This window comes from Carex rostrata, chromosome 35, assembly GCF_964058835.1.
Source record: "Carex rostrata chromosome 35, lpCarRost1.2, whole genome shotgun sequence".
Taxonomy (NCBI): Eukaryota; Viridiplantae; Streptophyta; class Magnoliopsida; order Poales; family Cyperaceae; genus Carex; species Carex rostrata.
This window is the reverse complement of record NC_135952.1, coordinates 2,753,477-2,878,177: the sequence shown is the minus strand read 5'-3', so window position 1 is coordinate 2,878,177 and position 124,701 is coordinate 2,753,477. Positions and strand designations below refer to the sequence as shown.

The 124,701-nt window shown below is 35.1% G+C and overlaps 10 protein-coding genes, 2 long non-coding RNA genes and 1 pseudogene across 19 annotated transcripts in view; 4 read left to right on the top strand and 9 right to left on the bottom strand.

Annotated features, from left to right (window-relative positions):
- Positions 1-10,846: 10,846 nt before the first annotated feature.
- Positions 10,847-14,226, bottom strand: LOC144549490 (F-box protein At4g22280-like). 4 transcript variants are annotated; one of them, XM_078298242.1, is made up of 4 exons: positions 14,153-14,226; positions 12,410-13,367; positions 11,815-11,964; positions 10,847-11,490 (listed from the first exon to the last, which is right to left on the bottom strand). In XM_078298242.1, the coding sequence occupies exons 2-4, from the start codon at positions 13,358-13,360 to the stop codon at positions 11,278-11,280; spliced, it is 1,314 nt and encodes a 437-aa protein (XP_078154368.1). In that variant the 5' UTR covers positions 13,361-13,367; positions 14,153-14,226; the 3' UTR covers positions 10,847-11,277. The 4 variants fall into 4 exon arrangements, with proteins under 4 accessions (XP_078154368.1, XP_078154367.1, XP_078154369.1 ...); XM_078298241.1 differs by lacking the exon at positions 14,153-14,226 and adding an exon at positions 14,044-14,136; XM_078298243.1 differs by lacking the exon at positions 14,153-14,226 and having other exon boundaries at positions 12,410-13,031; positions 13,164-14,028.
- Positions 14,227-20,733: 6,507 nt separating this feature from the next.
- LOC144549344 (protein S40-1-like) lies at positions 20,734-21,264 on the bottom strand. Its single transcript, XM_078298052.1, has one exon. The coding sequence runs from the start codon at positions 21,262-21,264 to the stop codon at positions 20,734-20,736; it is 531 nt and encodes a 176-aa protein (XP_078154178.1).
- A 15,294-nt stretch (positions 21,265-36,558) lies between these two features.
- On the bottom strand, positions 36,559-40,934 carry LOC144549487 (Tetratricopeptide repeat (TPR)-like superfamily protein). Its single transcript, XM_078298231.1, has 14 exons — positions 40,365-40,934; positions 39,762-39,884; positions 39,561-39,630; positions 39,341-39,451; positions 39,173-39,256; positions 38,864-38,914; positions 38,731-38,760; positions 38,572-38,634; positions 38,410-38,475; positions 38,183-38,311; positions 38,056-38,091; positions 37,768-37,887; positions 37,495-37,662; positions 36,559-36,986 (listed from the first exon to the last, which is right to left on the bottom strand). The coding sequence occupies exons 1-14, from the start codon at positions 40,796-40,798 to the stop codon at positions 36,876-36,878; spliced, it is 1,596 nt and encodes a 531-aa protein (XP_078154357.1). The 5' UTR covers positions 40,799-40,934; the 3' UTR covers positions 36,559-36,875.
- Positions 40,935-56,935: 16,001 nt separating this feature from the next.
- Positions 56,936-58,076, bottom strand: LOC144549644 (uncharacterized). 3 transcript variants are annotated; one of them, XR_013509750.1, is made up of 3 exons: positions 57,616-58,076; positions 57,247-57,515; positions 56,936-57,019 (listed from the first exon to the last, which is right to left on the bottom strand). It is a non-coding gene; the product is annotated as an uncharacterized LOC144549644 (long non-coding RNA). The 3 variants fall into 3 exon arrangements; XR_013509751.1 differs by having other exon boundaries at positions 56,963-57,311; positions 57,390-57,515; XR_013509749.1 differs by having other exon boundaries at positions 56,963-57,515; positions 57,616-57,707; positions 57,898-58,076.
- A 2,910-nt stretch (positions 58,077-60,986) lies between these two features.
- Positions 60,987-63,709, top strand: LOC144549519 (heat shock 70 kDa protein, mitochondrial-like). The gene is made up of 5 exons (XM_078298283.1): positions 60,987-61,109; positions 61,796-61,872; positions 61,992-62,070; positions 62,167-62,733; positions 63,043-63,709. Exons 1-5 carry the CDS (start codon positions 61,047-61,049, stop codon positions 63,658-63,660), a joined length of 1,404 nt encoding a protein of 467 aa, XP_078154409.1. The 5' UTR covers positions 60,987-61,046; the 3' UTR covers positions 63,661-63,709.
- A 1,231-nt stretch (positions 63,710-64,940) lies between these two features.
- On the top strand, positions 64,941-69,345 carry LOC144549517 (heat shock 70 kDa protein, mitochondrial). 2 transcript variants are annotated; one of them, XM_078298281.1, is made up of 7 exons: positions 64,942-65,200; positions 65,645-65,721; positions 65,841-65,919; positions 66,019-66,585; positions 67,022-67,642; positions 68,450-68,994; positions 69,025-69,345. In XM_078298281.1, the coding sequence occupies exons 1-7, from the start codon at positions 65,138-65,140 to the stop codon at positions 69,107-69,109; spliced, it is 2,037 nt and encodes a 678-aa protein (XP_078154407.1). In that variant the 5' UTR covers positions 64,942-65,137; the 3' UTR covers positions 69,110-69,345. The 2 variants fall into 2 exon arrangements, with proteins under 2 accessions (XP_078154406.1, XP_078154407.1); XM_078298280.1 differs by having other exon boundaries at positions 64,941-65,200; positions 68,450-69,345.
- A 7,678-nt stretch (positions 69,346-77,023) lies between these two features.
- On the top strand, positions 77,024-80,241 carry LOC144549518 (methionine gamma-lyase-like). The gene is made up of 3 exons (XM_078298282.1): positions 77,024-77,566; positions 77,653-77,951; positions 79,493-80,241. The coding sequence occupies exons 1-3, from the start codon at positions 77,079-77,081 to the stop codon at positions 80,077-80,079; spliced, it is 1,374 nt and encodes a 457-aa protein (XP_078154408.1). The 5' UTR covers positions 77,024-77,078; the 3' UTR covers positions 80,080-80,241.
- Positions 80,242-81,533: 1,292 nt separating this feature from the next.
- LOC144549451 (methionine gamma-lyase-like) lies at positions 81,534-83,527 on the top strand (annotated as a pseudogene). Its single transcript, XR_013509685.1, has 3 exons — positions 81,534-82,241; positions 82,322-82,620; positions 82,763-83,527. The product of XR_013509685.1 is annotated as a methionine gamma-lyase-like (transcript).
- A 67-nt stretch (positions 83,528-83,594) lies between these two features.
- Positions 83,595-85,537, bottom strand: PLR1 (NAD(P)-linked oxidoreductase superfamily protein). The gene is made up of 8 exons (XM_078298192.1): positions 85,305-85,537; positions 84,998-85,226; positions 84,805-84,898; positions 84,566-84,689; positions 84,386-84,487; positions 84,163-84,314; positions 83,984-84,077; positions 83,595-83,896 (listed from the first exon to the last, which is right to left on the bottom strand). The coding sequence occupies exons 1-8, from the start codon at positions 85,464-85,466 to the stop codon at positions 83,711-83,713; spliced, it is 1,143 nt and encodes a 380-aa protein (XP_078154318.1). The 5' UTR covers positions 85,467-85,537; the 3' UTR covers positions 83,595-83,710.
- An 11,657-nt stretch (positions 85,538-97,194) lies between these two features.
- Positions 97,195-99,759, bottom strand: LOC144549631 (beta-1,3-n-acetylglucosaminyltransferase radical fringe protein, putative (DUF604)). Its single transcript, XM_078298404.1, has 3 exons — positions 98,749-99,759; positions 97,751-98,302; positions 97,195-97,614 (listed from the first exon to the last, which is right to left on the bottom strand). The coding sequence occupies exons 1-3, from the start codon at positions 99,649-99,651 to the stop codon at positions 97,504-97,506; spliced, it is 1,566 nt and encodes a 521-aa protein (XP_078154530.1). The 5' UTR covers positions 99,652-99,759; the 3' UTR covers positions 97,195-97,503.
- Positions 99,760-112,767: 13,008 nt separating this feature from the next.
- Positions 112,768-113,475, bottom strand: LOC144549690 (uncharacterized). The gene is made up of 3 exons (XR_013509766.1): positions 113,297-113,475; positions 113,087-113,188; positions 112,768-112,873 (listed from the first exon to the last, which is right to left on the bottom strand). It is a non-coding gene; the product is annotated as an uncharacterized LOC144549690 (long non-coding RNA).
- Positions 113,476-113,513: 38 nt separating this feature from the next.
- LOC144549282 (FBD-associated F-box protein At5g56370-like) lies at positions 113,514-114,618 on the bottom strand. Its single transcript, XM_078298002.1, has one exon. The coding sequence runs from the start codon at positions 114,480-114,482 to the stop codon at positions 113,514-113,516; it is 969 nt and encodes a 322-aa protein (XP_078154128.1). The 5' UTR covers positions 114,483-114,618.
- Positions 114,619-119,860: 5,242 nt separating this feature from the next.
- ATCS (Citrate synthase family protein) overlaps positions 119,861-124,701 on the bottom strand; it is a 6,731-nt gene continuing 1,890 nt past the window's right edge. Inside the window, exons 8-20 of the mRNA XM_078297982.1 lie at positions 124,302-124,365; positions 124,115-124,197; positions 123,718-123,767; positions 123,546-123,623; positions 123,312-123,440; positions 122,985-123,027; positions 122,516-122,602; positions 122,024-122,125; positions 121,125-121,232; positions 120,977-121,027; positions 120,479-120,552; positions 120,327-120,378; positions 119,861-120,153 (exon numbers count right to left, since the gene is read on the bottom strand). Of these exons, the coding sequence (XP_078154108.1) occupies positions 120,061-120,153; positions 120,327-120,378; positions 120,479-120,552; positions 120,977-121,027; positions 121,125-121,232; positions 122,024-122,125; positions 122,516-122,602; positions 122,985-123,027; positions 123,312-123,440; positions 123,546-123,623; positions 123,718-123,767; positions 124,115-124,197; positions 124,302-124,365 (1,014 nt within the window). The 3' untranslated portion in view covers positions 119,861-120,060. The remainder of the gene's footprint in view (positions 120,154-120,326; positions 120,379-120,478; positions 120,553-120,976; positions 121,028-121,124; positions 121,233-122,023; positions 122,126-122,515; positions 122,603-122,984; positions 123,028-123,311; positions 123,441-123,545; positions 123,624-123,717; positions 123,768-124,114; positions 124,198-124,301; positions 124,366-124,701) is intronic.

The following is a 124,701-nucleotide window of genomic DNA, read 5'->3' as shown; positions in this document are numbered from 1 at the left end:
TTGATTAAATCATTGCTTCATTTCTTTCATTTTAGTTTAAATATTTTAAAACATCTACTTATTTCATATGAAATTGAACAACTTTTTATTAACATGTGTAAGTTTTGTTAATAATGGTACCAATAGGTTTACTTCGGTTTGAACCGAAGAAAATGAAATTTACTTCAGTTTGAACAGAAGAAAACGAAATTTACTTCGGTTTATTCGGTTCGGTTCGGTTCGGTTCTATTTTTGAAAACCAAAGAAAATTTTGATTTGATTATTTTAGTTTGATTTCAATACCATTTGAACACCCCTAACTATACCGTCCGACAACCAACACACAAAAAAAAAGTGAGTTGGGATATTCCATCTACACCACATAATAATTACATATTTTTTTTTTTTAACATGAAGCTTGTTTTTTTGCCATAGGAAAAAATTGATTAAAAAAAGGATTTATCAACAATTTCTATTGAGACAAATAATTACACTCAAATAATTCACTAATACAATATAATACAAGAATTACAATTAAAAACTCACACTCTTTCACTATTAAAAACTATGTCGTGCTAATTTGAACACTTTGTCATCATCTATATTATAATAAAAAATATATATATTATTGTCCAGAACCAAAAAAAAAAAAAAATGAAACTTTTTGGCTTTCTATTGACAAAATAAGTAACATAATATTGGAAAATGGAAAGACTTGAAGAAAGAAAGAAAAAAAAAATTAAAGAATCTGTGATATGTCCTGAATTGATATTATAGGGACCGTGACTTGGTCAAAACTATAGCTTTCTATCAGCTCTACCTAACTCCTAACTAATTATGTTTAAGAGTCCTAATTATATTTAGTCTCTTCCTTTGACTTGATCAAAGCTTGGATGGTCCTGAAGCCTTCATACCTTTGGTCCCCTCTGCATGGCACCATCTCATTAATTCGTCGTCATTAATTAGTGACGCGGACTACCACACATCCACAAGAGTTAAGAACCATTTCCCAGTAAGATAAGCCGTGGCATAATAATAATAAACAACAGACGACTTTTGAGGCATAAACTGTAGACCCGTTTGCAAATAAGTTTGTACCCGTTTTACTGCTTTTATCATAGTTCGTGTCGAATTTCTTTATGCAGCAAGAGAGTGACAGATCTGAGCCAGTGGATCAAAAGTATGCGCAGATCTAATGAAAGTTAAAAGATGGACAGGTCCGGATCCCTAAAGTAATCTAATCTTTGGGTTTTGAATTGAAACCGTCCGATTCAAATTCATCATTCGAGATTGTTTTGCGATTCGAATTTATCTCTCGGGATGTGTGTACTTCAATTCGGATATATTATTACGGATTCAAATCGGACGGTTCCGATTTAAAACTCAATCTTTGAGTTACTTCCCTGCATCTGAAGTCGATTTGACCGCGGCTTAATCTCTCCCAAATAGTGAGAATCGGCCCTAAACGTCAAGAATTGCTGAAAAAAAATAAACCAAGGAATTCGGTCCAAAATCGTATCGTCGGCGGCCGATTCTGGTCCAACTCAACCGATTCCACTTCCCCTTCTTCAGTGTTGAATCGCTCTCGCTTTTTTTAGTGCTAAAATTGTACCCCTTTTCTTGTGTTAAAATCTCTCCTCATATCTCCCCCCTTCAGTATTAGTTTGCAATTTTGAATGGGATAATGCAATGTCAGATTAGTAGAAACATTTTTCTTCTATACTGACAGTTGGATTGGAATGCTTGACAGTATATTGGGTTTTCTTCTCTGGTGAATTGAAATAAAAATTAGAGCTTAAGCCCCTAAAATTAAAAGATTGGAGAGTGTACCACGGTCCACGAAGAATGGGTCCAGTTTAACTTTTTTATTAATTTCTTGATTAATTGTATTATTATTAAACATATTAAGCTGAGTTTAGAATATATTTGTTATATACTAAAATTATATTGGATTAATACCTGAGTTGTTATAATTTAAGAGGTTAAATTACGATATTATAGAATTCGAATTTGGGGAAATATGTAATTTTATAATATTTGAAGGATATACTGAAATTAATTCCCCCTAAAATAAAAAAAGACACTAATAAAAGGGAGGAAAAACACAGATGTATTAAAATATAAAGGTACTACTAGAGATGGAATGCATACCTTCAGATGGGTCTGTCGTAGCTTGAGCTGTTGCTGCTCCAGCACTACATAGGATTAAAAGGCATACTATTAGTATCGCACCAAAGTATTCCATTCTCTTTTTTTTTGAAATACCTGGCTGGCTGCCTAGGTCCGAAATTTTATTGATCAAAGTATGAAAAGTCTTACAAAACTGGGAACATTCGGTTACCACCGAATTTACCCTTAAAACAACAGTAAACATCAATGATGTAAATAAATCAAAAACCATAAACATCCAAACTCATTAACCCAAAAACACATACACCCATCTAAACTAATCAGGTTCTGGTTGAAGGGTGTAATCCCCCTGCCTCACCTTTGCACAACTCTTCCTCCACAACATGGCTTCGCCTATAATTCGATGCACGACTATATGAGGCTGCAGCAATTTATCTGAGAATATCAACTCATTTCTTTGACGCCAAATCATCCAGCATGTACACCAAAACACAGAGTCCCATAGCTTGGCCTGTTCCACCCCTTCCATCTGCGCCTGTTCCCTCGATTTACTGATAATCTCCTCAATTGCCATTCTCGGAATCATAACTCTGAATCCCATTTGTAATGATACCCCAAACCAAATTTGTACTGCATTGGGACAAAGGAATAAGAGGTGCAGAACAGATTCTGAAGGGCAATTGCGACACATCTGACATGAGCCTTCATTACTCATTTTTCTCCTTACTCTAACATCTCCAGTGAGTATTTTGCCTTTTAACATGAAATATGCAAAGATACGTACAGTCGGTGGCACCGGCAATTTCCACACATATGAGTTCTCACATCTTACTTTGCCTCCTGTGACCAACATCCTATAGATAGATTTGGCCGTATAAGACGCACTAGCTGTCCACTTCCACAGTACCTGATCCCTTCCTTGGCTTAGTACAACCTCTAGATCAGCAGACGGTAGCAATATGTCCCCAATCGGTATGGCATCTCTCAATGAGATTTTAGGTTGGGTAGGTTTCTGACCCGTTTCCAACATATAGAGTAAAGGTCGGTTATGCCAAGCATCATACCAGAAAGAAATTGCAGCTCCATCTCCAATCACCCAACACGTTGACCATCTGAAAATTGGCATCAGTCTCAAGAGAGCTTTCCAAAAAAAGGAACCATCAGTCAACCAGAACTTTGGACCATTAACATACATGCCTGTTGACTTGAGTGCCGTAACCGTGACCGTCCATAAACAATTCTCATTCGTATAAGCCCTCCACCACCATCGCATGAGCAAGGCCGTGTTGTGGAAAGCCAAATCTTGGATGCCCATCCCTCCTACTACCACAGGCATACACACTGTTTCCCAATTCAACAGTGAAATAGGCCTACCTTCCTTGTCATTTCTCCCCCACAAAAAGGCACGTCTAACAGCATCAATTCTATCCACTACCCATTTTGGCAATTTGAAACACATCATATAGTAAATAGGTATGGCCGAGAGAACCGATTTTACTAATTGCAACCTTCCTCCTCTTGATATCAATTTACCTTTCCACCCCTCCAATCTCTTTTCCAGCCGATCTATTAATGGGAAAAAATCCCGCTTTGCTGGCCTATTAATCGTTAAGGGCATTCCGAGGTAGTCAACAGGGAGTGATAGTTGCTCAAACATGAGAACAACCCCTGCTTGCCAACTCTCCCTCCGAGTCAGATTAAAAGGCACGAAACTACTCTTGTGATAGTTTATTTGTAGACCTGAGATTTGAGCAAAGCATCTGAGTATGATCTTTAGCGTGACCATTGTCTCAAGATCCGCTCTCGCAATGATTGCAGTGTCATCCGCATATTGCAAAGCAATTATTGTTTGGGGGCATTTCTTAGATAGGGGTATTGTAAGTAACCCATTTGCCGAGCTGATCATTCTCTGAAACACATCTACGGCTATTATGAAAAGCATCGGAGAAATCGGGTCGCCTTGCCTTAGGCCCCGCTGGTGCGTAAAGTAAGCAGTGTGATCTCCATTCATTACAATTCTGGACTGTGACGTTGTCAAGATGTTATGTATCCATTTTATCCATCTACTCGGGAACCCCCGAACTGTCATGACACTTGTTAGGAAATTCCAATCTATTGAATCAAATGCCTTGGCAAAATCAATCTTCGCAAATACTGCCTTTTCCTTTGAGGAATTAACATGCTGCAATATCTCCCTAGTCGCAAGGAAATTTTCAGCAATGTGTCTATCACGAGTGAAAGCAGTCTGATAGTACGAGACAAGTTCCGGCAACACTACTCTTAGCCGATTTGATAGAACCTTCGTGATCAGTTTTGGCACTATGTTAATTATGCTAATTGGTCTGTAATCCCCCATCTCCACTGCCTTCTCCTTTTTGGGTATCATTACTATATTCGCTTTGTTTATTTCCGATAAATCCAGCCCATGCTCCCAGAAATTCTCAAATATTTTAAAAATATCATCCTGCAATAGATTCCAATATTCCTTAACGAATTCATGCGGAAGTCCGTCGGGACCAGACGCTTTATTGTTCGCCAATTGTTTAACCGCCCTATTTATTTCTTCCATGGAAAATCTCTGTTGCAAGTGTTTAAGGTCCATTTGCTGTTCTGGATACAACACCTTCGGATTAAAGGTCATAGATGGTACCTTTTCTCCAAGAAGGCTCTTCATATGCTGTTGAAAGCTGTCCATAATGGATTTTTGGTCTGTAACGGATTGCTGTCCCACCAATATTGTCTGTACTGTATTTCTCCGTACCCGTGCCGAGGCATAGGCATGAAAAAATCTTGTGTTGCGGTCTCCATTCTGTAGCCAGTTACATCTCGATCTTTGGTGCCATCTAATTTCAAAATTACTTGATAGCTCATACGCCTTTTCTCGGATTTTCTGCCTCAAACAAAATTCTCTCTTATCTAATTTCCTTTTTTCCTCAATCCGATCAAAAAATAATATGGCCATCTTGCAATACTCCAATTGATCCTGCATTTCATTAAATCTTTTCCTATGCCATATTCTCAATTCCGAATGCAACCGAACCGTTTTTCCATCAAAACCACTCAAGGCATTCTCTGGAGTTGTTATTTGGGTGTTCGCCCAAATCTTTTGAACCATCTGATGTGCATAAGAATATTTGAACCAAAACCTTTCAAGTCTGAATGGTGCCTTTCTCGCCGGTGGTGTTTGACATGATAAAACCAACGGGACGTGGTCTGATACTATCATCTCAAGCGCTGTGAGTGTGATAGTGGGGTATTTAAGTGCCCAATCCGGTGTCAGGAAACACCTGTCGAGCCTAGACATCACTGGGTTCGGCTGTTTATTTGTCCAAGTGAAATCACGATTTTGTAACTGCACCTCCATGAGTTGAAGGTCTCTAATGAGGTCATTGAATTCAAACATGAGTCCAAATCCCCTCATTTGACCCGAACGATCGACCATCCATCTAACAAGGTTGAAATCACCCGTCATTATCCAAGGCTGTGTTATGTAATGCGCTAGCCTTCTCACTTCTTCAATAAATTCCATATTTTCTTCATCTCTACTGGGTCCATATACCGTGGTAATCACACAAAGCCTTGACGTTGAAGCTTGCTGTAGAACAGCTGTGCATGTATGCCTTGTGGCAAAGGAGTTAATCAAAGTGTAAGCATGCTTCCATGCTATAAAAATTCCCCCTGCCGAGCTATTTGCATCTACCCAACACCCTTCTCTATTAAAAAAACTAGGCAGCATGCATGGAATATAAGCAAAATCAAATTTATTCCACTTTGTCTCTTGCAAGCATACAACATCACAACGAGACCTTCTAATGACATTCTTAACGACATCACATTTTTTAACATCACCTAACCCTCTGACATTCCAGGACATAACTCTGATTTTTTTTTGATACATTAAAAAAACTGAAAAACATCAACAAGCACCACAAAAATTCAACACTTATGCTGGTTCTCAATCCATCTCGGATTGGATCTCCTCCTCGGAATCTAGGTTCGAATTGCCTTCCTGTGCAGCCCCTTCCTCTTCATGGCTTTGCATGTCATCCTCTTCATCCGAGTTTGGTAAATCTGATACATGCAACCTCTGTAAATTATCATCTTCAATTGTCTGTTGGACATCTTGCGGATTCACACCACAGCCCTCTGCTACAGCAATGCAGTGAGCGAAATCCACATGGACTTTGAAGAACCCCTCCGAATCTTTTACTAGATCCACCTTTCTTTCTTTCCTTTTGACAAAGGATCTCTTGGACGGCCCAGCTCCAGAATCTTTACGCTTGTAGCCCATAATTAATTTTGGGCGGCCCAAAACTTGGTTAAATATGCTTTTGTTTTTCTTGGATTTTCTCACTGATTTTCTCAATACTGCCAACGGCTCTGAGTCTTCCTGTGGGCCCCCTTCCACTTGAGTGGGATCATTTAATGCTTCTTCAAAACCCATCTCCCCTGCCTCTGACTCATTAACATTTGTGTCTGACTGATCAGTCGCGCGTGGGATAGGTTCTTTCTGTTGGGGACCTGCCTCACCATTAGGTAATACCAGTTGCGTCTCTTTTTGGTTATCCCCTTTAGACACGTCTCCTTCATCACATTTATTACCTCGTACTTCCTGTTGCCCCTCAGGAGTCGTGCCCCTTAGAACCGTATCCTCGAGAAATACCTCTGTCAGGTCCTTCTCGTTGTTGATGTGAGTCTCCAGATCTGTACCGTTAAATGAAACGGGTAACTCAGATTCATTGATTTGACCCGCCACACCAGAATCTGTTAGTAATAGAATTGAATCTGAATTTTCTTTAGGCACTTCTTCTCCGATGATGACCGCTCTGACTGCCAACGGCAGCGTGTCCAACTCTCGCCCTTGACACAATTCTAAAAGTACTCGTCTTGACATCGGGAACATGTCATCTTCTTCAGCTGAGCCTATGGTGCTGCCATGTCCGATCTTGGTATCTCCTTCCTGCTGTTGCTGTATCGGTTTTGGTGGTTTTCCAAATTTTTGTGGAGGTTTTGGGAAATCAGTTTCGTCATAAACTCTGCCTTTCTTCCATTTAATTGGCTTGATCTGTATTGGGTATTTCGCTTCCCCCGCCACCATGAGCACCCCCTCAGGGATATCTTCCAACTTCTCTACGGCCACCACAGTGGTCCAGGCAGATATATCAGCCTGATTGGGTTGTGCTACCGTACCCAAGTATGTGCCAAAAGAACTTACCGCATTGATGACCTGTTTTTCTCTGTAAAAGAAAGGTGGAATGCCAACCAGGTCGATAATAGCTTTGAATTCCGGGACCAGCCTCTCTACATCCTCTGTGTGGTCCCATTTCTGAAACGAAATGCCCTCGTCCCACACCTCATACGGAATGGCTTGAATCAATGTCTCAGGTGCCAACCCTTCAGGTAAGATGATGAGGAACCTCTTCTTTGTGAGCACCGATACGACTATCTCAGATTCTGGGATGAGCTTTGACTGAGCCACCCATTCGGCTATCTTATCAACTGATAAGTCAAAGTTAATGGCCAATGACTCTGTATGCACCACGACCCCTCGATTGAGCCGATCCATTTCATGGTAGTACTCAGCATCACGATCTACGAAACATCTGACAAACTCAGGCCGTCCCTCAGGCATCGGTGGTGGATTGCGGGGTTTTGGTTCAGTTAGCATCTCGCCGAAGCCCGGTTCATTTTTCTGAACTCTGTCTACTGTAACCGGCTTACCGGCCGGCATGGGAGCTTGCTTGGTGTTTGCTGCCTTACATTTATTACCAGTGTGGCCACTTTTCCAGCACCGGCCACACTTGGGTGGGTTTCGACAGACGGCAATAGAGTGTCCTGACCTACAGCATCGGAAACACTTCCCTTTCCATTCCTCAAACTTAGAGGAGGGGGGGAAACGTAATGGGGTAGGGCTGTGAGGCGAAAGGTAGTAGGTTGGTGTCTGGGGTGAGGATGGTGGAGAGATAGGGGGCGAGGTGGTGGGTGAGGTGTTGCGGTTGGCCACCATCCCAGCATAGGTAGGCTTTGTTTGAAATGGGATGTAAACCTTGGATCTTGGTATAAGCACTGCCGGCGATGGTACTCCTCCTCCCGGCCTCCAGTGGTTTGGGTATGACCTCTTCCTGCGGACTATTTGCCACTCTGGCTCCTTAGGCGGGAAGGCCCTCCTGTTCTTCTCGATGAGAACCTGAAGCTTGGCCTTTCCTTCATCAAGGATCGCCTTTCCTTTCTCCATTCCTTTACACCGGCAGCTAAATCTGTTTGCCTCTCTCTCTCTCTCTCTCTTTTTTTTTTGAAATACCTGGCAGTGGCTGCCTAGGTCCGAAATTTTATTGATCAAAGTATGAAAAGTCTTACAAAACTGGGAACATTCGGTTACCACCGAATTTACCCTTAAAACAACAGTAAACATCAATGATGTAAATAAATCAAAAACCATAAACATCCAAACTCATTAACCCAAAAACACATACACCCATCTAAACTAATCAGGTTCTGGTTGAAGGGTGTAATCCCCCTGCCTCACCTTTGCACAACTCTTCCTCCACAACTCACCTTTGCACCTTTGCACAACTCTTCCTCCACAACTCTCTCTCTCTCTCTCTCTCTCTCTCTCTCTCTCTCTCTCTCTCTCTCTCTCTAGTTGATAAACAAAAGTAGTGTTGGTGGGCCTTTTGCTTTTGGCGAGGAGGAGAGTAGGGAGAACCAAAGAGGAAATTTTAAATATATCTGAAAAATATCCGAAATAAGAAGGGAGAAATTAACGGGTCAAACACAGAGAACTGAATGGTTCGCTGGTTGAGAACTTGAAAAGTTGAAATGGACTTGCACACTGTAGCGGGACCACAATCATATTCTCTGCGGTAACATGATATTTTGATGATCGATGTTACATTAGATGATATTAATACAACTGAGTCATCGACCCACAAAATATTACATATTAGATTAAATGATATTAATACAACTGCGTCATACATTAAGCTCCCCTTAGTTATCAAAATTATCCGAACATTAAACAAGATGAAACACATAATTTTAAAAAAAAAAATTCACCAATGATCTTAATATGGGCAAGCAATTGTTGATGAGCTGATCAACAAATTCATTATCATTTTTAAATCCTACCATTTTAACAGTCTTGAGAAACTTTTGCTGGACAAATGCATCTGCCGGTCCCTTCTGAATTATTTTCCCTACAAACACATAAAATAGACAAAACTTTCATAATATTTTAGAGACAATTATTAAATCATCCTCTCATAAGAGGAATTGATTTAACCTAGATTACCGCTACAGTATGTCCTTCGATTTCATTTCCTAGTCAAAATAGGCTATGATATTGTCACTTCTGATCTGGACCTAATTGCTTGTTGGTTCTTAATTTTAACGGAAATAGTTTACATTATTAATATACTAATATTATTTTTTTTAAATAAAATTATAACTTCAGTCTCAAAACGAGTTCTTTATTTTACACAAGAAAAAAACGTGGTACAGAATTAAAAATCCCTCCTGGTTTACTGGTAATGTACCAAAAAAACAAAGAAAAAAAAAGATCCATAAGCGAGCATCTCATTTAAGTACCCAAACTGACATTTTACATTACAGGCATAAGTTTTACCAGAATTAGCCTATTTTCCTCTAACCAGACTAGCATTCTTAATCAGAATTTTCATGTACCCATCCACTGGAAACAACACTAAAGATTGTACCATGATTTATCACTACTATATTTCTGTAGATCAATTACAAGCCAGAATCCACTTGGACATTATTTTTCTAACAACGTAGTATTAAATCTTTTAAAAATTAAATATGATATAGCCCATTGTCATCAATTGGGATCCTTAATTATTTTCAATTATTCCTAATTAAGATGGAATTCTTATTCTTTACTATTATTACCAATTCCAGTTCTCAACCCACTGAATTCCAATTGTAATTCCATATCCTACAACGGAAATTAATCATGCACTAGTCTTTTGCATTATAGGATCTAAATACTTGGCATGCGTGCCGTGTCGTGACTAGTCACTCTGTGACTTGGGTCACGTGTCGTGCTAATGCTCTGTTGTGACCAATTTGATATGTAAAGTTTGATCACATTTAACTATTTTTTTCATAATTTAAGTTAGTTTATTAAGGATTCACTATTTGATATCTAGTGGTCATAATTACACATGAGGCAAATAGTCACAACACGCGACACACAAATGACACCACGTGACCAGTACACGTGTCATGCTTTGCTGTAATGCATCAGGTCAGTAACTTTTTAAATCCCTTTTTGCATTTGATAGAAAAAAGATCGTCAGTCATATAGAGTTTGCATAGACCTACGTACCAACAAGATCCTCAGCTTGATTCTGCCATGAAATCAAAGCTTGACCACACCTGACATTAGCACACGATAACAACCTAACTATATATCATCCCTCAATCAAACTTGTTGATCTGGACCTTCAACTTGTCTTATGTCCAGATTTATTTTGGGTTCTGTAAAAGCCACAAGTCTTTATAAGACTTATTTGCTTGTTGATCCTTTTAACGGGAATAATTTCCATTAATTACTAGTATTTTCTTGTAATTATAAAATTACAACTTTGGTCTTAAAACGATTTTTTTATTTTACAAAAGGCAAAACAAAATAGAAATTTCTATAGACCAAACTTCAAACAAGATAAAATGACAACATTGCAATTATGAGTGAAATTCAGGCCATAAGGATGTTACATTTGCAAACCTCGCACATAATCATATCAACATATAAAAATAATTACTAAAAGTCAATATTATGGAAACCCAATGGCATCAATACAACACAAGTTGCATTGCAGAAGCCTCAACAGTTTACATAATAGTATAACAAAAGAGGGGTGGGAAAAGAAAATCACCTCTCCATAGTAATTGCCCTGTAAGGTACTGGTACCAAACCCTCCCAAACCACTACCAGTACCACCACATCCCCAAAAGTACCAGTTTCCAAAATCCACCATGGTACTCAAATCATCTATTAAAGCCCCCTGCATCCCAAAATTACATCCACACCAACAAAATACTAGGAAAATACAAAACTCACCCAGAGAAGCACCCAGTAATTAAGGTTCAGTGTTTGCCATAACACCCAAAAGATATCACATATTAGATAATATTAATACAAGCGAGTCATGCATGAAAGCTCCCCCAAGTTACCATGGACAAGGTTCTTGTCGGAGTATGAATTTCACCGATGATCTTAACATGGGCAAGCAACTTGTTGATCAGCTGATCAAAAACTCTATAATGTCCCGAAATTCTAACGGTCTGAAGGTACTCCCGCTGAACTAATGCATCTCTCGGTCCCTCCTTAGTTATCTCCAAACATTTGCTCTTCCATGCCTTCAATTGTAACAAAACAAGTTATATGTTTCATTGATCAAAGATCCTTCGACAAGAACTTAATTGAGGGGACTATTATCAACAACACATAGTTACACACCACCTTTACTATATTGTTAAGTCCTGATCTACGTCCATTCCTAGCAAGTCTATTAACTATAGATACTCGAAGCTTATCATTTTTTTATTCGATCAAATTGGAATTTTCTACCATCTCATTAATTGACTTTGTTTTTGTCTGCCTCCCTTAATTGAGGCATGGGAAAATAATAAGTACCAGTAGCAATACCGAGAGATAGAGAGAGAAAGAGAGAGAGAGATTACACAGATGTTGTTTATGGTGAGCTCCTGTAGCTTAGGTGAGTGATGGAGGAAAAATGATGCAAGATCAAAGTCATGCAAACCCATATTCACTAGTTCCAGGCGCTTTAAGTTGTTGAACATTAGGCAATCAGAAAAATCCTTCTTTAGTACCTATTTTCATTACAAAGTAAAATAAAAACCATGTTCCAGAGAAAAAGCAAAAAGGAAAATAAAAAAGCTAATTACAAATGAGAACTTTTGGGGGGCTTATTATAGCCATAGGATGTGTTGACTCCAAGAACCACAAACAAATATCATGTACATTTAATATTATGAATTGTATCTAAATTATAGTTGAAAACAAAGTGTATTTATGGCAGACAGCATCAAGAGCCAATCAATTTAGAAAGATGATATTATATGAGTTTGTTTAATATTGTCCTAATAAACAATAAGGGTATGTACCGGGCTTCGTTAGACTTTGGAGTGCATATGTATATAACAGGAGCAGGGTTTTATTAATTCTAAAGTAACAAAAATAAAGCCAACAAAGAGTATATGCAAAAGTAGAAGCAATGAAGATTTTTGTTTCCAATATTTTGCAAAGAGAAAATACCTTTGGCAGCTTGGACCAATAATAATCAAGACGTAAGCTTTCAACATTTGAAAGGCTGTGAATAAGCTTGGGTAACCTCGTAACATATTTACCTTGATCACACAAACCAGGAATATAGATGGAGGCATCAACAAGCGATGGCATATTAAGCAACAGAGTTTTCCCCATAGCACTGACTATAATATTCAAATACACGAGATTAGGCGTGGAAATATGCAATCTCATTATGTGATAACCACTACTAAGAATCAACTTCTTCAAAGTGTTGGAACATATCTCAATAATGCTGATATAACAATTTTGTAGCACTAATACTTCAAGCACAGGACACCCCAACAAAAGCTTCTTCAAAGAGTCATCGCTCATTGTAACACCATCAAGGTCAAGTGTTTTAAGACAAGAAAGGTTTACTGAGTTGGGTTCTATAGCTTCAAAATGATTGACTTCTACAGAGAGACACAGCTGCAGCTGCAGATGTATTAGTGATGCACAAGTGAAAATGGCATCCATGTTTAAATTCAAATTTTCACACAAACCCATTTTGACTAAGCACGCTCGAGGCCCCAACTTCATCACATCACCAATATAATCGGCAACAGCTTGAGTGCGAGGAAAGTAAAACCTAGAATCCAACCAAAGTTGAAATATGTTAACACATGATGTCTCTCGTTTCTCCAACACATTTTTCACAAATAATTTGAATTTGGTCACAAATTCTTCTACAGCCATTTCACCATCAAGAAACTTTGGCAACCTGAAATCTAAAATGTCAAATTTGAGATCCTGCACAGAAGCCCATGTGTTTATCCATCTTTTGGACAAGATGCATGTCTGCACGGCCTCTCTTGTACTAAGAAAAGATAGGATATGTGTGCGAACATCATCAGGCAAGCTACTGATCCTATCAATGCCATAACTCCCCTCACTACCTTGTGCCTTGATATTCATCATATTTTACCTTCACAAATGCATAAAACATGTCCAGCTTTGTTAAGATGACCATATCTTAATTTAGAAAAGATGAACATATCTTAATTTCAAGAATTAAGATGAACATATCTTAAATTAGAAAAGAATCTACAGATCTTAATTTAGATGAACATATCACAATAAATTGTTAGACTGGAGATGTTTCCTTTGCCGTGGCAAGTTGCAGGGTTCCGATAATGCCAATAATATCAGTTGAAAATTGGTCAGAAAAATTATCAGACCAGACTAAGCAAATAAATTTAATGCGAACTGATTTGAAATACAATTTATGCTGAGTTATAGGGTTTCAGTCAAAACACAAAATATAAAACCCATTAACACAGCAGTACTACCATTAATCTTCTAAATCAAGACCAAACTTCAGTAAGCCACCCAATTAAAAATGCTGAGTTGTAAAACAGTTCACAGTGTATTACAACATTTATTATGCAACTTACACATTTCTGTTTCTAAATTTCTACAATTTCAACCATGCCCCAGATCATAGATAGCATCAAGAAAAAAAATCTCAATTTCAGAAAATTCGAGTATGAACAGGTAAGGAACCAAACATGCAAGCACGCATTCAAGCTTTCAAGTCAGCCATTAATGGCTATTTTACCCTAATCAAACATAACTTAAAAAGAGAAAAACAAGACGTATACCAGTATGAAGAGAATCGAGCAAAGGAGGGGGTTTCGATCTAGTGCCTCTCTATTTAATTTACTTTTTCTTTTGCAAGAAAATGTTTAAAAATGAAGAGATAGAGTTTACCTAGAGGAGCCAGCGCGACAGAGTAGAGAAGCGGCGCAGGGGGAGTTCAGTAGAGAGAGGCAGCAAAGAGGGAGAGAGGGATCGGTCTAGTCTAAACAAACGGGCTGATAAACGGGCCGATAAACGGGCCGTACGAAAATCATCCAAACTCAGCCCGTTTGTATTAGTATAATTTTGCCTGTTTAATTAGCAAGCTTATAGTTTCTAATAATGGGTTTGACTTGGGATGTTTAATTGTGGAGTAACAGGTAAATAAAGAATGTATTTCTCGTTTAAACTGTTCAATAATAATCTCTTAAGATGGAGTATGAATTTTTTTACAGCGACATAAATTGCTCTATTTAAATCATTTCTCATCTTAGCAATTTGTGAAATCTGTAACTAATTATTGACATTTCACATTTTTTTTTTCGTGCAGAAATTTGACAGGAGCGAGATGTGTCTGATGAGCATGAAACTCAAATCGGTATGATGTCCGCTTCAAACTGTTCAATTCGTTTCATAATCTACACGCACTTAATCCGTATGAATATTGAAGCAACGTGTACAGATATTGAAACGACTTGCACCGATTTATCAAGAGAGATTATATATTTTTCTCAATAAATAGTGAGTTCGAATTATTGATTCGGTTCAGGTTGAGTTTCCACACCTCTACACAGGTTGGCCAGATAGATTCCATCCTCTAAATGACTGAACCATTAATTCGATCACTTCTAGATAGGGGTGCAAACGGGTTGGATATTATCAGATCGTATCCGATTCCGTATCTGAAAATTTAATACGGATATCCGATATCCAAATATCCGTGCGGATACGGATACGAATATGATTTTGAATTTTAATTATCCGTATCCGAATAGTATATATATATTATATAATTTAATATGAATTATGAAAAAAAATATGTTATTCACTATTATAAAAAGCGGATATTCGTATCCGTATCCGGTTAATATCCGATCCGTATCCGTATCTGTCAAATATCCGATCCGTATCTGTATCCGGAAAATAAAAACAGATGCGGATATGGTTTTACCACTATCTGATCCGTATCCGATCCGTTTGCACCCCTGCTTCTAGATCAAATTAATAGTCTGGTCCTCAAGTGCTATTTGAAAGAAGAAGAAGAAGAAAAAAAGAGAGGCATGGACTTGAAATTTTAGGTGGATCAAAACAATAGTTCGATTACCTTTTTTTCGAACTTTATGTATAATAAAAGGTGAATTGAACTGAGAATTAGTCTTTAATATAGTGACAATATAATATATTCGTGTGAGAAATCGTAATTTTAAAACTCATTCATAAATATTAAATTTAAATAGTTATAAACTATCTTTACTCCAAGTAAAGAAAAAAAAAATCTCATTTTGACAGAATCAATGATTTGTTTGATACTTGTTAATTTTAGAAAGAAAAAAAAAAAAAAAAAAACTCATCAATCAAATCGATTTTTTAATTACTAAAAATTTGACAATATTCATTCATCAACTATTAATCCAAAAGCGGAAAGCCAAAGGAAATTAGCATACATCCAAAAACCACATACCAAGTGGATTGTTTGATTGAATTTATCGGTACCGTTAATTTTTTTTTTTATTATTTCAAGAATTTTATCGATTATCCGATTGCAATTCGGTGGTAATCCCGAATTCGCCAGAAATAGTCTGCCTGATTTGATGTCGTCTCCGTGAATAAATTATAAATTAATTGTATGTATTCTTGACCCGCAATCATTTAAAATGTGATAGCAACACAGGCACATTTTTTATATATTGCGGTTAGAAAATTGATGAAAAATTAATACATAAAATAGTTTATGAAATAATTTACAAAATATTTATGTTTTTTATCACTTGATTTTATAATAAATGAATTTGAAATTTTTCAAAAAAAAATTTGTACTTGCATCATTTTTGAAGTAGATAATTTTTTTTTTTTTTTGAAAATATTGGTAGAGGCTACCAATTGATTACATCATTTCTAAACAGCTAACCTCAACTTAAAATACAATTATTACAAAAGCCTCTATTGTCCATCTAGCCTATCCCTTCTCTAATCACTGGTCCAGTACAGTATCTCATCCATAGCCCCACCTCTTGGAGTATTTGTTGTACCAGAAGTAGATAAATTTTAACGGTTTGAATTCGTTGTTTAAAACTAATCAAATAGACTTTTAAAATTGTATTCACCAAACTCTTTTAGTGAGCAAATCACACCCTAGCTTTACTACAACTATTATTTCAAAAGCTGATTTTTTTTTCTTACCATTTTCTGAAATACAATAAACATAATTAACATGATTTTCATAAAAAAAATTATTTTTATCAGAGGAGCAGATTTAATCTGAGTTTCTGTTTTGAATGGGTCGCAATTAAATTTGCGCTCTCTTAAAAACAATATAAAACCACAATTTATGGTTATTTCTCTCTTTTCTTTTAAAAAAACAGCACATATCTAACCTCGGTCCCCCGAAATTTTTAAATATACCATGGTTCAAAAAAAGATAAACCCAAACACCATTTTTTTGAAAAATTTCGAATTTTGACACGGCCGCATCCCGAGAAAGCGGCCACCTTATTTCGGGCCGCTTCTAGGCGATGCGGCCAGGGCCGCATCCCGAGGGAGCGGCCACCCTGTTTTCAGTTCAAAGTCACATGAGAAAAAAGCAAAAAAAAAAAAAAAAAAAAGGCCGCTGCCCCTAGATGCGGCCCGCAGAAAAGTGGCCGCATCTAGGCGATGCGGTCATGTCAAAATTCGAAAATTTTCAAAACCGGGGTGTTTGGGTTTATGTTTTTTGGGATGATGGTATATTTAAAAATTTCGGCTCGGTCCCTTTGTAATTTTTTTTTTTAAGTCTGTCAATTATGTTTATTGTGTTTAGAAGACACATAAAAAAAAATAAAAAAATAAAAAACGGTTCCAAAATAGGCTGGAAATTAGCATACGTCCAAAAAAACAAATACCAACTTGATTGCTTGATTGCTTGATTGGATTGATCGGTACCATTTTTTTTTTTTTTTTAACTTTTTTTTCAAGTGTTTTATCGTGCACTTCGGTGGTAAGCCCAAATTCGCATCCATTGTCTATTGAATTTATAATTTAATCTAATGAGTTATAAAACTGTCTGATTTGTTTTCAAATTTGTGTGCACGAAATCAAAATTAAAACAGATATGTACGAAATTTTAAAGTGAATCAAATAGTGTTTGAGCTCATCGAATTGAATCAAAGTAGTTCTGATGAACATCGGAACTACTCTCAAAGTCTCAAGTCCTGCTTGATATGATGTCGGCTCCTTGAATAAATTATAAATTAATTGTGTGTATGCTTGACCCACAATCATTTCAATGTGGGGAGAGGGGGGTTTCCGATGGGCATCGGATCAAATCCTGTTCGATGGGCTGTTGGAACCGTCGGATTTACTTTAGGATTCGTGTGTACGGATTTTAAAGCAGACATAAAATTGTGGGCGCGAATCTTAAAGCAGATCCGACAATTCCAACAGCCCATCGAACAGAATTTGATCCGATGCCCATCGAACACCCCCTTACCCTTTCAATGTGATAGCAAATTAGCAACACAAGCACACTATTTAATATCTTGCTAGTGGCCAAATTGCCCTTAATAAAATATTCTAAAATACAAAGTCTTTTGTACTAAACAAGTAAACAAAAAGTGTTCAACCAACGAATGATTCCATTATGACGGAGGAGAGCATCATAATGCATCAAAGTAGTTGTTGGATCTTTCAAAAGGGATACTTTTTTTTTAGTATGAGATATTTTTTAAAGTTCTCTAACTCAATTTTAATATGATCTTCACGTAAAGACAATACTTCAATCAAATTCACATAAAAAACATTATTTTTTTAAGTTTATTGGGAATATAATTACTATGCGAAGAGAATATATTAATATTAGCATATATATGTAATCCATATGCTAACGAGTTATTCAATAAAATATGTAAAAATAATTAGTAACTTTTAACATACAATACTTAAACAAATGACTACATAACTGTATTTTTTTTTTTAATATTTTTTCATGCCGTTTAACACGTATATGTTCATAATTTTCAAAGATAATTAGATTAAAAAAACAGTTAAGTATTTATAAGCATACTATTTTTTTTTTAAATAACTCGTTCAATATTTTTAAAAAATATATAGTCATGCAGTCATATTTTTCATAACTATTTGTTAAAAATAATTAAATTCGTGTTAAAACTAATTAAATAAATGTGTAAAAATCAACCTATCTGTTAAAAAGAAGTTTTGAATTGGAATTGCTATAATTTGGTACGGAATATATCTATTTGTTTGTGGGTGGATCAGAACCTTCCATTTCAAATCAGATGGTCACGGTTATTTTAGTTACAACCGATACGCTATCCCAACTTTAAAAGATTGCTGATTACAACACATATGGAGAATTTAATATGACAATTATATCTAATATACAATTGACTTTAAGTAATTATTGTTCATGCAAGAGAATGTACGGTAGGTACGTCAGAAAAAAAAATGTCAATTTGAAAGCTTTTGACTTTTTAATTTATCATATGTTCAAAATAAATATGGAATATTTGATTGTGAATAAAACAATCTTTTGACCAAGTAATCGGTGAGTTTATAATAGGACCGTTCGATATATGAATAGTAGTCAATTCGGAATCTAGGTGGCAATAAGCTGAACTCGTTCGAGTTATGAGCGAGGTGACTTTAGAAGTCTGAGCTGAAATCTCAGTTTGAAATCGTTACAAGTTTAACTGAGTTAACTTACGAGCTGGCTTGCTGGATCTGGTTGAATTTTGTTTTAAAAATAAAATAAATTCTACAAATGTTTTATACCTAGCTGAATCGAGTTAGACAGTATGAAATGCACACAAATTCATACAAATTTACAAATTAATATGCAACTGAGCTAGCTCGCGAGCTGGCGAGCAAGCTAGGTCCCAGTTTGTACTTGTTAATTCTGAACCGAGCTAGTAGCGAGTTGGCTTATTCAGTCCAGTAATTAATGAACTGTTAGCGAGTAAGTCAGATACGAGTCACGATTGAGCCACGAGCTACGAGCTTGTCTCTGCCACCCCTAATTGGGAGCAATTTTAAAATTGACAAATTGCTTGTGTCAATATGAGATTAACACAGATACCTTAGGTGATATGAATCAGTGTTATAAAAAACGTATGTTGATTAATCGGTCGATTAGTCATTGGCAGTGACTAAACTGTTATGAATTTTTTCAACTAATTGGTTAATTATTTTTGATTATAGTCAATTATTCATACTTATTTTTGATAAATTGCTTGGCGGTACCCTGTCCGTCCGACTACATACTATTATTTATAACACTGATATGAATTGAAATTATAAGTAGTAAATTAAGAGTAGATATTCGAAGTAGAAATAACAGCGATGACATTAATATCCGAAACATTGATATTAGGGCTGCAAACGAACCGAACCAAATCAAATCTGCCTTAGTTCGAATTCGAATTCGAAATAATTTCGAACCAAACCCAGTTCGAAATTGAAATAGATTTCAAACCTAAAAGGCCAGTTCGAATTTGGTTCGGTATAATTCGAACTAGTTCGATTTGATTCGAAATTAATTCGAAATTGAGACAAATTGTATGAAAAATTGAAATCAGGAAATCCAAAAGAAATCAATAAAATTTAACACGAGCTTGAGCATTCTCCTTCTATGGGTGTGCGCTTGAGCTTCACAAAAGAAGCTACCATCTCAAATCCATGCGCCATTTCAAACCACTGGAAGGAGAGAGGAGAAAGAGCGAAGGAGAAGGAGACAGCTTCGGAAAAAGCGAAAAGTGATATTTTAGTCGGCTAGGTAATTAGGTTACACGCGTTTCGAACTGAATAAATTAATAATTTTCATAAGAGATAGCGAGAGATGGAGAGACGTGATGTTCAGATATTAATTGGACGGTTCAGATTACACTCGGAGATTTCAATTTCGAACCAAATAAATTCGCGAACCTATTTGAATCGAATATGATCAAATTCGAATTCGAAATTGAATTAATTTCGAATCGAACTGGTTTGAATTAATTTCAAACCGAATCTATTTCGAATCGAATTTTTTTCGAACTTTTTCGAATCAAACTCGAATCGAATCACGAACTACGAATTTTTTGTGCACCCCTAATTGATATGAATTGAAATTATAAATGGTAAATTAAGAGTAGATATTCGAAGTAGAAATAACAGCGATAACATTAATATCCAAACAATGTTTCTACTAATTACAAAAGTTCTTGCACCTAAACCATATTTCGGGAAAGATTTTAACAGAGCAGCCTTGACTAAATGCAGCACAAAGACTATAGAATCGAACAGCACTGCATATGATTCCTGCGTTGCGTGAAGCCAAAATTACCCCGTTAAACTCTTTACCTCATACTTCACATGGCAACTACAAAACAGAGCATTTTCTAACATTCCACAATAACCCGAAATAAGAAAAAAAATTAATTAGGTAACGAGAAATTTTCATAAGCCCGTAACCATGCTTAAATCGATCTTGAGGAAACCTAGCTAATAATTCATAATTCACATCAAAGGTCGAGAAAACCGGTCTTTTGCAACACGGCATTACGGACCCGGCAAAGGTCTCTTCCTTTGAGAGTCCTTCCTGCCCCTTCTAAAACTGACAAGGCAGTTGGTGTGTGGGACCGCGCCACCATCACATGTGGCGGCACCATCTCTGTTTCTTCTTGATCAAACACTACATCTTCATCACCATCATGATATTCCGTTCGGACGTGCCATGTCGGTACGGCCTGTGGTGCTGACTGATGGGGCCCGGTTCTTTGCGTGTGAGCAAAATACGGCACAGGCTGAGGGGAGGTTGCTGCCATTGATTCTGTTTCGCTGTCAGCTAAAAGAGCCGAAAGCCCGAAACGCCGGTTATGATCAACGGTGGAAGGAGGCGACTCGTAGTGGTAACCGTAAGGAGAATCGACGGTAGATGAATAGAACACGTCGGCCTCGTTGAATTCTAAGTCGGGGAAGGGATGATCATTGTGGGGTTGATTGGTTTGGTTTAAGAGATTGATGAATCGAAAGGATCCGATATTGTCACCCATTGATGGAAGGAATGCTTGGTTTTAGAAATTGGAATTGTTATTTGAGAGGTGCTATGTGGTGCTTGTGTTCTATATATTGAATCAAAGAGGGTTAGCTAAAGTTGGTCCTGAGGTGCAGAGGAACACTTTCAGTATGCTATGATTGCATCATTTTTTTATTTACTTTGTTTATATAATATATGAGGTATGATTGGATCATTGGAATCTCCTGATGAGAAGCACTGATTCTGCTCATGTCATTTTTGTTTGATTCTTCTCCAGTTTCCAGTTAAAAATTAATAACGATTATCTTCTCCATTAAACAAGATTAGTGGCTTAGTGTCTCTGTGCATACTACAGCTTTGTATCAGCTGGAAAGTATATTTTCCTATTTAAGGGGCTAACTTTATCAGAAGAAGAATATACTTCCGTATATATATTTGAGCTGTGTGATATCACTGATCAATAATTTATAAACATGAAGAGTGAGACAACGTTACTATGTGAAGTGTACATTAATTTGTTCATACTATAGATATATATATTTGTTTTTAAAATCTAAACAATCATTCTAAATGGTTCAACGTGATCTTTAAGAAAAAAATGAGAGTCCATTAACCTCCACTTCTTTTTTTTCTTTTTTTTTTGTATTTAGATATGATATTCTATATACACTGCGAAATAGTTTGATATTATAAAATGGATCCTCATTCTCCATAGAAAAAGTTTATATGATTGACCCTCATATAAGTTTGACTCTTATTATTTGAAAGTTTGACTCTGTTTTGGTGATCTTTATTTGAAAATATACGGGGAAATCAAATTTTATATTTTTTAGAAATGTTTTACTGCTTTTTATATATGTAGAAAAATATTTGATCTAAAAATTATGGACCATTCAAAAGTAATGATTTTCTTTCTATCTAACAATATAGTAAAAAAAAAATCTTAAAATAAAATATAAAATGCAATAATCTAGTATATTTTTATACATAAATTATACTGAATAGTTCTGATCGACTGTTTAGACTTTAAAATCATAGTACGAATCGACATGTACTACACATATTACTGAGTTAGGCTAATATGACATTGGTGTTATTTCAAACTAAATAACACCACATCTTAAACCGTTAGATCTACTTTAATATTCGTAATATCTGCTTTTACTGTTCAAGCACTTTATTTTGTACGAATATTAAAACAGATCTAACGGTTTAAGATGTGGTGTTATTTAGTTTGAAATTAATAACACCAATGTCATATTAGCCTAACTCCATATTACTAAACCCCCACTAAAATATAAACTCTTATTTTGAATTTTTGAAATATTTCCGCGCCAAAAGATGAAATGATTCGGTGACAAACATCTGTTGTTAGCATCTGAATTTATTGTGCATTTGTGGTGGTGAGCTGTGAGCATGAATAAATTATGAAGAAAACAATGTGGCATGCATGGAAGTACTTTCTGACTGCCTGTTTGTCTGAAATGGAGGTAATTAGGATTCAATTATGACGAGGTGGACCCCAGGGCCCCAGCTGGAGTGTCAGTTGTGTCGCCCTTGACAATGCTTCATGCACACCAAAATGTACCCCTATAATCCGGTACAACTTTTTTCTTTTCTTAAATCATAAGAATTCTCCAAAGAAAAAAACAGGAATTTAAATAATATTATGTGCATCTCATGTACATAATAATACTTTTACAGATTTATTATACAAAAATATATACAATTTTTCCCTCCTAAATAACATCACAATATTTAGGTAAAAAACCGATACATAAAACAATAAAAAAATATCACTTAATTGAGAATTAGATTTTTAAATTAATCATTTTTAATTTGTTGGCATCACACCTCATTTTTTTTTCAAATAAAAGCAAGAACTTTCTATATTCCTAATTCCTTAATATTCATGAACTAGTATTTTTTTTAAGGATAAGAATGACCCCCCCCCCCCCCCCCCCCCCCCCCCCCCCCCCAAAGAAGTTATAGCATTGGGTTCCAAGATAATATCAAGCTAACGTCAATTATTTTTTGTGTGAATTTAATTCTTGAGGAAGGGTGTCTATCAATTAAAGTTTATGGATGGAGACATTTTTGTCTATGACACTATGTGATCATCTTATTTCTTAATAGTCATCCAACAACTTAGATACTCAATTTGATAATATTATTGAAATTATTTTCTGTTACCTTACAAAATCATGGCAATTTCAAGATATAATGCTAAGTCTGGGTGTGCCTTAAATATTAAAGGTATACTACATTATTAAAACAAAATTATCAAAAGCAAAGGTTAAAAGGATAAATTTGGTAATTTGATTGAATTAATGGATGTTTAATTTGCCTATTGTGAAAATTACTCATACATCCTTCAAACATCAACAACTATACATTTATTAGATGTAACATAATTTTTGGATGCATGTACACATGTGCTCAATATTTTTAAAAGGCATTGGATGTATATGATAAAGAGAAATTCTCTGTTTTCTCAAACTCCTTAATTTCTTATGCTTGTTTTATTATCGGTTGTCTTATTAACCAATCAAAATCTTGTATTTATTTTTCTGCATGTTTCATCAGTTTGCTTACTTATTAATCAAAATATTTATTTATTTTTGGCTCATTTGGTTCATTTTTTATTTTAAAAATATTGGAGATTCATGACACTAACTTTCTATTTCCTATATAATAATTTTCCCCATATAATGATCATTTCAATTTATATTGATAATGAGTGGTTTTTTTTATGTAATTTAATTTAATTTATTTATGTAATTTAATTTAGAAAACTTAATAACAATATATAACCATCCATCAAATAAATATAAACTAACTCACAGCAATTCAGTATATTAGAGAATTTTATAAACATATATTATGAAATTTTGCTTCATATTCTAAACATATATGTTTGATTTAAATATATATTTGTTAATAATTAGATTGCTTGATCATCTTATTTCTTAATAGTCATCCAACCACTGGAATGATATAATATTGCTCTTATTAAATAGTCCAAATTTTAGCAAATAGGAAGTAAATATATATATTTAATGCTTAGTTTTAAATATGAAATGACTAAAATATCATCATTTTATGATTTCTTCAATTAATTTTTTTTAGGGGGAAGCGCTGAGAATAATTATAGTTCTAAACATTTTCTCTTAGTTTAGAATTTTGATTATGTATCCATAACATTTTAATATAGAAAACTATATATATATATATATACAAAAAAAAATGAAGCCAATTAACTCCATTACTTTTCATGCCTCCACTCTGAAGATCAATGAAAGTTTTTTTTCCCTTGCATTTTCATCAATTTAGGATTTTAAAAGGAGTCACCTTGCATTGATTGTACATTTAATTAAAAAATGAAATAATTAATGCAATTGTGATATAAGAGTTTCTTATATAAAAGATACTCAATTTGAGCTATCATTGAATAAATTTTTTGTATGTTTGAAAAATCATGTCTATTATTCAAGATGTAATGCTAAGTCAAGAGGTACCTTAAAAATTGAAGTAAACTAAATTATTAAAAAAAAAAATTAACCAAAAGTATATCCTTCAAATTACTATTAACCATGTTAAAAGGATAAATTTGGTAATTTCCTTAAATTAATGGATGTTGAATTTGCTTGTTGTGAAAATTACTCATACATCCTTGAAATATGATAGTGTTTTGGATGTACTATAGATTGAGATGTAACATAATATTTGGATGCATTTTGTATTTTCTCAAACTCCTTTCTTATGCTTGTTTTATCAGTTGTCTTTTTTGTCAATCAAAATCCTTTCCTCCTTTCTTCTCCTTGTTTCATCAGTTTTCTTACTCACCAATCAAAAAAAAAAATTTCTTTAGGTTAATGGGGTCCCTTTTTTTATATTAAAATATGATATTCATGACACTGACTTTCTATTTCATATATGATAACTGTCCATATAGAATATCATTTCAATTTAGATTGATAATACGAATTGGGGAGAAGTGCAATATCATTCATATGATGAGTGAATTTTTTAATTATTAAAATAACATATGTGATATTGGAGAAAATTCAAAAAATGGACATAGCTTTGATATTAATTTATATTTACGAAAATTACAATATTTTTAAACACTTGTTCTTCTTTGAAATTAAATTTTGAACCATATCACCAAAATAATACACTAATTAATTCCCATGGGAATTATGTATTCCTCAAAGAAATATGCCTCTCCTATATATAAATCATAATGACCGTGCATGATTCACATATAACAAGCTCAATGAAAATAACTTCTTATTAATAGTTTGGAATGTACAAGTCGGTAATCATAAAGTAATATTTAATATTTTCTATTCTTAAGGCAAGTTATATATATATATATATATATAGATGGGCTATGGTGCATTGCAATGCATGGAGGAGTTTGTGCATTGGACCATAAATCTAAAATTCAAAATCCAAACGGCCGATCCAAACCGTTCATCTTGTTCTCCATATTAATATGTGCTTGGAGACCAAATTTTACATTTTTCTGAATTTTTTTTACTATTTATTAAGTATTTTACAAAATTGTTGATCCAACGGTGGCTGCTGATTTTACTGTTTTGTTAAGCCACAGTTGGATCAACAATTTTGTAAAATACTTAATAAATAGCAAAAAAATTCAGAAAAATGTAAAATTTGGTCTCCAAGCATATATTAATATGGAGAACAAGATGAACGGTTTGGATCAGCCGTTTGGATTTTGAATTTTAGATTTATGGTCCAATGCACAAACCCCTCCATGCATTGCAATGCATCATAGCCCATCTCTCTCTCTATATATATGCAAATTGACTTATTGTATTGTTAGCTAATTCTATTTAGGTTAAATGCATTTTTTGTCAAAAATAAAAATAAATAACATATGTGATATTGGAGAAAATTAATAGTCATAATTATTAAAAAAAAGTTTATGACATTAGTGGAAGGACCGAAAAAGAGAATGTTAGGTGAATATATAATATTTATTAAAATATAGTTTTTATTTATGCATTTATTTATTTATTTTATTAATGTTCTTATTTATATATATTTTTTCTGATTTTTTTCCTAGTTATTTTTTTATTAAAGAATCGAGCTACACGATGAATGATTAATGTTTAATTTTTTATGCTATCTTAAAGTTTAAAAATATTTAATGTTAACTATAATATTTTTCTTTTACCGATCAATTTTGTGTTGGTACCAAAAATACTCCAACTTAAATAATATAATCACATAACTAGTAAACAAAAACAATTTCAAATTTCAAATTCAAACCAGTGAAAAATTAAATTACACAAATTTAACCTCAACTAGATTCGAATTGATCCAACTAAATTGCAAAAAAAAAAAAAAAAAAAAAATCCTAACAAACGGGTGTATTGATCCCTCGCACCTAATTCAATCACAACCAATGATTGATCAAGTTGCAAGGAGATGTCTTTTCTTGTAAAAGGCAAGCACAATCGACTGGATCCATTCCCTGGACCATAAATTGTCAGGTTCAAAATAACCATTAGTTTTTTTTTATTTATGGCCTTAGAAAATCCTACGATGAATGATAGCCATTTGATTTGACGTCAATAGCAACGACATACTATTGGTGTCCCCACGGACCCCACTGGCTCAAACGCATGACCAATGAGATAAAGCGCACCATTAACAGTCAATACATGAGCTTGTTGTACTCCAATTCAAATTCAGATCCAGTGGTAACTCAAAAAGTTGAATTTTAGATCGAGATCGTTTGATTTGAATCTGTGATAATTCATCTAAAGTAGAGCACATACATCTCGAACAATGAATTTGAATTCCAAAGTAATCTTGAGTGACGGATTTGAATTAAACGGTCTCGATTCAAAACACAAAAATTGGGTTACTTTAGGGGATCCGGATCCATTGTACTCTACCGTGACTAATACATTGCAATTTTGATCATTTTGTACTGTATTTTATCAAACTATCAAGAGATGATTACAGTATGCGAATGACCATGTTAGTGAGTCATGTCGTGCTCAAACATGCTGTGATCAAATGCGACTCTCATGACCATTTGATCATAATTTATGTTAATTTATTCAAGATTCATCATTTGATTAAGATCTAACGGTTCTAGTTACATGTAACTCACGTGATCACGTGCTGTGCCGTGTCATTACTAGATCTTTTGCGCGACGTACTGTGCTAAATTTTTTAAAAGTAATCACAGCAGGAAACACGTGAATCACGACACGTAATCAACACGCATACTGTGCCATTCTGTAACAAAATTGATTCCGCCATGTTATTTTTCTCACTCTACTTATATCTCTGCAATAGTGTGACCTAATTCCTACGAAAAGTTAATATGGGATTAAAAACCTAAAATAGAATTTCTTTACTATATTAGTCGGATCAAAATATTTGAATTAATACGGCGTTTCTATTTCGATTTCGTACCGTTGTTTATTCAGATCAGGCTTCTAAATAGCTAGCTATAGCGGCGCTATAGCTACGCTATAGCTTTTCCGGACCATAAACGCTAAGCTATGAGATAAAATTGCGCTAACTCAGCTACGACCGCTATAGCTATAATAGCTGACCGCTATTACCGCTATATGAGACCCGCTATAGCTACCGCTATGCTACATGGTTTTTGTTTTTAAATTTATATGGACTTCTGTACTTTTATTCTTATTTCTAATGTTACATGGTCTTCTACGATAAGTATACTAAACCAAACTATATGCTTCTATTTTTATTTGTGATTTATTTTATCATTCTATATCGAGAAATATTCAAATACTAATTCTTCATTTTGATTACTCTTTTTATAGTATTCATTTGTAAAATTATTATCGTTCGTTTCAATTGAAAGCTGATTTTGATTATTATTATAATTATAAAATGTTTAAATATGTATATTGACTTCATTTACCTTATAAAATTAATTGCTCTTTGTCTATTATAATATGTAATACCATAAAGTATAAACTATTAAATAATGTTACTTTTTAGATTTTTTTTCTTCTTATTTGCATAATTGATAAAAAGTATAGACTTAGATTAGTTGTCATACAACAATTCTCTAATATTGATTATGTTGATAATTAGTATAAATATAGAATATAAAGTTTGAAAAGGGAAATCGCTATGTGTGATAGCTTCCGCTATAGCTACGCTATTCGCAATAGCTTTTTTTTTTGGTCTCCCCGCTATGCCGCTATAATCGCTATTTAGAACCTTGATTCAGATGCATATTTTCTGGATATTGCACTTAGTAGAATGAGCTCTCAGCTAAGATAAATTTGATGTCTATTTGAACTTAGGGGACCGCTTTAAGATTTGTGCCATGTATATCACATTGGATCTGAACTCCGAGTTATATATTGTGAGATTGATATCCACACAATAAAAATTGTAATCAACATTGTGTTTATTAAAATTAAATTAATCAATGAATAAACCGAGGTGGATAAAACTTTGGTTTGAGTAATAAACTGATCGAGGTGGATATATAGATACGGAATGAAATCACTTGTTCCCCAGGGTGCAGAAATTTATTGCCCCCTCAGTCTCTGCTATGTAGAGCCGATCACTGTTAAATAGAGCTGGTCACTTTTAATTTTTTAACTGGGAACTCACCGACAATGACTCTGTTTTGAATTCGGTTCCTATATATACCACTAAGTAGGCTAGCTTACTATAAGCAGGAAATATGCACAGAAATTAATATATTGCGTTCAACTTGTTTGCAACTTGCAATTAAGTGTCTCTCCGTTAAAAGATTGGGACATGTAGCCCTTTAGAGCTAATTTTAATCTCTCCTATTCAAACAAACCCTAAACCCTATAGCTACAGAAACTTAAATAAACAAAAAGAAAAGAAACAAGTTTTGGTGCCTGACTCCTATCGATCCGTTTGATTATGTCTGTTGGTGGATAATTGAGCCATGCATGGTGCTCTTGTCACTAGCGTCATGTTTTTTGTCCGTGCCGTCGAGATAGAAAATTATATATATACACACACACAGAGGTTAGTTAAGTTTAAAACTTTTTTTTTTTTTAATTTTCCGGACAAACGATTCAATTTTCTTATTTTTATAGTTCAAACAGTTGATCAAAATTGTTAGATGTTCAATTTATATTAAAATCAAGGTTCTAAATAGCGATTATAGCGGCATAGCGGGGAGACCAAAAAAAAAAGCTATTGCGAATAGCGTAGCTATAGCGGAAGCTATCACACATAGCGATTTCCCTTTTCAAACTTTATATTCTATATTTATACTAATTATCAACATAATCAATATTAGAGAATTGTTGTATGACAACTAATCTAAGTCTATACTTTTTATCAATTATGCAAATAAGAAGAAAAAAAATCTAAAAAGTAACATTATTTAATAGTTTATACTTTATGGTATTACATATTATAATAGACAAAGAGCAATTAATTTTATAAGGTAAATGAAGTCAATATACATATTTAAACATTTTATAATTATAATAATAATCAAAATCAGCTTTCAATTGAAACGAACGATAATAATTTTACAAATGAATACTATAAAAAGAGTAATCAAAATGAAGAATTAGTATTTGAATATTTCTCGATATAGAATGATAAAATAAATCACAAATAAAAATAGAAGCATATAGTTTGGTTTAGTATACTTATCGTAGAAGACCATGTAACATTAGAAATAAGAATAAAAGTACAGAAGTCCATATAAATTTAAAAACAAAAACCATGTAGCATAGCGGTAGCTATAGCGGGTCTCATATAGCGGTAATAGCGGTCAGCTATTATAGCTATAGCGGTCGTAGCTGAGTTAGCGCAATTTTATCTCATAGCTTAGCGTTTATGGTCCGGAAAAGCTATAGCGTAGCTATAGCGCCGCTATAGCTAGCTATTTAGAAGCCTGATTAAAATCATCACTCGTAAAGTAGACGAATTTCAACAGTTCAGATTCTTCGAGTGAAGCCAATTCTGATAAATTTTTGACCAAAGTTCAAACTTGGTAAACTTAACAACACCTAGTTCTACTGCACATAAGAGAGAGTGAGGGAGGTGGGGTTTGCTGGTAAGAGAGAGAGAAATGGATTTGAGGGGTTTGAGGTCCACATGTAAGAGAGGGAATAAGATTGGGAAAAAAATCTACTTTGTCGTCTCAGAGGGAAGAAGGAGATTGGGCAGAAAGAAGAAAGAAGGAAAAATAGTGATGTGGCTATTCCTGTAGTATGCGACTATTTAAACCCGATTCCGCCGATTTTCCACAGGAAACTCGGCTCGGCACCGGCAGATTCCGTTCCGACTCGACCGGTCTAGTCAACGCTCCCCTTGAGAGTGTTGACCATGAGCTGGCTGGGCCTGGCAGAGAAGGTAGTGGATAAAGGCCTCTCTTTGTTTCAAAGTGAGGTGACGCGCTACTGTAAGGTAGAAGAAGAGCTCGGGCGGCTTAGACGCACATCAGATCGCATCAACTCCCTCCTAACCGATGCCGAAGAGCGATGCTACATCGAGGATAAGTCGGTCATGGATTGGCTCAGTGATCTCAAGTCGGTCTCCTTTGACACGGACAGCCTCCTCGACGAGTACCAGACAGCCATCAACGTGCACAATGTAGAACCTCGCGTAAGAGGAAAAGGAATTGGTTCGAGCTCCCATCCATTAGCCCTGAATGGGGCCCGTTTCAACGCAGGAGGTTTACATCTCAGATTAATAAAAATGACAATAGGTTGGAAGAGATTTGGAAGAGTCGAAAGAATCTGAGGTTGAAAGGGGAGGATGGGAGAAGGAGGGTGTCTTCTCATCAGCTGCATGCCCGACCTTTCCAAATTGGTCCATGTCATGATCAGGCAAGCATAATCGGCCGACAAAATGACAAAAATGAAATTGTTGACTTGTTGATAACAGCTCATACATTGACTGTTGTTGCTATTAATGGCGCAGCTGGGATTGGGAAAACCACGCTTGCTCAAATGGTTAATATCAAGGCATGGGTGTGTTTGACAGAAAGGTGTGATGTGAGCACTGCCATGACGAAGATCTATGAAAACATGACCGAGTGAAGGTGTGATTCTGGCGACTTCGGCAGGCTGCAGGACAGACTTAGGTATATATATTTTATATTTTATATTTTGTATGTGAAATATTATACGACGAGTTGCGTGTTTAGGAATTCAGCAAATTAAAAGTAAAAATAAGTATTAATAGAAAGAAGCAATGTCCAAAATTGGTTTATAAATAGAATGATCCGTAAATGTCACTCAGGCATGTCATCAATAAGCAGGAACTAGGAAGATACAAATGTTACTGTTATCAAAACAAAGTTGATGTATGGAGGTAATCAGGTTGTTTTGCCTGTTATTACAATAATACCCCTTAAGCCTTTCTAACAGGGCCTTCAAATATATTTGGCGTTCTTAAACTGGTATCAATGTCCATTGGCTGGGAGTTCAGATCCAGTAAAGTAACCCAATTGTTGGGTTTTAGATTGGGACCATCTGATTCGAATATGTGACAATCCATCCGAAGTGGAGTGCACATATGCCGAGCAAGGAATCCGAATCCCAAAGCAATCTCGAGCGATAGATTCGAATCGGACGGTCTCAATCCAAAACCCAAAATTTGGGTTACTTTAGGGGATCCGGACCCATTGGCTGGTCGGTGCCAACACTGATCAACACTCACCTAAGGCTTAATTTATTACTTGTAGCCACATATGAGCCAGAACATAAAAAATAAAAAATAAATTATAACACTACAACCAATACTAATCATTTCATTATTGGTCAAATTTTCATTCTCGTTTAGGGAGTATCTCGAGACACGTGAAAACAACAAGAAGTTCTTGTTAGTAATTGATAATTTTTGGGCCACTGATTTGCATTTTTGGGAGATGCTGCAAGTCCTTTTGCTTGCCGGGGGAGATGGAAACAAGTTTCTAATCACAACACGCAATGAAAAAACCTTCCAGAATAAGCCAGGAGTAATACAACGACACAGCTTAAAAGGTCTAGGTGACGAAGAATGCTGGGAGTTAATCCAGTCCCTTGCTCTCCCACAAGGTAACATAAATCATGATCATGAGAAATTGGTGATTGGAAAAGAAATTGCGAAAAGGTGCTATGGATCTCCCATGGCAGCCAAGGCTCTAGGGGCAGTATTAAAAGGGGGAAGTGATGAAGAGTGGTCCGATGTGCTGAGCGATATGCAACCCCTCAAAAAAGATATTAATGGGGCTGTTCGTTCTAACTTAAAGATAAGCTACCATGACTTAAAGTATCACCTGAAAAAATGCTTTGCTTACTGCTTGATATTTCCTAATGGTTATGTGTTTGAGAGGGATCAGGTGATTAGATATTGGATAGCAGAAGGGCTGATTGAACCAGATGGGAATCGCAGGCTAGAGGCAGTTGGTACCAAGTACTTTGATGAGCTGATATGGAGGTCATTCCCAAATAATTATTGGTACTGAAGTTCAGAATGCCAAGCTCTTCTCCTGTCTGGTAGAGAGGTACAGAATGCCAAGCCTGATGCTCGATCTAGCAATGGAGGTTTCAAAATATGAATTTCGCAGCTTCGAGTCTGGTAAACCTCTACCTAAGGGTAATCATGGTAACTCAGATCAGGCTCGCTATGCTTCTTTTTTGCAACCAAAGAATACAAATACCGTGAAACTAGAGTGCTTAGAGCCTTACTCAAACTTGAGAACCTTGAAATTCTGTCATGAACTGAATGAAGTGGTGGGGCTGCTGAATTCCATACCAGGATCCTTTTTCCGTAAGCTTATGCATTTACGGGTTCTAGATATGAGCAACAGTGATCTCAAACTGGTACCAGATTCTGTCGGTGAGTTAATTCACCTGAGGTTCCTTGGTCTTTCAAATACTCAAATTACAACCCTACCTGATAATATTTGTGACCTCTTCAATCTTCAAACCCTCGAGCTTAAGGGATGTTTGAAGCTTTCAGTCTTACCAGAAGGGTTGTGCCAGTTGATGAACTTGCGGCATCTCGACTTGCATCTTGATTGGGAGGTGATAACCGATTCAACTGAAGTGACACTGCCGCGAGGAATTGATGATTTGGAACAACTTCAATGTGACCTCTGCCAATGGTCCGTGCAACATTATTGAGTTAGATAAATTGAATCTTAGAGGAGATGTTTGCATACTGAACATAGAAAAGGTGCCAACCAGGCAAGCCATATATGCAAACTTGAAAGGAAAGCTTATTGAAAAGCTAATGCTGAGATGGCAGAGTTCGGTGCTCAATGATCAACTGCTTCAGAAACAAAGTGAAGATGTAATCAAATCTCTGGAGCCGCACCACGGGCTTAGGTGTCTATTGTAAACTATTCAGGTAACAACTTTCCGCATTGGATGGGTGATCCAGTTTTTTCGAAGCTAGAGACAATTCAAATCTCTACTTGCAACAATGTCAACTTTCTCCCTCTTTTGGGGAAGTTGAGTTGTCTCAAGAATCTCCTAATTAGCAATTTACCCGTGGATACAATGTCTATTCCTGGAGGGTTTCCATATCTGGAGCATCTAAAACTGTTAAATTTGAGTTCTCTTAAGAGTTTATACCTTCAAAATGAGATTCCCAAACTCGAACAAATCTACATTTCCGACTGTCCTAACTTGAATCGGTTAGTTAAAATATTATGTTAGGGGCTAATTTGGGAGTAGAAGAAACTGTGGGTTGGATTAGCCAAGTGCAATTCAACTGTTTTGAATTTGTATTCTTTTTAGCTTTTTGTTTCAATCTTTGTAATGACTCGATTATGTTTTTATTTCTTAATGCGTGATTGCATTGCATGCATATGACTTTTAATTGAAATAGTGCATGCATATATAATTAAAGGAATCAATTGTACAGGACGTAGGTGGTCATGGTACAATTGATCTAAGTTTGGTGCAAATTAAAAACATTGAACAGCAGATAAAAATGAATAAAACTAAATTGTTAAATTTTTTAAGTACATGCTATATGAGAAATCGATTTCTAAATGTATACAATTTGGTACTTGAGAATATAGATGAACTCATGAGTGAAGCTATGGTACGTACTTTGCAATGCATAGATCGTTCTGTACATTGGATTCATCTCTCTATTTTCAAAGTCAAAATAGTTAATCTGTTCAACATTATAATCATATAAACCAAATTTTATATTTTTTGGAATATTTTTACTATTTTATTTTGGTTAGTAGAAAATCGAACTCAATTGAATCATGAGCTACGAGCTTCTTGTGCAGCCCTACTCCATCTTATCATCTAATCCTGTAAATCTATCTCCCCGGTTAATTATCTTGTTTCAACAAGAACTGTGAAATTCAATTCTAATTATCTTTGTTTTGATGATTAGAATTGAATTTTGATGCATTCTTCGGATAGATTCAATTCTTTCTTAGCATACCTATTGCATCAAAAGTACAGCTCTTTATCCCTGTATACTATGTTCAAAATAAACATCAGCTTCATAGAATCACAACATGATCCATCAGAATTTTTCTTCTTCTTTAAACTCGATAACCTACAGACCTTAATAATCGCATCGTAATGCTGATTAAAAATCACAAAAAAAAAGATTAATAAGGGCGGAATTTCCTGGCAGCTCTCAACTCTTGTATGCGCTTTTTGTCTTGCTCGAATTTCTCCTGAAGCATCATTAACTCTGCAGCGCAAATCAGAATAATAAGCTCACACATTTGTTAGCCTTGTTAAACAAGGGTATAATGTTGCTCGATTACTTAATGGCCTGAAAAATGTAATTTTAAAAAAAAAAAGATTCATCCATTTACGACGGTGTTGGTACCATCCCTTAACCAACCAAATCTCAATCAGTACCTATATTTCAAATTGCATTCTTTCTGTTCATTTATTTTGTTATTGTTTTCATTGCATATTATTCAGAATCGAGGCGGGAATGGGCAGCGCTCTGGAGAGGTTACCAAAGAACAGATCGCATAAACCCTAGCTCATTTTTTTTTTTTCAAAATAAAGGCCCAACTTGAACCCGATTTTTTTACTAATACCCTCAAAATAAAAAAATAAAATATATATTAGAATTGTCCTCGGTTTTCAAATATTTTAAAAAAATATCCTAACTACTCTACTGAGGGACAGTTTACTTTCATACCTAACTGGAATTCAGATCCAATGAAGTAACTCAATCTTTGGTTTTAAATTGAGACCGTCCGATTTGAATCCGAGATGATCTATCCGAAGTGAAGCGCACATATCCCGAGACATGAATTCGAATCCCGAAGCAATCTCGATCGACGAATTCGAATCGAATGGTTTCCATCCAAAACTCAAAGATTGGGTTACTTTAGGGGATCCGGACCCACCTAACTGCCCCCACAGTAGAGTGATTTGCTATGAATAAGTAAACAAAATTTGGTACACAGAATTTACAAATTAAGTCAAATAAGTAAACAAAAAAACTGGTGTTTTCTCTTTCGAGGGATTAATTATGACTTGTATTTATACACAGCGGTTTCAACTCCAAACTAACAAAAGGCCCCTAAAATAGGAAACTCCCCACAGTTTCAAGTCCAGTAGTTTTAAGCTGGCGCAAATCTCAAAGCACAAAAATTATTTTGAATATGTAAACGGTCGGATACGGATCGGATAGTGGTCTTACCGTATCTGCATCCGTTATAATTTTTCGGATACGGATACGGATCGGATATTAAATGTTACAGATACGGATCGGATATTGAACGAATACAGATATTTTTCATAATTAGCTTGTTAGTTACAAAATATCTATTATATTATTAAAATATTAGTCACTAATTATGTCATAGTGTTATATTGTTTATCAAAATATATATCTACATGTAATTTAATAAATCATTTATACAATATGTCATTTAATAAATTAATTTAAGAACATATATCACATTTATTGTGGTTTAAAAGTATAAATGGTCGTATACGGATAGTTAAAAATCTTACCATATTCATATTCGGATACAGATCGAATAATTTAAGTATTTTTTTGGATTCAGATTCAGATGAAATCGGATATTATCTGATCCGTTTACACCTCTAATTTTGATTCAGGTGAGAGTTATTTATCATGTTGTACGTACCACAGGTGATATCACCCCTTCAGTAATAAATTCATATCACCTAAGGTAACATAATATTTCTATTTAGATCCAGACCATCCAATCAGAATTTTCACGAATATTAAAGAGGTCCGTGCATTCCACCTCAGGCCAGATTAGCTATCGGATGGTTCAGATCGAAACAAAAAAATTAGGATTTTTTCCTAACTGCAACAAAAGTTGACAGAATGCAAAACGAACTCAATATTTTGTAAACATCGTATCTATCGTAAAGACCCAACAAATAAAATGTGAAAAAAAAATAACTTGTACAAAACAGCACTGGAAATAGCTCCTTTTCTCTTCAAGCCTATCAAACAAAATTACAGCAGACAAATCACCAATCTACAAGAAGCCGATCTAATTTCTTGAAGAAAGACATGGCAAACATAAGAGCAATTGGTAGTATATATCATATGAAACAATGGAGACCAGTAGAGAAATCACCAATCTCAAAGCCTAATCTGGTGGAACTAGTGCAATTATAAAAGATAAAATTATCCCGTAATGAGACCAGCAAGGACATCACTCTTCCCTCTTGCGTAAACAGTATATACCAAACGTATAGCATCTACCCAACCATCCAGGATCTCCCATGATTCGGCAACCTGTACCACATTTTGATAAATGATCAAAAGAACAAGAAGCAAATGTTTTGGCATGAAAAGAAAATATGAATAAATAAATTAAATAAAGAGTAGGGTTAATATGCCCCACTGCTTTTGTGCCCCAACCATACCCCACATCTTTATCTCTGTTTGCAAGGTCCAAAGAGCCAATCTAAGCGGTTCAACATGATATCTATACTAAAATGTACTTGAAGACCAAAATCACTGTTTTTGGATGGTCCAGAATTCTGATTTTGTACCTATCTAGAAAATTGTAAAAAATTTCCAAAGGCTGTGGGGTATGAAAACATTGGAGCAATTTAAACCTACTCTTAAATAAAATATAAAACAGTATGTGTCGTCAAGTAACCAAATTTGATATTGCATACCCTTCTGACTCAATAATTTTTTTTTTTACTACGTGCTCAAACTTGAGAAATATAACAAGGAATTTTCATGTCATTTTCACACAACTCAAAACAGAGAAAAAAACAGAGGAAGGCCTTACGAGGAAAATAGGACCATGGATTGTATCGATACAAAGGCCGGCCCCAGGTGGCAGTGTCAAGTCGGAACATGGTGCCACTGAGATAATATCTGCAACATTAACCTTTATGATCTTTTTATCATTGTCTAGAGATTTTCTCGAAGGGCTTTCTCTCTCCAACCAGTTAACCTGACAGAAACAAAAGCAATAAACTTCAAAAAAGTTTTCACACATGTGGGCACACACACACAGAGGTGTGTGGATATAAAGTATAGATATGTAACACTGTAGCACCTGTTGGAGTCCCTCGTGATTCAAATAGAACTGAGATTTGACCCAGTCTTTATGAGGTGAAATTGGTCTATTTGCTGGAGGAGCCATTAAGTATCCCACCTTCAGATAAGGCAATGGCAGCTACAAGGGAAAACAAAATTATGAATTTAACTTTTCACGTGTTACTTCAATTAGTACTATGCCCAGACATTTTTAATAATTAAAACTGATCGTCAAAATTCAACTTAAGCAAACAATTATATAGTATTTTTTTTAAGAAAAAACAGAGAAAGAGACAGAGAGACAAACCATAGATCTGACTAGTCGTAGAGCACTGCGGTACACCTGCATAGGTTAAAAACATGTCACAACTTCCAAATTTTAGATGGATAATAGAACCATAATAACAAGATCAGAATGTGCAAATGTATAATACCGAGTAATTTGGTTTCAAGGCATGAGCAGCCGCAACATAAATGGCCGATTGACTGTACAACTGAGTAGGAGAAATCTCTTTCCCACTGTCTGGACGGCCAGACCTCATATTGTCCTCTGCTAATCCATACTGTTAACACAATTAATTTCAAGTTGGGCATTTAATTATTAATACTGAAATTTAGTAATTGTACTTAAATTAATCATGAGTTCAATGGCAAAACATACCAGGACAGTACCAAGATTATAAATTGCTCGGTGAAAATCAAATTGCAACTGGATTGCAGCTCGGAACTGCCGAAAAGACCCCAAAAAATAAGCACTCAAAATACTTCTAGAAGATAGAAGGGAATAATGAGAGAAGGGATATCATTAAGTGGTATACTTTACCTTACTGATAGCTGTTTTTATGATAGTCTGTTTTTCCTTGGCGGGAACAATTGCACTGAGCTCCTGCATGGTAGTTTCACATATAACAAATGAGAAACATGTTCGTAATAACCAATTATGGTGCAAATGATTGACATATAAAATGATGATGTATCATACCTGTAGTCCAAGTCCCCAATTGTTAAGGGCCTATAGGTAAAAAAAAAAAGACTTGTGAGAAATTGTTATTACTAAGCCAACCATGCAAAAAGAACTTGCATGGTGGTATGTACAGCTAAATAACTGTACTGACCTGAGGGCTATTCCAGTTAAGCTCAACTGCCTTTGCATAATTCTTGATTGCCTGAAGAGAAGCATAGCAGATAAGACAAGTGCTGAACAAATCCAGAAGGAACCCCGAACCCCACGACACACACAGAAAGGAAACCATAAAGAAAAAAAACAAGGAACAAAAATGTAGGAAAGCTAAAATGAAATGCACACATAATATCTTTATAGTAACCTCATGTGTGAGTAAATAAATGTCCATATGGTGCCTCAAGCAAGAACATACCAATCAGAATCTTTTAAAAGAGCATATTTAAGGATTCAGTAATCTGACCTGTTTCCACAAATCTTCAGCCTCCTTTGTACGGCCCCGCATTTTAGCCCGATCAGCGATAGCAATTGCCCAGTTATAATATGCCTAATACAAGGAAATCCACAGTCAGTTGTTGGAAGCTGGTATAATATCTTTATAGTAACATCAAACATTCAAATATGAACTTACATCAAAAAGTGTTGGGGAAAGACGTGTGGCTTCGGCATACTTCTTGCATGCTTCCTCAAGCAAGGCATCTTTAGAAGCAGTGGAGTTTGGATCGACATTATCTGCACTCTCCTGCAGTATTGCACTTGTAAGGTTACTATATATCAATCTATATGCAAAATCTACCATAAAATTTGAAATTTAATATCCTGACCAACATCAGAAGATGTTTAAATCATACCTGTAAAACAAGGGCCCAGTTGTAGTAGGCATCAGGGTCATCAGGATTTCTCTCTATTGCACTTATATATCTAGATGAAAAAAATAAGATGCTCTAAGTACAGGAACTGGAAAAACAACCAATTTAATGGTAAATTAAATTTCATGATTCAAGTGCTGAATTAAAAAGGAAATTTGATTAATAATTTAATATAACACATACCTTTTAGCAGCAAATGTGAGAATCCTCTGACGAGAACGGCCTTCCTCATCAACTCCACTAACACTGTTAATCAAATCTATGGCTATATCGTGGTGGGCCGCAATCTTTTGCAAGCTTTCTTGGCTGAAACAAATTAAGCAGATATTATTACGGTAATCTTAATTGTGGGGTTTTTCAGCTAAAAAATGGAAAATATTACATGTGAATTTTGGTGCACTGGACAATTAGAATAATATAAGCCTGTAAAACTGCCTTTCCGGACCTATCTAACTATATATAGCCAAGAAAATGCAAAAATAACAATTAAATATTCAAACCATATAAGCTGTAAGGACACACTGCCAATAGAAGTACCTTTACAGCCTGTAAGACCAGCACTGACTGACGTTTCCATTTTTGTTTGATTTGCATTTCTTTGGGGATTCATTTATTCATATAGTGAATTTACACCAGAAGCCTATACTGGTAAGGGTTGCTAGAAGTGCAATTCCTGTGCTGATATAGTCCATTTTGAGCTAGCATTCACTACGAAGTAATAAGGATTCTACCACTTGAAACTTCCAATTCAAACTTACTAAGTATCTAAGATTTGAAAGAACAAACCTCAGTGAAGATCTATCTTCAGTGATTTCTGCACCAGTCTCTCTTCCATTGCCCTTCGCAGATCCAGATCGTGCCCCGGCATTAGCCCCCTTCTCTTCCTCTTTCAGTTCATTGAGCAACTCCCTCATGGTAAAAGTCCTGCTTCCCTCGCTAGTCAAACTCCCGCTTCCAACTTGATCCGATCTCTCCTCTTCCTCTTCCTCTTGCTTCACTTCATCTCCATTTGAAACAACCACTTCGTTGATCTCGATCTCTGTGGCTTCCTTCTTCGGTTCGATTTCAATTGGAGACTGAGCTGGGGTGGGTTCCGGTTCAATTGGTGACTCAGCTGCGGCTAGTTCCGGTTCGATCGGAAGGTCGATTGGGGTTGACTCCGGTTCGGTTCCATTGGGGATTTCGGGTGAATGCTCGTTCTTTGGCTCCATCTCTTCCATTGATTGTTGGATCGAATGAATCAAAGAGGAGAGGGAGAAGGAATGAAGGAAGGAGATCTAACTCTTTGTTGGGGCTTCAATTCTTTCTTAACTTTGCCTTCTCTCCAACTCCCGAGTCCTGTCGACTTACGATGCACTAAATTAAAGAGAATCTAGTACATATTAGTTTGTTACTTTCTGTGTAGCGGGTCAACGAAAAGATAACTAAGCTATATTGGTATGAAACATGCTGGGACCCCTTGAACAGACACTCTCTATAGTCTACACTGTATGAAACATCCACAATAGAGCAGCACTCTGCTCTGAAGAAGAAAGACTGTAAAAATCGACGAATATGTACTTGCAGACCGACCGAATTTATTGATATGAGTGTAGGGCTGCACAAAAAGTTTATAATTCGTCGATTCGAGTTTGATTTAAAAAATTTTGTGAAAAATTCGATTCAAAATAGTTTGAAATTAATTCAAACAAAATTTAAATTGAACCTGGTTTGTTTGAAATAGGTTCGCAAACTATTCTAGTTCGAATCTCAAAGTAACGTGAACTGTTGATTTTCGCTGATGACTTATGTTTGTTGATGACTTAAAAGTTAAAATATAAAGCCGCTCAGCCATAAGTCATAACTCGTAAGTCGTAACTCTCGTTCTCAGTTCTAAAACCCTAGACGACTTTTACCTCTCGCTTTCGGTGACTACGATCACTCTTCCTTGTCGTAAAAATGTTCGTAAAAGATTTGAAATTGAGTTCGTAAAAAGTTTGATTTGAAATTAATTCAAATTAAACTTAGTTCGAAATTAATTCAAACCAAATTCAAACTGGAATAAGTTTAATTCGTTTGTAGCCCTATGAGTGAGTCTATAATAATATGAATAACATGATTTATTTCCTTTGGTAATACGGATCGATATTTTTGTTTTTAAAATTTTAAAGATCGATCCGAACCGTTCAATATGATTTTTATATGAATATGTACTTGCAGACCGAATTTTATATTTTAAAAAAAATTTCTACTATTTTTAAGAATAGGTAAAAAAAAATCACTGTTTTTAAATGGTATAGAATTTTTCAGATCAATTAATTTTCTATCTATCTTAAAATATATTAAACAATTTTAAAAAAATATAAAATTTGTTATGCAAGTACATATTCTTATAAGGAATTGGGGATCATATTGAACGGTTTGAATTGACCGTTAAAATGTTCAAAATGAAAACATTAATAAGTATTATAGACCAATCCATAATATACATAGTACCATTACCATAGACTCACTCGATATATATTATAAAGAGTTAATTGAAGATGTATTTCATCAAAAAAAAAAAATTGAAGATGTATTTATAATGTTTTTTAAAATTTCTAACTTCTCTGTCAAAGCATATTAATTTTCTTATCAAAATTAAATATCATTTCATTCCTCTTTTCTTCATTTAATATATTATTTCTTTTATTTAAAATTAAATTAACTGATTTATTTTTCTAGACGCAAATTCAATTTTCGAAAATAACATTTAGTCTAACAAAAAAGATATATATTATCTGATATGGGAGGTAATAGATTCCAAACTCTGACAAAAAAAAAATTATGTTGTAATCTGAGTTAGCATTATTCTTTGCCTCATTCATAAACTAATGTCAGATGTCCTCACGAACGAATGGAAATGGAAGAAACGAAACTCAATTGATCTCCAATTTATTTTAACAAAATACATCATTTAAATGGGCTTTAAGCCTTGTTATAGAAAAAAAAATCATTTATGTAAAGTTTCATTTTTTTTTTATCTTTTAGAAATGTAAGCAAATCACAGTTAATTCTCAAGCTATTCACAAAAGCTTTACTATTGATTTTTAAAATAATAAAATTAATCAATAATTATGGTGATTAATATCGAGAGTAGACAAATTATATCTCTTTATAAATTTTTTTATAAAAAGTTGAAGATCAAACTATGAGGAATTCCACATCTATCAGAGCTTCTAAACCTAAATATATTTAATATTACAGTGCATTTTTAGGTTTTTGTTGGCCGTCAAGCCAATCTGCGGCCTCAAATAATAGAGCCGCAAATTGGCTTGGTAGTCCGGATAGATGTGAAATTCTCCAAAAATCATGATGTTTTAGTTTTTTTTTTTATTATGGTATAAGTAAAAATTTCAGCACTTCATAGAAAGACTTGCTCATATATATATATATATATAGAGAGAGAGAGATGGGCTATGGTGCATTGCAATGCATGGAGGGGTTTGTGCATTGGACCATAAATCTAAAATTCAAATGACCGATCCAAGCCGTTCATCTTGTTCTCCATATTAATATGTGCTTGGAGACCAAATTTTGTTATTTTTCTGAATTTTTTTACTATTTATTAAGTATTTTACAAAATTGTTGATCCAACGGTGGCTGCTGATTTTACTGTTTTGTTAAGCCACCGTTGGATCAACAATTTTGTAAAATACTTAATAAATAGTAAAAAAATTCAGAGAAATGTAAAATTTGGTCTCCAAACACATTAATATGGAGAACAAGATGAACGGTTTGGATCGGTCATTTGAATTTTGAATTTTAGATTTATGGTCCAATGCACAAACCCCTCCATGCATTGCAATGCACCATAGCCCATCTCTCTCTCTCTGTCTATATATATATATATATATATATATATATATATATATATATATATATATATATATATATATATATATATATATATATATATATATATATAGAGTTAGGCTGGGGTGCTATGGATAGCATAGTGGCCTCCATGCTACGGCTCAATATTCGAGTTTTCAAAATCCAAACGGTCAATCCGAACCGTTCATCTTATTCTCCATATCAATATTTGCTTGGAGACAAAATTTTACATTTTTCTGAATTTTTTTACTATTTATTAAGTATTTTACAAAATTGTTGATCCAACGGTGGCTGCACAAAACAGTAAAACCGTTGGATTAGCGATTTTCAAAGTGGCTTAATAAATAGTAAAAAAATTCAGAAAATTATAAAATTTGGTCTCCAAGCAGATATTAATATGGAGAATAAGATGAATGGTTCGGATCGACCGTTTGGATTTTGAAAACTCGAATATTGAGCCGTAGCATAGAGGCCACTATGCTATCCATAGCACCCCAGCCTAACTCTCTCTCTCTCTCTCTATATATATATATATATATGTGTATATATATATATATATATATATATATATAGAGAGAGAGAGAGAGAGAGAGAGAGATTGGCTATGGTGCATTGCAATGCATAGGCCATGGTGTGCATTGGACCATAAATCACCGATTCAAAGTCCAAATGACCGATCCAAACCGTTCATCTTGTTCTCCATATTAATATGTGCTTGGAGACCAAATTTTACATTTTTTGGAATTTTTTTACTATTTATTAAGCCACTTTGAAAATCGCTGATCCAACGGTGACTGTTTGGAACAGTAAAATCAGAAGCCACCGTTGGATCAGCGATTTTCAAAGTGGCTTAATAAATAGTAAAAAAATTCCAAAAAATGTAAAATTTGGTCTCCAAGCACATATTAATATGGAGAACAAGATGAACGGTTTGGATCGGTCATTTGGACTTTGAATCGGTGATTTATGGTCCAATGCACACCATGGCCTATGCATTGCAATGCACTATAGCCCATCTCTATATATATATAGATATATTTAAGAGTGATGCTTCTATGGACATAAGGACCTATTTGTAAAATGAACATATTTTTATTTTCAAAGTTAAAACAGTCGATCCGAACCGTTCATCTTGTTCTCCATATTAATATGTGCTTGGAGACAAAATTTTACATTTTTCTGAATTTGTTTACTATTTATTAAGACGGGTACAAAAAATATCAAATTCAGACCATTGAATTTTGTACCCATCTTAATAAATAGTAAAAAAAATTCAGAAAAATGTAAACTTTGGTCTCCAAGCACATATTAATACGGAGAACAAGATGAACGGTTCGGATCGACTGTTTGAACTTTGAAAATAAAAATATGTTCATTTTACAAACAGGTCCTTATGTCCATAGAAGCCTTTGCCTATATTTAATATACATTTTACTTCTTGGATAGGGTTGCATAATATGTTCGTGGCTCACAACTTGTTTAGGATTGGTTCGAGTTGCTTTTCACTTGCTCATTATCAACTCGAATTAATTAGTTCAGTTGTAAATTGTGGATTGCTATGTTAATTTGATAATTTGTTCATTACCAATTCGAATTGACTACCTCAGTTGTAAACTGTGGATTGTTTTGTTAATTTGGTAATTCAATAATTAGTAGACTTTTCTTGTTATGTGCTTTGAATTCTTTTGGTAATTTGTAGTGTTACGTTATGAAATTTTTATAATTAAATTCGAATGATTTAAAAGAAAGAATCGATAAATCATGTTAATAAAATGGAAGTTTAAACCTTAATTAAGGTTCCCCTAAATAAGTAAGTTAATTGTGAATTGAAACCGCGTCGAAATTTCGAGATTTCGGAATTTTATAGCCCCAGTGCGGATTAGGTTGACCGCAGTGCGGGTGGAAGCCATCCGCAGTGGCTCAGGCTTTTTCTGGAATTTTGCCAAAAAAATTGACTAAGTAGTGAGTGCGGGTGAGGGATCCGCAGTGCGGATGAGTTTAGCCGCACTCATGAATTTCTGTATTGCACTGAATTTTCCTGAAATCGGCTAAGTAGTGAGTGCGGATGAGGGTGAACCGCAGTGCGGATCAGGTTCATCCGCAGTAGGCTCGGACTTTTCCTGGATTCGGCTGACAACCGACTAAGTCTCGAGTGCGGATTAGGTAACCCGCAGTGCGGATTGGCTAATCCGCATTCAGGGTAATTTTAACCCTAAAACCCAAATTAAACCTTCTCTCTCTCTCTCTCTTCCACCATTCCCCATTTCTAAGTGAAATTCGTCCAAGAGAGAAGGAAAAGATCCCGTGAGTTTCCGTTTCATTCAGACTCCCGATTGTTGCGAGAAATCGAGTTTGGAACCGAGAAAGCAGCCGAGGATCTCTCAGAACCCTTCTATTTGGTATTTCTTTCTCTCATTTTTACTTTCGAAACCTCGAATTTTCTCGATTTCTCGGATTCTCGTTTTAAACCCGAGATTTGTGCTCGAATTGCTCGAGGACTAGTTCCTCTACACTTCTTACTAGTTTGTTTGTCATTCTTTTTCCCGATTTCTTCCGATTTATGAAATCTGATTTCTAGGGTTTCGTGCCAAAATTGAAAGTTGGCCTAATCGTGATTTGATTTGCTTAACCCGACCAATTAGACTTGTAATCGGTAGGGTTGCCTCCTGATCGTGAATTTTTAGAACATTTAACAGCCGATTTGAGGTTTTGACCAAATTAGGGTTAACCAAACGGTAAATTGAAATGAACCGAGAACCAAGGTAGTGAACCGGTGATTGATGGTCACCAAATGGAGAGTTGTATGGTCCCGAGGACCTAGAGGATTTTGGTAAGAAATAATGAACCGAACGAATTGATACCAAAAACATAGAAATTGAATAGGGAAGGTATAAGCCCTAGCACCACTCGATTAAACTCCTCGATCCTGAACCAATGTTAAACCTAGTATACGTATAATATAGGTGTAGGCTCGGTCGAGCAAGAACTTGCGAGACCATACGAGACGTCCGATCCTTAGCTTAAGCGGTACGCTCGTCATAATAAGGTGCGGGATTCTTGGACTTGTTTGATACTTTATTTTCAGGAATTAAACTGGTTATTCGTTTGTCATGTTGAATGATTAATTGTTGCATATTTTGGAATTCGTACTGCAAATGGATTCTTGCATAAATGAGAATGATTTGAATTGTTCGGTTAAGATTGATTGGCATGTTGGTATGGTTATTAATTGTTTAGTTCTATGAATTGTGCTTGTTGTGAATGAATCTGCCAGGCCGACCTGTTTAGGTGGCTGGATAAGGTAACGGTGACCTATCCGTTGACCTGTGTTTATGAATTTGCCAGGCCGACCTGTTAAGGTGGCTGGATTCAGGTGACGCTGCTGACTTATGCGTCGATCTGTAGAATTTGCCAGACCGACCTGTTTAGGTGGCTGGATTCAGGTGACGCTGCTGACTTATGCGTCGATCTGTAGAATTTGCGAGACTGACCTATATGTGTGGCTTGAGATATATTTGCTTGAGATTTAGCAAAGTTGACCTGTATAGGTAACTTTGAGTCCGTGTGTTTGCATATGTGTCAAGTTGACCTGTATTGGTGACTTGTAACCGGACCTTAGGAAATGGTTAAGCCAAACAGCAATTGCAGATGGGTGTCCGATAAAGGGTCCAGCTTGGTTGGCCATCTGTAGGCGCTTGTAACCCTACAGATGTGGGTTTGATAACGGTTCAGCTCGAGAGAACATCTGTAATTGCTACAAGCCCTAATGAACTGCGTTAGGAATCGAGTTAAGCCAAAGTACATGTTGTGTGTTGAAATCCATATTGAAATTCCGTAAACTGTGTTTCAGGTTGATTAACTGTTGTCGAGTAGTGGCATTCTGTTATTTATGTTTTCTTATTTATATAACTGTTGCATTGTTTATTGTTTGGGTTTCATCTTTGAATATAGAGTTTGATTGCAAGTCCAATAATCTAAACTGTGGCAAATTCGCACTGAGAATTTTATTCTCACCCCCACCCTCCCGGTTATTTTATAGGTACAGGTACGATTGATTCCGGAGAGGCACGCGAGTAGTGGGCCATAGTAGCTGACCATCTCAGGACCCTAGATATTTTGGTTGTATAGATATAGGGTAGGCCTCATGGTTGGTATCCGGATGCGATACTTTCGTTGTATTATTACTATCCAGACTGTGTACTCTGATTTTATATTAGAAACTTGTTTTGAATTGCGTGTTGTTTGGTTTAAATTGTGATTAGCCTTGTAAGCATACACGGCGTTGTATGCTTACGGCGGGGGACTGTTACTACCCGTGGCCGCGACTGGTTTAAATTGTGATTAGCCTTGTATGCATACACAGCTCTCTTTGGTGGTATCAGAGCTCAAGGTTTAAACCCTAACCAGACTGATAGGATACGTGAGTGGGGTACGTTATACTTGGGGTCGTCACGGCTAACGACTGGTTCATTTCTATGAGATAGGTATATGCAAATCTAATGACTATTTTCTTCTTATTTAAGAGCTATGGAAGGACGCCGAGGTAGGGGACGACCTAGAACTAGGAACCCACTGAACGAACCAATCGTTCATGCGAGCGAGGCCGGATCTGCAGGGCCGGAGGTCCAGAGAGTTGATCTTGGACCTGTAGGTGCGCAGAACCGGGACCGAGATCTAGACGATAGATTGATTGCGGCCTACGAGAGAGGCCGCCAAGCAGAGAGACATGAGGTGGCACCGGAGGCTCCCCGAGGAGGTCCGGAAGATTTTAGGAGGTTGTACGACTCCTTCATGCGCCTTAATCCACCTCGGTTTAATGGCACTGGCGAGTATGCCGCTGCGGAAGAATGGCTCGCGAGCATGAGTGCCAAGCTAGTTCTGTGTAGAGCGCCAGAACAGGATATGGTGGAGCTGGCCGAGCAGCAGTTAGAGGAGGGTGCGAGGTTCTGGTGGGATGGAGCCCGACGTAGTTATGTCGGGGAGGAGGCCAAGATTCCATGGGAATGGTTTGAACAACAATTCACTCGACGATTTCTGAGTAACATACAGCGAGAGGCGCTGCGGAGGAAATTCCTGGATTTGAAGCAGGATGGGCGAACGGTGGCAGATTATAACAACGAGTTCCTCGCCCTATCCAGGTATGCAATTGATGTGCAAACTGATGTGGTGAGATACCATAGGCAGTACCTGGATGGACTTGACGGGGGGATCTCTATGATTGTGGATACCCCGATGGCTACTGAGCTGCAGGCCATGATGGATCATGCTGAGCAAGTGGAGTTGCACGGCAAGAGGAGAAGGCTGCAAATGACGGAGAGGAGTGTGAAGCAGAGGGAGGACCAGAACGGGCAATTGAGGTCGAGGGGAAGACCATCGACAGCTAGACCACCCTTGAGACAGTTTGTGGCACCTAGACCCCCTCCGAGGCAGATGGCAGCACCGGTACTCCGGCCGGGTTTTGTTTCAGTGTGGTGCCGTTCATGCGACCAGGAACACTCGGAGATCGAGTGCAGACGCCGCAACCAAGCCTGTTACACCTGCGGCAGTATGGAGCATTGGGCAAGAGAGTGCCCGAATGCAGCACTAGGGTTCCAGAGGAACAGCGGTGGCAGAGGGCCCATGGGACGTGGAACTGGTAGACCACCATTCCGTGGTCGAGGTGCTTCCCAAACCAGCGGAGGCAGGATTGGAGGTCGAGTGGCTGCCCATACACTCGGTATAGCAGAGGTTGCATATGACGCAACGAGGACTCTGGAGGAAGGAGAAGGCTCGCAACCGTCTGATTCTCGAGCTGATGTGATGACAGGTATACTTTCTATCTCGGATGAGAGTGCCTATTGTTTGATAGATACTGGGTGTAGCCATTCCATTGTATCGAAGGCTTGGGTAGAAAGGTATAACTGGCCAACCGAAACCAATAACCAAGTCCTGAGTGTCCAAACCCCTTTCGGTTCGACTGACCGAAAAATAACCATATGCCGAAACCGAAAAGTCAGAGTTGATGGAAGGGATCTCGAGATAGACCTGTTGGTTATGGAGATCACGGGTTACGACGTTCTATTGGGGATGGATTGGTTAACAAGACATGCCGCAACGATCGACTGTCCGCACCGCAGGATTTGTTTTGTGACCGCAAAAGGTGGTATGTCGTGCATGCTGAACTGTAGGAAGGTTGGAGGGTTGATACCGTGCATCTCGGCTGTGGAAGTTAGGCACCTGATCGATTCAGGGTGCACTGCATATCTGGCAGCAATAGTGTACACTGATACGGAAGTTCCTGAGATGAATACGATTCCAGTGGTGTCGGAGTTCGTGGATGTGTTTCCGGAAGAAATAGTCGGATTACCACCGGAACGAGAAGTGGAGTTTGGCATAGAAGTGGTACCAGGTACGACACCAATTTCAAAGAGTCCGTATCGTATGGCTCCTGCAGAATTGAAGGAACTCAAGGCCCAATTAGAAGAGATGCTGGAAAGCGGGTTTATTAGACCGAGCACATCTCCATGGGGTGCTCCGGTGCTGTTTGTGAAGAAAAAGGATGGTACCTTGCGGTTATGTATCGACTACCGTGAATTGAACAAGGTGACCGTCAAGAATAGATACCCGTTACCCCGAATCGATGACTTGTTTGATCAGCTGCAAGGATCTTCGATCTACTCCAAGATAGACTTGAGAACGGGGTACCACCAGCTGAGAATACGTCCGACTGATGTGGAAAAGACAGCCTTCCGAACGCGCTATGGGCATTACGAATATATGGTGATGCCGTTCGGGCTAACGAACGCCCCGGCTGCATTTATGGACATGATGCAGCGAGTGTTTCACGACCTATTGGATTCAACTGTGGTGGTGTTCATCGATGACATCCTGATATATTCAAGGTCACGTGAGGAGCATGAGGTACATCTGCGGATAGTGTTGCAGAGATTGAGAGATCATCAACTATTCGCAAAGTTTTCGAAGTGTGAGTTTTGGCTTGAGAAAGTGGCCTTCCTTGGGCACGTGATATCAGGTGAAGGGTTGGCCGTGGATTCAGAAAAGATTCGGGCGGTGACCGATTGGAAGAGGCCAGAAACAGTTACGGAGATTCGCAGTTTTCTGGGGCTAGCCGGATATTATAGAAGGTTCGTGCTCGGATTCTCACAGTTAGCTGCTCCCCTCACGAAGCTTTTGCATAAAGGTGTGAAGTTCGAATGGGGTGCCACTCAAGATCAAAGCTTTGAGGAGTTGAAGAATCGGTTAGTAACTGCCCCGGTTCTTGCCATGCCCATCACCGACGAGGAGTATACCGTCTACACCGACGCATCCGGATCTGGTTTGGGATGTGTATTGATGCAGAAGGACCATGTTATAGCATATGCTTCTCGGCAGTTACGATCACACGAACAGAATTATCCGACCCATGATCTGGAGCTAGCTGCAGTGATCTTCGCTTTAAAAATTTGGCGGCATTACCTGTATGGAGTGAAGTGCCGTATCTTCACGGATCACCAAAGTTTGAAGTATATCTTCACTCAAAGGGAGTTAAATTTGAGGCAGAGGAGATGGTTGGAACTGATGAAGGACTACGATCTGGATATCCAGTATCATGCCGGAAAGGCAAACGTGGTAGCAGATGCGCTAAGCAGGAAGAGTCAGATCAATCTGGCATCGATTATCACCAGCGAGACACACCTTCTCGAAGAAATGAGAAGAATGAATCTGCACGTGGGCGCATCCCGTGAGCTTGCATTGGAAACCTCATCTCAATTGATTGGAGCGAGCAATAGGGCAGGTACAGCTACAGTTGCCTCGATTATCTTGGCTGCGGTCGAGGTTCGACCAGAGTTACATGAGCAGATTCGAGCAGCACAACAAGAGGACCCAAAATGCCAGAAATTCCGACAACATTTCGAGTCAAATGCAGACTCACCATTTCAACTCCACGAGGATGGTATTCTGCGGTTCCATGACCGCATATGCGTTCCGAATGACTCAGAACTGAAGAATCTGATTCTGTCAGAAGCACATGACTCGGGGTATACCATCCACCCTGGTGAAGTCAAGATGTATCAAGATTTAAAGCGATATTTCTGGTGGCCAAAGATGAAAAGGAACGTGCAAGGCTATGTTGAGAAATGTCAGATCTGTCAGCAAGTCAAAGCGGATAGACGAAAGAGGGCGGGACTGCTCAGACCTTTGGAGATACCCATGCGGAAATTCGAGTCAATCACTATGGACTTCGTGATTGGATTTCCGAGAACCGTTGGACAATATGATGCCATATGGGTGATAGTGGATCGGCTGACGAAGATTGCACACTTCATTCCACTCCGGATCGAGACATCCGGAAGAGAGCTAGCCGATTTGTTCTTGCAATACCAGTTTAAGTACCACGGATGTTCGAGGCACATTGTCTCTGACCGAGACACTCGATTTACATCTCACTTTTGGGGAAGCTTTCAAGAAGCCATGGGCACGAAACTGAGATTCAGTACAGCCCATCATCCGCAAACCGACGGTCAATCCGAACGAACAATCCAAACATTGGAGGACATGCTTCGATCCTGTGCTTTAAGTTTTCGAGAATCTTGGATCAACCACTTGTACTTGGTAGAGTTTGCGTACAACAATAGCTACCATTCAAGTATCGGAATGTCACCACAAGAGGCACTTACAGGACAGCAGTGTCGCACACCGCTGTGGTGGGGACCCGCAGGTACGTATTCACCTACCGGGCCTCAGATGTTAGAAGAGATTGCTGAAACGACGAAAGTCATTTTGAGTCGGCTTAAGTCGGCCCAAGAGCGACAAAAGAAATATGCGGATGTGCATAGAAGACCGTTGGAGTTTCAAGAAGGGGATCACGTGTGGCTTCGAGTTTCACCCGTCAGGGGTGTACACCGATTTGGCGTATCAGGCAAGTTAAGTCCTAGATATATTGGACCGTTTCAGATTTTGAGGCGAATGGGACCGGTGGCATATGAGCTTGCATTGCCACCAGCATTGGACCGGGTTCATCCGGTGTTTCATGTGTCACAATTGCGCCGATACGTACGAGATCCATCTCATTGCATTGATCACTCGGACCTGCATGTCCAAGGTGACTTGTCCTATCAAGAAGAGCCAATGCAGATATTGGACCGAAAAGAACAGCAACTTCGGAGCAAAACGATTAAGCTTGTTCTGGTCAAATGGGGACGCCATTCGACTAAGGAAGCAACGTGGGAACATGAGGAAACCATTCGTGAGAAGTACCCGGAACTATTCAACGACCAAGGTACGCAATTTAGTTCAGAGGACTGAACTCTATTTTAAGGGGGGGAGAAATGTTACGTTATGAAATTTTTACAATTAAATTCGAATGATTTAAAAGAAAGAATCGATAAATCATGTTAATAAAATGGAAGTTTAAACCTTAATTAAGGTTCCCCTAAATAAGTAAGTTAATTGTGAATTGAAACCGCGTCGAAATTTCGAGATTTCGGAATTTTATAGCCCCAGTGCGGATTAGGTTGACCGCAGTGCGGGTGGAAGCCATCCGCAGTGGCTCAGGCTTTTTCTGGAATTTTGCCAAAAAAATTGACTAAGTAGTGAGTGCGGGTGAGGGATCCGCAGTGCGGATGAGTTTAGCCGCACTCATGAATTTCTGTATTGCACTGAATTTTCCTGAAATCGGCTAAGTAGTGAGTGCGGATGAGGGTGAACCGCAGTGCGGATCAGGTTCATCCGCAGTAGGCTCGGACTTTTCCTGGATTCGGCTGACAACCGACTAAGTCTCGAGTGCGGATTAGGTAACCCGCAGTGCGGATTGGCTAATCCGCATTCAGGGTAATTTTAACCCTAAAACCCAAATTAAACCTTCTCTCTCTCTCTCTCTTCCACCATTCCCCATTTCTAAGTGAAATTCGTCCAAGAGAGAAGGAAAAGATCCCGTGAGTTTCCGTTTCATTCAGACTCCCGATTGTTGCGAGAAATCGAGTTTGGAACCGAGAAAGCAGCCGAGGATCTCTCAGAACCCTTCTATTTGATATTTCTTTCTCTCATTTTTACTTTCGAAACCTCGAATTTTCTCGATTTCTCGGATTCTCGTTTTAAACCCGAGATTTGTGCTCGAATTGCTCGAGGACTAGTTCCTCTACACTTCTTACTAGTTTGTTTGTCATTCTTTTTCCCGATTTCTTCCGATTTATGAAATCTGATTTCTAGGGTTTCGTGCCAAAATTGAAAGTTGGCCTAATCGTGATTTGATTTGCTTAACCCGACCAATTAGACTTGTAATCGGTAGGGTTGCCTCCTGATCGTGAATTTTTAGAACATTTAACAGCCGATTTGAGGTTTTGACCAAATTAGGGTTAACCAAACGGTAAATTGAAATGAACCGAGAACCAAGGTAGTGAACCGGTGATTGATGGTCACCAAATGAAGAGTTGTATGGTCCCGAGGACCTAGAGGATTTTGGTAAGAAATAATGAACCGAACGAATTGATACCAAAAACATAGAAATTGAATAGGGAAGGTATAAGCCCTAGCACCACTCGATTAAACTCCTCGATCCTGAACCAATGTTAAACCTAGTATACGTATAATATAGGTGTAGGCTCGGTCGAGCAAGAACTTGCGAGACCATACGAGACGTCCGATCCTTAGCTTAAGCGGTACGCTCGTCATAATAAGGTGCGGGATTCTTGGACTTGTTTGATACTTTATTTTCAGGAATTAAACTGGTTATTCGTTTGTCATGTTGAATGATTAATTGTTGCATATTTTGGAATTCGTACTGCAAATGGATTCTTGCATAAATGAGAATGATTTGAATTGTTCGGTTAAGATTGATTGGCATGTTGGTATGGTTATTAATTGTTTAGTTCTATGAATTGTGCTTGTTGTGAATGAATCTGCCAGGCCGACCTGTTTAGGTGGCTGGATAAGGTAACGGTGACCTATCCGTTGACCTGTGTTTATGAATTTGCCAGGCCGACCTGTTAAGGTGGCTGGATTCAGGTGACGCTGCTGACTTATGCGTCGATCTGTAGAATTTGCCAGACCGACCTGTTTAGGTGGCTGGATTCAGGTGACGCTGCTGACTTATGCGTCGATCTGTAGAATTTGCGAGACTGACCTATATGTGTGGCTTGAGATATATTTGCTTGAGATTTAGCAAAGTTGACCTGTATAGGTAACTTTGAGTCCGTGTGTTTGCATATGTGTCAAGTTGACCTGTATTGGTGACTTGTAACCGGACCTTAGGAAATGGTTAAGCCAAACAGCAATTGCAGATGGGTGTCCGATAAAGGGTCCAGCTTGGTTGGCCATCTGTAGGCGCTTGTAACCCTACAGATGTGGGTTTGATAACGGTTCAGCTCGAGAGAACATCTGTAATTGCTACAAGCCCTAATGAACTGCGTTAGGAATCGAGTTAAGCCAAAGTACATGTTGTGTGTTGAAATCCATATTGAAATTCCGTAAACTGTGTTTCAGGTTGATTAACTGTTGTCGAGTAGTGGCATTCTGTTATTTATGTTTTCTTATTTATATAACTGTTGCATTGTTTATTGTTTGGGTTTCATCTTTGAATATAGAGTTTGATTGCAAGTCCAATAATCTAAACTGTGGCAAATTCGCACTGAGAATTTTATTCTCACCCCCACCCTCCCGGTTATTTTACAGGTACAGGTACGATTGATTCCGGAGAGGCACGCGAGTAGTGGGCCATAGTAGCTGACCATCTCAGGACCCTAGATATTTTGGTTGTATAGATATAGGGTAGGCCTCATGGTTGGTATCCGGATGCGATACTTTCGTTGTATTATTACTATCCAGACTGTGTACTCTGATTTTATATTAGAAACTTGTTTTGAATTGCGTGTTGTTTGGTTTAAATTGTGATTAGCCTTGTAAGCATACACGGCGTTGTATGCTTACGGCGGGGGACTGTTACTACCCGTGGCCGCGGGGTGTGACATGTAGATTGTTTTTTTTTTATGGAATGTTAATTTTGTTATTTCTTTAGAATTGTCTACTAATTAAAATCACTAATTTCTTTTACGAGTTAACTTACGAGCTATAAGCTGACTCGAGTTCCTCATGAGTTTAGTTCGATTTAGTTTTTTTAACTTGATTCTGAATTGACAACTCGAGTATTTTCGGGGTCTCTCTGTTTGTGAAATTATCTGAGTTTTGAATGCCATGATATTATAGTTGTTCTAACCATAATAACGAATCCGGATTATAACCTATGATGGAAGATATTAACATATTTCTTAAAAAAATGTCATTAATCCCACTAAATATTATATATATATTTTTTAAAAAGTACGAGAGAGACTAATAAAAGTTTCAGAACTATGGCCCAACTACTTAGAATAAGTTTCAAAGGTCAGGTAAACGTTACTATGGGCCTGGCCTACAAAACAACTATAACGGGCTTTTAATTTTAAGGCCCAGTATCTATATTATTCTACGCAATTCCACTTAACAAGCCCAAAAGCTTTCGCGCCGACTCGCAAGAAGGCCACGTGTAAAAATGCAAAAATGAAAAGAGTTGGCGCCAATCGGGAAGGAAAGTGATTTCCCGCAGTAGGAATGGAAACAAATCCGAATTCACATCCTCTCCATTACCTCATAAGGGAATACTAGTAATCGTACCCGTGCACAGCAACGGGAGCAAATTATGTAGTAGAAAACCTAATTTATATAAGTTTTTTTTTTCATAAATCCTAAACCCTAAACCCTAAACATTGAATTATTTGAAAGTATAATAAATAAAAAAACAACTAATAAAACATGAATACTGCATTGTAAAATTAACAGAAAAGAATAGTTGCACCTCTGTTCAATGTATTAACAAACATACATAAAAAATATTACAAATAAAAAACTACCATTCTTTTCACAAAAAAGAAAGTTTATTTAATAAATTATTCAACTCATTTAATTAAATATGCTAATCCAAGCTGAAGTAGACAATGAGAAATAATCTAAGCTGGTGTATGCATTGCACTTCCCACTTTCTTTTTTAAGTGATCCCGAGCAAACAATGTCATGCGGAGTGATATCCTTGAAATATTTTTTAGCACAAGGTACTCGTTGCAAAACTGAGAGATACAATTGAAAATCCATGAGGCATGAAGTATCACATTACAAACCCTTTCTAACACTGTTAGGCCATTTTTTTTTTACTAAAGACACTAAGTACAATGTAATGTGAAAATAACCAGAACTAAGAATAATGAAGGATCCTACTTTAAAAAAAAAAGAATAATGAAGGATCCATTTTATAGAAGTTACATACTTGTGCTGAAAACTTTGATAAAAGAAAATAAAAATACAAATTTGAAAACCTTAGCACGTTTGTTGGCAGTAATAACAGGGGTTACTGAGACTTCTAAAGAGAATCCATCAATTTGGTACTCCTCCCTCTTTATCATGTCAGATATGAACAAAAAAAAATCATTAACAGAACTTATCTCCTTGGAAGCTGCTCCAGTTTTTCTTGTAAGCAGCAGACATAACACAACACACCCAAACAGAGTAAGCGATCGTGGTGAAATGTAGCAAACAAGGTCGTGAATCCCAAAGAGACGAAATATGCATCTGATGCAGACCTGAATGAATTAGCAAACAAACAGAACGTTGATGGCTGATTTATTTATGGAAAAATATGCATGTGCCAATATTTGTGAAGACATGACAATCTGATCAGTTTGTTTCATAGCTGACAATCTCATAAAGTAGCAACTTTATGAGATGCTGTTCGTTTTCCAGAGCTATGTTCATATAAAAAGTAACTAAAAGATAATGTACACATAAAAGGAAATATAGAATCATATACCTTCAATCCAGCATTTACAATATGTTCCCTGTGACAACTGTCACAACATCTGGATGTCTGGCAACCTAAAAAAAATACAACTATAATAGATTAAAGTAAAAACAATAGAAAAATAAATATTAAATTTTAGAAAGAAAACTAACCTCCAAGACATCTTGCTCACCAGGTATAATCTCAGGTTTCTCTTCACAATCAGCTATGGCTTCTTTCAATTCATTTACTAACAACTCATTTCTCACAGCTACTAATTTAGGCTTTAACCTTTTCACCTGATCACACAAAAAAAGGAATAAATCAAACCTGTTTTTTCAAAATATTTTCATAGGAACAACTCTACTGTTATAAATTTTGACCAAAAAAAAAATGAACCTGATCAGCTAGAAGTGTGACATTTGATCCAGCTGCAAGTGCAAGTGTGCAACTATGAATTTATCTGGATTTTCAGCTACTATGTCAAGTGTCTGAAATTTTGAAATTTGGGATTGAAAAAAATTTACAATCAAGGCTTTCAGTCTAAAAAAATCAATTTTTTAAATGAATATAGTATCTCGATTTTTGCAAGTAGAATTTCTCAAAAGGGCAAGGGGTCCTTTATATAATATTAGTATACAAAAAGTTTTGAGTTAAATTAAATTGTAATGGTAGGAGTACCTGAGTGCCGATTGAGCCAGTGGACCCCACAATTGAAATGGATTTGGGACCATCCCATGAGCTGCGACTCGGCTCTGGTACGGCCTGACCTGGCCAGGCTAGTGGTGGGGCCTGAACCGAACACACAATTTTCTTTGACACGTATGCCCTTCTATCTCTTCTCCTCAAAGGAAAATCAACTGAAAATGATAAAAAAAGAAAAGATGATAGTTATGTATTTGGCTTTAGCTTAGGGTTCAATGCATTGACTACTAATGAAGTTGAGAATCGTGACAACCATCACAACTTCATATTTACAGGGAATGTGACTGGTACAGTATTGGAAGGTTGGTACATGGGTTGTATATAATGTCTTTGGCTTATTTACACACAAATTCATATTTACAGGGTTTAAGTTAAGGGTATATTTACAAAATCCAAGAAAGAACAATAATAGATCATAGATCAAAATCCAGAAAGAACACAAAAGAAAAAAAATAAAAAAGAGTAACAAACAGCATGAGAGCAGTTCTTGGTATAGTACATGACCCTAAAACAGATAGCACGAAAGCAAACAATAATAAAATGAAGAAAAGGAAGGGCTCGGTTCCTCAAGCACAGTAGGAAGATATGGGTAAAACCAATCTATTATCACTATTCCCACCCGCTACAAACCTGAAAAATTATGACTTCACCACTTAAAATGATAGCCATAACTTCAAATCTTAAATCTACAGTTGACTCGATAAAACGATAGCCAGAAATGAGATCATTACCTCCGCCAAGTAATGCTTTCCAGATGGGCTCGTCTCATCAAAGTTGCGTGTTTCACTGTTCCAAATAGGGTTTAATTAATAACTAATTGCAACAAAATGTATGTATAAAAAAAGTTATCAACATGTATGATGTGCATATGAGGGCTTGAGCATACAATTTCATCATCTTATCTACTTTATTTTTAATTCATTTCATTGATTTAGTATATGGCAAAGGGCAATTTGGTCATATTGAGCATGCATGCTTGGCATTTTTGTATAGATCAATCTGCAACTCCTTTTTGAATGATTTCAGTTTCTAAAATTCCCAGATATCAAGTTCTACATCCTGGAACAATTTTACAATTGCTTTAATACTCTTGATTTTCTACCTGGAACAATTTTACAATTACTTTAAAAATTGTAGAACATTCAAAAGTAGTGATTTTCTATCTGTCTAAAAATCTAGTATAAAAATTCTAAAAAATATAAAATATAGTCTGCATGTACTATGGTACATTTTCATATGGAGATCAAGTGCAATTTGAAATTTATTTGGTCTTCAATCAAGTACCAATTAATATATCATTTAGTGAGTGTCATAGTTGTTGATGGATACAACACTTCAATTGGGGAAAAAAAAAAGGTGCAAGGACGGTACTTCAAAATTGCAACTGCTGGTGCCATTGATGGAGTAACCACTTGCTTGAAGTTCTCTTCCTGGAAATGCTTCTCCTGTAATTCTAAGCCCCTATATGGCCGGTAAGGGGTCATCATCTGCAGCATCAAAACAAATGTCAAAATTAAGAACAAATTTTATATAATATAATAGTTTACCTCTTTCTCCCATGCTGACAACTTCAGCAAAACCCGGCATGTGCAGCTTCTGGGTCTATTTCAACCGTACCTATAAAGGAAAGCCAAACAAACAATGTCTTATTTTATTCCATAATCTAAAAAAAGCACTGACGATACAAATTATTAAAAAAACTGGAAGAATATATCAATTCAAAAAATGAACAGATTCAGAAAATCCAGCAAATCTGAGTCATTGATCTGAATATCTGATTTTATCAGAACTCCTAATGTTTCCTTACATACCAATCTGGCCAGAGTTCAAATACCAGCAAAGCTGGTGGTGTAATGAATTGTTGTAAAAATAAATAAAAATTAGAGACAGATTGGTGAATTGTTGAAAAATATAATAGTAAACCCTAAACCCAAAACCCTAATCGATCAACATACTGTGATTGTGTTGCAAATAGGTGCACCTGATAGCAGCTCAAAACTAATGGAACTACTAAGTTAGATTGCACGATGGTTGCAACTTAATCAATTTGCTCTAGCTACTTCTAATTACAAATGAAATGCGACAGATTGCTCAGTCTCAAAAAAAAAAAATTGAACAAATTGCAACCTAAGAGACGAACTAAGATCGATCAAAACAGCCCAAGTTGTCAATTCAGAAGTGGTTTCAAAGACATGTACAATTCTATGCTGATAAAATCGCATCACAGATTATACGAAGTACGCATGCTAGGAGAAGAATAATAGAGAAGTTGAATCAAGAGAGAGACCTGGATGCTAGAAGCAGATGTCGATGAAACGACGCGTCAGGTCCCCACCTCTGTCGCCGAAACCGGAGCGTGAGAGAAACCGTCAGTGGCGCCAAACGGATGGAGAGCGCGAGAGAGACGAAAAGAGAGATGGTGCGAGAGACGGTGTCGGAGAGGGGTGGTGCAGCTCAAGAGGAAGCGATTAGGGCTTTTTTTTCTTTTTTTCTTTGGAAGAAGGGATCGGGGAGGGACTGAGGGAGACGGGGAAAAAAGTAATTTGGTGAAGAGACGGAATGGTTTGGTGAAGAGACGGAGCGGAAGTAAATTTTTTTAGCGATCATATGCGGCCAGAATTTTGTTTAGCGGGGTGAAGAGATGGAGCGCCAGAATTTTTTTTTAGGTTTTTAGGGATCATATGTGGCGCGAACAGTGGGGTCTTAAGTGTTGAAGAGCAAAATTTAGAAAATTCTGCTGTGTGTGATCTGAAAATTGAATGGCTGATATTAACTCCGAAAATTCAACTTTTAATCACAACTCTTGCAGGATCTAGACATTAAGCTCCTTAATAAGGTGGAAGAGATTTTACAAATAATAGATCCGAACAGTTGTTTTTAACCTGGCACGAATCTCAAACAATCCTTTACGGTACCTGAGAGATACGAATCCAATAAGTCTATTTTTCCCTATCGCGTGGTTATGGAAATAGCCATCAACTATATATGGCATTCTCATCGCGAGGGAATCGCAAATCAAACGCGGAAATAAGAAAGAGAATCACGCTCCGATAGAAGGAACTTCTCCAAAACCCTAGGAACTACTCGACTTCTCCTCCTCCACCTCCACCTCCGATTCTTAATCAATGGCAGCTTCACTTGTCATAAGAGCGCTCCAACGACGAGAGGTCTCTTCCAAAATCGGATCGGTATCCTCTCTGTCTCTGTCTCTGTACTTACCCACTTGAAAAATGTTCTCTTTTGAAAATCAGATTTCTTTGTTTCTATAAAGTTCATCTATTCGATCAGAGTAGTATGATTCATTTACGCTAGGTTTTAACGTACGGTGACCTTGGCATCCAAGTCATGTTTTGAAACGGGGAAAATGCAATCAAAAAATATATTAAGATTTAGCTTTCACTTCTGATTGATTATTAGATTTCAGATACCTTTACCTGGATCGTTTTTCTAACCACTGAATAGGAAGTTAAATGAAAGAAAAAAAAAACTCTAAAGTGGATTATTGTTCGGTGTTTTGTCAGTGACACTAGTAAAAGTAAAACCATCTACTCTTTGGGGTGGTGGGGTTTTTGTCCAAACGGCTCTAGACAAAGTTTCATCCATAGCCAGACCTAAACCGTCCGATCTGCATCAAAATCAAAATTAGTACATGTATTTAGATTCAAAGAGTAATTTAAATTTATTAAGTTTAAAATATGTTTGCACGAATCTCAATGCAAATCGAACGTTTAAACTTTGACTTTGGATGAGATTTTGTCCAAAGTCTTTCAGACAAAACCCAATCCCCTACTCTTGCAGTTAGTGCTGTAGTTCTTGGTCAGGTTGAAAGTCTCTTGTTTAATCAAAACTAATCTTACACAATATTTCTGTGTAGTTTACTGGGAACATCAAATCCATTTGGTGCAGCTCTAATCTGAGTTCTAACTGGGTTAACTTGGCCCGACCTTTCAGGTACAATTTCCTTCCGGTAACCTCTAGTTTCTATAATCACTCCAATAGTCCAATCTATGATTGCTAATTATTATACTTGTATTGTGCTTTTACTTTTGTTTATGCCTTTTGATATTCAGTACAAAACATGCTGATAATGAAATCATTGGAATTGACTTGGGCACAACAAACTCCTCTGTGGCTGTAATGAAGGGAAAGGTTCGCAACTATCCATTTTTTTTATTTTCTTCAATTGTAGAAATAAGATTTGCTACATGTTACTTGGATGCTAATATCCCAATGTTGTCTCTGTAGACCCCGAAAGTGATAAAATATTCAGAAGGTTCTAGAACAACACCATCAGTAGTAGCCATCTATCAGAAAGGCGAACTCCTCGTGGGGACCGCAGCAAAGCGCCAGGCTGTTACCAACCTAACCAACACATTCTTTGGCACAAAGCGTCTGATTGGGCGCAGATTTGATGACCCACAAACCCAGAAATTGATGAAAATGGTACCATACAAGATTGTGAGAGCCCCAAATGGGGATGCCTGGGTTGAAGCCAACGGTCAGCAATACTCACCCAGCCAAATTGGTGCATTTGTTCTTACTAAAATGAAGGAGACAGCTGAGGCTTATCTTGGCAAATCGATCACTAAGGCAGTTGTCACAGTCCCCGCATATTTTAACGATGCACAGAGACAAGCAACTAAGGATGCGGGTCGAATTGCCGGGTTGGATGTGCAGAGGATCATTAACGAGCCAACAGCAGCAGCTCTCTCATATGGGATGAAGAACAAGGATGGGTTGATTGCTGTTTTTGACCTTGGAGGTGGCACCTTTGATGTCTCTATTTTGGAGATACGTAATGGTGTATTTGAGGTGAGCATCTTGTCTCTTATCTCTTGTTTGCATGTCTCATGGTGAACCAGATTTAATTCTTCTTTTCTGCTGATTTTCAGCAGGAGTACAAATCACTGAATTTTTTTAATTTTTTTTCTTGAAATGCTATACCTGAATAGTATAGGGATGATCAAATTTATTATGTGATTCCACTCATTTTTAATCCAAAAGGGCTAATCTTCCTTGTATGAATAAAGTGTACTCTCTAGGCTCTAGATAGATACTTGTTTGTTCTTGTTTCTTATTCACCTTGAATCTTGCTAATGATAGCTTTGATTGATTTTTAAGGTAAAAGCAACGAACGGTGACAATTTCTTGGGCGGAGAAGATTTTGATAATGCCCTTCTGGATTTCCTGGTTAGCGAGTTCAAGAGAACTGAGAGTATAGACCTCTCCAAGGACATGTTGGCGCTTCAGCGGCTTAGAGAGGCTGCAGAGAAGGCCAAGATTGAGCTCTCCTCAACCTCTCAAACCGACATCAACCTTCCTTTCATTACAGCTGATGCTTCAGGTGCAAAGCACTTGAACATCACTTTGACTAGGTCAAAGTTCGAGGCATTAGTAAACCACCTGATAGAGAGAACGAAAAACCCGTGTAAGAGCTGCTTGAAGGATGCCGGCGTTTCAACTAAGGATGTAGATGAGGTGCTTTTGGTTGGTGGTATGACAAGAGTACCCAAAGTACAGGAGGTGGTGTCTGAAATATTTGGAAAGTCACCATGCAAAGGCGTGAATCCTGACGAGGCGGTTGCAATGGGGGCCGCACTTCAGGGAAGTATTCTCAGAGGAGATGTCAAAGAGCTTCTGCGTTTGGATGTCACTCCTTTCTCGCTTAGTTTTGAAACCGTTGCTGGTATCATCCGTAGTTTCAATATTAACTTGGTATTTAGTATCTCTTATAGATAAATAGTCGAGTGGTTTGACCTCCAACCAATACTCAAAAAAACACCGGATCTATTGTGTATATCTCACTATTACAGGCTGTTTATTTCATGTTCCCTTTTGAAAGCAGTATTGCAAGGTATTAACTGTTGGTTCTCTAGGTTCTAATGTTTAAAGTTAATATACATTTCATATTACATTTTGCTTTTTTCCATATATTGCTTGCATTATTGCTATACAAGTTGAGAAAAAAATAATAGTTAAACACCAGGTGGAAAATGATCAATAAAACTTGAAAGATTATATTTGACTTCCTAGTTGGAATAAGAGATATTCTGAAAAAATGGACACTTTAGAGATGTTAGAGCATCTACATTCCTAAAACTCAAAAGAATTTATAAATAACTGTTAACTATTTTTTAGAAATTATGGTATTTAAAGTTTCTAATTCTCGCATCCCTGAAACTCATTTTAAAGTTTCTATTAAGCGACGTCACTAACAAATTAAAAAGGAGAAACAATTTGAGTCAATCATTTGGCCAACATAGAGTTTATAAACAGTTTCTTAATAAGAAATTTTCTTACATAGTTTCTAAATAAGAAACTCTCCCACATCTCTGAAACTGGATTAGAAACTGTCACGTCAGATTAGAAACTCTAATAGTTTCAGGGATGTAGATGCTCTAAGGATGAACACTAAACCAGCACTTTTCAGAGACGGGAACTATACATTTTACTTCTTGTGGCTCCTCTGCCTTAAGAAATTATCTGAATTTTGAATGCCGCAATTTTATAGTTGTTCTAACCAAACTTTTTTACCTATTACCTATCCCACATTTTAAGGAGAATAATACTAAATATTTGAGAACTATTATGTTTAAATTTTCACATGCATGATGCATGTGTTCACCAATACTGACTTAGTGATAGATGTATTTAGAGCAACAACATAGTGGTTACAAACATGAACGAAGTTTTAGGTGTTCAGAAGTTCACCTTGAACACATGATATCTCGTACCTAAAATATTGCTTTAGATATAATGTCATGAAATTTTCAGAATACAAGACAATAGCATATTTCTTAAAAATAATCTTATTATACTCGATATTTATTATTATAATAATATAATTTTTCTATTAAAAATTACGGCACAGACATAAAAGTTTCAGAAATATGGCCCAGGCTACAATAAGATCATATAAATAAAGGCCTGATAAAGTCACTATTGGCCCGGCCTACAAAGTACCTTTAATGGGCTGATACAAGCTGACATTCAGGCCCAATATCTAGATTATTCTACGCAATTCCACTTAACGAGCTCAAAAGCTTTTGCGCCGTCTCGCGAGAAGGGACGTGTACCATTTCTTCCCGCAAGAGTTGCGAAGTGTCCAGTGATAAACACGAGTTCTCAAAAACCCTAGGAACCTACTGATCCATCGCCAGCCAAAACCCTAGTCGACTTCTCCTCCTCCACCACCTCCACCTTCGGTTTTAAATCAATGGCGGCTTCGCTTGTCATGAGAGCGCTCCGACGACGAGAGCTCTCTTCCAACATCGGATCGGTATCCTCTCTCTCTCTCTCTCTCTCTGTCTCAGTACTTACCTACTTGTAAATGTTGTTTTATGCGACCTTTTCGCTTTTGAAAATCAGATTTCTTCATTTATTCGATCAGAGCAGTGCGATTCATTTAGGCTGGGCTTTAACGTATGGTGACCTTGGCATCGAAGTCATGTTTTGAAAGAGGGGAATGCAATTAAAAAATATATTAGGATTTAGCTTTCACTTCTGATTGATTATTAGATTTCAGACACCTTTTCCTGAATCTGTTTTGTAAGCACTGAATAGGAAGTTAGATGAAAAAAGAACTGGTAAGCTGGATCATTGTTCGGTCTTTTGCCAGTGACACTAGTAAAGCCACCTACTTGTAGTTAGTGCTTTAGTTCCTTGGTCAGATAGAAAGTATCTTGTTTAATCGAAACTAATCTTATACAACATTTATGTGTAGTTTACTGGGAACATCAAATCCACATGGTGCAGCTCTAATTTGGGTTCCAGCTGGGTTAACTTGGCCCGACCTTTCAGGTACAACTTCCTTCCAATAACCTCATAGTTCCTATAATTACTCCAATAGTCCAATTTACGAATTACGATTGCTTATTTGTATTGTGTTTTTACTTCTGTTTAAATCTTTTGATATTCAGTACAAAACCTGCTGGTAATGAAGTCATTGGAATTGACTTGGGCACAACAAACTCCTGTGTGGCTGTAATGGAGGGAAAGGTTCGCAACTATCCATTTTATTTTTTATTTTCATCAATTGTAGAAATATGATTCACTACATGTTACTCGGATGCTAATAACCCAACGTTGTCTCTGCAGACCCCGAAAGTGATAGAAAATTCTGAAGGTTCTAGAACAACACCATCAGTAGTAGCCCTTAATCAGAAAGGCGAACTCCTTGTGGGGACCCCTGCAAAGCGCCAGGCTGTTACCAACCCAACCAACACATTCTTTGGGACAAAGCGTCTGATTGGGCGCAGATTTGATGACCCGCAAACCCAGAAAGAGATGAAAATGGTACCATACAAGATTGTAAGAGCCCCAAATGGGGACGCCTGGGTTGAGGCTAATGGACAGCAATACTCACCCAGCCAAATCGGTGCATTTGTTCTTACTAAAATGAAGGAGACAGCTGAGGCTTATCTCGGCAAATCGATCACTAAGGCAGTTGTCACAGTCCCGGCATATTTTAATGATGCACAGAGGCAAGCAACCAAGGATGCAGGTCGAATTGCCGGATTGGATGTGCAGAGGATCATTAACGAGCCAACCGCAGCAGCTCTCTCATATGGGATGAACAACAAGGAGGGGTTGATTGCTGTTTTTGACCTTGGAGGTGGCACCTTTGATGTCTCTATTTTGGAGATATCCAATGGTGTATTTGAGGTGAGCATCCTGTCTCTTATCTCTTGTTTGTACATGTCTCATGGTGTGTGTTAATTGTAATAGTATATGAAGCTAATATACATTATTTGAATTGTGGAATTATATCTTGAACCAGATTTAATTAATCTTTTCTGCTGCAGCAGGAGCACATATCACTGAACCTTTTTTTTTCTTCTTGAAATGCTATACCTGAAAAGTATAGGGGTTAACAAATTTATTATGTGATTCCACTTATTTTTAATCCAAAAAGACTAATCTTCCTTGTATGAACAAAGTGTACTCTCTAGGCTCTAGATAGATACTTGTTTGCCCTTTCTGGCAATTTAGACCCTGATGTCCTAGAGCATATTCTTAGTCCAGGTTTTGGAGGTGCCTTTTGTTCTTGTTCCTTATTCACCCTAAATCTTGCTAATTATTGTTTTGATTGATTTTTAAGGTAAAAGCAACGAATGGTGACACTTTCTTGGGCGGAGAAGATTTTGATAATGCCCTTTTGGATTTCCTGGTTAGCGAGTTCAAGAGAACTGATAGTATAGACCTCTCCAAGGACAGGTTGGCGCTTCAGCGGCTTAGAGAGGCTGCAGAGAAGGCCAAGATCGAGCTCTCCTCCACCTCTCAAACCGACATCAACCTTCCCTTCATTACAGCTGATGCTTCAGGTGCAAAGCACTTGAACATCACTTTGACTAGGTCAAAGTTCGAAACATTGGTAAACCACCTGATAGAGAGAACGAAAAACCCATGTAAGAGCTGCTTGAAGGATGCCAACGTCTCAACTAAGGATGTCGATGAGGTGCTTTTGGTTGGTGGTATGACGAGAGTACCCAAAGTACAGGAGGTGGTGTCTGAAATATTTGGAAAGTCACCATGCAAAGGCGTGAATCCTGACGAGGCGGTTGCAATGGGGGCCGCACTTCAGGGAGGTATTCTCAGAGGAGATGTTAAAGAGCTTCTGCTTTTGGATGTCACTCCTCTCTCCCTTGGTATTGAGACCCTTGGTGGTATCTTCACTAGGCTCATTAATCGCAACACCACTATTCCTACAAAGAAGAGCCAGGTTTGTTCATTATCTATTTGCTTTGAAATCCTTGTATGATGCATTTTTTTCCTTTCATTTTTATATTTTTTGTTTCTGTAGTTTACTTACCTTTGGTTCCTTGCGCAATATGAATTTGCTTTGTGAACTTGAAACTTTGCTTGCTTCAACTTGCATGATTGAGTAAATCATTTCAATTTACTAATGAAATGTGCTTTGTGAACTTCAAACTATGAATGTGCTCTGTGAATTTCAAACCTTTGTATCCACTTATTTACTAATGAAATGCATCTTTAGAGAGATTGATCATTTGGCACTAGGAAGTCGATGTACACTTTTTATGAGTAAATAAAATAGTAAATGGATATATACATTTCCTGGCTCTTTGCAATCCAAAAAAAGTAAATCATTTGCCTTTTCCCAGATAATTTTGCTGTCCCAGTACAAGTTTTCATGACCTTAAATGTTGTCAAGTCGGTTGCGTATTGCCACTAATGTTGAACAAACTCCAAGGACATAATTGAGAAGAATTTTATGCATTTTTTAAGAAGGCCTTTTGTTATCCTTTTTCTTTGTTTCAGTATATATAGATCATATCAATATGACTCTGATATTGAAATAATGAAATACCATAATAAAATCCAAATATGTTATACCATAATAAAATAATGAGTGGTGTATCCTTATGCCTGTTAAATGTTTTGTACAAATTGTCATGTTTCTGTTTGTAAGCCTAAAGGTTAATTTGTTTGTATACATATTTTCACTTGCTTTGTTTATCCTCAATAATCCAAATATAATAATATCATGGTATGCTTTCTCCTACAGACCTTCTCCACTGCAGCGGACAACCAGACCCAAGTGGGAATCAAAGTGCTCCAAGGTGAGCGTGAGATGGCCTCTGACAACAAGCTTCTCGGCGAGTTTGATCTGGTTGGCATCCCCCCTGCACCGCGCGGCCTACCCCAGATTGAGGTAACCTTTGACATTGATGCGAACGGCATTGTCACCGTCTCTGCCAAAGACAAGGCCACCAACAAGGAGCAACAGATTACCATTCGCTCCTCTGGTGGCCTCTCTGAACAAGAGATCGACAAAATGGTTAAAGAAGCTGAGATGCATGCTATCAAAGATCAGGAGAGAAAGAATCTTATTGACATCAGGAACTCAGCCGATACCACCATTTATAGCATTGAGAAGAGTTTGGCAGAGTACAGAGACAAGATCCCTGCTGAGGTAGCATCAGAGATTGAGGCTGCTGTGTCAGATTTGAGGCAGGAGATGGCTGGAGATAATGCCGATAGCATCAAAGCGAAGATAGATGTGGCCAACAAGGCAGTTTCCAAGATTGGACAGCATATGTCAGGTGGTGGGTCCAGTGGTGGGGACCAAGGGGGTAGTAGTGGCAGTGCAGGAGATCAAGGGGGTAGTAGTGGCAGTGCAGGAGATCAGGCACCTGAGGCAGAATATGAGGAGGTTAAGAAGTGAGTGCGATGATGAGCTAGTTAGTCTGGTTGATTAGCATGGTTTAAAAGAACTATGGTTACCTCTTTTTTGAATAATATACGAATGTATTTTTGTGTAGCTTTTGAGGTTATAATTTTTGTGGATGTTGCATTGACTCTTGTTTTGATTTCTGAGCAGCAGGATAACTGATAACACCTTTCTTTGTTTGTTTTCCCTTTTGAAAGGAAGTTTTGAAAATGCATGTGATGTGATATAAATAACCTTCTTTCGCATGTATTGGGAGTTTATGGTTTAATTGAAGAAAGGTGTTCTGTGAACTTATTTGATATGACATGGAGCATGAAGATGAATTTGCATTTTTGATAAAGAGGTTTGTTAATTCATCGTGGCACTTTGTTGTACGTACATTACTACAAAGATTGATTGGAGCAACGAAATAATGATCGTTGTCGGATACAGATTTGTTTGTTTGCTTTATTATTAAATCACGTGTCAGATAGACAGATACCTACCTAGCTACCTCACAAAGAGTGATAAATTCGGAATACAATGTTTTTATAGTAAAAAAAGAAATCTGCACAACGCATGCACCATGGCGTTTGCTTGGTCTGTCATCGGTGACGAATCCAGCACTCAACATGGATCCTTTGTGCCAAATATATTATAGAAGTCTCATACGGGTGCCTAAAAAACATAATAGAGATTTGCTTGCTGATAAAAGTTTTAGATGATTTAGGTGGGGTTTTTTTTTTTTTTCTTATAAAAAACAGAGAGATTTGCTGATAAAAGTTTAAAGTGGGTTTTGTTTTTTGTTTTTTCTTTTCTTTTTTCTTTTTAATTGGGGATTGGGAATCCACGTCACTCATTCATTAATATTCATAAGATAAGAAATCTTTATTCAGATTTCGAAAATGCTGACCTCACACATGAAAAAAATATTTGTCTTAAATTAATGGTGATTGGAGTAAGGTTTGTAGAAGCGATTGGTATGGTTTTTGGAGGAATTTGAAAAGGTAATAAAAACATTTTGATCTAAAAATACCACACAAAAAATACAAGACGAGTTTGAAGGCAAACAAATCAAGAATATGTAAAAAAACGGATTCAAATAGATAGGAATGGAGCACACAATACAAACAATTCTCAAATTGATCTCTCATAATTATTTTAATCATAACTTTACAATTACAATTCCAATAAACGTGATTTCAAATGCTTTACAAAATAGACGATGAAAAGCTACAACTTTCATTGATTGATAGTTTGAATAATTAATTACAATTGATACTAACTTTGGTACCTTTTTTTGTTTTAGGGATTGTCATGTGGATCAATAACATTTGGTGTTTGAATAGATGCGCACGTGACAATAATGTTGGAAGATGATGGTGACTTTGAAGAAGATAATATTTTTTTGTACTTTATTTATTTACTGATAATTAATTCTAGGAAGATAATTTGATAAAGAGTGACAAATTCATTAATTTTTTTCTTGTCAAATATTTTGTATTTTTCTTATAACGGAGCAAAGGTGAAGTGCCATTTTTTAGAGATTTGGGTAGATTCGATTAACTTAAATCTCACAAATTAATGCCTACATTTTTGTGATATATTATTCTAGATTACAATATCTTGTTTATTCTATAAAATCCTCTAATATTCCATGAAGATTTCATTCAACCTTCCTCAAGATTCAATCCATGAAGACCTTAATTAGAGCTTAAGTTGTAACATATATTTTTTATCTCTTGCTTGATATATTTAAATGCAAACTTCAATATTGTAGTGCTTAAATCTTTCAATATCTATAAATGCAGTTCAACATTTTAACCTCTCTTTTCCATCCCCAGCCTTTTTCCATTATGCAAATGAATTTGATTCTTTTCCAAGCCAATCTCTGTCTGATTGCTCAGTTCAGTAAGTTCAACATCCCCACCCCAAAGAAAAAGCCATTTAAATTGCTCTTTGATAGTTAATTATTATTTTTCTGTTCTGTGTGTAAAAGGATTAGGCAGGTTAGTCTTCAATTGCATATATTTTGTATGGAAACTAAACCAAAAGCAATCAAACTCAAACAGATAAAAGTGGAGATTACATTTCTGTCAAAATACATAACTTAACACACCTTTTGATAAGATTTTTCATTTGTTATCCACCAATATCTTAAATTAATACTTTGGATAGATGTGTATAAGAATTACAATTACTAAAAAAAATTTGCCTCTAGAAACTAGGATATCAAAAAATATCTTTGTTCTAAATATCATTAAAAATTTATAGAATTACTTTAAGAAGACTAGTTTTACTTTTACATGACTCAACTGTAAATAATGTACATGCTTTTTGGTGGACTCAATTTTAGATTTGTGTTTTCCTGTCATCCAAATGAAATGACAAGAATAAATATTTTAGATATCACAACTTAATATTAAGTATAAATGTTTTTAAGTGATACAAGAATAATTTATCATTTAATTATTAATACAATGACCCTATTCTATCAAGTGGCTAGCTATAATATTCCATCTAATCGTATGTCAAAATCTCATTTTTCATTTTTTACTCTTTTTTTTTTAGGATGTCAAAATCCCCTCCTCCTTTTTTTTTTTTCTTTTTTTTTGATGTCATAATCGAATCCGTATCACCCAGGTACCTGAGGTGCAAGTGGTGAATCAGGACCGTTCATTTAACTTGACACGAATCTCAAAACAGACCCCTACAATCTCAACAGCTACCGAATTGAGCTCGACCTAGATGGAATTAATCGGGGCTGTCCATTTTAATTAAGTGCACCTCCGGTACCGGGGGGACACAGACTCGTCGTAATCTCCAGTAAGCTAGGCTGGAGCATTCATGTCAGAATTACCTAGCAGCAGGTAAATTAAAGCTGAAAGCATCTTCCTTGCTCAATTGTTCTCACTTCTCACTTCTTAGCAATTAAAGTTTGGATAAGAATTAAGATTCTTTGTTGCCTTTTCAATGGATCCCTGGGAGTTGCTCCTTGACATCTCCTAAGTGTGCCATATATAGTGACAATGTAGTTCGGATTCGGTTCGACGGAGTCAAAATTTCGTGATTCGGTACCACAAGGAAGCAAAAAAAAAAATTGTATTTTTTCACAAATAATTCGTGATTTGAGTTTTATTTGCAAATAAAATGTAGAGGAGGGTTCAAATGCCTCCATTTTTTGTGCCTCCATCATGCCTCCATTTTTTAAAACTTTAATAACTCAAGATTTAAAACTTAAAAGTCAAAATAAAACCGTTAGATATGATCTATGTTATTTTCTCTATGTGCTCATAAAAAATTATCACATTTCAATTTTGATTTTATGTGAATCAATAAGTTCAAAAATCAACGTCTAGAAATCATCTAAATTAGTGCATTTTTTACAAGCTCTTGATGACAATCAAAATAAAATTAAAATGTCATAATTTTTTACATGTTCATAGATAAAATTATGTAGATCATATCCAACGGTTTTATTTTCACTTTTAAGTTTTAAATTTTGAATTATTAAAATTTTAAAAAATGGAGGCATGGTGGAGGCACAAAAAATGGAGGCATTTGAACCCTTCTCTAAAATGTATTATACATTTTTTTTGTATTTTATTCAATGCTCGGTTCGGAAACGTCAAAAAAAAAAATGCGAATAATGTTACTATGGTGCAATCAACAATAAGTTGTTCCTAAATAATACTTTTGTTATTATATTTATTTTACTGGCAATAAAAGTATAAAATAAAAGAAAGAAAATTATACTTCCCTTGTTGGCATGCAGTTGGGCGTGCTGTACACACATAGGTGGACTACTATGAAAGTAAATTAAGTCTGTTTTATTTCATTCTCATATTTTGCTATATGAAAGTTCAAATAATTGATCTAAACTGTTCAACATGATTTCCATATTAAAATTTGTTTGGAGACCAAAATTTACATTTTTTTTTTGATAAACTCCTTTACATTTTTTTTTAGAATTTTTACAAATAAGTATTTTTTCAATGGGCATGATGTTTTACTTTTCAAAGCAACGTAGCGCGTGCGCGTGCACACATTTGGACTTTTTCTTTTGTTTTTCCAATCTTATGATCAAGGGCGGACCCACATGGTCCCAGGGGGGCAACTGCCTCCATGGATTTTGAATTTTAGTAGAGATCGGAACGTTCCGATCAACTTTTTGTAAAGTGAAAATATTCTGTCAAGTGGCTAACTATGATATATATATTTAATTTCATATGTCCAAATCTCTTCTTCTTTTTTATTTCTTTTTGAGGATGTCATAATCTCCCCCCAAGGCCGGAGCATTCGTGTCTGAATTACCTAGCAGTAAGGAAAGTTGTTCCCTGCTATCACTTCTCTCAGTAATTAAAGTTTGGATGAGAACTAAGATTTTTTGTTGCATTTTCAATGGATACCACCTAATGTGCCATGCATCAACAATCGTAGTGACAACTTAATGATTCAAAAAAAGTTTGACTGGATCAATAATTTGTGATTCGAAAATAATTCCGAATTATACATTAAGAGCATAAAAAAATTGAAAAATTTGGGAAACCGAATAATACGCAGATTGATTCGCCAACAGCTCAAATCTGAATTATTCACGAATCTTGTTACTATGATCAACAAGTTGTTCCTAAATAATACTTTTGACAAAGGATAAAATAAAAGAAAGAAAATTGTACTTCCAATTTTGGTAGTGTGCATAATGTGTATTGGTACATATTATGAATTAATATTTTTATTTTTAAAGTCAAAACTGTTGATCTTAACCGTTCAATATGATGTTCACATAAATGTACTTGCAAACTAAATTTTATGATGTTCAACATGAATTTTTTTACTATTTTTTAGATTGGTAGAAAATGAGTACTTTTGAATGGTCTAAAAAGATTAAAAGATACTAAAAGAATTATAAAAAATTGTATAATTTAATCGACAAGCATTTTTCATATGAAGATTATGTTGAATAGTTCATATTAATTGTTTGAATTTTAAAAATAAAGATATTAATCCAAAATAAAATTAATATACGCTATGCATAGTACCGTAGCCTCACTCTTAATGCATATATATAATCTTATGACAGTACAAATTGTTGTTTACAGAAGAGCCTGTTTGGGACAAAAAAAAAATTGTAAATCTTTACCCAATTGAATATATCATTAGGGTAAATTCATAGTATTATAAAATTAAGTAGATTAATCTGAAGATGTTTTCTCAACAGAAAAGCAAATGTACGTAAGATGTAACTGGTTCTGGTTCTGGAATTAAATATGAGCATTATATTCTGAGAAATAGAGATAAGTTTGAGATACTTGTCAGGTACAGGTCAGCTCTTATCATGATTCGTTTGGGCTGTCCTACCATCATCAACTGGTAATCATCTCCACGACTCGTCTCGTCTACTTTCAAAATTCTTACCGTACCGGTCAGTTATTTTCGGTACTAATTCGATCTTAACCGACAGTACGTGAAGACCTTTCAATAATTAGGGATCGATGCAAACGGATGGGATATTAATTATCGGTCTTAATCTTAATCTACATCCTTATTATAATATCTATGTCATACATACATATATATATATAGAGTTAGGCTGGGGTGCTATGGATAGCATAGTGGCCTCTATGCTACGGCTCAATATTCGAGTTTTCAAAATCCAAACGGTCGATCGGAACCGTTCATCTTGTTCTCCATATTAATATGTGTTTGGAGACCAAATTTTACATTTTTTGAAAATTTTTTACTATTTGTTTAGCTATGTAGAAAATCACTTGATCTAAAAAATTCTGCACCATTCAGATATTTGATTTTCTACCTATCTAAAAAAATAGTAAAAAATTTCGAAAAAATGTAAAATTTGGTCTCCAAACACATATTAATATGGAGAACAAAATGAACGGTTCGGATCAACTATTTGAATTTTGAAAACTCAAATATTGAGCCGTAGCACCGTAGTCCTCTATACTATCCATAGCACCCAAGCCTTACTCTATCTCTCTCTATATATATATATATATAGTTTTAAATTTTAATTATTTGTATTCAAATAATATATATATCATATAGTTTAATATATATTATAAAAACAAATTATATTATTTACTGTTATAATTAGATAAATATTATGAACTTTGATATATTTTTTAATATTTTTGATATATTATTCTTAATTAATAATAGTATTGAAAAACAACTATCTAATTTGTATTTGTTTAATATCTTATCCATATCCATAACTATCTAATATCGGATCTGTTTGCACTCCTACTTACACGTGTACATGAGATAAATGTGCCATTAATTGGTTTATTATTTAATTTGCTCATGTAATGTAGACATGTAGTGCATTTAATTTTCAAAACATTAAATTATTACCTATAAAATGTAAAGTGCATTTCATTTTCACGGCCAGGATTTTGGGGTCTTTTTGGGCCGAAGTCACTTTCAATTTCATCTTTGAGTTCACAACACAATTAAAATATAGTATAAACTATGGAGATACCATTTTGCTATATTTAGTCGGATAAATATTTTTTCACTATCATAGTTGTTATTTTCACCATTAACAATCACTTGTGCACCTTTATGTGTTGTCAGGTTCACACTATAGGTGGTAGGAAAAAAAAATAATATCAGACTCAAGATTCTAAATAGCGCACTATAGCGTTTTAAACTATAAAAATTATGGCACTATCAACATGATAGTGTGTTATAGCAGCGCTATATAGGCATAGCGCTGTTTTTTTAGTTGTTTCGCTATGATGTGATAAACACTATTTCAGACTAAAGGTGGCAAAAAAAATTTTAGTATGAAAATCAGGATGAAATCAGAGGTGGTAGAATCCAAAAAAAAAAAAAAAAAAAAATCAGAGGTGGTCAAAATTTAAAAATACAAAAGAGTCAATTTAACAACCATGAAGTATATTTTCTGAATTAAAGTTGGGATTATGATTAGGGAAAGACAAACACAAATGACACGTAAGTAGATAAGCTACTGATGAAAAGTTTGTCAAGGTAGGCGGCTTGTGCTTCTTTTTTGTAAACCTCCCAAATTTTTGTAAACCTCCCAAATTACAGGGTAAAGATTTTAACAGACTAGTATTGGCTTCATACAGCGCACAAGCTATATATTCAAAACAGCACTGTATATGTTCGTGCGCTGCATGAAGCTAAAACAGCTCTGTTAAAATTTTTACCCAAATTGGGGTAGAAAAAGTCGTTTCTAAATTTTCTCTTGTGAACAGTTATTTGAAAAGCTTAGGCAGGCACTATTTGAGAGGAAAAAAAAGGTAATGTAAAAGTCCCAATATATATCTCGTTCTAACAGTCTACTAATTGAATTTGGATTTGGATTTGAATTTGGATTTTGAAAATTATAAATCCTGGAACACGGCTGTATCTCCAGCCACATACAGCAAACATCTCCTCACCCATCCCATAAAATAGACTGTATACATTTTACCTTTTCATTTCATGTGCTACCAGCCTACCATCTCCAAAAATACATATTAACTTTCCTAAATAGTTAAAAATGTTTAAACCCTCAATGCACCTAATCAATGACATCCACAAGCGCCACTTCTCCAGTTTTGAGATAATGGACATATCCATTCCTTATCTACTTCTGGTGGTTCTGCTTTAGATAAATTTAACCCACATTTCGTTCATAATTAACAAAACAGGTGTAAATTGTTAGGATAATTTGACGAATTTTTCGTTTAAATTAACAAAATTAAGTTAATAACTAGAAAAATATTTCTTAGCACGAGAAAGAAGCTTAAAATGATTTAACTTTAATTTAGAAATGGACATCTCCATTTCCTAAAAAATCGGAGAAAATAAAAACCCAAGCTAAAACCTCTTTCTATAAATAAGCCCTCTACGCTATCCCAGCTTCCCCACCGCTAATTGCAACCCGTCAAATTCAATTCACCCCAAATCAAATTCCTATTGAAATTTTGAAACCAAACAAATTAAGCATCAAATGGGAGAAGTGGTCAATTTTGCCAACTTTTCCATATCCAACAACAAGAAACAACTCCCAAAGGTTGCTGATGACGGAGAAGACAACCATACCCCAATGCCAGTATCTCTCACAACTAAGCGTTTCCGAGAAGTGGACCCCGCGGCAGCACTCGCAAGCGCTCGACATGAATTCGGCGAACATGGTGGCGTCAACATGTCGATTGAGGCCTCGGCAACATTCACCGTGATGGAGGCGGAAACCATGCGCCGCCTCTTTGCGGGCGAGTTGGGGCCGGATAGGGATTACTTTATATATAGCAGGCACTTCAATCCAACGGTGCTAAATTTGGGAAGACAGATGGCAGCTCTAGAAGGCACCGAGGCCGCTTACTGTACCGCATCTGGTATGTCGGCCATCACAACCGTTCTTCTTCAACTCGTCGGTGCAGGAGGCCATGTTGTGGCTTCACAGTGCCTGTACGGTGGGACCCATGCCTTGTTGTCAAGGTAATTAGTTTTACAATTTTGTAAAAAATATATATATATATATATGTATCTATAATGAGAAAATAATTAACATTATATTATATTAGGTTTCTTGTTCGTGCTTGTGGCATGAAGACAACTTTTGTAAATATTAACAACATAGAGGAGGTGAGGTCAGCGATAAAAGCGGGAGAGACGAAGATTTTGTACGTGGAGTCAATGGCGAACCCGACATTGGAAGTGGCCGACATACCGGCACTGGCGGCTGTGGCGAGGGAGAAAGGGGTGAAACTGGTAGTTGACAACACGTTCACACCCATGGTGATATCTCCGGCCAGGCTCGGGGCCGACGTGGTTGTGCATAGCGTGTCCAAATTCATAAGCGGCGGTGCTGACGTTATCGCCGGTAAGCCATAATTAAGCTCACTGTTTAATTGCTTTAATTAATTTTAGTAACGGTTGTTATCATAACACGCTACCAACGTGTCATATATATATATATATAACTCATAACGCTCTTTTATAAATTTCAATAGATAAATCTTGTAAAAAGTTTGTCTATTATATTTGCATAATATATATAGAATAGTTATAGATTCGATGTTATACTATATATATTGTTGAAAAATATATAAAAATAATTTTATTATAACCCATAATTATTAGTTCATATTTTCTACTAGTCCTAATTTGATCGAATGGCCGAAATAGTTTTATCTCATAAAATGTACAGTCAGGAGAACAACCCTTTAATTTTTTTCTTTTATAATGATTTTTGTAGAATAAAACAAAATCGTCTAGTTTTGTTTAGAGACTTCTCTATCTCTCTCTCAATTCAGTCTTCAGTGTGGCCACAAGGGTGGCAGTATCCAATATGGCCACCTGTTTCTCTATTCATAGCCGTACATTTCTTAGTCAGTACTTATTTTATTATTATTATTTTTTTGAAAAAAAAAAACCATTAGGCAAGTCAGTATTCACTATTCACACACGGGTGTCGGGTGTCGGGTGGAATCTCTTGTATCTCCTAGAATCCAGGGAATCGCACATGCTTTTAATTTGAAACCAAGATTCACACACGCACTTAATTACCGCTTACTGCAGTAAATAAAACATTAATTCTTTAGTTTAATTGAACTCTAATAATTTTGTGTCTCTATCTTTTAGCAACCTAAAATATATATATATATATATATATGGATTGTTCGATAATCTAAATATGTATTGTCCAAGTGGCAAGTGGTTAGTTGGAAATTGATTAAAGAGACGCAACGGTTACAAAGTAAAGGACACGTGTACTTAGAATAGGACAAGTGATCCACAAGTTAAAAACTGAAAAGGAGAGGTTACTGTAACTGGTTAGGGTTGTTGGAAGAAAAAATCCAAATCTCTCGTGACCTGATCAGCTGATCTGATCCTGCCAGGCTAACATGCGCCATGCATGTGCACTCTTCTGTCGTCTATACCTTTTTCTCATTAAGCCCATAAACTCCTGTTTGCTTAGTAGGCCCCTTTGGGCTCGCTCTGGTTCACTTATGTAAAAATGGTGCTTTTTAATTCACTTACCACATAAAAGCTATGCAGTAAGACTGTAAGAGACAAATCTGGTACTGGTAGGTTAAAATTTTCATGTTGTATAAACAAAGGGGAGTAGTAGCTAGCGCCTAGCTAGCATTTTTTCTGGACCCATTATTTTTATCTAGATGTTGTGTAGGGAACCAATTGCCAAGCAAGTACTGAAGCACTTGTCTTTTCAAGATTAGAAGTTGTTTTGATGATGTAATTTTTGGGGACCATTGAAACAATATAATAAAAGAGATTCTCTGAGCAACATTTTCATCCTTGCTTTACATAAAAGATTCTTTTCACCATTGGTAAAAAAAATTATGGACCACAATTTTTGCTTAACATATACATTCCTCTAAAGTAATGCTTTATTAACAACAGGAGCGATATGCGGAACGGCGAACCTAGTGAACTCAATGATGGACCTACAAGATGGTGCTCTAATGTTGACGGGTCCCACGATGAATGCAAAGGTGGCATTTGAGATCTCCGAACGGCTTCCCCATCTTGCCTTGCGCATGAAGGAGCACTCGACCCGTGCCATGGCCTATGCGACCCGCATGAAGCGCCTCGGCCTCAATGTCATCTACCCTGGCCTACCTGACCACCCCCATCACACCCTCCTTTCTTCCATCGGCAATCCTGAGTACGGTTATGGTGGCATGCTTTGCCTCAACATGGGCACTGAAGAGCGTGCGAACAAACTCATGCAACATTTACAAAATGTGACTCAGTTCGGACTAATGGCGGTTAGTCTGGGTTATTATGAGACGCTTATGTCTTGCTCGGGAAGTAGCACAAGCAGTGAGATGGCACCGGAGGAACGTGCCAAGGCCGGGATTTCGCCAGGGCTCATAAGGATGTCGGTTGGATATAGCGGTACAATTGAGCAGAGGTGGGCCCAGTTTGAGCGGGCCCTTGCGCTCACGCAGCAGCAATTGAAGAACCTGAATGCTGAGGGATTTTAGGAGCATTGTGTATAGTTGTTGCCAATGCTGTGGTTAATTTCCTTTGCTGTTAATTTCCTGTTCAGTTTCTCTTGTATTTGGAAAATGTGTTGTGATTATGTAGTGTATGTTTGATGAAGCTGCATTAAGCATGCACCAAATAATAATTTAGGTTAAATCCTATATATCAACTTGATCTTCATTTCCTGACAATTTAAAGGTATATTGGATCAAATAATAATTTAGGTCCTAAATTTTTCATTAATACTTTACATTAGAAGAACTAGGCCTGCTAATGAGCAGATTTCAGCACACACTGCACGGAAATTAAATAAATCTGCTGTGACAGTTAGTAAACTTTGGCCTACACCTGGTAATTAAATGAGATAAATTTAAAGCAAAAAAAAAAAAAGAATTTTGTCACTATAAGATGTGCTAAATATAAAGATAATATAACAAATCCTATCTTATGTGATCATATAAGTTATCCTTTTATCTATTGCTTTTTCAAACCTCTATACATGAGAATCACATTATACAATGATAGAGTGCATTAATTAGAGGAAATTTTATAAAATACCTTTCTTTTGAAAACCATTAAACAAAATATCCTTCTTTTGAAATTATTAACAAAATCCTCTTGTGGCCCCAATTTCTTTCATAACGTATTCTTAACGTGGCATGATGAAACTCATAGCAATGTAACTAATTTCCTTCACTAAAGATGCGTTTGATATAAAGATAAGAAAGGAAAATAAGATAATAAATCCTATCTTATTCTTATGTGATGATGAAACTTTTCATTTTATCTATTGCCGTTATTAAAGTTAACCTTGAAATCTGGTAAAACTGTAAAGTGAAATAAAGTTGAAGAAAAATAAGTCACTGTAAGGAAGGAAGATAGGCGGATAAAATTTATCCTAAACAAGGATGATATATAGTTATCATTTTGATTCTTCTTTCAAAATATAACATTTTTATCTATATTTTTTTTGAAAAAAAAGAAAGTTCCCTTTAGAAGAAATCAAATAAAGCAATTATGGTGACACTCTGACTTCTGAAAAGCTAACATGAATCTACCTCCAACATAGCTAGCTACATGCCTACATCCAATATAAAAATAAAGCTTTTCTAACAAAAAGCGAATTAAGTTTTTCTTATAAAAAAAGATCGAATAAAGCTATTCTAAAAAAAAATAAATGGAGATAGAATATTAGAATAAAACACTAATGGGGCATTCTGCCTCGAGAGAAAACAGGCACAAGTTGTATGGATAAATAAATGTATCCCTTGTTTAAGTTTAATTAAAATTAAGAAAATATAAAAGGACTATTAATATATGACAACATAATAAAAAAAAAAATTCAAGTTCTTGTACAATAAAAAAGGTTTAAAAAAAATCAAATTCTTACACATTATTTTAGAATTAACTTAAATTGAACGAGTTGATAATATCCTTATTTTATGATTCAAAATTATATTTAAATCTAATTTTTGAAAATGGACGTATCCATTCCTTCAGAAATCCGATCAAATTAAAACTGAAAAAGAGAACCTCTTTGCACTCTTAAAATGCAGTTCCAAGTCATATTTTTCATAAACAGAAGCTCTAAAAGCACATCCTCTGTTTTCCCCGCCGCTATTTGCAATTCCTACAATTCATCACAAAATTCCTACTTAAACAAAACCCAAATAATCTCAGATCTCTCTCAATCCATGGCGGAACTCATCAATTTTTCCAACATTTCCCTATCTAATGCCAAGAAAAATTCTTTAGAGGTAGCTGATGAAGGAGAAGACAACAAAAGAGCAGAGGTAGCTAACAAAGTGGACCCCGCGGCAGCACTTGCTAGCGCTCGGCATGAATTCGGCAAGCATGGTGGTGTCAACATGTCGATCGAGGCCTCGGTAACCTTCACTGTTATGGAGGCAGACACCATGCGCCGCCTTTGTTCCGGTGAGTTGGGGCCCGATGAAGACTACTATATCTACAGCAGGCAATTTAATCCAACAGTGAGTAATCTCGGACAACAGATTGCATCTCTTGAAGGAACCGAGGCCGCTTACTGTACCGCATCTGGCATGTCGGCCATCACAGCTGTTCTGCTTCAGCTTGTCGGTGCAGGAGGCCATGTTGTGGCCTCACAGTGCCTGTACGGCGGGACCCATGCCTTGTTGTCAAGGTTTGTGTGTTTAGAATTTTGCAAAAATAATAACTAAACTTATATGAAATAAAAAAAAATGTTATACATATTGCTGTTAGGTTCCTTGTTCATGCTTGTGGCATCAAGACGACTTTTGTGAATATAAACAACATAGACGAGGTGAGATCGGCGATAAAAGCTGGAGAGACGAAGGTTTTGTACGTGGAGTCGATGTCGAACCCGACACTGGTTGTGGCAGACATACCGGCACTGGCTGCTGTGGCAAGGGAAAACGGGGTGAAGTTGATAATTGATAACACATTCACACCTATGATTGTGTCTCCAGCGAGGCTCGGGGCTGATGTGGTTGTGCTCAGCCTGTCTAAATTCATCTGTGGGAGTGCTGACGTTATTGCCGGTAAGCTAGAAATTCGCTTTGCATAAATTGTTTGAATTAATTGCATCCATATAGACTGCTTTAAATATATAACAACCCCATAACCTCATCTCAACTCCAAATACTTGCTGGTAACATAATAAATTTACTCCTGTAACGATAGGAGCCATATGCGGGCCCGCGAGCCTTGTCAAGTCAATGGCAAACCACCAAGACGGGGCTCTGATGCTGACAGGTCCCACAATGAATGCAAAGGTGGCATTTGAGATATCCGAGCGGCTCCCCCACCTCGCCCTGCGCATAAAGGAGCACTCAGCCCGTGCCTTGGCCTATGCAACCCGCATGAAGCGCCTTGGCCTCAAGGTCATCTACCCGGGCCTGCCCGACCACCCCCATCACTCCCTCCTTTCCTCCATTGGGAATCCTGAGTACGGTTATGGCGGCATGCTCTGCCTTGACATGGGCACTGAGGAGTGCGCAACCAAACTCATGCATAATTTACAAAATGTGACCCAGTTCGGACTCATGGCTGTTATCATACGCTTATGTCTTGCTCGGGGAGTAGCACAAGCAGTGAGATGGCACCAGAGGAGCGTGCCAAGGCCGGCATTTTGCCGGGGCTGATAAGGATATCGGTGGGGTATAGTGGAACCCTTGAGCAGAGGTGGGCACAGTTTGAGCAGGCCCTTGCGCTCACGCAGCAGTAGCCCAAGAATATCAATGGTCAGGATTAATAAGAGTAAATGTCCGTGCTTTCGTTTACTGCTAATTTCTCCTTTGCTTTATGTGCTTTGTTTGGAAAATTGTTGGGATTATGTTGCAGATGTTTGATGAAGGATTTAACATGCACCCAAGTAATAAATTAGCTTATTTCCTAAAAGAACTGTTTGAATCCAAATGCTATCAACCTCCAGGGATTTGCTGTGCACAGTTTTTGGTATCTTTTGTACGGCTAATACTGGTAACCCATACCCCCATTATATACCAGCATTCAGTTTAGGTGCCAGTTTGGATCTCAGGTTCAATTATTTGACATGCTCAAGCTAGCGCTCACAAAAGTAGTAGTTCTTACAAAACTGATTTTTGAAGATGCAAAAGACATGATATAAATTCATGCAGTTTGAAAGATGTTTTGGATCATTTTCTTGGGTGAATTCTGAGCAGCAGATTCAAGCTCCAATATTTCATCAGAGTTAAGCCGCCACCCGAGTGAACCCAAATTCTCATCAGCGTGTTTAACTGACTTAATACCGGGTATAGGAATAGTTCCCTTGCAAATGCACCAGTTTATGGCAACCTGCTTAGAAAAGGCCAATTTTAAGCTTCTATCCAGATAAAAATCATAATTAAGCCTTATAATTTGTTCAGAGAAAATATATATTACTTGAGACATGGTTTTTCCTCTGGCCTGTGCAATTCGTCTCAGCGAATGGAGCAAAGACTCTAACCCAGGGAGAATCTGACGAAACAGCAGACCCCTGTTAAAGAATGGATTTTCCTTTAATCGACTTTACATAAACAAAAAAATAAATAAACATGAATGGAATCGAGGAATTGTGGTACCGGGGTCCGCCTGGCAGAGTAGAGGCGGTATATTTCCCTGTGAGCATCCCCAATCCAAGGGGACTATAAGCAATTACACGGATGCCTAATGAATCACAAACTTGCTTTAATTCCATTTGATCCGGGCCCATACTCAGAAGAGAGAATTGAACCTATAATAAAACTGTTTATTCCATCGGTTAAAGTGAGTATTACGCCTAAAATAATTGACAAAGTAGTTCACCTGAGCAGAGCACAAGGGAACGCCTCGGGCAGTCAAGTAATCGTGGATTTTTACAAGTTGCTTCGGTCCGTAATTACTGACACCGACTGCTTGAACAAGACCCTATATCTATCACTTACAATTTATAAATCAAGCACAAAAAGGAAAAAAAGAAAATAGAGAGTGCACAAAATTAGTCACCTTTTCATACATGGCAACTAAACCATCCCAGAGAGCTTTCTCTTGAAGAGGCGCATAATTTGCCGTTGACCAATGCAACTGCCCGATTCCTATTTTGTCGATTTGCAACCGATCCAACGAAGATCTGACCGTAAAAATCAAATTACACCACAAAAAACATAAACCACTGCATCACTTGTATTACAAGTAAATATATAAACAAATCACATTTCATAAAAGGGAATAAATTGAGAAGTTACTTGCATGCATTTACAAACTGCCCAGGAGTCACGCGCCATGGATAAGCCGCAAACTTTGTTGCAATGACAACATTTTCTCTGACATTACCCGGTCCTTGAAAACATTAAAAAAAATTACATATGAGGAAAGCCTAATTTAGTCGAATATAGTCTTGTACCAGTATAATACAATTGAAATTTACTGTTAGCTTACCTTGAAACTCACTGATGAATTTACCAAGAAGCTTTTCACTCTGGCCATTCAAACGACCGGTACCATACGAATCGGCAGTATCAAAGAGGTTAATACCATTCCGAAGTGCCAGATTGAATGCGTCTTGGAGTTCGGTATCCATGCTTTCTTGATAGCCCCACAATACCTGGTTTCCCCATGCCCATGTACCGAATCCCATCGGAGAAACGCTAACCGGCCCAATTTTAACCTAAAATTGAGAAATACAGGTCCAAAAAGAGCATAAAATTCACAATGATACAAAATTCACACAATATTACGATGGTACCTTTTCCCATGGCCAGAAGAGGGGCTTCAAGCGGAGAGAAGCTCGTACGGACCTGACAATGGTTGAAGAAAGCCTCCGATGTGAGGCCAGTGATGAGGTGGCGCTTCGTCGGAGGTCGCATGGGGGAGCACCGGGGATTGCTGGCGACCATGTCAGAGCCATTGTAAATGCGCGCGCTCTGGTTCGCTCGTCTATGGATAAAGGCGCGAGTTTTGAGGTGGTGATTTCTGAATTGTTACCATCTGCAGTAACACAAATTTTGAGTTAGTGAAGAACGAATACGGACCGTTCGTTCGATCCGGACATTACAGCATGGTTGAATGGTCCGGATTTTGATCGGACGGTCGAAATTCAAAAACCTTAAGCTATGAGTTACTGCAGAGATTTGATTTTGGTACTAATTTTAAGTAATAGATCAAATATGTTATGATTCTTGATTTCAATAAAATCGGTGGTAAAATATACCACTATTTTTTAATAAAAAAATGAGTTACTGCAGAGGATATGTACTTTCGTTTCTCGGATTGTAAAAAACGATGGGCCCGCCAGCTGTTTCCAAACCGATCCGAAAATGGTTTTATTTGGGCCTAAAGAATTATTTTATGGGTCTAATTGGGCCTTGTCGATACGTATTCGGAGTATCCGTTGAAATTGAACAAAATTAATTTTCTTTAGGATGCAAAATGGAGCTGGAAAATCTACAAAACCTAATTTTGTTTCAGATATTTTCGTATTTTGAAGTTGCTCAGAACATCTATAACCGATTATGGTTAATTTAAATGAGGGCGTGACCCTTATTGTTTCTTAAAAAAAAATTGTTCAGAGCATTTGTTTTCAGAAAATACTAGTGAATATTTTAAATAAGGAAGGCTAATTTTATGATAAGTCATTTAGCTTTATTCTATATCCTATTTTAATCACTTAACTTTGATCTATCTGATTTTTTTTATTTACTGAACTTTAGTCTTATTCAAATTAAATCCATTCATATAATTTTGAATTCAAATTATGCAAAATTTTAACTAATTCTTAAAAATTGAAGATTTTTATAAGGTCTTTGCTGTTTTATTTGGTACTTTGAAGCATAGTGATAAATGAATTATTCGAGTTCGGTACGGCGGAGTCAAAGTTCGTGATTTGAGAATAATTCAGATATAATTCATGAATGATTCGGTTCTCCGAGGGAGCAAAAAAAAATCCAAATAAATAAATAAAATAAAAAATTCGTGAATAATTCGTAAAAAAACGTTTTATTCACGGATAATTAAAAAATATGTTTTTTGGCATTTTATTCATTGTCCGGTTCGAAAACATCAAAAAAAAATGAGTATGGCTAATATAACATCAGTGCCATTTCAGTCTATATAACACCAACTCCAAAACCTATCAAATCAAGTTCAAATGATGAATCCAAACTATTCAAACCGATATACTTCATTAGTTGTGCGTTTACATGTAAAATTTATAAGTTTTTGAGTTTATTTGGTATCAAGTCAAGCGGTCAAAAGTGTGAGTTTTTAAGTTAATTTTAATACATTCATTTTAAAATATTTTTACCACTTGATTTGATATTAAAAACTCGAAAATATAAAAAAGAAAATTGTATGTAAACGCATCATTCGTAATGTAAATCGGTTTAAACGGTTTGGATTAGTCATTCGAAGTCGATTTGATAGGTTTTAGAGTTTGTGTTATATAGGTTAAAATGACACTGATGTTATATTAGTCAAACTAAAAAAAAATTATTCACAAATAAAATGCGAATCTGATGACTATGCTTTGAAGTTTATTTTATATGGTGGTTGTCAATATATGTAGTCTCTATACGGGAGCATCAATATTACTATAGCTTCATCATCATAGTACAATTACACATAACCCCATGACATTATTTTATTTACAAAGTTATATTTTAATGATACAATTGCAGCTTTACAAGTTGGATCTTAATAAAGAAACGATACTTGGTACATCATCGCAGAGCTCAATATGGCCTTTCTTCGTATCTTTCTTGATAAAAACAAACCTGAGTATGTGTATCATGCTTTGATTAATTAATTAACAAATCTTTCTTCTTAACTTTTTGCATAGATACCGAATACCGATATGACTATCAAACAACCACCACATAACCTATTAGAAACACATGACCAAACTACTGTTAGAACTTAGAAAATATTAATCAAATAATGTATTATATATTATATATGGTTCTTAAGCCATATTCCGTAGTTGTGTGAATAAAGATAGATTCTAGTACCATTCCTGTGGAACACTTCTGTTAAATTTTGTGATCATTTTATAGTTAATGTTTAACTACAATTAAAGTGCCTAAACTTTTTTTCAGTAGATTCTATGGGTTCATTTTGATTTCATCTCATTGAAAATCAAAATAAATCCATTTGTCTGTCATTTGGGGATGCTTTTCATGATGTCATATTTACCTTTCTAAATTTTCAAAACTCACAAATTTATCCATTTTATTGTCTTTTCATTAAACTCATTTTAAATTCATAAAATATTTATTTTATCCCTTACAAAATATAGAAAAAAATATGTATCATGCTTCAGAAAAATGTCAGACTTCTAATTGGTCGGTTTCCTAGATCGACAAATGAGTAATTTCTCTACTTCTGATGCTCATACATTGACATTCTGGTATATGCTTGTGTAAGCGTCAAAAGTAGAGTAATTACTCATTTGCTCTCAAGAATTGGATTTAAGTTGGACTCCAAAGTCCTCCAATCCACTTTAAATCGATCTTTGCGCATGAAAATTGAAATGAACACACACGAATATTAAAACGGAATGCATAGATCTTAAAACAGATCAAATGATTTTGGAGCCCATTACACCTAAAATAGGTCAGATGGGCATCTGACCTACTCCCAAGTCTTCAGCATCAACTTCAAAAATTAAAGGTTCTATTGCAATTTGCAATTCTGTTAATTTATATTTAATCAAACCCAACAAAAAAAAAATGATTCGCTTATATATCACAAAGGTTACCAACAGCTTTATTGCTTCATAAAAAATTACAAAAGCTAGAATTACATATGGAAGCAAACATACATGCGTGTGTAATATATTTATAATAATGCAAAATATGTACAATTTGCAAAGCATAATGAGGCAGCAAAATCACATCTTGTCTCAATTAGAACTAACTGTGTGTGTGTGTGTGTGTAATTATACGCAAATTTTAGACTTCAGTGTGGACACTAATGTGAAAAGTTGAAAAAGACTGAGCACATTTTTCCTTCAGTTTTGTTAAAAATGTCAGAAACATGAAATGTAGTTGCTATTCTATATCTACACTGGATGCCACACTACCCAATAGTTTAAATGCTTTTACACTCAACACCTACACAGCTACAGCAGTAGAACTGCACATGCAGACTACACGGACTGCTATGCTAAATTGCTAAATGCTAATGCTATATATATAGTGGTACAGGTACTGGTACCTAACCTAGCTTCCTTCTGTGATTCACCATTAATAGTTTTTCATATAACCTGCATACATGAAGTTTCTCTCCACTGGTATTTCCTTTCCTCATACAGAAATAAATAAATGAATCAGAGAAGTAATAATTACCAGGTTATAGAATAAACACATACAATTTTAGCTCTCAAAATCTCAAATATTTTGCAGTTATATGTCAGAGGATAACATTATATATTATTGTATTTAATTCTGTGCTAATTAGTCAGAGGTTTCCTTGTGATGACACTGTTCTTATTCTGACATTTGTAAGAGTAGCTAGTAAATGACCATAACTTGGATATTAATTAATTTACAGGTGGTAATAATCAACTGGATTTTCTTATGATTATTTGTTCTTTCTTAATAATGTGTAATATATGGTTGTGCACCAATCAATCTTAAATGGGATTCCATATAAAATCATATTGCTAGCTGTGAACAAGTTAAGCATGTTAATCATGTTAACAGATAAATTAATAAAGAAATAAAAAAGAAAGAAATTAAGTATTAAGTTAGTCTTAGATTTATCAGTACGAACGTCTATAAAAATAGACCACTATCTGCGAGGGTAAAAAGTGACTATCCACGAGAATATACTGATATAACAGTGCTAATTCTGAGCATATCAGTATTACCGACAGGTGTATCCACGACGATATTGTCGGTAAAAGGCATTTTTACCCTCGCGAATAGTATAACAAGCTATGAAGACAACATGCTAGCCAGAAGTCTCTTGTCTGTGTTCAAGTACCTAAATTAAGATGATATATATAGATATGGATCATTTAAGAATTAAGATCAAGCTTGTTGTAGTAAATTAATCTTCATGATGCTCTTTTCATTTATTTATTGAATCATTCCAAGGATTGAGCTACTGCAAATTAATGCAAATAATCTTCTGAATGAATGAATTACATGAAGGTAAATCAAGTATCACTAACAGATTTATCAGATCAAGTCCCATATATATAAGTTCTCCAAAAACAATTATCTTACCAAAATAAACATAAGCTGTTGTCGCACACCAGCTCAAATAATACTGAGCCCCCTGTGGTATCCCCGAATAGGCACCGGACACGTCGATCACGCAAAATATGAGATATCTCAGAGGATGCGAATTCCTTGACAATCTCATCATATAATTGATAACTGCTATAGAGATACCGAATATATATATATATAGCAATAGATGGATAGCAAAATTGATTTTATATATATTGTTGATTAATTAGATTTCAGTTTCACCAAAAAAACAAACAAAGTAGATTTGACTTTCTGTTATATGAACACCCAATATTTAGAAAAACTGAATACCTCTAAATTTTTCTTTTTAATAAGGAATAGTTTAATTTATCTTAATATTAATTCCAGCTTAAATGAAAGTACAAAACAAACAGTATGCACTACAGTAAAAAAAAAAAACCCACCAAAAAAAACCCACAAGTGAGTCATGATTAGCAACCTTTTTGACTTGTTGTCAGAGAAATAAACAAAGAGCAGTAAAGAAGCAACCCAAGTCAAAAACCTTCATCATGACACCAATCTGTGATTCCCCTTTTCTGATTTTCATGTTAAAAAGCATGAAAGAACAAACTTTTGAACTCAGTTCACTTACCATAAGTACAGATTGAAGCCTTCCTTAGGGGGAATGAAGCCTGGTCCGAGATCGATCTCACTGCTCACACACAGAAATAGCTATAGAGAGAGAGAGAGAGAGAGAGAGAGACCTCGAGCCGGACAACATTCCCCTCAAAGAAAAAGGCTTCTGATCGTCGATCTTTCTCTTCTTCTCATCATCACCTAGATTTATTCATGGAGGTATCTTATCTGGCTTGGAGAGAGAGAGAGAGGAAACGGTGATGATAGGTGAAATGATTATCTTTCCAGGGTCAGAGCTTTGAAGAGAGATTGCTAAATAAATAAAAGAAAAGGAATGTCACATTTGCAATCATGACCTTACGAAATAGTAATTCTTTAGGTGTACTTTCCAAAAGAAAAAAAAAATGTTATTTCTATGTTTGGAAGGTAAATTTTATAATTGATACAGTATTTATTTCTTACAAAAATATGAAAGATTGAAGAAAGAATATTATACAAAATTATAACAACACTGAAATCTTTAATGAAATTAAAATTTATTTTTAGAACGTTAATTTTCATGAAGGAAACTAAATGAAAATTTGGAACATAATTAATATTTTGATTTACATTTGAATTTCCTTTGTAATACAAAGATAATTTTTCATTATTTTTCTTGATATGAATACAATATGATTTTGATTTTATAACAAAGAAGGAGATTGCATAAAATAATAATAATAATAATAATAATGATGATGATGACTAATATGACACTATCATTAATTGATAATTTTAGCATTGACGGACGTTATTACGTTACGTTAAAATTATCTAGAGAAAAACATAATATACATCCAAACAACATAACGTATCAATTAACGTATTGTCTTTATTTTGCACGTAGGAGTAACGACAATCTTCACGTCATAGTAACCAGAGACAGAGCCAGACTTTCTAACTAGGAGATCAAACACATATTAAAGGTCAATCATATAAATTTTTTATGTGAGTATGTGGGTCAAAATTATATATAAGAACATAAATTTTGGAAATATTCATGGCTTTATTTTTTTTGGAAATTATTGATTTGAGACTTCTAGAATAAAATAACCATGAAAAATATGAGGGTTATAGATGAAAAAATAGAAAGAAAAATAAAGAAGAGTAACTAGAGACAAAAGCAATGCGGCAGGGTAAGGCCCAACAGCTGTGATTCATTTATGAGATATGCACGACCACATTTGAAGTCTCCTCTCAGGCCCTCACCGTTTGTTTAAATTTGTACGGTTAAGATTGGTTGGAGGCATGGAGCACATCAAACCCTAGCTAAATAAGAGCACCAGATACTGTTACAAGTCACTGACGCAGTGACCCCACCATACCAGTACTGTTCTAGGAACCTGAAATCAGTACCAGTAAAGTTGTTGGCTTAATAAATACGCCTTTATTGTTGCAATTAATAATACCTTCAATTATATAATTTCAGTTCAACTAAATTCTTATCTGATCAGCAACAGTATGGCTGAATATGAAATGAAACCACTGGCAATCATACATAATTGTGTATTGTTTTGAAAAAAAAAAAGCAGTGTTGTAAATAACGGAATGCGGTTATCGGACAGGGTACCGCCAAGTGATTAATTAGAATTAATCGGCTGATTAATCGGAAAAAACTGTAACAGTTTGATTACCACCAACAACTAATCATCCAATTAATCAGTCTAAACGGACGTTTTTTACAACACTGATTAAAAGTAATGCATATTTGAATTAATTCGATCTCAAGGGATTTAATTTGATTTGATTTATATTTGAATTTAAGTATTTAATTAATTCTCAGGGATCGATTAAAATTAAATAAATTGGACCAAAATGCCATATGCTATATTTAAAGTATTGATTTTGTGCCTGTTTATATTTTCAAAGTTCAAATAAACATATGATCTCTATATGAAAATGTACTTGAAAAATCAAATTTTATATTTTTCCAGAATTTTTTTTCCCATTTTTAGATATGTTGATAATCACTTGATTTAAAGATTTTGGATCATTTGAAAGTATTGATTTTTCTCTATATAATAAAATAGTAAATTTTTTTGAAAAATGTAAATTTTAGTCACAAGGTATATATTTATATGTTCAACTTTTAAAACGAAGAGACAAAATTATAGTACGGACTGGTGTGCTGATATTCAATCTGAAAATTTTATTTCTTAATTATAATCGTTGGTGGATCGGAACATTTACATACATGCTTAATAAGAGAAGAGATATATTTATGATAATGTAAATTTTAATTGAAGTAGTATTATTTATTTGAGTGATGCTTCTATGGACATAAGGACCTATTTGTAAAATAAATATATTTTTATTTTCAAAGTTTAAACAGTCGATCCGAACCGTTCATCTTGTTCTCCATATTAATATGCGCTTGGAGACAAAATTTTACATTTTTCTGAATTTTTTTACTATTTATTAAGACGGGTACAAAAAATATCAAATTCAGACCATTGAATTTTGTACCCATCTTAATAAATAGTAAAAAAATTCAGAAAAATGTAAAATTTGGTCTCCAAGCACATATTAATATGGAGAACAAGATGAACGGTTCGGATCGACTGTTTGAACTTTGAAAATAAAAATATGTTTATTTTACAAATAGATCCTTATGTCGATAGAAGCCTTTGCCTATTTATAATATTTAATAAATATATCATAGGAATGAAAGGAAAGCTAGAAATTAGCAGAGGAGAGGAATAAAACATAGAATAGAATGTATAATTTTGGGAACCGAATCGTCTGCCCCCCTGGGAGCAGGAACCCCAGAGTCACTGCAGAGTAGGTCATCATTAAAACCTAAACTCAAAACTATTTTAACCCTAAATTCTTTAACAGTAACCGGACCTATCCCGCAGTGACTCTAGGAGCAGAAATTTCCTGCACCCCAGAGGGCAGGAGATCTGATTCCATAATTTTGTTTGATGTGGGTAGCAAATACCAATAGATGGCATGATGGCAAGAGGAGGAGACAGCCTAAACAGGGAACAGCAGCGGCAGAGATCACGCACACAACAGCACGTAACTGTCATTTCATGCTACCTTTTGACCCAAAACTGCCATTCTCAAAAAGCATCTTAACTTTACTGTACCACTCAATTCTAAAATCAACCCTACTCCAATTTTTTTTATAAACCATAATTAGAAAAAAAAAAAATTATGAAACCAACAATATATATATATATATATTTTTTATAAAAATCATAAGAACTGAAATGCCATTTTGGTTCTAATTTTTTTTTGAACCGAAATGACAATTCAATCCCAGATATTTTCACAACTTTTTAACGTATTTTTTTCTCGAATTCTGTGCAAACGGCTGGGACCGAAATGACATCTTGGTTCTTATGGTTTTTTTAAAAAACAAAACAATCAAGTTGGTTTGGTAAAAATTATTTTTTTATTTATGGTGTCTAAAAAAAATTCACTGTACTCATCATGAAAATTATAATAACAATAATAATAATAATTTTTATTATTTTTATTATTATTAGAAGTATCCTACTATCAAATAAGTTTGGGACGAAATTAATAATAAAAGTTTGAAATTAAATATGGATCAAATATAATTATATTGGGCAGTATAAATTGTGGGCCAGAAATTAGCTGAAAAGGTTATATCGAATTAATGCGAACAAAGTGGTGTGACCAATTGACGTAACCAACATATGCACTGGGGCTATACATGTTAGAAATCTTTGCTGCGTATTTAGTAGTAAATTCTATCTTAAAATTAATTTTATACTTAGAATCTTAATTATTTTGAATAGTAGTTAATTGACTAAGTTTCAATTGAATTATACCCATATACTCTTTCAGAATCTTTACTGTTACGGTACTTTGTAATTAGGTTTATATAGAGATGAATTCATATCTCTATAAAATATAATCTTCATATGATATGAAGTGTACTTGGAGACTAACAAATATTTAATAATTTTTAGACATGTTAAGAATTACCTGATCTAAGGATTATGGTCCATGTGAAAGTAATGATTTTCTAACTAACTAAAGATGGGCTATGATGCATTTCAATGTATGGAGGGGTTTGTGCATTGGACCATAAATCTAAAATTCAAAATCCAAATGACCGATCCAAACCGTTCATCTTGTTCGCCATATTAATATGTGCTTGGAGACAAAATTTTACATTTTTCTGAATTTTTTTACTATTTATTAAGTATTTTATAAAATTGTTGATCCAACGGTGGCTTACCAAAACAGTAAAATCAGCAGCCACCGTTGAATCAATAATTTTGTAAAATACTTAATAAATAGTAAAAAAATTCAGAAAAATGTAAAATTTGGTCTCCAAGCACATATTAATATGGAGAACAAGATGAACGGTTCAGATCGACTTTTTGAATTTTGAAATTTCAAATTTGGACCGTGTGTATTTCAAAATTCAAAAAGTCGATATGAACCGTTCATCTTGTTCTCCATATTAATATGTGCTTGGAGACCAAATTTTACATTTTTCTGAATTTGTTTACTATTTATTAAGTATTTTACAAAATTGTTGATCCAACGGTGGCTGCTGATTTTACTGTTTTGTTAAGCCACCGTTGGATCAACAATTTTGTAAAATACTTAATAAATAGTAAAAAAAATTCAGAAAAATGTAAAATTTGGTCTCCAAGCACATATTAATATGGAGAACAAGATGAACGGTTCAGATCAACTTTTTGGATTTTGAAATTTCAAATTTTGACCGTGTGTATTTCGACCCATATGTTACTAAAAACACATTAGCCTATCTCTCTCTCTATATATATATATATAAAATTTTCTCTTCATGTACATTAATTTTTATATGAAAATCATGTTGAACAGTTTGAATGATGTACTTTGAAAACATAGTCATGATTTAGTACAGACCCGTATGCCTATTACAAAATATCATAGCCTCACTCATCATCGTCGTAATAGTAAAAATAATTGATGAGTGTTCAATTGCCTCCATTTTTTCTTCCTCCGCTTTATTATATTATAATAACAAAAGTTGTAAAATTTATATATCAAATTAAAGATCTATATTATTTTCTCTATTTACACATAAAAATTATCAATTAGACTTTATATAAATCAATAAGTTGAAAAATTAGCATCCATAATTTATCCACATCGGTGTATGTTTACAAGCTCTTGATGCTAATGAAAATCAAATGTAAATATCGTGATCTTTTATGCGTGTATAGAGAAAATAATATAGATCATAACTAACAAATTTATTTTAGCATTTAAATTTTAAATTGAAGTTATTGTAGTTCTAATAATGAAGACACACAAAATAGAGGCATTTGAACCCTCCTCATGATTTTGATGATGACAATGATGATAATAATTTATCAAATAATAATTATAGTGACCGCGACAATAACAATAATAATTACAATAAATAAAACAATAATAAAAATATACTTATCTCTATTATTATTATTGTTGTTGTTATTGTTATTATTATATTATTATTATTGTTATTGTTATTGTTATTATTATTATTATTATTATTATTTGAATTAATAAGTATGGTCGTGTTTGTGGAGCCAAACATATCTAACTTGTGGGGTGGCATGAAAAGAAAATACCCAAACAGCCATACAAGGGACAATAATCGGTGCAAGATCAACTGAAACAGCGCAATTTAATTCAGAAAAAAAAAACAAGTACATGTGTTTTTTTTACTAATCACTGTATATAATAGTAATCATGATTTTTGAAAAAAAAAACAATTCAGAAATATTTTCCCAAATAATGAAATGTTGCCATTATACCCGGATTTGGTCCTATTTGTCAGAAATGAGCTGTGGCAAGATCTAACAGTATATCACTAAATCAATGCCAAATAATTGTCAGATCCTCTTCATGTTTAATAATAACTAATAAGAGAGGATGTGGAAACATTAACCAACGGTCGGTTGCCTGGTTGGTTGTTTACCAGTACCAGTTGATGCATAGTGGTTTTCGGATGGGCTGGCCATGTTTGCATCACAGTTTGTGTCCATAATTAAACAAAGTACCTTTACCCACGTGCTACAGCTACTACTGTCTCATGCTATATGTGATGAATTTAATTTCAAACATTCAAATCTCATTTCAAACTTGTAGGTTTCCTATGGGCCAGTCTTAGACTAAACTAACTCTGCATGAAATAAATAAGTTTTCCTTGGACCCAATTTGAGCCCAGAATAGATCTCTTCTGTTATGTCTCATCCTACAGTCCTACAGTCCTACTACTGGTACTGATACTGGCACCATAAAATATACGTATATCATGACATCAGCTGTTGTTCCCTATATGAGAAAGAATGTGTCAGATTAAGAATTCATATCCTCTGAGTTAACACAGTTTAGATCCGGACTGTTCGTTACATACTAGCACAAATCTTAAAGCAAAGGATGCATACTCTCAGATTAGTGGACTCCAATCCAAGAGAAATCATATCACCTAAATTCAAATTTTGAGTTTAAATCTGTCAGATTTGTCAGTTTAAGTCTATCCCAATTCAAACAGCTCAGATTAGATCAAGATAATGACATGTATCCAAATCTCTCCTTGCTATTTTACAACAATTCAAATCCCACAGCTACTACCAGTCAAATACAGTAATTTTATTATTTTAAGTCTATGATGTTTCTAAAACATGTAGTTGGATCATTGTGTTCCATTAACTTCAATTATAATTACCAAGTGCCTTTAAAACAGTATTTTTCTTATCTTATTAATTTTTACTCTTTTCCGAAAAGTAATCAGATACCAGTATATACCAGATGCAAAAATTGTCATCACGCAGCGCTTGTATTTTCATAAATGTAAATCACCAGCTAAAAGAAATATCAGGTATGCTACAATCATCTCAATGTCGAAATTAAATAAACACATCTACACAATTAGAGTTCTTCTTCAGAAGAGATGGTGGTCACGCCAGTAAAATGTTGGCTGCCGCTGCTGCTGCACAGCAAATTGAAAATTTTGCACCTCAGTTTTAACAAAAATGTTCCTACTAACTACATAACCTTACAAGCCTCATTCCTTAATTTCTTAATATACATTCATATATAAAACTTGTTACATTATAAAGTATCAGCAGCAGACCCAAAGGTTTCCCTTTGACATTGTCTGACAAGAATCGTCAATGTACCGTCAATTGTATGGTTTAGTTCACTGCACAGCCGTCTCGGTGCCTACTTAAAAAACTAAGTCAGCAAAAATAATAACAAATAAAATAAACTAAATGAAATCTTTGAAGTTTGGTATATAACAAACAGTTAAAAAAAAAGGCATTCTAAATTAAAATTTAGGAGGAGAGAGAGAACACACCAGATGCCAATTCTTGCTTAATGGGTCTGAGGAAACCAGAATCTCATTGACGCCAGGCAAAGGAGGTGACCTGGGAAAGCAAAAAACCTTCCTCTTAAGGTCATCTTGACTTCTCTCCCTTGTATATGATCCCTTAGTCACATTCCCTTCCTTCCATACCTCCCTCAGAAAGAAACGCACCGGCTTCTTGCAAATGGATCTAAAAGCATCTCTTGTGTCAAAATCAAACTCGTTTTTCTGGCTAAGCCTGTTCCAAGCAGTGTAAGTCACCTCCGACCTTTCTAAATCCCTTGGGAAGACAACTGTCGGGTAGACCTGGACCACGTAGCCTAGAGAGACTGAGATTGACAGCTTATGGGCCTCATCGTAACAAATGGCACGTTGCAAGAAGCTCATTGGTTCAACCTTCATGGCCTTTGTGAAGAGCTGGAGGCTCTCTAGAGAGTTCATGCCTGGGTAGACCGGGTCCACAGTCTCCACATGGTGAATTGAGATGAAGGGAGCTATTGGGTGTGCAGCCAATAACCCATATGGATTTCCCCTAATGTCCCACTATAATAAATAACAGGGAATTAGGATTTCAAAAAAAAGACTTAATTTGTTCACATCATATGAGTACCTATCTAATTACATACAACTGGTTCAATTGTTTAGTGATCAAAGTGTAATGAACTCTCACTCTTCTGTCCTATTCATCAAAACCATAATCTGATTGAAGAAACAAGTAATTGAACTCTAGTTTGCAGTTCCATGTGGACCCGACACCCGTTATGAAAGGTAGTGACCTCACAATGCAGTTTTCTAAGCCTTTACTGAACTGCATTAAACCCAAATTTCAGTGTTTCGAGACACTTGATTTACTGCCAACTGCACATACTGTCATGGATCCAACCTGTTCGACAAAATGTCCAAAGAGTATAACAGCAGAGCAAGGTCCACTGGCACTGCAAACCAAACCCAAAACCCGAGCATCTACAATTTTACCACTGATTGCATACCTGATGGAATCCATACTCTCGTGTCAATGGCACGCCCAACTCTGAAATGCACGCATGCAACCGGTCGTCGCTGCCATAAAACCTCGGGTATCTCTCCAAGCACTCATCTTGAATTCCTTCAATAGCTCGAGCCAAAGGGTAGCTAATTGCAATTCCACCCCCACCAAATGCCATTGTGTGACTGAAATACGTGTTCGCGGAATGGCTTTCTGATGGCCCCCCTATGTAAACCATCTCAGTCCAATCATATTTGCTCAGAACTGCCACTAAGTTATCCACATTGACAATTGCATCATCATCTACCAACACAAACCACCTAGCAGCATGGTGGCCGAGTTGAAAAGTCTCGGCCAAGATGCGAGCAATGCGGAGACCTGACGGGTGACCTGTTGGGTTTGTGTATCGAAACTGTGATATGTCTTCGGAGATGCGAATCGGAGGAAGCTCATTGGAATCAGGAGAAGGTGGAGGTACAGAGGGTTGAGAAGTAAAAGGAGAGGAATCAAGCCAGATGTGACCACGCATGGAACCAGGACGCCACCAGAGACGAACGAACTCCTTACGACGAGGCCAGAGATGAGCGGAACCAGCGATCCCAAAAACCAGGTGGTTAAGGGAAAGAGGAGAGTAAGAAGTTGGAGGAGGCGGTGCGGATTCGTGGAAGCGAAGGCGGTGGGAGTGTGAGTGGTGGTGGTAATGGTGGAGGTGGTGATAGGGATGAGAAGGAGAGGAAGATAGTATAAGAGAAAGCCAGAAGAAGGAAGAGAGAAGAAGGAAGAGAGAAGAAGCAAAGGCGGCGAGGAGAGAGCGGCGACGGGGACGAAGAAGGGAAGAAGAGGAGGAGGTGGGGAGGAGGGGGGTATGGGGAGGAGGAGGAGAGGGAGGTTTGGGAGGAGACGACATAGACAGAGAGAAAGAGAAAGAGAAAGAGAGAGAGAAAAGGAAAGGGGTAACCGCCGGAGAGAGCGACGGTCATTGGGACGGGAAAGAGAAGCACGTGGGGTGGTGATTATGGATGGAAACAATAATAGTAATAAAAGGTATATTTAGGAAAGCGAGTAGAGGGATTAAGTGCGGAAGTGGGGGTAATGATTTTAACAGAGTAATTTTAACTTCATGCAGGGCATGAATCATATTCCATGAAGCTTTGATTCTATAGGTCATGCGCTGCATGAAGTGAAACATGATCTGTTAAAATCTCTACCCGAAAGTGGTGAGAGAATCGTATAACACAATGAAGGCCCCAGGTGGACACGAATTCGCATCCTGTGAGATATCTCTTTTTGCACGAGTCTTAAAGCACAAATACTTTCTAGACACCGTACACGTGGGAAAGCACGCGGTGAGGTATCTGAGAGGATAAGGATTGGGTGGACAGGTGGCAATTGTTGATGCGCAGTTTTCAGTTGAGATTGTTTTCATATTCGTTGGAACTTTGTTCTATGTTCTGTGTTCTGATTCCTCACGTTCTTTGTTCTTTGTTCTTTGTTGTTACAACGGTATACTCGGAATAGAACAGGTGGACAGAGAGGAGACGACATAGACACGGAGATATGAATTCGAATAATTTTGGGAATATATATAGAAAAAAGAAGGTTTTCTTTTTCCATACTCTTTTATGTTCGTTGCTGTTTTACTCGTTTGACTGTTCTTTAGTAGTTTTAACATACCTTTTCCTCAAAAAAAAAAAAAAAAAACTTTTCTGAGTTTTCTCTATTCATTTGGAAATATAAGGAATGGGATCAAGTTGATCACCTATCACCCCTTTCTTTTAAGTTAAAATATTTTATTTCTTTTTATTTCTTTTTTAGCATAAAGTGGAAAGTAAATTTAAAATTATCCTTCATATTTTTAGTAAAAATTAATTACTATGACCTATGTATTTAAGAAAATAATATATTCATCAGAATTATGATAATATAATTAGTAGTCTCTATTATTGATTTTTTTTAGAAAATTCTACATCCGCCCCTATATTTCAACAAAGTCAAAAAAAAAAAAGATATATATATATATAAGATTGAAAAATTTATGTTAGAACTATAATATTTTCTTCCCTGGATCATTCCTAAAATCAAAATAATTAAATATAATGGAACGTACAAAATGAAAAAGTTCATAGGATAAAAGTAATCAATAAAATTTGTGAAAGGTCGTAGGGTTAAAATCAAATTTGAAGAATTTCTATGAATATATATATAATTAAAAATCCTCCATTTTTATCTTTAATAAAAGGCAATTTGATTCATTCCATACCAACAAAAATTAGAAATGGATACAAAGCAACCCCTTCTTTCGCACTTTTGTAGCAATCTATGATGAAATACACAAATAATTATTAACCTCAAGTGCTATAGGATTAGGAAGCAAGAATTTAATTTTGGATCAGGATAATTTGTCTATATTTATGCATTTTTTTTCTCTTTAGTTTTGCTAAAATGGCCTTGTTATTTGGGCTTTAATCCTCCTTGGGCCTTTTAAAGCTTGCATTGTTGGGTTTTCTATTATGCCCGTATCAATATCTGAGCTCTACTATGAAATTTGCATTTAAGACTTGCATCAATTTTATTTTAATTGTTTTCTTTTTATTATTATTCAAAAGTCTTTGTGCCATTATACAATTAAATAATATATAAAGGTTAAAAAAATTAAGAAGGATACTGTGGGGTTTTAATGGATATTTATGAGCTCGTTCATTCTGGAGAGGATTAATTTAAGCTGAGATTGGCATTAATAAAGTACCACAATATGAGATAGATGTAAAAATATGCTGGAGGAAGTTATTATTTATTTTGTCGTTTGGTATAATTTAGCTATTATATCATGTCAATTCCATATCAAACACCTAACTGTCTCAATAGAAATTCCATATACCATCTATAACTTAATTATATTTACACCTAAATACATTTTTTTTTTTTGGATGGCATTGATTAACAACAAAAATATTGGTTTTTAATTTTTGAAAATAGAAAAAATAAGAACACATTTTTGTAATGTATTGTAAATAAAATATCAATGACATATCACAATATTTGTATGAACTCAAGATATTTTTTGAATAATTATATATTTACAACTTTCATTCAATTTCATATGGTGGAACAAAAAATAATTGGTACAGTAACCATTTTACAATTGAAAAAATAATAATAATATAAAGATATTGGAGGAAACCAACTTAAAAAATATTGAGAGTATTACATTTGAGAGTTAACGTGTATAACCAAAATTTAGTATAACATGAGATATTTATAAATATTTGTTTGTGAATTATAAATGGTTAGTTTTTAAACATTTATATATTTTATTTTAAGCTGTACAAAGAAAAAAGGCCAGATTTGAACCTTGGCCCAAATATTAATTACATTTACTTAGGACTAAATATTGATCCGCAACAAACTAGCTGTTTCAGATGTGAATAATAGATTTAAATAATGATAACAGGATCTAGATTTGAAAAATAAATTAAAATCAGGTGGATTCTATTAAAATCATATGAGATCAAGTTCTGATATATAAAACAGGTAGAAAAATAAATTAAAATCAAGTGGATTCTATTAAGATCAGGTGAGATCAAGTTCCGGTATATTAAACAGGTACTAAGACCTGATCAACAGTATATCTGTATACCTGTAAAACAGTTACAATAAAACATAAGAATGTTCATCTATCAACCACAAAATAAACCTACACAAAAGAAACATCACAAACAACATAGCAGATAACCAACTACACAAAACAAATTAAGTACTAAAGTCTAATCATTCAACAAATCACAGTTCACAGTCTTTTTTTTATCTAAGACAGCAGATATTGAACTTAGGAAGCCTTTCGGACCAAAATGCTCCTGGACATTATCTAAACCGTTCAACACAATCTTAATATGAAAATATACTTACAGAGCAAATTTTATATTTTTTTTAGAACATATTTTTTTTGTATGTACTTATAGAACATTTAATTTGCATGTACTTTTTTTTTTTTGTTGAGTGTGTCTGTCTGGAATGTGACACCAATCAAGCTAGATTCTATATTTCTGTATCTGAAGTGAGTGAAACTTTTGACGAACTTATTTCTATAATAAATTTAATTAAGGAGAAATTGACAGTGATATTATAAATACTTTGATAGTCAAATAGAAGAATGTTAATCACTGCAAAAAGTATATCAGAGGTCAAGTGTAAGAAGAATCGCTATTAAACGATAAAAAAAAAATTTCATGTACGAATCTCAATAAAGATTAACTGTTGAGATCGGAATATATAACAGGTTACTGTCAGAATAATTACATAACCTCGGTTCGGAACTTGTCCGAAGCGCTTTGGACAGAAATTGGATCCAAAGCATTTCTGAGTCGCATGATGCAATCCATTTGAATTGATGGTCGATAAGTGATAACGCTTAATTCACCCTTCCGTTAGACAAAATATGGAAACAATCATCTTGCTCTTTTGAAATCTAATTGTACAGATAGTTACAGAGTAATGGTGGAAATCCTTCTTTCTTGTTGATTCTATCTGGGTCGCACTCTGTATTGTACATTATGCAGCGAGTCAAAGAAAAAAAAAAAAGGAGAGTTGACGGGTTGAAACTGTTCTCTGTGCATTCATATCATCGGGTTCGCTGTAGCAGATCAAGAAGAGACAAGGCTTTAACAGAGTAGTTTTCACTTCATGCAGCGCATGCACTATAGAATTAAAGCAGTCTTGCATGTGGTTCGTGCGCTGCATAAAGCCAAAACTGATCTGCTAATTAACATGGCCTACCAAGCTGTGTACCGTGTACACGTACTACACAGTTCTAGCGTTGCTTGCTTGCTTGCTTGAGGTCAAATTTAATTTAATGAATGTGAAAAATATTAATTTACATGTTTGCAAAGAAAGGAAATTTCAAGGAAAAGGTGTGCTGATAAATATTGATCATTATTAATGCGTAGTATAGCTTGCTGTCGTGATTACAAATTAAATTCATTCAGATGTGCTCATATTACAGATCTGAGTAGAACTAGGGTGTTTTTAAGCTCACCAAAGTGTTTGGTGAGCTTAACTTCAAAATATGTGAGATGTGCTTAACTTCAAAATAAGACAGTATTCGTTAGGGTAAAAAGTGATTTTTCGCAACGGAGTACCGTCATAAATGTGTTTTTTTATATTCGCGATGATACTTTTCACGAGGGAGTGCAGTCATAAATGCGTTTTTTTTCTTGCGAATATTGTCTACTTGGTTGTTGTAGCTTCAAACAATAAATCTAAATCGTTGAAACCAATTTTCTTCACGAGTGATGAATTTAAATGTAAATTTTATAAATTTCGAATTAAGTTTGTATAAAGTCAACTGGTCAAAAAGTGTTAGAAAAATGAACGCACTAAAATTAATTTATAAACCTTCTAAATTTGACCGCTTGACTTTATATTAAAATAATTTGAAAACTTAAAATATTTGCATGTAAATTCATCACTTGTTAAATAGATGGATTTCAATGACTTAAATTTGTCGTTTAAAATCAATATAATATATTTTGGAGTTAAGCTAACCAAACACCTTGGTGAGCTTAACAACACCCTAGTTTTACTCCATATTACAATCAAATTAATTGAACCATTGGATCCAAAATATTCATGCATCAAAAAGCAAATACAAATATATATTTGCAAACACAAAATACAAAATATTCATTCATTCATTCAGATTGCATCTCCTGCAGAGGCGCAGATGGTGGAATATTGGCTTTTTGAGGACTGATTAAGACTGTTCCTTGTGCTAGTTTAGACTTTGTTAGCCCTGTTGTGGCTTAGTTGCTATCATAGCTTATTTTGTTGTTTTGCGTTTCTTTTTTCTTAGTGCCCGGGCTGCACATAACTTATGGTATTTTGCTTTTTTGTTGTTCTTATAAGACTGGTAAGTTTCATTTAATGAAATAGGCTTCTGTCTTTTTAAAAATATATATATATATCACACACCTAACCGTCAAGATAGAAATTTCATATACCATGTGTAACTTAAGAGTGAGTCTATGGTACTATGCATATCACGGGTTGTTACCGTGCTACGGTTCTATATTTGAATTTTCAAATCCTAACGGTCGATCCGAACCGTTCATCTTGTTCTCCATATTAATATATTTTTGGAGACCAAATTTTACATTTTTTGAAAATTTTTTACTATTTTTTTAGTTATTTAGAAAATCACTTGATCTGAAAATTCTGGACCATCCAAAAACAGTGATTTTCAATAAATCTAAAAAAATAGTAAAAAAATTTCAAAAAATGTAAAATTTGGTCTCCAAACACATATTAATATGGAGAACAAGATGAATGGTTTGGATCAACTGTTAGGATTTGAAAACTCGAATATAGAGCCGTAGCACGGTAACAAATCGTAATATGCATAGTACCATAGACTCACTCATAACTTAATTATATTTACGCCTAAAAACAAAATAATTGTTTCATGGCATTGATTAATGACAAACATATTGGTCTTTAATTTTTGAAAAAAGTAAAAATAAGAGCACATTTTTGTAATGTATTGTAAATAAAATAGATATGACATATCACAATATGGGTATGACCCCAAATTCTTTTGAAATATTATATATTTACGACTTTCATTCAATTTTATATGGTGGAATAAAAAAATTGCTATAGTTACCATTTTACAGTTGAATAAATATATGATAAAAGATATTGGAGAAAATGAATTTAAAAATATTAAATAATATCCTTAATAATAATAAAAAAAAATGTACATATCTAAATTTAATTTAATTTATATTGAATAATATCCTCAATAATTTATATTAAACGGTCAACATCTTGTTGCTTCTTTTGAATAATATATTAAATTATTTTACTAAAAAGTTTCTATAAATTATTATTGTATAATGTAAAGTAGTGTGGCATTTTTAATTTCAGGTAAAGGCATTAATAGCAGTGTCAGGTCAAAATTATCAACTGTAATTAAAAAAAAAATTAAAGAAAAGTTGTGGTGTATCGCTAAATTCATCCTCTGATGCGTGTAGACTAGGGCTGGCAAAAAAATTCGAGATTCGTGATTCGATTCGGGTTTGATTCAGGTTTGATTCGAGTTTAATTCGATTCGAAATGGGTTCGAATTGAAACGAACCGAACCAGGTTTGGTTCGGAATTAATTCAAACCAAACCCAAACCTCGCCTGATTCGATCGAAATGGGTTCGATCATTTTTATGGTTCGAATCTCATAATAACATCGGCCGTCCATTTACTTGATGAAATTAAAATCCAAGATAGAGAGTCATAATTTAACTTAGCCGACACTCCTTCGCTCTCAAATCTCAATAACCTAGTTCTTTCTCCACCTCTCCCTAACTCACTCTCCCTCTAGCTCTAAAATCTAGGTGACGCTCTCGGCGACTGGCTGTCTCTCTGGCTGTCACTCCTCTCTCCAGCCTAGATGACTGTCTCTCATCTCTCTTCGGTCTTCTCTCATAGTTCATACCAGAAAAGTCGTCTCTGATGTATTTTTTCATGAACAATTTTTCAACTTAAAAACACTCATTTCATAATTCATACCGGTAAAAGAAAGCCATGTGAATTGTCCCGCGAGAAAAAATTAATGTATAAACTACCGGTATAACTAGGACTGCTAAAAAATAATTTAGTTCGTGATTCGATTCGGGTTCGATTCGAAAAATGTGTAGTTCGAAATGGGTTCAGTTCGAAATGGGTTCGGTTCGAAACGAATCAAACCAGGTTCGGTTCGAAATTAATTCAAACCAAACTCAAACCTAAAGTAAGTTCGGTTCGGTTCGGTTCGTTGCCACCCCTAGTGTAGACCATATATATCGATAACAAATTTGTTATTATTTGTATTTTTTATGTTAAAAATTGTCTCTGCTGCAACTTTCTCGATTTTCGGGCCTTAGCTCACTTGAAATTAGAATGATTTTGAAGTTTGTGCCCTAGCTTGTGATCTTGCCACTCTGTAGGAAATATTGTGAACAAAAAAAATAAAACAAGACAAGAAAATAATTGACAAACATGAATTGTGTTTGTCAATTTAGTTATACTGGCGTTTTCATTTTGATTATAGTGTGGACTGAATTTTTTATTAATATTCTCAATTAAATAAAAAATTACAAAAATGACCACTGTGTTTTTTTATTTTTAAAAATGCTAAGACTGTCAGGATTTCTGGCGGTTCATTTCTTTGCAGGATCGCTAGGAATCTAGGCGGTCATGTGTTTTTTTTTTTTAATTCTTAAAATGAAAATACTAAACTAAATTCTCAAAATGATCTTCCTTTGTTAACATATCTTAGATCTTAATATCAATACGCTAAACTAAAATTCAAAATGAACCACCAGAAATCATACTATGAATATTAATTAAAAACGCTATAATAGGGTATCAATTGAGATATGATACATGTATGATTTTTACCTCACAAATTATTCACACTTTTGTAGTAGCATTGATGTTGCATTTCAGCCTCCAATCTATGATGAAATACACAAATAATGATTAACCTTAAGTGCTACAGGGAGCCAGAATTTAATTTTGGACCTTACATTAATTTTATTTTAATTGTTTCTTTTCTTTTTTATTCAAGAGTCTTTGTGCCATTATACAATAAAATTATATATAAAAGTTAAACAAATTAAGAAGGATACTGTGGGTTTTCAATGGACGTTTATGAGCTCGTTTGTACTGGAGAGGATTTAAGCAGAGATTGGCATTAATAAAGGATAACAATATGAGATAAATGTAAAAATAGGATAGAGGAGGTTATTATTTATTTTGTCGTTTGGTATAATTTAGCTATTATATCATGTCAATTCCATATCAAACACATAACTGTCTCAATATAAATTCCATATACCATGTATAACTTAATTATATTTACGCCTAAAAACAAAATAATTTTTGCATGGCTTTGATTAACGACGAAAAGTTTGGTTTTTAATTTTTTAAAATAGAAAAAATAATCAAGAACACATTTTTGTAATGTATTGTAAATAAAATAGATATGACATATCACAATATAGGTATGAACACAGATATTTTTGAAATAATTATATATTTACGACTTTCATTCAATTTCATATGGTAGAACGTACAAAAAATAATTGTTATAGTAACCATTTTAAAATTGGAAAAATATATGATAAAAAATATTGGAGAAAATCAATTTAAAAATATTGAATAATATCCTCAATAATAATGAAAAAAATATACGTGTCTAAATGTAATTTAATTTATATTGAATAATATCCTTAATAATTTATATTAAACAAACAAAATCTTGTTGCTTCTTTTGAAAAAAAATTATTAAATTATTTTATTACGAATTTTATATTACTTAGAATTGTATAATGTAAAGTAGTGTGACATTTTTAATTTCAGGTAAAGACATCCATAACATACTCGGATCAAAATTAACAACTGCAATTAAAGATTTTTGTAAATAAAATTTGTGGACACGAAAAGAAATTGTGGTGTATCACTAGATTCATCCAGTTGGACCAAGCGTCGATAAACATAGTCTATTGCCTCTGATAATTCAAACTATGTAGATCGATTATAAATTTGTTATTATTTGTGTTTTTTATGTTAAACATTTTCTCCGCTGAAAACTTCTACAATTTTCTGACCTTAGCCCACTTGAAATTAGCCTGTTTTTGAAATTTATGACATAACTTGCGATCTTAGGTAAGAAAAATTTGAACATGAAAAAAAATAAAACAAAAATAATAATTGACAAATATCCTTTTCTCTTTGAATTGTGTTTGTCAATTTAGTTACAGTGGTGTTTCCATTTTGCTTATTAGATGGACCAATTTTTTTTGTTAATATTCTCAATTAAATAAAAAATTACAAAAAATGATCATTTTTTATTTTGAAAAATGCATAGACTGTCAGGATTTATGGCGGTTCATTTCTTTGCAAGACCACCAAGAATCTTGGCAGTCTCGTAGTGTTTTTTTTTTTTTTAAATTCTTAAAAAGAAAACACTAAATTAATTTGTATATAAAACACTAAACTAAATTATCAAAATGATCTTATTTGGGCTAGTTTGGACCGGAGAGGATTTGAGAAGAGATTGGCATTAATAAAGGAGCTGGAAGAAGTTATAATTTATTTTGTCGTTTGTATAATTTAGCTATTATATCATGTCAATTCCATATAACACACCTAACTGTCTCAATAGAAATTTCATATATCTTGTATAACTTCATTATATTTACGCCTAAAAACAAAATAATTTTTGCATGGCATTGATTAACGACAAAAACATTGGTTTTCAATTTTTCAAAATGGAAAAAATAAGAACACATTTTTGTAATGTATTGTAAATAAAATAGATATGACATATCACAATATGGGTAATTGGCTATGAACATAGATATTTTTTAAACAATTATATATTTACAACTTTCATTCAATTTCATATGGCGGAACAAAAAATAATTGCTGTAGTAAAGGGTTATACAATTGAATAAAAATATTGGAGGAAATCAATTTAAGAGTATTGAATAATATTCTCAATAATTATGAAAAAAAATATACGTGCATTTCAGGATTGTTATATATTATCATAGTAATTTGAATTGTATATTTTTTTTCTTTTTTTTTAAAGATGCATTAACTAAAGCCGAAAAGGCTAAGAGCATCTACATCCCTGAAACTATTAGAGTTTCTAATCTGACGTGACAGTTTCTAATCCAGTTTCAGGGATGTGAGAGAGTTTCTTATTTAGAAATTATGCAGGAAAGTTTTTTATTAAGAAACTGTTTATAAACTCTATGTTGGCCAAATGATTGGCTCAAATTATTTCTCCTCTTTAATTTGTTGTTGACGTGACTTAATAGAAGCTCTAAAATGAGTTTTAGGGATGTGAGAGTTAGAAACTTTAAAGACCATAATTTCTAAAAAGTAGTTAACAGTTATTTAGAAATCATTTTGAGTTTTAAGGATGTAGATACTCTAATGGGTGCTTCATGTTAATTGATTTATTAATTGTTTCTTTTCTTAATTTTTTTTACCTTTTGTTTTCTTTCTCAGGATTGGAAGAATCAGACCCAAATTTTCTTAATCCTCACCTTTTTCATATTATATACTTAATTGAGTTATAATTTTGAGATTTTTAAATCGTGAATTATAGAAACAGTGTTTATATGAAATTGATTCTTGAGCCTATTTCAATCCCCTCTTATTAGTGCCCTTTTCTAACACTGTATTATTATTCTAACAATATATATGTGAAATTTTTGAATCTTGAATCTTGAGAAGAGAGTCTTATTGCTTGGTAAATTTTTATAACTACAATTTTCAAACTTGAAAAAATGAAACATTTAAGATTTTGAAAAAGAAAAAAAAATGAAACATGTCTAATAAATTCTGGAAGATTTCACTAAACGTTTCCGTTATAGAAGATTTCACATTTGTCAATTCAGAGAAATCTGAACCTTTGAATTTTCAACAAAACTCGTGTTAAGAGATGCGTTGTATCAAGTGTTAACGGAGCGACTCAAAATTCTAATGGAATGTCTCTTATTTCTCTCTCTAGCTCTCTTTCTCCCTTGCAATTTCAGTCGCCTCCGCCTCTCTCACTCGAAACCCTCTTTTGATTCGGGTGCTTCCACTCTCTAGTTCCCTATCCAGCGACTGTTGCTTATCTGGTGAATCCGCTGTCGTCTCTCTCGCTTTTATGATACCTGACATGGTTGGATTTAGGATTGTTCCCAGTCATGTTTTTTTGATTCGGTGGGTGTTATTTTGGCCCAATTAATGAAATGCTTGATTCTTTTTTTCTTTTTTTTTGAAACTTTGGTAGCAGCTACCAAATTACAGTAAATATATATACTTAAAACAACAAAAACAGTCTCCTAAAAACTTACTAAACTACACAACATTGGCAACTGCCACACTACCTCGCCTACAACAAGATAACTATCTTCTCCTAAAATGCTTGATTCGTTGACTGATGTTTTTAGTTCCGAATTGTGCTTGCTTCATTAAATATGTAAATATGTCACTTTGCTTGAGTAATAGAGATGTTAAGAATAATCCAATTTGATAGGTTTTATTTCATCTGTATGATTATGGTATGAAGTTGTGATTTTAAAAAAAGGGGGGGGCCGCTAAACTAGAAGATCAGCTGCTTTCTTTGCTGGTACCATGTCTCGTATGCTCGCCATGCTGGCAACGGAACTTTGTGCTTATTCCTTGTACAACCACAGCTCCTTGGAGTTCTCTTGGGAGTGTAAATTTGGGTTCTTCATGGGACTTGAAGATCGAAGAGGAGGTTGATTCATTACCCGTTTCGGTTTTAGAAATCACTCCACTAAGCTCCTTTGTGTTGAACTTCTTTAGCAGAGAATCCTCTTCTAAAGTCAGCTGAAATTGCAGGTGTTGAATTGAACAACAACAACACATGAAAGTTAGCTTAATTTTCCGAAATTACAGGTTTTGAATTGAATTAGTGAAATCGGTTACTGTCATCCTTGCCCTAGTAAATACTAGTTGATCTCTCTCTCAGAAAAAAAAAAAAAAAAAAAATTTCAAACCCCAACCATAGCCTAATAGCCACAACCATAACCTCTGACAAACAATCAGAAGTGAAATTTTAACCAAATCAAATTTGCAGAAATTAAAGTCACAAGATCAATAATTATTTATAAAGTACAAAAAATAAATAACAATACGTTTATAATGGAAAAGTGAAGCTAAAGATGAACAAAACGAATGGGATAATGAGCTAAAAAGGAACACAGTCCATATTAACTTGCATGCTAGAACTGAAATCTAATTCGCCTACGGGCTTCCAAAAAAAAAAAAAAACAAGAAGAAAAGAAGCTGATGAAATCTAATTCACAATAAAGTGAATCCCCACAAAACCGAAATTTTTAAAAATACCATTTTCGGAAAATTAATAAACCAAAACACCATTTTCGAAATTTTTTATTAAAAACAGCATGGCCGCTTCTGTGGGAAGCGGCCACATACAATCGGGCCGCTTTGGAGGGCAGCGGCCACTGGAAAACACAAATTTTCTGATTTTTTTTTTTTTTTTTTTTTTTTGAAAACAGAAATTTTTTTATTATTTTTATTTTTTGTATTAAAATATTAGAAATGTTGAATATATTTCTTTGAATATAGATGGAATGCAATATAATTTGATTTATTAGAAAGACTGCAACAAATAACCCGGATCAATATTTTTCAGGCCGGATTTTTCGCGGCTGTAAGAAAAATTAATATATTTATTTATGTGTTATTGGAAAAAAATAAAAATGTTTAGATTCTGAGTTATTGATCCCGCTTCAAAAGTCACTTCTAGATAATTCAGAAAATATTGTGATCTTTCTAATACATTTAATTTATAAAAAATTATATCTATTTTGAGAATTATTTTTTAAAAACAATCATTAAATAAATTAAAGTTTTTATTTTTTTTCAAAAATAGATACAACTTTTTATAAATTAAATGTACTAGAAGGATCATAATATTTTCTGGATTACCTAGAAGTGACTTTTGAACCGGGATCAATAACTTAGAATCTAAACATTTTTATTTTTTTCCAATAACACATAAAGAAATATATTAATTTTTCTTACAGCCGCGAAAAATCCGGCCTGAAAAATATTGATCCGGGTTATTTGTTGCAGTCTTTCTAATAAATCAAATTATATTGCATTCCATCTATATTCAAAGAAATATATTCAACATTTCTAATATTTTAATACAAAAAATAAAAATAATAAAAAAATTTCTGTTTTCAAAAAAAAAAAAAAAAAAAAAGGAAAAATTCAGAAAATTTGTGTTTTCCAGTGGCCGCTGCCCTCCAAAGCGGCCCGATTGTATGTGGCCGCTTCCCACAGAAGCGGCCATGCTGTTTTTAATAAAAAATTTCAAAAAGGGTGTTTTGGTTTATTAATTTTCCGAAAATGGTATTTTTAAAAATGTCGGCCCACAAAAACATAACATGATATGCATCTCTAGCTACATATCTACTGCCTCTTATGATCAGTACATTTTTAGTTTAGCAGCTTCTTGAATTCTTCTCTATTCTCTCCTAAGTGAAGATTTTTGAAACAAGCATTTCTTTTCCCACATTTTACTGCCACCATGTCGGAAAGGCTAAGTAAAGAACACAAACAAATACATGATCAGTAGTAATATAATTGAAAAATATATAAGAAGAAGATAAAAACTGGAAAGCAGTCTTAACTCCATGGCATAACTAATTAATTACATCCTTAGTAAAGCAACAAAACCAGTTTATCCAAAAATTTTACCATTCATATCCAATACGACAACACTGGGAACATCTAATATAAAATAATTATGCACCTTATGATGAAGTTGTAGTGATTCCAATGCAGTGCAACGATGGAGCATGGTGACCACAGCTTCAAAGTTGTACTCATGGAAGCGTATGCTCAAATTCAGGTGCTTCAAATTAGAAAAAAGTTGGAACATTTCTATCAAAGAAATTTCATCCATATACTCATATGGTTGTAGATATCACAAAAGAAATTAAATACATATATAGTTATGCACCTTATGATGAAGTTGTAGTGATTCCAATGCTGTGCAATGATGGAGCATCATGACCACGGCTTCAAAGTTGTACTCATGAAAGCGTATGCTCAAATCCAGGTGCTTCAAATTAGGAAAAGTTGGCACCTCTTTGCCTGGTTCCAACAAGACAGGAAATGGATAGTCGTCAAACTGTAGAAAGCAGAAACCTACAATTCTTCAGTGCTTCCTCTTAATTTTAACAAAAAATAGACAAAAATAAGGTTTGGGAGATGGACATTATTACCTCCATATGTTCCTTCTCCTTCAAATTAAGGCTCAACTCTTCCACATGTGAGATGCAATTCAGAAACTGAGCAACTTCAGTGACGTGTTTCCGACAAAGGCAATCAAGGGTAAGAACAGCTTTTCTTATGAGGGGAATCTCTCCATGGATCAGTGGTACGTCTGCACGGAATGAAAGATTTGTCAAACAAAGAAGCTCCAATGAAGGCATGGTTAGCACCAGAGAATCAGGTTCATGGTAATCAGTGGGACCACCATCAAGAAGAAGCAGATTAAGTTTTTTTATTGTTCGGGAGGACAGACAAACAACATCAAAGCCATAGGTGATACGAAGATGTAAATCTTCCAAACAACACAACTCAGAGAGAAGCTCCTGGACTTGAGTCGAGTTGTAGCTAACCAAATTGATAGAAAGGCTTTTCAAGCGGGTCAGAGTGATTGTGTAAGGACAAGTTATTGGTAGTATGTTAATTGAAAGCGACTCAAGAGAGCTAATGGAGAAGACAGAGCAGAGAATAGGTTCAAAGTCCACAAAATCCCAATTGCCATCAATGGTGAGGTGGCGGAGGCCGAGAGCATGTGCATGGACGAGCAAAGAACAGAAGAATGAGTCAGTGAGATGATATAATGAGACTGGATAACCAAGATCAAGGCGGAGGCGGAGGAGAGAGTTGGAGGATGAGCGAGTGCGACTGAGGAGGGAGCTGTTGGCCATGGTAACGTAGGATGAGCGACTGATGGATTTTAACAACGACAGGTCCACGGAAGGGGAAGCTTTCCAGAGGTGGCGGAAGCGACGGGAGATAACGGAGGTGCTAGCGGCTTTGCAAGTGGGGAGCAGAGAGAGTACGGTGATCACAACCTCGTCGGGGAGATCCGAGAGAGATACTACTGATTTTGATTTTGAGTGGGAGCTCGCCATTTATTTTTTTTTTCTTTTCGGGAAATTATCTGGAATGGGGAGAAGAGACCGATGGTGATTTTATACAAATTTTTGTTGTTTAATTTGTATACAGCTTGATATATATACACAACATAAAATCTAAAAATTATGAATTGAGATCTGTTAAAATCCCAACAGGATTTTCAGAAACCAAAAATCTCTCTCCTCTTTCCTGAAATCTTTGAAGAGAGAGATTGAGATAAAGAGAGTGATTTCTAGTTTCTGAAATCCGGATGGAATTAATTTCAACTCAAAAATTATGTATATTTTTACAAATATAGCAACTCTTTTTATCCACCAGATTTGCAATAATATGATTTTTATGAATTGATCCAACAAATTCTGTGAATGATTTATTTACCACCTTATTTGTTTCATTTTGTTGCTAAAAAAACAAAACATATATATATAGTGCCATTGCTCTTTTTATACATCAAGTAAATGTTCAAATTTGTTTATAATCAATTTGTTGCCCGCTATACAGATGATGATTCATTTTTATAAAATATAGTTGTGATTGTTAACTATTATGATTATCGAATTGCAATTGTCCATATAATTATTTTGGTAAAATGAGTCCAATATTAAACAAACTTCATATCAAGCTCCGTATTTTGTAGATACTTTTTTATTTACATTTCAAAAATATGAATGAAAAATATTAGTAATTAATGAACTTAATGTTATTATGTCTTGTAAATTTTATAATTCTACGAAACAAGCTGTACTTCATATTTGAGTCATTATTTCACTGATTAGACTGGTGAATTAATCAATTGGACCGTTGTTTTCAAATAATATATTATTCTTATTTCATTTTTGTAACTACAAGCTGGGATAATATTGATACATATAGCTTTTACATACATAAAGAGAAGGATTAGTTGTCATAATTAAATATTTTAAAAATTGAACTTAATTATAATAATGTACGTTCATTTAACATTTCAATTTACATGTTAAGCATAGTATATTAAAATTAATTTCTCTTTTATCTCCAAGGATTACAAAAAATTAGGTATAATCAAAATCAATGACTTCCCTTTGAATAGATAACGTTCATAAATTTTTTAGATACATATATTATACATGAAGAAAAAAAAAAATATAAATCGCATGTTAATTAATTAACAAATTACTTTCTTATTTTGTGTTTTTCAAACCCATAAAATCTGTATATGAAAGAAAAAAGATCTAAATCAAATCTTAATTACATCGCTCAAATAAAAAAGTTATGTCATTAATTATACATAATTATAAAGAACTATGGATCTATCGTTCCGCGGGTCAGGTTTTTAAACAGGCTGAATTAATACATATTTGATGTCAATAAAACTAATCAACAATGAATCGAAGTTGAAAAAACATGACGTAAAATAATAAAGAAAGACTCAAAATTAGAAATATTATCATTGCACTATGTTAATTTATAAATTTCTTGTGCTGTTAGATATGTAGGTTTCTTAAAGTCTAATTTTATTCAACACTCTAATGCGTCAAATGATAACTATGAATTGATATTGTTGTATCAAAAAGTGAATAGTAGTAGATACAGATACTATATGGTTCATATTAAAGGATTATGTGACCTTTAACAACTTCTTCAATTTACTGGTTTACTTGCGCTGAAAATCGGTTACTGGTATGTATATTAAGCACTTCACTGGTGCCCAAAACAGTCAAATAGACCGGTAATGAAAACCTATACAAAGCTGATAAAATGCCAATTTGGTAAAATTAACTTCACAGTTAAATAAAGGATATCAAGACACTCTAGAACCAAATTTTACATTTGTTAGATTTTCTAATCATTTATTAGATATTTTCAAAAATACAAAACTGATGTTTTTTCTGCATAATTTACCAGACTGCCTGCATACAATCACCTGTTAAACATAGTCATAAAACTAAAAAACAAATATGGAACTTGGCATGTTTGTAAAATAGAATTTTCTCTACATTTTCATAAAAAGAACAAAAAATATGGTGTAGTAAATCTCTCTCAATTTGATTTTAAATTTGGCTTGTCAGAAAAAATATTATAATAAAATAGTGCATAATGTAAACCTTGTGCATCCATGCTTAATTCCTAAATATAAATTGTTCCATTTCTTAAAATGACACATTAATTCTGAAGAACAACAATTAACTCAAAATTATTTTACAAGCGCACATTCAAAATTATAAACTATACCAATAGTGTACCAGCAAAAAAAAATACAAAAAATATTTACAAGGTAAAGTGTACCAATTAACACACATTTAAGTATAACATTCATCTCATAAATTGAACTGTTGAGGAAAATTGAACATTCAAAAACTGCAACTAAGTAAATCTAATAAAAATTATTACAACCATGTGGAATTGGCTAGCATGCAACCCATAGCTAACTCAGTATGCATACAGAGACCATTGGTTCAACATATGGAGCAGATAGTGTATGCTAAATCCGAGGTTCTAATTATTTACAAAGCGTTATCTCTGAAAATATGTCATCGATTCAATATGGTGACGAGTTGTTATTACTTTGTACTATCACTAACGGATCATGTACACAACGGATGGTAAAAAGTTCAAAGTAATTACAGCACTGCCACTTGTTACATACACCAACTGTGTGGAAGCACATCCGATGGTAAAGGGGTGATGATAAATGTGTTTTTAGTAGTAGTGAATTCAGAGTGTGGGGTGACAATGACCTGGCTCGTCACGAGTTGGCTCGTTTGAGTCATGAGTAAACTGACTTTAGGGGTTTGAGTTGAAATCTCAGTTTAAAATCGTCGCGGGCTCTATTGAGCTAGCTTGCAGGGTCTGGCTGGATCTTGTTTTAAAAAGAAAATAAATTTTACAAACTTTTTTAATCGAGCTGGACAGTATAAAATGCACACACATTCATATAAATTCATAAATTGATCCCTAACCGAGCTAACTTGCGAACAAGCTAGGTCCTAGCTTGAACTCGTTAATTCTGAACCAAGCTAGTGATGAGCTAGCTCATTAACAGCTCGGTCTTATAACGAGCAAGCTAGTAGCGAGCAAGTTAGATGGGAGTCATGAATCTTAGAGTTGTAAATGAGCCGAGTTTGAACGAGTTACCCCCAACTCATGCTTAGCTCATTTAGTAAATGACCGAGTCAACTCGAGTTGGGATGTCAATAACGAGCTGTAAAGCTAACTCGAGTTCAACTCATTACCAGTGTGAGTTGGCTCACAACTTGTTTATAACTCATTTAACTAGTCAATTTTCTTAGTTATAGTTATATACTAGTAAGGGTTTATCTAAATACAAACAATTCAAATGATTTAGTAAGAGTTTATCTAAACACAAATAATTCAAACATAATTAACAAGACAACTAAGAAAAAAAAAATTCAAACAGCAACTTAGAAGTCATTTAGAAGGGCATGAGATTTATTGTGACAAATTGTGTGTAACTCGAGTTGTTAATGAGGGAGTCAGGGTATGCTCAAATTCAGCTTATTTATTAAACGAATCAGCCAACTCGAGTTGTAATTAAATGAGCAAATAGTTAAGCCGAACAGTTAACGAGCGAGTTATGAATAAGTTACGACTTTGAGCAATTTTGTACATCCCTAGTCACAATCTAGTCACTAGCTACGAGCTCTTTTGCCACCCTTAAATGGGGGAAATCCTTCTCCTTGTTGATTCTATCTGGGTCGCACTCTGTATGGTACATTATGCAGCGAGTCAAAGAGAAAAAAAAACGGAGAGTTGGCGGGTTGAAACTGTTTGCTGTGCATTAATATCATCGGGTTCGCTATAGCAGATCAAGAAGAGACAAGGCTTTAACAGAGTAGCATTCACTTCATGCAGCGCACAGACTATAGAATTAAAACAGTTATGCATGTGGTTCGTACGCTGCATAAAGCCAAACCTGATCTGCCAATTAACATGCGTACACAGTTCTAGCGTTGCTTGCCCTTGCTGTGATGCCACTTTTTTCTTTTTTATCAGAAAATGTTAATGCATTAAGTTGCTTGCCAAGTTTGAATTGCACTGTTTACCTTAATTAGGCTGCTTCTGAACGACTTGAGCTCAAATTTAATTTAATGAATGTGAAAAATAATAATTTACATGTTTGCAAAGAAAGGAAATTTCAAGGAAAAGGTGTTCTCCATAATATTCATGCATCAAAAGCAAATACAAATATATATATATTATAGCTTTCTCATGAGATACAATCATTTCATGTGAATACTCTTTATTCCAGCATATATATAATTAACACTCTCCTAATATAACCTAATAGGATGAACATTGAATCTATTTCATATATATATTATACATTGCATCATTACAAAAATACACTGATGCAATGCTATAGATATTGTCAAAAAATTTAACTATTTATATATGCACACAGGCACAGCCATCTTAATTCAAAATAGATACCAAACTCACCAATAACTCTTCCTTAAGTTTAAAATCTCGGTTGCTGCCATGGCGGAGAAGGGAAAAGATGCGCATGATCTCCAACTAAGACTCGGGTTCACGCCTTCCCCAGCTGAACCGACGGGTAAGAAATCCTACGCCTGCTCGCACTGCAAAAGAACATTTGTTAATCTGCAAGCATTAGGAGGGCATCAGACTGCTCACAGAAAGGAGATGGAAGAGTTACGAAAGAGATATGATGCGGCGTCATCTGGGCCCTCTGTTAGTAATTTGAAGGCCAATGATGATTCATCAATTGATGTAATGTTGAGTTTGCGACCGGGTGGTGTTGATCTCAATTTAAAGCTCTAATTTGCAGTATTATTGCTATGATTTATCGACGAAAAAGAGTTTGATTAATAAACATTTGTTGCTGTTTTTTTTGGGGTTGTGTTGCTGTTTGTTGTCTACATAGTTTTTACATAGTTTTTCAGCTGTTCATGGTATGATCCATTTATTTAGAGATGTTCTTTACCCCTTTTAAGATTGATTGTGCAATAAATCATGCTTTTATCTTCTTCTTCTTCTTTTTTCTTTTTTTTTTTCGTTTGTATTGCAGCACAAACAAATGCAAAGTTTGTTTGAGATCAAACAAAAAGAACAATAAATATTGAGTGAGGCTATGATAATATGCATATCATAGATAGACCCGTGCTATGGATTCATATCTCTATTTTCAAAATTGAAATAATCAATCTAAACCGTTAAACATAATCTCCATATCAAAATGTACCTTGCCACCAAATGTTAGGATTCTTTTACTAATTTTAGATAGGTGGACAATCACAGCTATGAGATAGATCAAGTGATTTTCTAAAAATATATTATGAAGATCATGTTTAACATTTCAGATCGATGGTTCGAAATTTGTAAATAAAGATATGAAACAATCAATCAGCCAAGATCATCAAAATGCATTATTTAATTAAACAAAATGCTACCCTACAAGTTTTTGTAGTGACTCTATAAAGGAGTTCTCAGCACCTTTTCACTGTCTCCCTCAAAAAAAAATCTCAACAGTAGCATGCACTTATTACAAAACTGTCATGTGCAATAAAAAAAATCCAAGAAAATCTCTGATAATCTTCAGAAATCGAAGGAAAATTAAGCGGATTTTGCACAATGCTTCTCGAGCCATTCCATGGTCACACTCTTCGGCCTCTCCAATGGAAGACCGAGAGCCCGGTCCCACACCAACTGTACAAGTAAACATCTTATCAGGCGTAAAAACATGGATATATACAAAATAATAATAAAAAAAATATCTTAATTTGATCCGCTTATTTCACACTCTTCAATTCATTGTTATTTGGGTAGCAAGGGCAATTATGTAAATATGTTAAATATTGGGTTATGATTGAAAATCTGACCTGAGATCCAATTCCAATGCTTCGTGAAACGCCAAAGAGAACCGTGTAATACCTGAAGAAAGAATGACATATAACGTTACATTAACATATAAATAATAATAAAAATAGATATACAAATGGATTAATAAATAAATAGTTCGAAAAATACTTACTTGGCTTCAGTTAGGCCGAAGTGGTTCAAGAGAACCCCACTATGGGCATCTACATTGGGCCATGGGTTCTTGACCTGAATAAACAAATATAAACATGTTGTATTAGTTTATTTGATCATGACTAAACCTCACCTATATGACTAATTTATTCATATTCAACTATTATTTCAGTAACAATGCTATTTAATTTTCATATTTTAAACAAAAATATGCTTGATTGTTTAGTCCTTTATTATAATATGAAAAAGTATAAAAAGTTTACTTATTTGTTGTTTGAAGAAATGAAACTGCAAATTTTATTAATGTGTTAATACAATCCAACTATCTGCTACTATTTATTGTATGATAAAAATTTAATATTTATTATTTGGTGTAAATGAGATAGTCTAGTAAAGGAATTGTTCACAGTAAAATAAAGTAATAATAGAACAAACTTCATATATACAATAAATACAATTTGAAAGAGGTTAAATTAATTGATGATTCTATTGCATTTACCTTGCCGAGATCGGTGAGAACAGGAGGGACGACTTCATACAACTTTGACACCTGAAAAAAAATGATATCAAGAGTAAGCCATACTTTGAATCCGAAATAATGGAATTTCAAAATAAATACCAAAAGTTGATTTGACCTAGGGACATACCAGTTGGAACAAGGGGTCTTCTGGTAAATGCTTCAAGGCAAACTCTCTTTGGCATGTGTACCGGGGGTCTGTATTGCGTAGCACTCCGTGACCAAATCCTGGTACCACCTGAAAATAGATAAAATGAATAATCGATAAAACAAAACGTACGATTTTATGCAGATTACACGCAATACATCTTTCTTTGAAGCTACATTCCGATAATTTACATGTCATTATTACAATAAAACTAACATCATTGTATCAATGAGATGAAAAAAAAAAGATGATTCTATTTTTTTTTTTTTTTCAAGAATATTCCCTACTTATTAGGAATTTCTTTTGGTTTAAGTAGGAGATGAGCTAAAATCAACTCACATCGGTAAACCATATTTAAACTAGTTACAGTGCGATTAATTTGAAATGGCATGAAAAGCTGAAGGTTAATACAGTAAACTTTTCTTGCCGTACATTGGTTCTGCGAGTAGGGGTGTTCATTGGATCCAGTTTATTTGGTTTTCAACCGAACCGACAAATTTTGGATTAAATGGTTCTGTTCAACCAAACAAACCAAAATTTACTTGATATTTACTTGAATTACTTTGGTTTTTATATATGGTTCAGTTTAATCTCTCATATTTTGGTTCGACTAATATATCTTGATATTTATTTCTATGATTATTAAATGTATTTGTGCATGTATTGAGTTTTGACCTTTTAAAATTTAATCACTTATTTTGGTTCAACCAAACAAACTGAAATTTACTTCGGTTTTTTTAGTTCAGTTGTTATTCTGATTTTGGTTTGACTATTTTTATTCAGTTTTAATCAAACTGACCGTTTGAACACCCCTGCATGGCAAGCAAGATTTATAATAAATAGGCTAAACAAATAAATTTAGTAGAAAGATAATTACCAACCTTGCCACTATTGAGAGTTTTTAACACGTAATCCTTAAGCTGCTCCTTGCTTATGTTTTCACCACACTCTTCTACTACTGATTTTATCCACAGCAGCACTTCCTATACAATCAAGACAGTAAAATAGTAAAAAAAAAAAAATTGTAAGAAATGTAAAATTTGATATCCAAGTATAGTTTCATATGAAGATCATGTTGATCTGTTCGGATTGATTGTTTGGACTTTGAAACCAAAATATGGATCCATACCATAGCCTCACTCTTAGTATAAGATAAAATAGTAAATGGTTCAAAATGAATTGTGTTTATTCCTTGTGAATTTTGAGCCTATATAGGCGTTACATCTTACTTCCAGAACCCTACAATTCTCTATAATTCCTATCTTACCAAAAGGGGACCCTATAGTTCTATATAATGCATAAACATACATAAATTTCAACAGATAATAACAGAAAATTTTAGTTAATGGCATGAATCAGTTGAATTTGTATACCTGATTGGCAAGGCCATGGAGGGGCCCGGCTAGGCCATTCAATGCGGCCGCAAAAGAAAGGTACGGGTCTGATAAAGCACTTCCAACCTGAAAACAAGTATTCATATAAGAATTTTAGTTATTGTACTTGTCTCAGTCTCAAATTTTACACCAAAATTTAAGAAGTTTGTTGCTAATATTCATAGATGATAATGTGCTTTCTATTGGTACATGCATCTCTAATAAAATCAAGAGCAGCTATACTGACAACCTCAGAGTCTATGATACAAAAAAATTCTATCCCATAATTGAATTGTGACAATTGACACATGCATTGACTTATATGCTCAGTCATGGACCAAAGCGGACCAAACCTTTCAAAAGTAAATCCTTATGTACCATACCCAAGGTTATATTCTCTTAAGAATATTATTCGGAATAAGAAATATTTGAAACCAAAAAAAAAACAAAAAATTATGATAAAACTTACCAGATGACCTGTATGGGCACTGACATTTCCACCTTCATGATCACTACACAAATTGTTCAAAATTAGAAAAATTACATAAAGTTTATATCCCCACCAATTAAAAAAAATTAGGGAAGTTTCATGTGCCTCTATCAAACCTTAAATAAGAAAATTATTTGTACCATTGATACCCTACTTTCTCCAAAAGATGCACAAGCTAGGGTTATATATTATACTCTCATGCTTTTTCAATGTAAACATGTTTTTTTATGGCTTTGAGGACACACAAGAAACATTACCAAAGTATATAAATAAAAAAATGTAACCAAAGTTGCAGAGAAAGATTACGTGTGAATAGTGACATAAAGCCTCATTAATTCAAGCATTTTGGGGTCGTCAAAGCCTAGCATGTGAGAGAAATTTGCGCCATAGTCTAGTGATTTGTCTGATGGAATAACTTTCCCATCCTTGAATATCCTATGACATTAGAAAAATTAGGGTTACATTTGCATATATACAACTACTACCTCAATTCAAGGAAAAAATTAAGTCTGAAATTAACATATTAAATTTAGTTAATACCTTCTGTAAACATATGAAGCCACAACCGGAAGGCGGGCAATCAAGTTCATGACATCCTCATATGTCGGTTCCCAAAACCTATAGTATATGAAAAATGTTAAATATTGACGATAACTGCAAGCTCACAAGAAGTACAGAAAATAGTTAAGGTATATATATGCAATAATATTACTTGGATTTGTGGATCCCATTGTCATATGCCTTCTGGAATTCACTCTCGACCTAAGAAAGCCAAAACATTTCTTGAAAAATAAATAAATAAAATGAAAAGGAAGCCAAAAATTTTCTAAAAATTTGAGTGCCCCTGGAGAACAAGAACTCAAATGCATACCCCGCATGATTTTCTACCCGTCTAAAAAATAGCAAAAAAATTATAAAAAATGTAAAATTTTGTCTGCAAGTACATTTTCATATGGAGATCATGTTGAAAGGTTCAGATCGACAATTTGAACTTTCAAAACGAAGATATTAATCCATAGTATGGACCAATCCGCACTATTCATAGTACCATAGCCTCACTGATAAATCTTGATGTAATTATAAAATAAACATAATTATTTTTCAATTACCTGAAGAGCCATCACTCCAGTGGCAAATTGAGTCATGGGATGGGCTGTAATTGGGAGAGCATCTATGGCATTGAACACATGATCTGATACATTACATAGTTAAACAATTTTTCATCATTAGTCGCTTGAGAATTTAACAAAAAGAACTCAACAAATAAATAAAAAGAGAGGAAAATCAAAATACAACCTGGCACTCTGCAGCGGCTTTGTAGTTCACCGGTTAGTGAACTCGTTTGCTCCTTGCTTGGCACCTATAATATAAATGTGTAAAAATATTATAACTTAATTGCTTGACTCATATAGAAGATTTGTTTAGTAAGAAATTATAGGTCGAATATTCAGAACCAGTATAGTAGTTGATTGGTATGCTCACTTCTGACGGCCGGGGCATGACAGATTGGACTTATTTATAAAATCAGAAAACTTAAAGGTCACTTGTAAGAAATGGTAAACTTTGAAGAGAGAGAGAGAGAGGCCAATGTGGCTCCCATGCATGAAACACCCTCCCCCCCTCCCCAAATAAAAGCCTCCTTGTCTCTCCTGGTTCTGTTTCAGGAGAGAAAAATAAAAGAAAACCGGAAAAAAAA

Coding starts and splice junctions, on each gene's coding strand:
- LOC144549490 (XM_078298242.1), bottom strand. CDS start 13,360: ATGATGAATATCAAGGCACAAGGTAGTGAGGGGAGTTATGGCATTGAT. Junction 11,965..12,409: donor ATTGGTCCAAGCTGCCAAAG/GTATTTTCTCTT, acceptor TAATGAAAATAG/GTACTAAAGAAGGATTTTTC. Junction 11,491..11,814: donor TCACCATAAACAACATCTGT/GTAATCTCTCTC, acceptor TTACAATTGAAG/GCATGGAAGAGCAAATGTTT.
- LOC144549344 (XM_078298052.1), bottom strand. CDS start 21,264: ATGGGTGACAATATCGGATCCTTTCGATTCATCAATCTCTTAAACCAA.
- LOC144549487 (XM_078298231.1), bottom strand. CDS start 40,798: ATGGAAGAGATGGAGCCAAAGAACGAGCATTCACCCGAAATCCCCAAT. Junction 39,631..39,761: donor CTCACATTTGCTGCTAAAAG/GTATGTGTTATA, acceptor TTTTTCATCTAG/ATATATAAGTGCAATAGAGA. Junction 38,092..38,182: donor CCTTGAAACCAAATTACTCG/GTATTATACATT, acceptor TAACCTATGCAG/GTGTACCGCAGTGCTCTACG.
- LOC144549519 (XM_078298283.1), top strand. CDS start 61,047: ATGGCAGCTTCACTTGTCATAAGAGCGCTCCAACGACGAGAGGTCTCT. Junction 61,110..61,795: donor TCTCTTCCAAAATCGGATCG/GTATCCTCTCTG, acceptor ATTTCTGTGTAG/TTTACTGGGAACATCAAATC. Junction 62,071..62,166: donor TGGCTGTAATGAAGGGAAAG/GTTCGCAACTAT, acceptor TTGTCTCTGTAG/ACCCCGAAAGTGATAAAATA.
- LOC144549517 (XM_078298280.1), top strand. CDS start 65,138: ATGGCGGCTTCGCTTGTCATGAGAGCGCTCCGACGACGAGAGCTCTCT. Junction 65,920..66,018: donor TGGCTGTAATGGAGGGAAAG/GTTCGCAACTAT, acceptor TTGTCTCTGCAG/ACCCCGAAAGTGATAGAAAA. Junction 67,643..68,449: donor TTCCTACAAAGAAGAGCCAG/GTTTGTTCATTA, acceptor TTTCTCCTACAG/ACCTTCTCCACTGCAGCGGA.
- LOC144549518 (XM_078298282.1), top strand. CDS start 77,079: ATGGGAGAAGTGGTCAATTTTGCCAACTTTTCCATATCCAACAACAAG. Junction 77,567..77,652: donor ACCCATGCCTTGTTGTCAAG/GTAATTAGTTTT, acceptor ATATTATATTAG/GTTTCTTGTTCGTGCTTGTG. Junction 77,952..79,492: donor CGGTGCTGACGTTATCGCCG/GTAAGCCATAAT, acceptor TATTAACAACAG/GAGCGATATGCGGAACGGCG.
- PLR1 (XM_078298192.1), bottom strand. CDS start 85,466: ATGGCTCTGACATGGTCGCCAGCAATCCCCGGTGCTCCCCCATGCGAC. Junction 84,690..84,804: donor CAGTTTGTAAATGCATGCAA/GTAACTTCTCAA, acceptor TTTTACGGTCAG/ATCTTCGTTGGATCGGTTGC. Junction 83,897..83,983: donor GAGGAAAAACCATGTCTCAA/GTAATATATATT, acceptor TTTTCTAAGCAG/GTTGCCATAAACTGGTGCAT.
- LOC144549631 (XM_078298404.1), bottom strand. CDS start 99,651: ATGTCGTCTCCTCCCAAACCTCCCTCTCCTCCTCCTCCCCATACCCCC. Junction 98,303..98,748: donor GAGAGTATGGATTCCATCAG/GTATGCAATCAG, acceptor TATTTATTATAG/TGGGACATTAGGGGAAATCC. Junction 97,615..97,750: donor TAAGCAAGAATTGGCATCTG/GTGTGTTCTCTC, acceptor TTTTTTAAGTAG/GCACCGAGACGGCTGTGCAG.
- LOC144549282 (XM_078298002.1), bottom strand. CDS start 114,482: ATGGCGAGCTCCCACTCAAAATCAAAATCAGTAGTATCTCTCTCGGAT.